Below are 144,179 nucleotides of genomic sequence, written 5' to 3'. Positions count from 1 at the left end.
AGAGATCAGAGGCAGATGGGCACACGACGGCGGCAGCGGCGCCTAATCTGAAACACACGTAGACCTAATCATGCACGAGAGAAAGAGGCTCCACGTACGTGATATAAGATACCGTGACAGTGAAATGGCGCACTGCGGAGCAGCTCCACGCATGTAGCGTACGTGGATCAGCTGGCTTAACTGGAGTTGTGTTGGCCACACAACAAATAGCAGCGGATCAAAAAATTTCTCTCCGTCTCATAATGTAAGACATTTTTTGACACTACGCTACGATAGTGTTAAAAAATATTTTACATTACGAAATGGAGGGAGTAGTTACCTCGGAGTATTATAGTCTCCCTAGATTGCTGGTACGTTGCAAAAAGAAAAAAAATACTATAGCTAGGCGTTGGCCAGTGTTAGTATTTGATTAGGTACTCCAGCTGTTGGTGTACTTGGTCTTCTTATTTTATTGCAGCGCTATTTGTCTTTGAAATAGTTTCCCCCACGCTCCACTCCAGATACTAACATTAATAATGTTTAGACGATGGATCCACGGCGCACCTCGCCCACACTCAGCCACAGAGCATGGATCCAGCACCGGTATTTTTCTTGTCCATCTAGTTTCGGCTGTCAATGCGAACAAATTAGCTTGCATCGATCCATCATCCATCAACGCGCTACAGATCCGTGGCAGCTGCTGGATTCAGGATCGGGGGGCAGTGCAGTGCGATGCAAGCGTGCGTACGTGCTCATTCATGTGCTCTCAACAGGGCTACGTTACTGGCGATCGTAATGTGCCACATGAGCGTGCGTGCAGCAAGAGCAGAATGACTGGAGGAGGACGCGGCATATGCATATGATCCATCCTCCTGACTGAAGAAGCTTCCCACATCGTCGTTCCAGTTATCGATCGATGCATCAGCAACTTGTGGTTACATGTTCGCGCTGCATATGCATCTTGCCGGCTAGCTAGCTAGTGGAGTGATATTTTTGTATTGGTACTTTGGTACTATTGGTTGTAGAAATATCGGAAGAAGATCTTCAGGGTGGGAGATAGACGCTTCCAGGCCGATCTCCAAGGTTGGTACTGCGCGCATGCTACCACTACAAAACAGACGACTTAGCTGGCTGCTAGTGCTCCATTGATTAACATATCGTGGATCGAAATTTGAAAGGCACTAATCTGACCATCGTCCTAAATATCATTAACTAGCAGTACTACAAAACATAGATTAACACAGTACTAGAAATAAATCAGATTTTTTTTATTAAATCTAAGGACAAGCGCGCACACGCGGCATTACACCACAGGAAAAACATTGTATGCTGAGGATATTTCGTATGCCGTGCGTAAATTTTGGTGGGTTCAGCATACATGATGTATGCCGGGTGCGCACAGAAAATACGCTCGGCAAAGCAAGGTCTACGCCGAGTGTAACACTTGACAAAGCGTTTGTGGGGGGTGTATTGGGCATTCATTCAGTATTTCTGATAATCGGGTTAGTATTTTATTTTTTTCCTGGGGTAGCAAGTTTTAAGTTTTTTTTCTCTGTCGGTGCGAGGCCTATAAAATGATTATATTTTACCACACATACAACTACACAAACCAGAACTTCTTCAGCGAGATGGAAAGTGATTGATATATGTGATGTGCACGCGTTGTCCGTTGTGGGCTAAGGGCATCTCCAGCCGTTGGCCTCCCCAGGAGGCATATTTTTCGCCTCCTGGGGGGCTGCCGGCGAAATTTTTGGCCTGGGAGGCCAAAATTACCCACTCGTTGTGCCCCCCACTAGCTCGACGGCGAGGTGAGGAAGACGAAACGATGATCCCGCCGCAGTCCTCGCCATCTCGCGCGACTCGCCGTGCCCCGTCGCTCGCCCGCCTTGATGAGCACCGGCAGCAGCAGAGCAGCGCGCGCGGCAGCACCAACTCGCGCCAGCAGCTTGCGCTTGGGGATGCACTTGCACGCGAACTCGCCACCGTCCTCCTTGGCCACGCACAGGCAAGCGCGAGAGCGCGCGCACCATGGTCCTGCAGGAGGCGGGCATGGCGCTGTCCGGCCGGACGAGCTCGACCGTGCGGCCCGAGCGGAGCAGGGCGGCCACCCAGGCGAGGTGGACAGCCACCGATCGACGCACTCCTGGTGGAAGGCGCGGTTGCAGCTGGGGAGGATGCGCACGGCGCGGCCCAGCTCCATGGCGTCGAGGCAGATGGGGCAGAGTGCCTCCTCCTCCTCGTCGACTGCGGCCTCCGCCAGCCCGTTATTGCCGTCGCCGTCGCCGCTGATCTGGCCGCAGCACCGGCCGACCGGGAGGGCGAAGGGGAGGAGAAGTGGGGCCTTGAAGGGCGTCGGGAATGGGGCTGGAGCGGCTTCGCGAGCTCTCCGTTTGGCGGGGCGGCGCGGTGACGGCACTGAGCCCGCGCCGTTGAGCAGCAGCGCCCCCGGCAGAGACATGTCGTCGTCGAGGCACACGGCGAAAGGGGCCGCGTCGACGGCCGCCTTGGCCGGCTGGAGCGGGGGCGCCGAGGCGAGCCGGCCCGAGGCCGGCGTGCGGAGGCGGGATGGCCGGCCGGCCACCCGGAGCAGGCGCGGGAGAGCTCGGCGAGGAGAAATGAGGAGAAGGTGGGGCGCTGCGAGGATCGAGAGGGGAGCAGGGAGGTGTGGGGTAGGTGGAAAGAGGGGAGAGAGAGGGAAACAGTGGCTGACTGCGGGCCAGTGCATGCCAAAAAGTAGTGTCGGCGCCCCCAGCTCGCCCCCTGCGCGTTGGGTTTCTCATGCCAGCGCCGGCCGTAACTTTTCTCAAATCCGGCGAAAAATGTGGTCTTGGGTGCATGGCTGGGGCGATTTTTTACCACCGGCGCAAAAAAAGTGGTCCTGGAAGGGCTGTTGGGGAGCCTAGTGGAGATGCCCTAAGGTTGGTGGCACGTCAAATGCATAGTCCATGCCGTTATGGTTTACCTTCAGGCAACACTTCCGTAGGAGCTCCCCATAAGTATCCTGTAAATGTTTCACACTACATTCGTTTCAACATATTTAAAATTCTAGGTTTGTCCAAATTTTAGAAAAATATTAATATCCTCAATACCATATATATATATATATAGTATACAAATATAATATATAATGAAACTAATTTGGTGTTGTAGATGTTGATCTTTTTATCAACTTGGTCAAACCTAGAAAATTTTGAATTAGGACAAACCTAAAACTTTAATCATTAAGCTTATTATTATTTTTAGACATTGAGGCTTGTTTTTTTTTAATGAACGAAACAAGCATGGATCTGTACACATGTACCTATGTAGCAACTTCCCCCACTTGCAAGTGGGACTAGATTTCGATCTATTGGAAGATCAAGTAGTTTGTAAAATCTGTGTTGGTGTCGGCTACATGGACTCAAGAACGACCGACACCCCAGTAGATTATATAGTCTCGATGGATTAAGCATTCCTGGTTAAGTAACTACTACTCACTCTAAACGCTCTTATATTTCTTTAGGAAGAGAGTATTTATTACTACTGTACTCCTAAGACTGCTGGTATTGATTCAATTTCATTGGTACTGGAGTAACTTTTAAGCTGTTGGTGCCTCAGAACATCCACACGTATGAGTACACGAGGTAGGAGTAGTCCTCAGCAGGTACTCCACTACCGGAGTGCACTATAGTTTACACGCCCTCGGCCGTCTAGCTTAGATAGAAAAATTAAACACACTAGTAAGAGAATCGATCATCTCGATCCGGCTTAATATGAAATTAGCAGTGTACTCCTTCCTTGTGGCCTCGGATTGGCTAGCTGTTCCATCAATCTGAATTACTACTCCCTTGGCTATATAATATAATAGTGTAAAAGACGCTCTTATATTATGGATCGAAGGGAGTATAAAACGTTTTTGCAAGCAGCTTTGTTAGCTTGCAAAAATGTTTTATATTGTGGGACAGAGAAAGTAGTTGTCTGCTTGTGGATCACTTTGTGCCACCTTCTGAATCACTTAGCCACGTGAATTACATATAGGTTGTCTTAACAAAATAACCTAAGTGATAAGTGTCATATGTCTGCTGCGTGGCACACCGGTCCTGACGTTTTCGATGGCAATTTCAGTCACGCAAGGATGGTAAATTCCACTGACACACGACAAGTCTCTGTCAAAAATAAACTGATGCACAAAAGTTATCATGCTTATCAACTAAAGTTGCCATCATTGCGTCACTAAACTTGTCATTAAAAATGTTTGGAGTTGCCATGTCCTCGTACCTGACGTTTGGTACTTATCAGAGTCCAAAATTAACCACTTATTTGGCGTGTGTCTACCATTGGTAAATATCGATGTTCTTTTAGAAAAGGAGGATCACCCTGGCCTACTGGTAAATACTGGTGTACTCCAGTTTAAAAAATATATATACTGGTGTACTCCAGTTACTAATTAATTAACACCCTCTTTCCTACTGATTGGTCTTTCGTAGTACTAGCTCTAGTTACTGTGCACCTGTCGCTGTACGTTGAGTGTTTCACAGTTGGAGCGTAATTAAACAAGTCGTCTTAGTGTTGCTTGACAGAAACACTCTCCTTTGTTAATTTAGTTTTATGACAAATTAGATTGACTAATGAATGAGCTAAGTTAATTTTATGTAGTTGATCTTTGATCTGTATGCAACTTGTGTCTAATTAAGCAACCGTTAGTCTTAACGTAAAAAAAACTGTTAATCTTGCTGCTAGCAGATTCCGTTTTAGTAGAAAAGAGAGTATTCTATTCCGTGGTCGGCCTAGTTGGTGCTGACATGTAAATATCAAAGCTGCTCATTCCTCCGAGACTCATACATTTATAAGGCACATCTTTTGAATTTTGATTAGGATTTAGTTATTCGCCCAGATGATTTTACTGGTACTGATCTTGCCGTTGCATGTGGTTTATTTGAGTAGAAAACGGAAGGGGAGAGTCAGTGGACGACGCATAACGGGACGGCATGTTATATGATGCATGCATGATGTCAGGCTCGCCTGGCCGTTAAGCCAAAGTGAGCAAAAGCTGATATTCCTCCGCTGGCTTGTCTTGCGTTGAGAGTTATCCATGGATCACATGCTGACATAGCATGGACCATGGATGCCCTGCCTCATCAGACTCCATGAATGTACTTGCAACATTTGCTCCTTATATTAATCACATCGGTGATCCATCGAACCCCACTTGCAAACTTTACAGCCGACATGCACACAGAGTATACAATACTGCTAGATTTTTCTTTTGAATTTCCAATATTGCTAGATGAAATGTATTGACTCTCTCTCTCTCTCTCTCTCTCTCTCTCTCTCTCTCTCTCTCTCTCTCTCTCTCTGTGTGTGTGTGTGTGTGTGTGAGAAAAGACAGGCCACCCCATCCCTTGAATTAAGGCAATCCTTCAATTGAGCACGTACGTGCGTATAATTGCAAGTGAAGAATTAACTAACCAACTTGTAGGACTGACCAGAATGAACCGAATGAACGAACAATGGGATCAGACATAGTACGTCTCTGAGGTGCTTAACGTGTAGATCAACCGTGTGCAAGGTCGACCAGAATCCATCATACCGTGTTCTCAGCCGCAAAACATTTATGGAGTACGAAACTGCTCCACAGACAAAAAAGTTGAGTAATCAATTAATGTAGTGCGTATATAAAAATCGTCCACAAGAAAAGAGATCAGATAAAGGCAAAAATAAAGAAGAAACTGATGGCGTTTGCTCCGAAAGCCATAGCCATCAACAAGTATGCTTGGCTGGCTTGCTCATCAGAGACCCAGGCGCCATGTGTCATGTACGTGAGATCCACGGCGGGTTCGGTCAAATGCACGGCCACCATCTTACCTCAATACTTGAACAGGAGTACGTACACTACACCCTATGTTGATTCAGGGAAAGATTAGGTCATTCTCGCGCTAATACAACTGGTTTATCTATTTTCAGGAGTTTCCTATGAATGAGAAACACAGAAACATAATTTTCTTGACGAAAGGGCATGTGCATATAAAATATAAAATCTCCCTGCATCAACATGATGAATGCGTCAAAATCCTCCTAGAAGGTTAGAACACAGGGCATACAAAACCAAACCGGCGGAATTCAAAGCCGCCTTGATTCAGTGTCTCTTACAATATTTTTTATTTCTAATAAATGAAATCTTGGAAAAGATTCCAAAAGAACATTGCAGAACGAAGGCCAAGCATCATTTGTGTGTGTTATGGATAACTACGCTTGAGAATCACACGTATACAAGAATAATATCAGTGTTAGCACAAGCTTTTACTGACGGAACCCTTGATAAAACCCACTTGACTATGTGATTAGATGCTGATACATATTAAAGCAAGGTTGTGCAAGTTTGTTCCGGCTTCTGTTGCGGTTCAACATGATGCATGATTCAGCCTGAAAAACCATACTGGTCCTACAATATATAGTGCTATATCAAGGATCAAGAGCATGCACATCGCATATCCCTTTCGATGTAAAGCGATGAACAAAAAGGTGGTAATTCGACAAGTGTGCACGCATATAAAGCTTAGAAACAAGATGGACCTGCAGGAACCAAGCACACACGAGGCTCTTTTAGATCGGTGTAGACATACATATTCATTTATCAAAAAGGAAAAGGGAATTCGAGTGGAAATATCAGACTGGCCACTTGGCCATCGGTCTCTCTCATCTCATTCTCTCCATGTACAATAGGGTCAATTCTTGATCATATCAGACAGCAACTGCAACCAATATATTTTTGGTTTCTGTGGGCTCTTGTCTTGCTGAACATTCTGATTTTCTAACTCTTCATCAGCTAATAATATAGTCTCTTTGGGTCCTAAAAGCATTTCCATAATATAGTAGTTGCTCTTTTTCGCCGACTCTAAAAAAGCTTTCTTGTCTCATTGGCTACCTGGCTTGGTTTTGTTAGAGTGTGATCATATTGGCTTGACCATGTGAAGAAAGGTTGCCGATTGAGCACCTCTACTTTCTTTGCGTCAAGAAGAGAGATGCCATGCATCATGGCCTGATCATGTGGCTTTTACTTTCCGCTATCCATTGCTTTGATCAATCGTTGGTGGTTTATTCTTCTGACTTAGCGTTGGAGCTTCAGTCCGCAACGCTCATCTTATTCGCATCTGATCTCTTGTTGCGTTGCTTTAGTAAAAGTAAAGTTAATTAAGTTAATTGCGCCGTTGTTCTTGAACAGGTGAATTAGGATATGCCCGTGTCCGGTAGCGATATTATCAAACACACCGGCGGCTTCGACGAGATGAGTGCTTGATGGGTCAACGTATCAAACATAATTTGTATTGTTGAGAACGAAGTGCTGGACTTGTCAACGTGTCTGGAAATCTCAACCGTTTGAGAGGGCAGATATTGCATTTGCTATGCAAGAGGTCAAGGAGCTATGCGTTAAATTTACTAGCTTTTTGATTTCTTTTGTTGGACGGGACGCCAATACAGCTGCCCATATTTGTGCTCATCAAGCTAGTGAGGTTCGTCGGAGATGTCTTTGGATCAATTTTGTTCTAAGCTTCCTCCGTGATTGTATCACCCACGAATGTATTACTACTGAGTAATCAATATAGCTCCGGAATTGCAAAAAAATGTAGGGAACATAATTTTTATTGTTTTCACATATGACTTACCATAAAGAAGAAACAACCATCCTGGTGCAATAGCATGCTTTATTTATAAGTCTCCAACACTTAACTAGGCTACCAATTGTTTGTCCCTAGACTCCAAAACGTACCTTCAAGAACCATCTGGAAACTTCCAAGTACTTCTGCATCTGGTAGAACCAGCTTCTATTCGATTCGTTTGAGCTACATGCAGAGTACAAGAAACAAGATTTCATTTTTGTTTCATCAGGTAAGAAACGGCAGGAACATATAGTGTTACGAATTCGATTATTTAGTCTCGATGCTATTCAGACCTTTGTTTCTAAATATAAGATGTTTTGGCAGTTTAAACTGAACTACCAAAATGTCGTATATTTAGGAACAAAGGGTACACTTATTATAGTAGTTTTCACAATAATAAATAAATATGTACTTATTAGTAGTCTATGCACTCCTAAGACTGCTGGTATTAGTTCAGTTTCATTGGTACTGGAGTAACTTTTAAGCTGTTGGTGCCTCAGAATATCCACACCTACGTACACGAGGTAGGAGTACTCCTCAGCAAGTACTCCACTACCGTAGTGCTACTAGTATAGTTTACACGGCCTCGGCCAGCTAGCTTAGATAGACAAATTAAACAAACTAGTAAGAGAACCGATCATCTTGATCTGGCTTAATTTGAAATCAGCAGTGTACTCCTTCCTCGTGGCCGTGGATTGGCTAGCTGTTCCATGGATCTTAATTAGTCATGTGCTTACGAATCACCTTGTGTCACTGTGCGTGTCTAGGAGTTACTTTGGAGCCACGTGGATTACATATATAGTAGGTTGTCTTAAAAACTTAACCACTCATTCAGCTTGTGTCTACCACTGGTAAATACCGGTTTTTTTATAGAAAATGAGGATCACCCCCGGCCTACTGGTAAATACTGGTGTGCTCCAGTTACTAATTAATTACCCCTCTTTTCCTACTGATTGCTCCAGTTATTGTGCACCATTTTTTGGGCCGTACGTTGAGCGCTTCATAGTTGCAACGTAGTTAACCAAGTCGTCTAGGTGTTGCTTGACAGAAACAGCCACCTTGGTTAATCTAGTTGTACGACAAATCAAGTTGACTAATGAACAAGCCAAGTTAATTTTATGCAGTTGATCGTTGATCTGCACACAACTTGTCTCTAATTAAAGCAAACGCTAATCTTGCTGCTAGTAGATTCCGTTTCAGTAGAAAAGAGAGGATTCTATTCCAGTTGGTGCTGACATGAGCTCATTCCCTTGAGACTCATTTATATTTTACAAGGCTTTTTTTTTAGTTTGATTAGGGTTCAGCTATTTATTTATATGATTTTTACTACAATACTGATCTTGGCCGTGGCGTGCGGTTTATTTTAGTAGAAAACGGAAGGAAACCAACGGTGGCAGCTGTCGGTTAGTAACGGAACGGGACGACGTTATATATGACGCAATGATGTCAGGCTTGCGTAGCCGTTAAGCCAAAGTGAGCAAAAGCGCATATTCCTCCTCTGGCTTGGGTTTGCTTGAGAGTTATCCATGGATCATGGATGCCTGCCTCATCAGACTCCAAGGTTGTACGTACACCATTTGCTCAGTATATTAATCCCATCCATGATGCCAGCTTGATTGCTTATCCATCAGGGGCTATTATCCATTGGCTCTAAACAAACTTGCTTGCTTGCTTTCTCCTTCCTAACAAAGCAAGTTTCACGCAAACTTTACAGTATGCACACAGAGTATACAATATTGCTAGATTATGTTTCATAATTTTGAAATATTCATATTGCCTGATGAAATGTAGTGCGCTTACATGCACGCCAGTGATAGATTCATTGCTCACGATTTTTATTTTGAACTGCACCCCCTCTGCTTTTGTTTACAGAAACCATGGTGTCCTGATACAAACTACTATGTGACTACATAACCGGAACGATGAGCTCATGTTTCACACTGGAGATGTATTTTTTTTAGAAAAGGAGGATGACCCCCGGCCTCTGCATCTGGGCGATGCATACGGCCACTTTATTAAATATTCTCACAAGATTTTACAAAGTCATACAACAGTCAGACTAAAGCCGCCGTCTAAGCAACAAATGTCGCTAAACCTATCCAGTTGGTGAAGGGGCGTAGATAGCCTGGGCCTAATACCAAACAGACACCGCAGCCAAGCCTAACATCTAAGACCTGAGACCCCAACCTAACCACTTGCCGGGTCTGGGGCACTTACTGGTCCGGCGTGCTCTCAGAGGCCGCCGCCGCCAACTGCCACCGCTCCATCTTCAGAACTGTACTGATGCATCAACCTTGTTCGGTCTAGCTATCGTCGACACCACCACGGCGCCCAATGGCACCTCCTCCCTGCGCGCAAACAGCTGAGCACGTCGCGGTCGCCACTGATACACCTCAGCGCCATGCTGCCAAGTACCACCAGCCGACACAGCTTGAAGTCCTTGAAAGATCTGTCGTGCGTAGCACCTATCGACCAGGCATGACAAAGCGTAGCACCTGTCGGTCAGGCATGACTTGACATCTCCACCGAAGCTCCGTGCAAGACAAAGCCGCTCCACCTCCTGCCTCTGACTTCCAGTGCTGCTCCACAAACGATGCTCCCAAGACAGAAACGACACCGCAGTGCCGCCATCGTCCGATCTGGAACACCAGATCCTAGGGTTTCCCCCGGAGCAACACGAGTGAGTCGACAGTAGTTACACGATGATGCCTTCATCAAGGTAACGGCGTATAACGCCGCCATCGCCTGCCGTCGGCTCGGTTTTCACCGGCAACCATGTCTCCCCAACTCGCAGCCGGGACTAGATGATGGATCTCGAGATCCGATCACCAAGCTTCTGGCCGGCCATCGCCAACGAAGAAGATGACCACCACCACTGGCTACACCAGCCAGAACAGATCTGCCATGGGTGCCGCCAAGCAGTCCACCAGGCCCTCGACGCCGCCGCCGATCTAAAGCCAGATGACATGCCGCCCAAGACCGCATCGTGCCGCCGCCCGATCCAGCCGCCACAGCCGCCGCCCGTGGCCCAAGGCAGGGCCGACCGCCGCCGCTGTCGAAGCCAACGCTGTCGCTTTTAGATCGGCCGCACCTCCACGCATGTTGGGGCCCTTCCACCCCTAAGATGCGGGGGGGGGGGGGGGGGGGGGGAGGGGGGGGGGGAGGAAGGGCCCCCGCCACCGCCGTCGGCCTCCGGGCGCAAGCCGGCGGCGTCCTCCGGTGGCGGCGGGAGGAGGGGAGGAAGATGGGCTAGGCCCGGCGATGGCTAGGGTTGGGGAGCCCCCGAGTCGCCCAACCTTAAGAACCTAGATGAAACAATTTAGCTAGATCGGGTTGTAGGTCTCGCCTGATTGCACCTAACCTTAAAACCTCTGGCCTCAATGATGGATCTCACATGGATAAGGGATGCCCTACCTCATCAGACTCCAAGAACATATGTACACCATTTGGCCATTATATTAATCGCATCGAATTGAACCCCACTGGTAGCTTAATTGCTTACCCAGCAGGGATATTCTCCATTGGCTGTAAAAAAAAGCTTTTCTTGCGTTCCCCTTCCTTTTTTTGAACGCCATGACTTTATTCCTCAAATAATGGCAAGATCATTTACATAATGGTGAAGAACAAAGTCAGGGACGGAAGATTCCCAACTTTTAGAGATTCTACTACTAAGACAATGCTTCACAAGACCATTCGCAAGCATATTAGCCTCTCTGTTACAAAAATCAAAACTAACACTTGTAAACTCCATAGCCAGAAGGGAGCACTCCATCACAGCCGGGACATCAACTCCCATATACGTAGCCGGATCAGAAATTGCCTCCAAGGCATGCATACAGTCCGATTCTATGATGATCTTGGTGCACCCCATGTTAGCTGCTAAGTATAGTCCGGAGCGGATATCCAAGATTTCAGCTGATCCTGCGCTTGATACATGAGGTAAAACTTGTGTTGCTGCTCCCAAGAATTTGCCATGGTCATCCCGAGAAACCACGCCACAGGCTCCACGAAGATTCTCCTCATGAAATGGTGCATCAACATTAATCTTTATAACTCCACTACGTGGCTTTTTCCACACTTGATCTTTCTTGCGGGTGGCCACTTTTGGTGTATTTGCTTGAATAAAGTTGGTAGCGAGAACTCGTATTAAGATAGCTGACTGTTCCGGGGTTGACAGTGTCTCCCCTTTCGATACTTGCCTCCGGTGCCACCATATATACCACATAGTAACAAGAATCAGCTCAGCCATTGGAATATCCCCTACTAGCTTCTGTAGTCGGATCAATATTTCCAAATTAACAGAGCCGGACCGGTCCTGTATAACAGCATTATCAATCTCCTCTGTTAGTCCTAGCGATGCCCACACAAGTCGGGCTCTATCACATGTGAATAAACAGTGCTGGATATCTTCCAAGCCAACCTTGCATATTGGACATTGTGGGATCAAGGGAATATGTCTATCCGCTAGCACACCGTAGCACGGTAGTACTCCTTTAAGCACTTTCCAACCAAAGTGTTTAATCTTACCCGGTAATCGGAGGCGCCAAATCTCCTTCCAGACCCCGTTTAGCTGAGCAGTTCCTGGACTATTAGCTTCTCTGTAATGCCGACCGAACTGGTGATCAAACTCTACATAATAAGCCGAGCGTACTGAAAATGTTCCAGACTTGGTGAATTGCCATGCCACAAGATCCTCTGTTACTTCAACTTGGAGTGGGATTTGTAATATTCTGCTAACATCGACTGGTGAGAACACACTCTGAATAAGTGCCTCATCCCACTGACCCGTGTGTTGGTCAATTATATCTTGCACTTTTGACAACATTACTCCCCCTCAAGGGGTAATTACTTTCCTGGTCGGGCTTGATGGAATCCATGGGTCCTCCCAGATATTGATCTGTGAGCCCGTACCCACCCTCCAAATACACCCCCTCTTGAACGTTTGTATCCCCGCAAAGATACTTTGCCATGTGAACGAGGAGCCTTTCTTCGGTCCAGCTCACAGGATATTACCATCTGGATAGTATTTTGCACCTAAAACCTGTGCACACAAAGAGTCAGGATTGTGGATCAGTCGCCAGCACTGCTTTGCTAACATAGCAAGGTTAAAGCTATGAAGGTCTCTGAATCCCATTCCTCCCTTCTTCTTTGGTACACACATCTTCCACCATGCAAACCAGTGCATTTTTCTTTTTTCCTCTCCATCACCCCACCAGAAGCTTGATATTTCATCAGTGATTGCTTTGCAAATTCCTTTCGGTAGTTTAAAAACAGACATAGCATATGATGGAATTGCCTGAGCTACCGCTTTGAGAAGGATTTCTTTACCTTGAACTGATAGGAATTTTTCCTTCCAACCCTTCAGCCTTTGACACACTCTGTCCACAAGATGTTGAAAGCAATCACTTCTGTCAACACCCACAATTGTCGGTAATCCCAAGTATTTGTCAGACAACGCTTCGGTTAATATATTCAGCATTCCACAAACAGCCTCTCTTTCACTAACTCTGGTATTAGGACTGAAAAATAAACTAGATTTCGGTGTACTTACTCGCTGTCCCGAGCTCTCACAATATGTATCTAAAACCCTCTTCAAAGTGCTTGCATTTTGCATCGTGGCTCTCATAAGAATAAGAGAATCATCTATAAACAAAAGGTGGGATATTGAAGATGCGTTCCTTGCCACTTTTATTCCTTCAATTCCACCAATTTCCTCTTCATGCATCAACATACTTGATAGTCCTTCAGAACAAATCAAAAAGAGATAAGGAGACTTTACAGCGAACATGCACACAGAGTATACAATATTGATATATATTAAAAAACAATGTTGCTTAGATGAATGTATTGTCCTTACATGCATGCCGCTGTAAATTCCTTTCTCATGATTTTTTGGGAGGAATACCACAAACTACAAAGTGACTACATAACCTGAACGGTGAACTCGTGTTTCACAGAGGTGGATAAAATCTTTAGAGCATATATGAAACTGAAGGAAATATGCCCTAGAGGCAATAATAAAGTTATTATTTATTTCCTTATTTCATGATAAATGTTTGTTATTCATGCTAGAATTGTATTAACCGGAAACATAATACATGTGTGAATACATAGACAAACAGAGTGTCACTAGTATGCCTCTACTTGACTAGCTCGTTAATCAAAGATGGTTATGTTTCCTAAACATAGACAAAGAGTTGTTATTTGATTAACGGGATCACATCATTAGGAGAATAATGTGATTGACATGACCCATTCCATTAGCTTAGCACCCGATCATTTAGTATGTTGCTATTGCTTTCTTCATGACTTATACATGTTCCTATGACTATGAGATTATGCAACTCCCATTTGCGGGAGGAACACTTTGTGTGCTACCAAACGTCACAACGTAACTGGGTGATTATAAAGGAGCTCTACAGGTGTCTCCGAAGGTACATGTTGGGTTGGCGTATTTCGAGATTAGGATTTGTCACTCCGATTGTCGGAGAGGTATTCTGGGCCCTCTCGGTAATGCACATCACCTAAGCCTTGCAAGCATTGCAACTAATGAGTTAGTTACGAGATGATGTATTACGAAATGAGTAAAGAGACTTGCCGGTAACGAGATTGAACTAGGTATTGAGATACCGACGATCGAATCTCGGGCAAGTAACATACCGATGACAAAGGGAACAACGTATGTTGTTATGCAGTCTGACCGATAAAGATCTTCGTAGAATATGTGGGAGCCAATATGAGCATCCAGGTTCCGCTATTGGTTATTGACCGGAGACATGTCTCGATCATGTCTACATTGTTCTCGAACCCGTAGGGTCCACACGCTTAAGGTTTCGATGACAGTTATATTATGAGTTTATGAGTTTTGATGTACCGAAGTTAGTTCGGAGTCCCGGATGTGATCATGGACATGACGAGGAGTCTCAAAATGGTCGAGACATAAAGATTGATATATTGGATGGCTATATTCGGATACCGGAAGTGTTCCGGGTGATTTCGGAGAAAACCGGAGTGCTGGAGGGTTACCGGAACCCCCGCGGGAGAAGTAATGGGCCTTATGGGCCTTAGTGGAGGGAGAGAGGGGCGGCCAGGGTGGGCCGCACGCCCCCTCCCCCTCTGGTCCGAATTGGACTAGGAGAGGGGGGGGCGCCCCCCTTTCCTTCTCCCTCTCCCCCTTCCTTTCCCCCTCCTAGTAGGAGTAGGAAAGAGGGGAGTCCTACTCCTACTAGGAGGAGGACTCCTCCTCCTTGGCGCGCCCTAGGGCCGGCCGGCCTCCTCCCCTTGCTCCTTTATATACGGGGGCAGGGGGCACCCCTAGACACACAAGTTGATCCACGTGATCGTTTTCTTAGCCGTGTGCGGTGCCCCCTTCCACCACACTCCTCGATAATATTGTAGCGGTGCTTAGGCGAAGCCCTTCGACAGTTGAACATCAAGATCGTCACCACGCTGTCATGCTGACGGAACTCTTCCCCGACACTTTGCTGGATCGGAGTCCGGGGATCGTCATCGAGCTGAACGTGTGCAAGAACTCGGAGGTGCCGTAGTTTCGGTGCTTGATCGGTCGGGCCGTGAAGACGTACGACTACATCAACCGCGTTGTCATAACGCTTCCGCTGTCGGTCTACAAGGGTACGTAGATCACACTCTCCCCTCTCGTTGCTATGCATCTCCATGATCTTGCGTGTGCGTAGGAATTTTTTTGAAATTACTACGTTCCCCAACAGTGGCATCAGAGCCTAGGTTTTATGTGTTGATGTTATATGCACGAGTAGAACACAAGTGAGTTGTGGGCGATATAAGTCATACTGCTTACCAGCATGTCATACTTTGGTTCGGCGGTATTGTTGGATGAAGCGGCCCGGACCGACATTACGCGTACGCTTACGCGAGACTGGTTCTACCGACGTGCTTTGCACACAGGTGGCTGGCGGGTGTCAGTTTCTCCAATTTTAGTTAAACTGAGTGTGGCTATGCCCGGTCCTTGCGAAGGTTAAAACAGCACCAACTTGACAAACTATCGTTGTGGTTTTGATGCGTAGGTAAGATCGGTTCTTACTAAGCCCAGCTGCAGCCACGTAAAACTTGCAACAACAAAGTAGAGGACGTCTAACTTGTTTTTGCAGGGCATGTTGTGATGTGATATGGTCAAGACGTGATGAGATATAAATTGTTGTATGAGATGATCATGTTTTGTTGAAGTTATCGGCAACTGGCAAAATCCTTATGGTTGTCTCTCTGTTGCATAAGATGCAAGCGCCCAATAATTGCTTTACTTTATCACTATGCGATAGCAATAGTTGCAAGAGCAATTGTTGGCGAGACGACCACGTGACGACACATTGATATAGATCAAGATGATGGAGATCATGGTGTCATGCCGGTGACGATAGAGATCATAACAGTACTTTGGAGATGGAAATCAAAGGCGCAAGATGATGATGGCCATATCATGTCACATATTTTGATTGCATATGATGTTTATCTTTTATACATCTTAGTTTGCTTAGTTGAACGGTAGCATTTTAAGATGATCTCTCACTAATTATAAAGAAGTGTTCTCCCTGAGTATGCACCGTTGCGAAAGTTCTTCGTGCCGAGACACCACATGATGATCGGGTGTGATAGGCTCTACGTTCAAATACAACGGGTGCAAAACAGTTGCACATGCGGAATACTCAGGTTATACTTGACGAGCCAAGCATATACAGATATGACCTCGGAACACGGAGACCGAAAGGTCGAGCGTGAATCATATAGTAGATATGATCAACAGAGTGATGTTCACCAATGAAACTACTCCATCTCACATGATGATCGGACATGGTTTAGTTGATATGGATCACGTGATCACTTAGAGGATTAGAGGGATGTCTATCTAAGTGGGAGTTCTTAAGTAATATGATTAATTGAACTTCAATTTATCATGAACTTAGTCCTGGTAGTATTAGCATATCTATTTTGTAGATCAATAGCTCGTGTTGTTGCTTCCCTATGTTTTATATATGTTCCTAGAGATAACTAAGCTGAAAAATGTTAGTAGCAAAGGTGCGGATTGGATCCGTGATTTGAGGTTTATCCTCATTGTTGCACAGAAGAATTATGTCCTTGATGCACTGCTAGGTGACAGGCCTATTGCAGGAGCAGATGCAGACGTTATGAACGTTCGGCTAGCTCAATATGATGACTACTTGATAGTTTAGTGCACCATGCTTAACGGCTTAGAATCGGGACTTCAAAGACGTTTTGAACGTCATGGACCATATGAGATGTTCCAGGAGTTGAAGTTAATATTTCAAGCAAATACCCGAGTTGAGAGATATGAAGTCTCCAACAAGTTCTATAGCTAAAAGATGGAGGAGAATCGCTCAACTAGTGAGCATATGCTCAGATTGTCTGGGTACTACAATCGCTTGAATCGAGTGGGAGTTAATCTTCTAGATAAAATAGTGATTGACAGAATTCTCTAGTCACCATCATCAAGTTAGTAGAACTTCGTGATGAACTATGATATGCAAGGGATAACGGAAACGATTCCCAAGCTCTTCGCAATGCTGAAATTGACGAAGGTAGAAATCGAGAAAAACATCAAGTGTTGATGGTAGACAAGACCACTAGTTTCAAAAAGGGCAAAGGGAAAGAAAGGGAACTTCAAGACGAAGGCAAGAAAGTTGCTGCTCAAGTGAAGAAGCCCAAGTCTGGACCTAAGCCTGAGACTAAGTGCTTCTACTGCAAAGGGACTGGTCACTGGAAGCGGAACTTCCCCAAGTGATTGGCGGATAAGAAGGATGGCAAAGTGAAAATAAGTATATTTGATATACATGTTATTGATGTGTACTTTACTAGTGTTTATAGCAACCCCTCAGTATTTGATACTAGTTCAGTTGCTAAGATTAGTAACTCGAAACGGGAGTTGCAGAATGAACAGAGACTAGTTAAGGGTGAAGTGACGATGTGTGTTGGAAGTGGTTCCAAGTTTGATATGATCATCATCGCACACTCCCTATACTTTTGGGATTAGTGTTGAACCTAAATAAGTGTTATTTGGTGTTTGCGTTGAGCATGAATATGATTTGATCATGTTTATTGCAATACAGTTATTCATTTAAGTAAGAGAATAAATTGTTGTTCTGTTTACATGAATAAAATCTTATGTGGTTACACACCCAATGAAAATGGTTCATTGGATCTCGATCGTAGTGATACATATATTCATAATATTGAAACCAAAAGATGCGAAGTTAATAATGATAGTGCAACTTATTTGTGGCACTACCGATTAGGTCATATTGGTGTAAAGCGCATGAAGAAACTCCATGCTGATGGGATTTTTGAATCACTTGATTATGAATCACTTGGTGCTTGCGAACCATGCCTTATGGGCAAGATGACTAAAAACTCCGTTCTCCGGAACAATGGAGCGAGCAACTGACTTATTGGAAATAATACATACTGATGTTTGCGATCCGATGAGTGTTGAAGCTCGTGGCGGGTATCGTTATTTTCTGACCTTCACATATGATTTGAGCAGATATGGGTATATCTACTTGATGAAACATAAGTCTGAAAAGTTCAAAGTATTTCAGAGTGAAGTGGAAAATCATCGTGACAAGAAAAATAAAGTTTCTACGATCTGATCGCAGAGACGAATATTTGAGTTACGAGTTTGGTCTTCAATTAAAACAATGTGGAATAGTTTCACAAACTCATGCCACCTGGAACACCACAGCATAATGGTGTGTCCGAACGTCATAACCGTACTTTATTGGATATAGTACAATCTATGATGTTTCTTACCGATTTACCAATATCGTTTTGGGATCATGCATTAGAGACAGCTACATTCACGTTAAAAAGGGGCACCATCTAAGTCCGTTGAGACGACACAATCTGAACTGTGGTTTGGCAAGAAACCAAAGTTGTCATTTGTTAAAGTTTGGGATTGTGATGCTTATATGAAAAAGTTTCATCCTGATAAGCTCAAACCCAAATCGGAGAAATATGTCTTCATAGGATACCCAAAGGAGACTGTTGGGTACACCTTCTATCACAGATCCGAAGGCAAGACATTCGTTGCTAAGAATGGGTCCTTTCTAGAGAAGGAGTTTCTCCTGAAAGAAGTGAGTGGGGGGAAAGTAGAACTTGATAAGGTAATTGTACCTTCTCCCTTATTGGAAAGTAGTTCATCACAGAAATCTGTTCCTGTGACTACTACACCAATTAGTGAGGAAGCTAATGATGATGATCATGTAACTTCAGATCAAGTTACTACCGAATCTCGTAGGTTAACCAGAGTGAGATCCGCACCAGAGTAGTACGGTAATCTTGTTCTGGAGGTCATGCTACTTGACCATGACGAGCCTACGAACTATGAGGAAGCGATGATGAGCCCAGATTCCGCGAAATGGCTTGAGGCCATGAAATCTGAGATGAGATCCATGTATGAGAACAAAGTATGGACTTTGATTGACTTGCCCAATGATCGGCGAGCCATTGAGATTAAATGGATCTTCAAGAGGAAGACGGACGCTGATAGAAGTGTTACTATCTACAAAGCTAGAATTGTCGCAAAAAGGTTTTCGACAAGTTCAAGGTGTTGACTACGATGAGAGTTTCTCAATCGTATCTATGCTTAAGTCTGTCCGAATCATGTTAGCAATTGCCGCATTTTATGAAATCTTGCAAATGGATAAACAAAACTGCATTCCTTAATGGATTTATTAAAGAAGAGTTGTATATGATGCAACCAGAAGGTTTTGTCGATCCTAAAGGTACTAACAAAATGTGCAAGCTCCAGCGATCCATCTATGGACTGATGCAAGCATCTCGGAGTTGGAATATACGCTTTGATAAGTTGATCAAAGCATATAGTTTTATACAGACTTGCGGTGAAGCCTGTATTTACAAGAAAGTGAGTGGGAGCACTACAGCATTTCTGATAAGTATATGTGAATGACATATTATTGATCGGAGATAATGTAGAATTATTCTGCAAAGCATAAAGGAATGTTTAAAAGGAGTTTTTCAAAGAAAGACCTCGGTGAAGCTGCTTACATATTGAGCATCAAGATCTATAGAGATAGATCAAGACGCTTGATAAGTTTTTTCAATAAGTACATACCTTAACAAGATTTTGAAGTAGTTCAAAATGGAATAGTCAAAGAAAGAGTTCTTGCCTGTGTTACAAGGTGTGAAATTGAGTAAGGCTCAAAACCCGACCACGGCAGAAGATAGAAAGAGAATGAAAGTCATTCCCTATGCCTCAGCCATAGGTTCTATAAAGTATGCCATGTTGTGTACCAGATCTATTGTATACCCTACACTGATATGGCAAGGGAGTACAATAGTGATCTAGGAGTAGATTACTGGACAGCGGTCAAAATTATCCTTAGTGGAATAAGGATATGTTTCTCGATTATGGAGGTGACAAAAGGTTCATCGTAAAGAGTTACGTCGATGCAAACTTTGACATTGATCCAGATGATTCTAAGTCCCAATCTGGATGCATATTGAAAGTGGGAGCAATTAGCTAGATTAGCTCCGTGCAGAGCATTGTTGACATAGAAATTTGCAAAATACTTACGGATCTGAATATAACAGACCCGTTGACTAAAATTATCTCACAAGCAAAACATGATCACACCTTAGTACTCTTTGGGTGTTAATCACATAGCGATGTGAACTAGATTACTGACTCTAGTAAACCCTTTGGGTGTTGGTCACATATCGATGTGAACTATGAGTGTTAACCACATAAAGATGTGAACTATTGATGTTAGATCACATGGCGATGTGAACTAGATTATTGACTCTAGTGCAAGTGGGAGACTGAAGGAAATATGCCCTAGAGGCAATAATAAAGTTATTATTTATTTCCTTATTTCATGATAAATGTTTATTATTCATGCTAGAATTGTATTAACCGGAAACATAATACATGTGTGAATACATAGACAAACAGAGTGTCACTAGTATGCCTCTACTTGACTAGCTCGTTAATCAAAGATGGTTATGTTTCCTAAACATAGACAAAGAGTTGTTATTTGATTAACAGGATCACATCATTAGGAGAATAATGTGATTGACATGACCCATTCCATTAGCTTAGCACCCGATCGTTTAGTATGTTGCTATTGCTTTCTTCATGACTTATACATGTTCTTATGACTATGAGATTATGCAACTCCCATTTGCCGGAGGAACACTTTGTGTGCTACCAAACGTCACAATGTAACTGGGTGATTATAAAGGAGCTCTACAGGTATCTCCGAAGGTACATGTTGGGTTGGCGTATTTCGAGATTAGGATTTGTCACTCCGATTGTCGGAGAGGTATCTCTGGGCCCTCTCGGTAATGCACATCACATAAGCCTTGCAAGCATTGCAACTAATGAGTTAGTTACAAGATGATGTATTACGAAACGAGTAAAGAGACTTGCCGGTAACGAGATTGACTAGGTATTGAGATACCGATGATCGAATCTCGGGCAAGTAACATACCGATGACAAAGGGAACAACGTATGTTGTTATGCGGTCTGACCGATAAAGATCTTCGTAGAATATGTGGGAGCCAATATGAGCATCCAGGTTCCGCTATTGGTTATTGACCGGAGACATGTCTCGGTCATGTCTACATTGTTCTCGAACCCGTAGGGTCCGCACGCTTAAGGTTTCGATGACAGTTATATTATGAGTTTATGAGTTTTGATGTACCGAAGTTAGTTCGGAGTCCCGGATGTGATCACGGACATGACGAGGAGTCTCAAAATGGTCGAGACATAAAGATTGATATATTGGACGGCTATATTCGGACACCGGAAGTGTTCCGGGTGATTTCGGAGAAAACCGGAGTGCCGGAGGGTTACCGGAACCCCCCCCCCCCGAGAGAAGTAATGGGCCTTAGTGGAGAGAGAGAGGGGCGGCCAGGGTGGGCCGCGCGCCCCCTCCCCCTCTGGTCCGAATTGGACTAGGAGAGGGGGGCGGCGCCCCCCTTTCCTTCTCCCTCTCCCCCTTCCTTTCCCCCTCCTAGTAGGAGTAGGAAAGAGGGGAGTCCTACTCCTACTAGGAGGAGGAGGACTCCTCCTTGGCGCGCCCTAGGGCCGGCCGGCCTCCTTCCCTTGCTCCTTTATATACGGGGGCAGGGGGTGTCATGGTTCTAACTCTGACAGTGATGTAGGGGGGTAAGTATGGAGAGGCAAGATCTCAGCTATGGAGAAGTTGTAAGCACGCAAGGTTTATGAGTTCGGGCCCTTCTCGGAAGAAGTAATAGCCCTACGTCTCGGAGCCCGGAGGCGGTCGACTGGATTATGCGCGTGTGAATTACAGGGATCCGAACCCTTCATACTGAGGAGGGGGGTGGCTTATATAGAGTTCGCCGGCCCCCTCCTGCCCTTAGTAATGCAGGGTTTTAAGGTACATTTAAGGTCGAGCGTTACTGGTAACGCCCCTAATAAAGTGCTATAATGACCATAAAGACTACTTAACAGCTGACCGTTTTCCTGCGGAGTGACTATAGGCCTCCTGGTAGTCGAGTGGTTGGCTTCATGGTCGAGTGATGGCTTCTTGGTCGAGTGTCTTGAACCCGTCGAGTGGGATACCTTCAAGTCGATTGAAAGGTGACTTCTCCTAGGGATGTCCCAGGGTAGGGCTCTTTGGACAGGCCCGTGCCCCTACCCTAGGTACATGGCTTCATCATTAGCCCCCGAATGGATCGAGGTTAGAGTGGGGAAAGAGTTGGAGATCTTTCCGACTGGTTCTTTGGGCTACGTGAGCGCCTCGTTTTGGGCCAACCGTCACGGATGACGTCATCAACCTCTTTCAGTCGCCTTGATCCATTCCAGGCCTTTCATCGAGTGAATTTCTTTATGTGTGACATATCGAGTGTCGGCGTGAGCGGGGTCTTCTGTTTTAACAAGTTGTTCTGCGGCCCGCGGGTGTCGCGGGATTCGGATTTCGGGAAGCGCGCGGGACGGGAGCGGCCGCAGTAATCGGAAGCAATAAAGTGGAAGCTCCTCGATCCTCGCGTCGCCTTTTTCGCCACGTACTGCGCGCGCGTCTGCTGCGGTATTTGACTGGATAGCCTGGGCCTACCAGTCAGCCACTCGGAAGCGGCCCCTCATAAGTTGCCGGCTCGGGGTTTCCAAACAGTGCGCTTCCTTCTTCCTCTCTCCCTTCGCGAGTTCCTCCGCCACCTCCGTTCTCACCCTAGCGCCGCGGGTCCGTGCAAGATTTGCCGGCAACGACGGCGAAGGACAAGACATCCGCCCTGGAGCGCGTGAAGAAGGCGGCGGCGCAGGGGAAAGGGAAGAGGTCCGCTCGGGGCGGATCCTCCTCAAGGTCTGCTCTGCCCCGAGGCTGGATCCAAGGCGATTGGATGCCGTCGGTGATCCGGCAAGAAGATCTCGATGACATGGTCGAGGGGGGGGTCATTCCCCACGAAGTCGCGCGTCTCCCGGGGAGAGAGATCGAATCTCAGCCCCGCGACGGTGAGTGCGTGCTCCTAGCCACCCATGTCGACCGCGGGTTTTCTCTGCCGCCCATCCTTTTTTCCGGAGCTTCCTGAACTTCTTCGGAGCGTAGCTTCACCACTTCACTCCCAACTCCATCGTATACCTCGCTGCTTTCATTTCCATGTGTGAGGGTTTCTTGGGTTGCCGCCCCCATTGGGGTCTCTTCAAGCACATCTTTACCTACCGTTCTCAATCGGTCAAGAAGGCCAAGTCGAGTGATGAAAGGACGCAGGTGATCCAGCTGTGCGGGGGCCTGGCGATCCAGATGAGGGGAAAAAGTTGTTTTCCATCTATCACTTTCCTGGAGTCGGTCTGTGGCTGGCAGGCGACCTGGTTCTACTGTCAAGACCAGGCGACCCCAGGACAGTCGACTGGTCTCCCCCCTTTCTCACTCGACCGAGCTGAAAAACCTGCTTCTCTGAAAGTGGCACCGGAGGAAAGGGCCCAAGTCAAAGTGCTGGCCGGTCGAGTGGTTGAGCTTGTCCGTGAGGGCGTGACGGGTATGGATTTGCTGGAGGTCTTCCTCCGAAGGTGCATCCAACCGCTCCAGGCTCGTGACCACCCGATGTGGCTGTACTCGGGTCTCGACGACACCACTCGGATCCACCCGGAGGAGGTCACTGATGAGATGCTGGAGGGATGGCTGTTGAGCATCACAGGAAACAAGGACAACCCTCGAGAAGCCAGGAGGGTAATTCCACTTGACAACTCGTATGACGTGGACCAGGTATGTCTTTATGCTCCTGACTGAGATCTTGTTTTTCTTCATTGGTCTTCCTTGAGTTGGTCGATTAACCTTTGTCTTGTTTGTTGTTTTTCAGGCGACTACTGAGATGTACTCGACGCCCAACGGGGCACAGGGGCCAACTGAGGAAGGGGAGGCGAGCGGAGGTGAGAGCGGGGACGACCAAGGCGAGTGGGAGTCCGACGGTGAAGGAGAGGGAGGCGACGACGTCGACTCCAGTGAAGAGGAGGAGGAGGAGGTTGAACCCCCCCGCCCGGAGGGGTGATCCAAGCTCACACACGATCCAGCATGGGAGCGTGGTAGGGCGACTGCTCCTGTTGGGCAGTCGTCGAAACGCCCTCGGACCTCTTCTCCTACGCCGACTGGAAAGGCTCCCAAGCACCCACGCGCAGCGCCGTCCAAGCCGCCCAAGGCTCTGCCCAAGATGAAGATGGCCGTCCCCACCATTTCTGGGTAATAATAAAACTTGTTTTCCTTTGTCGACCGTGGACGGATCCTTGGTCGATCCATTGAGCCAACCGACTGACTTTCGAGGCTTGCAGTGCTGCTACTTCTGAGATCTCCGCCAAGGACGACGACCAAGAGATGGAGGATGTTGTTACCTCCAACCCTGGTACGATTACTGACGTTCCGCTTTGAGTCGACTAAACATTTATTGCAACCCTGGTCGATTGAATGTTTCCCTTGTAGCCCCTCCTCATGTTATCGACCTCCCGGATGATGACGACAACGATCCGTTGAGAGTGAGGAGGCAGAAGAGGGCGTCGGCTGACAAGACCCCCCAATCCGCTCCGGCGTCTGAGGCCGTAGCTCGGGATGGTGGTGACACCACTCGGGCTTCTGTGACCTTCGCCATTCCTCTGGTGAGTGTGCGGCCCTCGACGTCGACTGCGGATCCGTCTTCGCTTTTTGCCGCATACCCCGTCCCTGAGGACCAAGCGGCTGCTGCAAAAGAGGCTATACGCCAGGCGGGGATCATGATGGAGCAAGTGAAGGTGGCTCGGGAGGCCAGCCAAACAGCTTATGACGCGAGCTCGGCTCTTCAGAGCAATGTCCAGGTCAGTCGACTCAACACTTGGTCTGTTATGATATGCTGTTTGAAGGATCTCTTTTCCGAAGATCTTTGTATCTGTACACCCACTGGGTGTGTCTGTCAATTCTTGGACAAGTGGGGGCACGCTAAGTGCACCCACTGGGTGTAGTCCCTGAGACTACGGTGGACTGCTGGCTGTCGACTGTAGTCTTTATATTGTGTTGCTGTAGCTGTATTTCTTCACTCGGTCTGGTCAGGCCATGTCGAGTGGGACTGTATCCGGTCGACTGCGGGCAATCGACTCTTTTCTTTTTTTTACAGTGGGGGCATGCTGAGTGCACCCACTGGGTGTAGTCCCCGAGACTACTGTCGAATGTTCTTGATTCGGCTGTAGTCTTAGAAACGTCATCATTGTCTCTTGGTTGCTCGGAAGCAACTTGTCTTGGACGTCTGTCGACTGATTTTTCTTTTTACAGAAATCTTGCGAACTTGTAGCTCGCTATACTGAGTTGGAGAATCAGCAGATCCAGCTCAACCTTAACTTGAAGCTTGCTCAGGAGAATTTGAAGAAGGCGCAAGAAGAAGCAAAAGGTATGGCTGGTGAGGTTCTCCATTCTTAACGGGTGGCTTTTCTTTCTTTTCCATTCTTGATGTTGGTTCCACTCGACGCGCCGCAGATAAATTGGAGGAAGCTCTGAAGAAGAAGGATCAAGATCTTGCAGAGGCACAGAAGGAGGCCTCGAGCAAAACGAAGCTCGCAGAAGAGAAACTGGCTTCGGTCGAAACTCTTGAACAGGAGAACTCCACACTGAAAACTGCTCTCGAGACAGCTAATCAAGAGTCCAGTCGACTGAAGAAAGAAAAGATGGCTCTGCACGACAAGGCAGGTGAGCTGGCGGGGAAGGTAAAAGATCTAGAGGCTTATCTCGGTGGACTCGCCAAGAAGCTGTTCGTCATGCTCGAAGGTAATTATTCCAACCCGGCTGTCTTGTAGTTACCGAGCTCGCGTACGGCCACTGTCTTATTCTTGAATCGTGTTTGCAGAATTCTGCCAGAGCTTCGAAGAGGAAACCAGTCGAGTGGAGCCAGGCTTGGATCCCGCCAATTCTCTCGTGAAGGACGAGGCTGCTATGAACGTGCTCCGACTGGAGTCTCGTGTTACCAGCGTTGTTGATTATCTTTCTCGGCTGAAGGTTGCGATGTCGCGGATCGACACATCACTCTGGCCTGGAACGACGCTTCAGAACGACCTTGAGTCCCTGATGGTCCGACTGGATGAAGTCCCGGGTCGAGTGGCGGAATGGAAGAAATCTTCTGCTAGATGTGGTGCTGATGTTGCTCTGTCTCTGGTCCGCGTCCATTGCAAGGAGGCGCGAGAAGAAAAGCTGGCCGCCATCCAAGTTGCCAATACCAGGAGGCGCAACTTTCAAGACTTCATGGAGACTTTCATTGCTGCTGCCACTCGTATTGCAGACGGGATCGACTTGGACGAGTTCGTCGCCCCTTCCAGTCCTCCTCCTGAGGAATGAAAAACTTTTATGCTTCACTTTAAATTTGCCTCAGAATGCCGAGTGGATTTGTACCGTTAAACTCCACCGAGCCGAGGGCTCGAGTACTTTGATCTGAGGTCTGGGACCTTTTAGGCTTTATCTGATCTTGATTTCTCGTTGAATATCTTCATGGTTTGATTCGTCGAGTGGAACTTGATCTTCACTCGGAATAACCTTGTATTTGCGGCGCAGCTCCGAAGGAGAAGGTAGCAGTCGACTTGCAGATTGGGTTGTATCCTGTACTTAGGCGAGCACTGGGCTGCAGCTAAGCCTCCGAGTGAGAGGTTTGCTCTCCACTCGGTAGGATTTTTAAACACTTAGGCGAGCGCTAGGCTGCAGCTAAGCCCCCGAGTGGGAGGTTTGCTCTCCACTCGGTAGGATTTTTAAACACTTAGGCGAGCACTGGGCTGCAGCTAAGCCCCTGAGTGGGAGGTTTGCTCTCCACTCGGTAGGATTTTTAAACACTTAGGCGAGCACTGGGCTGCAGCTAAGCCCCCGAGTGGGAGTCTGGCTCGCCACTCGGTAGGATTTCTAATCACTTAGGCGAGTGCTTGGACTGCAGCTAAGCCCCCGAGTGGGAGGTTTGCTCTCCACTCGGTAGGATTTTTATATACTTAGGCGAGCGCTGGGCTGCAGCTAAGCCTCCGAGTGGGAGGTTTGCTCTCCACTCGGTAGGATTTTTCAAACTTAGGCGAGTGCCTGACTGAAGCTAAGTCTCTAAGTGGGAGAACTTAGGCGAGTACTGGACTGCAGCTAAGCCCCCGAGTGGGAGGATTGCTCTCCACTCGGTAGGATTTTTTCAAACTTAGGCGAGTGCCTGACTGCAGCTAAGCCTCTAAGTGGGAGAACTTAGGCGAGTACTAGACTGCAGCTAAGCCCCCGAGTGGGAGGATTGCTCTCCACTCGGTAGGATTTTTTCAAACTTAGGCGAGTGCCTGACTGCAGCTAAGTCTCTAAGTGGGAGAACTTAGGAGAGTACTGGACTGCAGCTAAGCCCCCGAGTGGGAGGATTGCTCTCCACTCGGTAGGATTTTTTCAAACTTAGGCGAGTGCCTGACTGCAGCTAAGTCTCTAAGTGGGAGAACTTAGGCGAGTACTGGACTGCAGCTAAGCCCCCGAGTGGGAGGATTGCTCTCCACTCGCTAGGATTTTTTCAAACTTAGGCGAGTGCCTGACTACAGCTAAGTCTCTAAGTGGGAGAACTTAGGCGAGTACTGGACTGCAGCTAAGCCCCCGAGTGGGAGGATTGCTCTCCACTCGGTAGGATTTTTTCAAACTTAGGCGAGTGCCTGACTGCAGCTAAGCCTCTAAGTGGGAGAACTTAGGCGAGTACCGGACTGCAGCTAAGCCCCCGAGTGGGAGGATTGCTCTCCACTCTGTAGGATTTTTCAAACTTAGGTGAAACGGATTCGCAGCTAAGTCACCCACTAGGGGATTTCGTATGCAAACAAGAGTGACAGCAATTATTGGGACACTCTTGTCTTTGGTAAAAATGAACTGCAGAAATTTTTCTTATTACATCTCGTCCAAGGGAGAACTCAAGTGTAAAAGGGGCGGAGCAGTTCTGCATTCCAAGCTCGTGGCTCGTCGATCTGGTGATCAACATTGTAGAGGTGATATGCTCCATTGTGGAGGACTCTGGTGACGATGAAGGGGCCTTCCCAAGTAGGAGCAAGTTTGTGTGGTTTCTGTTGATCCACTCGGAGGACCAAATCTCCTTCCTGGAAGGCTCGGCTCTTCACATTTCTGGCATGGAATCGACGCAAGTCTTGCTGATAGATGGTCGATCTGATCATAGCCATTTCCCTCTCCTCCTCTAGGAGGTCGACCGCGTCTTGCCGGGCTTGCTCTGCTTCGTCTTCGTTATAAAGCTCGACTCTGGGGGCGTTGTGAAGTAGATCACTCGGCAGGACGGCTTCGGCTCCGTAAACCAGAAAAAATGGCGTTCTTTCGGTCGACCGGTTCGGGGTGGTCCTCAGCCCCCACAAAACTGACGGAAGTTCGTCGACCCAAGCACCTGCTGCGTGCTTGAGATCACGCATCAATCGAGGCTTCAATCCTTTGAGAATCAGACCATTTGCTCTTTCAGCTTGTCCATTCGACTGAGGATGCGCGACCGACGCGTAGTCGACTCGTGTGCCTTGAGAGGCGCAAAAAGCTCTGAACTTGTCTGAGTCGAAGTTTGACCCATTGTCAGTGATGATGCTATGCGGGACCCCATATCTGAATATCAACTCTCTGATGAAACCGATAGCAGTGCTGGCATCAAGATTTTTGATAGGCTTGGCTTCAATCCATTTGGTGAACTTGTCGACTGCCACAAGCACATGCGTGAATCCACTCCTGCCTGTTCTCAGTGGACCGACCATGTCCAGTCCCCAGACAGCAAAGGGCCAGACGAGTGGAATGGTCTTCAGGGCTGATGCAGGCTTGTGTGACATGTTGGAGTAGAACTGGCAACCTCCACACTTGTCGACTATCTCTTTTGCCATCTCATTTGCTCTTGGCCAGTAAAATCCTGCTCGGTATGCTTTAGCCACAATGGTCCGAGAGGACGCATGGTGACCACAGGTCCCCGAGTGGATATCATCAAGGATCATCTGACCCTCTTCTGGTGTTATGCACTTCTGACCGATTCCAATCGCGCTTTCCCTATACAACTGCCCCTTTATGACTGTGAAGGCCTTGGATCGGCGGACGATCTGTCGAGCCTCTTCCTCGTCCTCCGGGAGTTCTTTCCTCAAGATATACGCGATGTATGGTACCGTCCAGTCGGGAGTGATAGTCAAGACCTCCATGACTAGGTCAACCACAGCAGGAATTTCGACTTCAGTCGGATCTGTGGCACTTTTCGGTTGCGGGGCTTCTTCTGTGAAAGGATCCTCCTGGACTGACGGCGAGCGGATGTGCTCCAAAAACACATTGCTGGGAATGGCTTCTCTCTTGGAGCCTATCTTTGCCAGATCATCTGCTGCTTGATTTTTCATTCGGGGGATGTGATGAAGCTCTAACCCCTCGAATTTCTTTTCTAGCTTTCTTACTGCGTTGCAATAGCCAGTCATAGCTGGACTTCTGACGTCCCACTCCTTCATCACCTGATTAACCACCAAATCTGAGTCGCCGTAGACCATGAGGCGCCGGACGCCGAGTGAAATGGCCATGCGCAACCCGTACAAGAGTGCTTCATATTCTGCTTCATTGTTGGAGGAATCGAAGTGAATCTGGAGAACGTATCTGAGCTTATCTCCTCGGGGGGAGACCAATACTACCCCAGCACCGGAACCATTCAGCATCCTAGATCCATCAAAGAACATGGTCCAGTGCTCCGAGTGAACTTGAGTCGGAAGTTGCTGTTCAATCCACTTGGCGACGAAATCTGCAATTGCTTGGGACTTGATAGCCTTCTTTGCTTCAAACTTGATATCTAGGGGAAGGAGTTCAATCGCCCACTTAGCCACTCGACCAGTTGCATCTCTGTTGTGCAAAATCTCTGATAGTGGAGTGTCACTGACGACTGTAATGGAATGGTCAAAGAAGTAGTGTGCAACCTTCTTCGTGGTCATGTAAATCCCATATAGGAGCTTCTGGTAATGGGGATATCTTTGCTTCGAAGGAGTCAAAACTTCAGACACATAATATACTGGGCGCTGAACTCTGAAGGCCTTTCCTTCTTCTTCTCGCTCGACCGTAAGTACTGTACTGACAACTTGTCCCGTGGCCGCAATGTAAAGCAGCAGAGGCTCTTTACTGATTGGGGCAGCAAGCACCGGCTGGGTGGAGAGTAGAGCTTTGAGCTCTGCAAACGCTGCGTCAGCTTCTGGAGTCCACTCGAACTTGTCAGACTTCTTCATCAGTCGGTAAAGAGGCAACACCTTTTCACCGAGATGAGAAATGAATCGACTTAGAGCGGCCAAGCAACCTGTAAGCTTCTGGACATCGTGTACACGCACAGGGCGCTTCATCCGGAGTATGGTGTCAACTTTCTCAGGATTGGCGTCGATTCCTCGTTCGGAAACGAGAAAACTGAGTAACTTTCCCCTGAGGTTAGCAAAGGTTTCGGCAAGGTCAGTCAGTAGGTCGGAACCTTTCCGTGACTTAACCACAATATCGTCCATGTTTGCTTCTACGTTCCGACTGATCTGAGTGAGCAAACACTTATGAATCATCCTCATGAACGTGGCTCCAGCATTCTTGAGGCCGAAGGGCATGGTGACATAACAGAAGCACCCAAATGGGGTGATGAAAGCCGTTTTGATCTCGTCGGGTTCATACAGACGGATCTGATGGTACCCTGAATAAGCATCTAGAAAAGACAAACGCTCACACCCCGCGGTCGAGTCCACTACCTGGTCGATGCCGGGGAGAGGGAAATGATCTTTCGGGCAGGCCCGATTGATGTGTTTAAAGTCAATGCACATGCGAAGTGACTTGTCCTTCTTGGGGACCATGACAACATTGGCGAGCCACTCGGAGTGGTAAATCTCTCGGATGAACTCCGCTGCTAAGAGCCGAGCCACCTCCTCGCCAATAGCTTTCCTCTTCTGGACGGCGGGACGTCGAAGATGTTCTTTCACAGGCTTGAACTTCGGGTCGACTCGTAGACGTTGCTCAGCCAGCCCCCTGGGAACTCCAGGCATGTCAGAAGGCTTCCATGCGAAGATGTCGCAGTTCTCACGGAGGAACTGGATGAGTGCTTCTTCCTATTTGGAGTCGAGCGTCGTTGAGATGTGAGTCGGGGCGGCATAGGGGTCGGTCGGGTGAATGTGAACTGGCTTAGTTTCACCGGACGACTGAAAAGCTGATTCTGAAGCTGGCTTCTTGGCTCGCAGCAATTCACTCGGATCAGCAGTCTTCTGGTACTCTTGCAGTTCGACTACTGACATCTGAGCATCAGCGATCTTTGATCCTTTCTGAAAACACTCCTCTGCTTTCTTCCGATTGCCTGTAACGGTGATCACACCTTTGGGGCCGGGCATCTTCAACTTGAGATACACGTAGCACGGTCGAGCCATGAAGCGTGCATAAGCTGGCCGGCCCAGAATAGCATGATAAGCACTTTGGAAGTCCACAACCTCAAATGTCAACTTTTCCTTGCGGTAATTCTTGAATCACCGAAAACCACGTCGAGAGAAATCTGGCCGAGTGACTCGGCTTTCTTTCCAGGAATGACTCCATGGAAGCTCATGTTGCTGGCACTGAGCCTGGACATCGGAATGCCCATCCCTTTCAATGTTTCAGCATACAATATGTTCAGGCCACTGCCACCATCCATCAGGACTTTGGTCAATCGAGTGCCTTCGACAACTGGGTCGACCACCAAAGCTTGCCTCCCAGGGGTGGCAATGTGCGTAGGGTGATCGGAATGGTCGAATGTGATGGCAGTCTGAGACCACTTCAGATAACTGGGTGTCACCGGAGCAACCATATTCACCTCACGGTTAATGACTTTCAGTCGACTTTTGCTTTCGACATCAACAAAAATCATCAGGGTGGAATTGATTTGGGGGTATCCATCGTCGCTATCTTCCTTGTCCTCAACTCTGTCCGACTCTTTTTCCTTATCTTTAGGCTGTTTGCCCTGAAACTGCTGGATCAGGAGCCGGCACTGTCGAGTGGTATGCTTTGGGTAAATAAAATTACCCTCTTCATCTTTCTTGGTGTGGATGTGACATGGCATATCCAAAACATCATTTTCATCTTGATCCTTGACTTTCTTGGGCTTCCAGGGGCCTTTGGGTTTTCCCTTGAAATTTCCCTGGGTTACGGCCAGGGCCTCCCCAGGGGCGGCTGGCTCGGCCTTCCGCTTTTGCTTCCGACTGGAATTGCCTCCGGTTTCCTGGGCGACTGCTTTCTGCTTGCCACTCCGGAGTCGATCTTCATCTTCTCCGTTAGCGTATTTGGTGGCAATTTCCATCATCCGATTCAGGGACATTTCTCCGGTCCGACCGAACTTCAGGTTCAACTCTCTGTTCTTGACGCCTTCTTTAAAGGCACAAACTGCTTGGTGATCCGGTACGTTCTCAACTGTGTGATGCAAAGTGATCCACCTCTGAATGTAATCCCTCAGAGTTTCACTCGACTTCTGCACGCAAGACCGCAATTTTGTAAGGCCTGCGGGTCGCTTGCATGTTCCCTCAAAGGTTGTGACAAACACTCGAGAGAGATCCTCCCAAGTGTAGATGCTGCCGGGTGCTAACTGATTCAGCCACGCTCTGGCCGAGCCCTCTAACAGGAGAGGCAAATGCTTCATGGCCACCTCATCATTGCCACCGCCAATCTGTACAGCCACTCGGTAATCTTCGAGCCAAATGTCAGGCTTAGACTCACCGGTGAACTTGCTGACTCCAGTCGCCAACCGAAAGTTGGGAGGAATCACTGCGGCCCTGATGGCTCGAATGAAACACGCTGGCCCTGAAACACGTACTCTGCTGCTGGCGGGCGCATCTTTGTTCTGGCCTTCCCGATGAGCCCTGTTCCTGTCAACCAAACCTTGAACGAGGATAGATCTCGCGTCAAAGCCTGGGTCCCTGGGGTCGACTGGAATCCTCTGCCCAACGCTATGAGGGCGCCTGTCATCTCGATGTCGAGGCGCATATGACCCACTCCTCGGGGGAGGGGTTGACATTCGACGTCGATCATCACGATCGGATCGGTGATCATACTGCTCATTCCTTCTGTACTGATCATGCCGGTCACCACGTCCCTCATGCCTCGGGGGCGACCTCGGGCTGTGAGCCGACTGGACTGTATCTGTTGCAACGGATCGACTGTGGATCCTATTCCGCGACTGAGAAACAGCGGAATTCTGGTTTCCCGCCGCCCGGAGCAACGCTCTGATCTGCATCAAGCCCCTGCCAGCCTCTGACTGGGAGGGCTGAATCGATTCTGCTATATGGGCCGCGGCGGCCAAATTCTGAACTGGGGTTCAGTATACCTGCGTCGGCGGGAAGAGTTGGCGTCGACTAGACTCGGGAGCCCGCTGACGCGCTTGCTCGTCGAGTGCTCACTAGAGATTCTCCAGTCGAGTGCGCTCGGCCAAGTTAGCCAAGCACGCGTCCTCCAAGGCTCGGGCCTCGGGCCTCGGGGGTCTCTCCAAAGATAGGAGTGCGGAGTGCGTCCATGTTCCGGCGGCGAAGCTCCTCTCGCTGTAATGACGTGAGAGGTTCGGGGAGATACTCATCGTGGGGATGCGACGGGTCGCCCCCACCCGCGCCTCCATCAGCGCGAGGGAAACCGGGAGGACTGTGCGTTCCATCGACCGCCAGAATCTCAGCCGCTGGGTCGCTGCTGTCGCACTCGGATGCGGTCTCCGCGGAGCCAGTCGACAGGTCGAACAGGCCGCAGAGGGATTCGTCGGGCTCGATTGCCGCGACTTGCGGGGCGGCCGACTGGCGAGCCACGGCATGCCTCACCCACCTCTGAAGTCTCGACCGACCGGAGCGCTTGCGCCGTTGGGAGACAGAGCGGGGAGACGATACGGGGGCCGACCGATACTAGGTCGACGGCTGCCATAGGAGGACGCCACGAACGCATGCGCGGAAATGCGTCGCACCGCGGACGGGGAGCGCGTCGATGTCGAGTGGCGCCTCCTGAAGCCAGGCGGAGTGCGCGCCGAGGCGGATCTCGCGGCCCTCCACCAAAACTCCACACGAAACCATGATCAAAGGGATCGGAAAAATCGCAACTTCTCCAATCAGGCGCTAAGATTCCGGCCCCACGGTGGGCGCCAACTGTCGTGGTTCTAACTCTGACAGTGATGTAGGGGGGTAAGTATGGAGAGGCAAGGTCTCAGCTATGGAGAAGTTGTAAGCACGCAAGGTTTACGAGTTCGGGCCCTTCTCGGAAGAAGTAATAGCCCTACGTCTCGGAGCCCGGAGGCGGTCGACTGGATTATGCACGTGTGAATTACAGGGATCCGAACCCTTCATACTGAGGAGGGGGGTGGCTTATATAGAGTTCGCCGGCCCCCTCCTGCCCTCAATAATGCAGGGTTTTAAGGTACATTTAAGGTCGAGCGTTACTGGTAACGCCCCTAATAAAGTGCTATAATGACCATAAAGACTACTTAACAGCAGACTGTTTGCCTGCGGAGTGACTATAGGCCTCCTGGTAGTCGAGTGGTTGGCTTCATGGTCGAGTGATGGCTTTTTGGTCGAGTGTCTTGAACCCGTCGAGTGGGATACCTTCAAGTCGATTGAAAGGTGACTTCTCCTAGGGATGTCCCAGGGTAGGGCTCTTTGGACAGGCCCGTGCCCCTACCCTAGGTACATGGCTTCATCAGGGGGCACCCCTAGACACACAAGTTGATCCACGTGATCGTTTTCTTAGCGGTGTGCGGTGCCCCCTTCCACCACACTCCTTGATAATATTGTAGCGGTGCTTAGGCGAAGCCCTGCGACAGTTGAACGTCAAGATCGTCACCACGCCGTCGTGCTGACGGAACTCTTCCCCGACACTTTGCTGGATCGGAGTCCGGGGATCATCATCGAGCTGAACGTGTGCTAGAACTCGGAGGTGTCGTAGTTTCGGTGCTTGATTGGTCGGGCCGTGAAGATGTACGACTACATCAACCGCGTTGTCATAACGCTTCCGCTGTCGGTCTACAAGGGTACGTAGATCACACTCTCCCCTCTCGTTGCTATGCATCACCATGATTTTGCGTGTGCGTAGGATTTTTTTAAAATTACTACGTTCCCCAATAGAAACAAATTAGCTAGATCAGGTCGTACGTCTCGCCTAATTGCACCTAACCTTAAAAGTGTGTAACGTCAATGGTGGGAGGCCGCCGCCGGCAGGGTAAACAAGCTAGCTTAACTTTGAATTAAGGCAACTCTTCAATCGGGCACGTATGTACATAGAAATGGCAGTGAAGAATTAACTAACTGACTAACCTGTCAGCATCGATCCATCACTAGGCCAGGCCAGAATGAACCGAACAATGGATCAGACACAGTACGTCTCTGAGCTGCTTAACACGTAGATCAACCGTGTGCAAGGTCGAGCAGAATCCGTCAAGCCGTTTCTCAGCCACGAAACTGTTGGAATTTGATCTCAGGTAACAACCCGAAAGAAACCAGGAGGTTTTTTCACCCCACACCTTTCACGTAGGAGCCTTGATTGGAGGCCTCTAATCCAACAACTTTGGATCCGGTCGCCGGCCCCAGCACTTGATATAAAAGAAAGAAAGAAAAGAATAGCACGTAAGATAGGCTAACAGAAACCGTGGCTATCGACCAAACTACCCGATCCTAAAGATGTGCTAGGGGCTGGAAGACCGACGTCTACCGGTGGCCACCAGGAGAGGAGTGCTGCCGGCATCCCTGGGCATCCTGTTCGACTGCGGCGCTGCTGCATCCCTGCTGCCATATACCTTGCTGCTGCTTTTCTCATCGAAAGGACTCCACATCTCTGGAGACTCATGGCAGCCTGAAAGGATTATCCAATAATGATTTCTGCAAGTCAAGGTCAGTCCCAAATTTTTAGTATAAGAGGTGTTCTAATCTGGAGATCAAGATCCTATTATGTTAATACTAAAGGATGTTTCTAACAATGGTATCAGAGAAAGATTAATCTCTGTTTAGAACCCCGCATTAGGCCTAATTGGTGTATATGATTAAGTAATAGGCCTAGTTCTTACGGTTAAGTATCCAATAATGTTAATGTTAAGATCAAATGATCTTCTGTTTATGTCAATGAGCATGATTGCATGATTACGTCCCTAATGATTATTGTTTAAGATTAATGGCTGATGTTTAAAGTTTGTTGTCCCACTGTTTAAGTCATTACCTATGATTAAGGGTTAATTGTTTTCAGACAAGGCCTAAAGTGCTATGGGTTAGTGCTAATTAGTTTTGTTTTCTTGTTGTTGGATTAATTAAGCCATGCTTCCGCATCATGTTGAGGTTTTGATTAGCATTGTTAACCTTGATTAAGAAATTAGAAGGAGGGGAATCAAATGTATAAGAGAACATATAACGGCAAATCCCCAATATTTGAAAACACTGATAAGTAAATCCCCAATTCAGATGAACCCTAGGATTTTCACCAAATCCGAAAGCAAAAATGCCCAAATGATGAAAGAAAAGGAATGACTCGGGGCTCACTTAATGACTTCGGGATCCTGAAGGCGGCAAAGCCACCGTCCCTCGGGACGACACACGGGAAGGAGCCATCGTCGACGCACTAATGGACGCGCGCCTTGCGAGGGTCGTGCCTCGCACGTCGACGAACTGGTGGACGGGCGCCTTGCGAGGGCCGCGCCTCGTATGTCGCCATCGCCTTCATGTTTTGCGCCGGCAGCTCTGCCGGCGAAATGCTCATCCAGTCCACCGCCCTGCTCGCCATGTGCGCGACGCTGGAGCCATGCTCGCCGGAAGAGCGCGCGAAACTCAGTCCATTGCATGCTTCACCGGCGAGGGCAGCTACCGCGCCGCCATGGCCGACAAGCTTGGACCACCGCCGGGGTCGCCTCTGCGTGGCCACTCCATTCATTTCGGTGGAGGAAAGGGGGCAAATGGAGCTAGGGTTTGGACGGGCGGCTGTTTTGTTCCAGCTACGGACGATCCTGATCTTCCGTTGAATCGAACGGCTGAGATCAGCCAACGACAGCTGCTGGGCCTTCGGGTGACTAACATGCCGATTCTTTTCCTTGGGCTGAGGCCCAGGCTGTCTTGACCCGTCAGGATATTTTCCCTTTAAGTTTTTCATGATGGGCGGATTAAATAAAGGATAGTCGCGGGTTACTGGGCCAAAATTAAAGTTCATCACGTTTGTTCCATTTTACTAAGAAAATTAAATCACAATCTACAACATATATTTCTGGTGATTTTTAATTTATAACAGTGCATAAACATCATTAGAATAACCATAATACAGAAAATGCACTGAATAAAGAAACATACGTGAAAATTAATGCACAATCGGTGTTGAAGTCATTTTATTAATGGCGCCTTTTATGATGATCACCTTCCTGGTATTTTTTTCAATGATGAAATTAATGTGAATCACTCGTTGAGGCTTATGAATATTTTATTTGGAAATTTTAGTGAAGTGTGAATTTCATGTTGATGCCGCCCTTATGGCATTTCTTAATGATGTCACCAGTACTACCGGGCTAATGCCACCATACGAAAAAAATGTTAATACTCGCTTGATGCGGTTTACCACATTGAAATATGCGTCATCATAATGTTGGGGCAATATGCCTCTTGTGCAAAACTAAAGTTTATGATTGGTGCATTTTACGTCATTTTATTATGAAATGCACCGCTGAAATAATTATAATGAATAAAAATGATGTTAATGAATTATAATCACAATTCCTTTGCAAAGAAATTTGTGGAGAGAATTATCCCAAAGTACATGTTGTCATTTGTTTGACACATGGTATATACCTAGTATTATTTGGTGAATCTTTATGTAACTTTGTGTCCAGATTTTATTATTTGGAAAATGTTATGATATCCTGATGATAATATTACTGTCATTTTCATTGTGAATGTCAATTTTAATGTTTAGTCAGTGGCAATGACATTTATATGTTTATGTTAATTCTAATGCCATTTTCATTATATGTCTTGAGAATTTTATTGATAATGTTGACACTTATATTCAATGTTATTATCAGTGTTAATTTTAGTGATAAAAGGTATCATTGTGTATGATAGCAAACATGGTTTTATGTTGTTGCTTTACGTTAATGTTAGCTAAAGTTCTTGCTCATAATTATGAGATTTGATGTCTTTCTAGTCAACATGGAACCAACGAGAAGTTTTGATTAGAGATTTAATAAAAAAATGTTATAATGCCATTTGATGATATTCTGACCAATGTTGATTATTCTCATGTGTTATTTGTGACTAAGCATATCTTTGATTCATCTCATTGCATGGTTAATTCGTGCTTGATGTTTTGTTGTGATGGTCATAATGTTGTCTCCCTTATATATAGCAATGAACATTAATAATGATGCAAAATTCCATTTTGGCATAGGCAAACCTTATGCAAATAACTTTCTCGTATAGAGAGTGGAGATCATTGTCTCATGTAAGGAATCTCCCAACGCTTTTCTGCCACCAAGGTTGAAGGTTGTTAATGATGATGATAAGGCGGACATTGGGAGAGGTCTTAAGATGCATGTGCTATCATGCACATTACTAATGCAATGGAGTTTAAAGTCAAAACTATTGGATTATTTCACTAGGATTTGGAGATACTTAATTCTCCATCTAATTGATGATGTTTGTTCAGGCTCCTAGTTGTTGGAGAAACTTATCTTTTGTCTCTCGAACGGATGACATGATTTTGTATGTTATCAAGTCAGCTCTAATTATGTAATGGCAGTCCAACCCTAGGGTGAGACAAGTATGTTTTTTTTGAATGGATCATTTGTAAAGATTATGTGTTACGCTACAATTAAAGATGTAAGAGAAGTGTAAATAATGATACCTCATCGAAATTGTGGTTTTAATTAGACCACATTTCGAGGGGGAGAATGGAAGTCTCGTTTAATATAAGATATCACGTTCACTTCTCCTACTTAGATCCAAATGTGTATGTTAATTCTCTAATTAAAGATGGAACCAACGAGAAGTCTTGGTTGGAGAATGTATGAAAAAGCAAATACTAATATCGGTTCTCTAATTAAGATGCAACAAGTCTTATTTATAAGAATGAATAAATATTACTCCTTTTATCATGTTATATATAATGTGTACTTAATCCCTTATGAGCATTATGAAGCACACATGAATGCTAAAGTGAAGCTTGCTAGCCTAATGACCATCATGATGTAACATGTCGATTATATATATGACTAACGTCATTTATAATCATATGTCACACTTCACTCAAGTGGAAAGTTTGTCAGTATCATGTGGCTCATGGTTATATTTCTGACTATCTTGTTTATAATCATTTGTCACAATCCATTAAGTTCTTTTCCATCTTCAGCCCAACGGTGTTGTGGTTTAGAACAGAAATGATTTTTATCAAGATATTGGATATGTTTTCCATTTTTCAAATAAAGCGGCCATTATAGAACTGGAGCGTATGAACATGAATCTTAAGGATAAATCCATTAGATCTTTGTTCATATGCATCAGGTGAGTTGAGAAGAAATGCATATTTGCAACACTTAATGCTGAGACTTAACAATTTCCGTGTGATTCAAAATGTGTGTGAATGATCATCTTAGAGGCTTGTGTGATAATGAGCTCTAATGATGTATGGGACTCAATAGAGTTTCCACATTGAGTTGTTTTGACGCTTGTGTTATTATTATAGCATGCTCTTGGGTTGACTAAGTTAAGAATGTATGTATGACTTAACCATAAGGTTTCGTCAGATAGGTGAAGTTAACACAAGGTATGTTGCCTCAAGAAATTCAATTATGAAAGAAGAAGAGCGTCGGGACACTCATTCCATAAACCAGGGGGAGTAAGTATACTACCTTGAGAAGATGGAATATTTTTGGCGGGCCAAGAATTTCTATCTTCTATTTATGACATAAAGGATCTTGGTCATGCCCTATACTTTGTTTGTATCGAGTTTCACCAATATATAAGTCCGAAAGGGGTATACATTTTATTATGGCGACATACGTCGATAGAGTATGAAAGAAAAATATCATGTGGTAGTACTCTTATCGCACCTGCTACTAAAGTCAAGGGCAATAAAAGTGGACATCTTAGTGTCCAAGGAACCATTATGAACTGATCAGATAATGTTAGTTCCTTATGCTTCAGCTGTCAGAAGCAATGTAAGTATTCAAGTATGAATGTGCCCTATTTATAATCGGGATAATTGGCAAATGTACAAATCCAGAAATGGACCATTGGAAAGGCCGCCAAAAAGTCCTTGCAGTAAATCAAGGCAATAAATTTTCATGCTCACTAATAAGAAGTTTGGTAACCTCAATAACGTAGGTTATTCAGACATTGTTTTTGCAATGTGTGTGGATATTGAGTTTCCACGTTATGTTATTTCCCCACCTTCGCATATGGAGCTATATCGTGGAAAAGCTCCATAATGACACTGATGGCATCAATAATGATGCAATTTATTATGTGGCATGTTAAGAGGCTACTGAGCAGGTTGTATGTCAACTAAGTTTTATTCCCAAAATTATGGTAGTAGACATCATTTCTAAACCACCTACTGCAATATGAATATGCAATTTTCTATGCGAGTAACAACAAGTCAAATGGGGTTGCCAAAACCATTGACAATATGTTTTGTGTTGTGAAAGATAGAATCCAGGATCAAGCTATTGAAGTTGAGCGTATGAGTACGTCTGAATGTTTTACGGATCCGTTTATCAAAGACTTACCACCCAATTGAATGATTATGTTGCTAGCATGGGTTGTTGTAAAGTCTTGTTGATCCTGGAAATAAGGACCGTTGAATAATCCAACTCCCATAAAGCATTATGTTTTCCATTTCAAGAAAGAATGATATACTATAAGTACTGAGGTCCAATGCCATTTGATAGGTCATTGTGACACCTTACTTTGGTATGTTATTTCTGTTACGAGTGGGTTTATGATGTTTGTTAACCTTACGATCAAGGGGGAGAATGTTGGAATTTGATCTCAGGTAACAACCCGAGAGAAACCAGGAGGTTTTTTTCACCCCACACCTTTCATGTAGGAGCCTTGATCGGAGGCCTCTAGGCCAACAACTTTGGACCTGGTCCCCAGCCCCAGCACTTGATATAGAAGAAAGAAAGAAAAGGATAGCACGTAAGAGAGGCTAACAGAAACCGTGGCTATCGACCAAACTGCCCGATCCTAAAGTTGTGCTAGGGGCTGGAAGACCGACGTCTACCGGCGGCCATCAGGAGAGGAGTGCTGTCGACATCCATGGGCTTCCTCTTCGACTGCGGCGCTGCTGCATCCCTGCTGCCATATACCTTGCTCCTGCTTTTCTCATCGGAAGGACTCCACATCTCTGGAGACTCATGGAAGCCTGCAAGAATTATCCAATAATGATTTCTGCAAGTTAAGGTGAGTCCCAAATTTTTAGTATAAGAGGTGTTCTAATCTGGAGATCAAGATCCTATTATGTTAATACTAAAGGATGTTTCTAACAAAAACATCTTATGGAGTAATCAATTAATCTAGTGCGCATATAGAAACCGGTACAAGGAAAGAGATAAGATAAAGGCAGAAATAAAGAAGAAAGTGAGGGCATTTGGCTCCAAAAGCCATAGCCGTCAAAGTATACTTGGCTTGCTTGCTCATCTGAGATTCGGGCGCCATTTGTCATGTACATGCGATCCACGGCGTGTTCGCTTGAATGCACGGCCACCACATCTTACCTGAATACTTGAACAGGTGAACATACACTACACCCTATGTCAATTTATGGCTAGATTAGGTTATTCTCGCGCTAATACAACCGGATTTATCTATTTTGAAGAGTTCCCTATGAATGAGAAACACAGAAACATAATTTTCTTGAAAAAGGGAGAAGTGCATGTAAAATTGTCCCTCTCTAAAGAAATGTTAGTGATCTTTCTTTACAGAGGGAGTAACTTATATTTCTTTACAGGGGGGTTATAATATAAAATCTCCCTTCATCAACATGATGCATGTGTTGAAATCCTCCTAGAAGGTTAGAACACAGGGCAAACAAAACTAATCCAGCATAACTCAGTGGCGCCTTGATTCAGTGGCTCTTACGAGATTTTTTTTCTAATATAAATGATATCTTGGAGAACATTCTGAAAGAACATTCTGAAAGAACATTCCTGAATGAAGGCCAAGCATCATATTTGTGTGTTATGGATAACTACGTTTGAGAATCACACGTATAAAAGAATAATATCAGTGTTAGCATAAGCTTTTTTCTGATGGAACCCTAGATAAACCCCACTTGACTATGTGATCAGATGCTGATATATATTAAAGCAAGTTTGTTTGGGTTTTTGTTGGTGTTAGACAAATAAACTGGCCTTAATGCCGAAATAAATATTGTGTATCATGAGTCATGTGTTATTATTTCAGGCCGAATCAATCTAGATATGCTCGACGCATGTCATCATCCTCTTTCGATATATTTTCTTTAGATATTGGACTTGTCTTTATAGCTTTGTGATGTCATCTGGAAACCTTTAGCCAAATTTATTAGGACTTACTTTTGTTAGCTCCCTTCCTCTCTGTGTCAATAGTCAGTGGGATTTGTTCTTTCTCTTCAACAGGATATGATTTTTTCTCTATAACTTATGATCCCATTTTTTCACATAAAAACTATACTGGTCCTACAATAATACAGTATCAAGGATAGAGAGCATGCACATTGCATGTCCCTTTCGATGTGAAAGCAATGAACAGAAAGGAAAAAGGGAGACAAATAATTGGACAAGTGTCCAAGTGTGCATGCATATAAAACTTGGAAACTAGCTGGATCTGCCGGGACCAAGCACAAACGAGGCTCATAGAGATGGGTGTAGACATACATATTCATTTATCAAAAAAGAAAAGGGAGTTCAAGTGGAAATAGAGACTGGCCACTCGGCCATAGTTCTCGCGAAGCAGGCTTTCTCCTCTCTTTACAGATAAAGGCACAAATGGCTGAACTGATACAAAGTGATGTGAAAACCCTCAAACAAATTTTGAGGAACTGGCAGGAGAGCTGCCTTTTCATTAAGTAGAGGGAAATATGTACAGTGTGGCATGTTTTGAAAGGGGACATGCCGGAAACCCCAAGATCCGAAGGATCACACCAAGTGCGGCATGCTAACTACTCATGAATTTGGGTCGCTGTTGGTCGGACGGCCATATCGAGTTGCATGATCTCCTCGAAGGTTAGGTGCGCAACCTCGATGTAAGTCAATCTTGTACCTTCAAAGATTCGTCGGTTCCTCTCCTTTCAGGCATGCCACATTATATAGACGAGGCAGCCGTTGCGTCGCCTTCTCAAATTGTTGTCGGAGTTTTTGGGGCCAGCATCCCACCGGGCGTCGATTGAGGGGGAAGCGGCAGCCAGAGAAAACGTAAGCGGCTCCCCCACCCAAGTCAGGATAAGGGTGCGGACTGCGGAAGTGAACAGGCGGGTCCTGCAAAGGTGTTTTGCATTCTCGTTCGTGCGGAGGCATAGTTGGCAGACGGGGTCATGTGGCCAGCCATGCAAGGCGAGTCCGTTAGCCGTAAGGACCCGGTTGTGGAGGACCAGCCAGGAGAAAAGTTTGCACTTTGTCTCCGCATGCGCCTTCCATATTTTGTCGCCGAAAATTCTCGAATAAGATCTGAGGAATTGTGCCCGATAGGCCGAGGTAGCCAAATATTTGTCGTTGGGGTTCTAGTTCCAGGAGATGGCGTCTGGAGTGTTAGGGTCGAGGGAGGTCGAGGTAACGGTCGAAGCCAGCTCAATGAATTCACGTAGTTGGGCTACTGTATTCATCTTGGCGACAACACGGATCCAGGCCTCATCTTGGAGCTCATCATGCACCAACCTGTTTTTCATAGTTGCAATGGCAAACACAAACAAATAGGTCAAAAAAGAAAACAACACCTGGCGGGTAGGACAAGTGCCATAAACCCAACACCAAACAATAAAAATAGGAGAGGTCACCCCTAATATAGTCTATCTCACCTCATTCTCTTCATGTACCAAAGGGTTTAATCCTCAGCTCTCAATTCTTGATCATAGCAGACAACAACTGCAATCAAGATCTTGTTGGTTTTTGTGGGGTCTTCTCTTGTTGAACATTCTGATTTTCCGACTCTTCCCCAGCTAATAATATAGTCTCTTGGGGTTCTAAAAGCATTTCCATAATATAATAGTTGTTCTTTTTTGCCGACTCTAGAAAAGCTTTCTTGTCTCATTGGCTGGCCCAGTTTCGTTTTGGTTAGGGTGTGATCATGATTGGCTTGACCGTGTGAAGAAAGCTTTCTGATTAAGCACCTCTGCTTTCTTTGCGTCTCGAAGGGAGATGCCCTGCATCATGGCCTGATCATGTGACTTTTACTTTTCGTTATCCATTGCTTTGATCAAACGTTGGTGGTTTATTTTTCTGACATTGCGTTTGGAGCTTCAGTCCACAATGCTCATGTTATTCGGATCTGATCTCTTGTTGCATTTTGCTTTAGTAAAAGTTAAGTTAATTAAGTCAATTCATCGTCGTTGTTCTTGTCCACAGGTGAATTAGGATATGCTGGTGTCCGGCGGCAATTTTATCACACACAGGCGGCTTCGGCGAGACGAGTGCTGGAGTTGTCAACGTATCGAACATAATTTGTATTGTTTCGGACATGATTTACCATAAAGAAACTATCGTCCTACTGCAATAGAATGTGTCAGTTGTGCATCTCCATTGCATAATTTGCCCACCAATTGCCTTCCCTAGATTCTTCTTTTTTGCGAAATATCAGATCTATTATAAAGATTTACCAGAATTACAAAGCACCCCAGACATAATAAAAATTACATCAAGACCCATGGACAACCAAACGACCATTGACGCCGCCAGAACGAGCCACTGATGCGTTGTTGTCGTCGCTCCCATACGGGAGCCGGCCTGACCTTGTCGGTAATAGCCGGAAAGTCTTCGTGCATGTGCCCCTAAGGACCATCGTTCGGGAGCCGCAGTCGTCGCCATTGAATCCTTGAATCGATTTGAAAAACCTAACACCAAATCTCGTCGTTGCGTATGCACGACGAGAAACCCTAACCTTGCCGCTCCGAGGAGCTGGCAGGAATCTACACTGGAGCTCCGTCAAATCAATCCCCACGAACGAACTTGAGGAGGATTGAAGCTGGGGAGATTGACTCAAAGAAGAAACGCCACATCCGTCCGAGCGCTGCCTTTGTGAGAACTAAAACCCTACCTATCTAAGCCGAGGCACTAGGAATACCCACCCCGCCACCTGCCGCCAGAGCGGCAGGAGGAGAGGGGGCGAATCGACGCGCTCGTCGACGAATATCGAAGAGAAGAAGTTTTTTCCTAGTCACCTTGCGAGAGCGGAAAAAAAGATCAATGTTCACAACATGGATTGGGAATGGTGCGACCTGTTTTCCCTGGACCCCTAACGTAACCACGCAGCAAATTTCAAGAATTTCTGCATTTTCTGCAGTGCAGAGTACAAGAAGCAAGATTTTATTTTCGTTTTAAGTGTTTCATAGTAAGAAACCGCAGGAACACATAATTGTTACGAATTCGATTCTTTTTTTTGCATGGTAATATATGTTCTATTCATATCTTATAAAGAATAAAGTACAAGTCACGTAAGGACCGACATGACAAAATTGAAAATATAGTAGAACATCTCTGAGCTTGACTCCAGCACCCGTCACCTGCCTCCCGCACCACCACAGCAGCCACCGAAGAAAAGAATGACGGATCACCTCCTCACCGAGCTCGACACGGCTCCATCGCTGATATGCAGCTTTGCGGACCTCCAAAGTGGCTCACCAAAAATAAAGCCATTGCCGTTGAACGAATCAGACCGGGGCAACACCCCGGACACGCCATCGAACTCCAGATCAAACACCCCACCACGTCTAAGACGCCGAAGAAGGAAACCATACCTGCCATCCATGAATCACGAACCCAGCACACGTTTCGTCGATGCAGACCACAATCTGCATTCGCTCGTGGACTATCTCCCAAACTCCACGCCGACGCTGGGGCAAACGTCGTCGCAATGGCAGAGCCCGAGGACACAGGTCCACCACGAGGATGCCGTCGTCGCTACGCCATCCTTACTTGAACAGACTAGTTTCCAAAGTCATTCTCAATCATAGGACCAATGGCTACGTCAGTGAAGGATCCCAAGAACCTTTATTCAGCGCCGTCATCATCGTCGCCTAGGCCAAAACGATGAACATCCTAAAAACCTAGACTACAAAGAAATAAAAATGATCCACACGCGTGCATCCGGCGATCCCCCCTCAGCACCGACGACCGAGGTTGCCGGCGGAGGGGAGCCGCCGGAGGAAGGCACTGGAAGATGGCCTCTCCTAGTTGCGGCTAGGGTTCCAACCGCCGCGAACGAGAGAAAAACGAGCAGACCCCGTTTATTATGCGCATGTTGCGAATTCGATTCTGCAACTGAGATGTGCTCGGATACGATCGTGCGTACGTGCTGTGTACGGTCTCCCTCTCTTGTTAGGCCTAGGAGACAATATGTACTTTGGCCTCGGATCGGTTAACTAACAAATCTGCGATGCCGATGATCGGCGGCGTGGGGCGAGCGGCGCCAAGCGCGCAGTGGTCCGACCTCCCCGACGAGCTCCTCGAGGTGGTCCGCTCCAAGGTCGCATGCCCGCGTGCCCGCGTCCTCATCGCCGCAGTCTGCAGATCGTGGCGCGCCGCCGCGTCCCGGCACCCGCCGCCGCCCGCGCTGCCGCTGCTGCTCCTCTCGCCGTGCGACTGGAGCACGCCGGACAAGCATAAGCTGTTCTACTGCCCGGAGGACGCCGGAGTCCTACAGGTCAGGCTCCCGACAAGCCTACGCCGTACGTGGTTCAACGGATCCTACGACGGCGGCTGGATCGCTGCCGGCCGCCTTAGGGCACGCGTCATCATCGCGAACCTCTTCTCCGGCGCCGAGGTGCCCCTCTCCGAGAAGCAGAGGACCATCGCGTGCCCGCGCTACCGCGGGCACACGTACCTCGTCTGGAAGACCGTCTTCTCCGAGGCCCCCACCTCGGGCCGGTGCATCCTGGCCGCCATCACCGACACGTGCAACCTCGCGCTGTGCAGGATCGGCTGCCCGGACAGCGGGTGGACGCTGGACCGGTGCGACAAGGAGCAACTCGGCGACGTTGCCTTCTGCCGCGGGGTGCTCTACGGCATGGCGCGCGGCAGCGAGAACGTGTTCAGGTACGACATCGGCGAGAAGGAAAACGGCGCGCCGACGATCACCGCCGCCCATCCGCTGAATGTCCAAATGCGCCATGGCCCCGGATTCGTGGGCAGGGGCTCCTATGATTACGCTAGCTACATCTTCGATCTGCATGGTAAGCTGGCCATGGCGGTCATGATCAAGTGGTCCGGAAACTGCCAACCCTTCTTCAAGGTCTTTGAGCTCGCCGAAGCCGATGATGCTGACAGTGACGACACACACGACTACAAGTGGCTGGAGGTGCAAAGCTTGGGCGACTACGCATTGTTCTTGGGGCTAGCCTCCTCCTCGAGAGTGGTGCACGTGCCCAGGGGCGGCCGCGGTGGCGTAAACAAAAACCATATCTACTACTCAAACCACCGATGCCTATCCATCAACACAGATAAGAAGTTCGACGGAAAAGCATACCTGACGAGATCTATAGGTGGCAACCGGATGTATTGCAAGGAAGATCAAGACAGCGACTATGGCGTCGTGGAGAAGATCCCTTCACTAGGATACCACGTTATTGGTGGCCCTTACCCTCCTGTCTGGTCCTTACCTCCCGACTTTTAGGACCTTATATTTGATGCATACTTGGGTTCCTTCAACTATCCAATTGTCCAAATGCTCTAAGGTTGGCGCAAGACAGATTCGATGGCATATTTTGCTTTAGAGACCATGGGTTGTTATGATATACGTACACCATCAATGTTTTGGTCCAAGTATTGTGCATGGACATTTTTTTTAGCACAACCAACAAACTGTAACACAACATACTTGTATTTTAGTTTTATTACCAAAAATATGCACAATGTTACTGTCATATTCATAATTAACTGTTTAGTCGTGAAAAGTATTTATGGAGGGTTTGGACAAGTAATCCGGAGTGTGGAGGGGGCGAGGGGTGTCCTTAAGCTTGTAGGCCGTGATGCAAATGATTAAGAAAAGTGCATGTGTTGTCCAAGCACAACCAACAAAATATATGCATGGACGACGGGTTCCGTCATATGCATATATTTTTATTCTAGAAGAAAATGTGTTTTTCTTCCTCTATGTGTTGCCCAAGAAATACATTCTACGTGCAGTATATGATGAGAGACATATGTAATTCATTGCTGGTTCTGTTGGTTTTCATCTTTGTTGATTAATAAACCATGGATGGCAAGTTAAAAGGGGCTAATCATGCATAGTTCAGTTTCTGCCAAATTTTTACCGGTGCGATTGGTCGAAATTTTGCCATGCACGAATGTAGCTAGCACCACAAAGTAGTGGTTCAGCAGGATGGAAAGCCATGGAGTACATAAAGCTCACAAGTTAGCTATGACGAGCTGCCATGCCGGGTTCAGCTGGTTGGTGGCACATCACATGTGCGCGTAATCAGTAAGTGAATCCATCCCAGTCTCCCATGTTTGTGCTTGGTTATGTGTGTGTGTGTGTGTGTGTGTGTGTGTACACATACTACTCATGAGTAGTCATGACCAATAAGCTAATTAACGAGCTACGTAACGGTCTTCAGGGGGTGAGCGACCAGGATCCCCCTAAACCCTATGGCTATGGCACCACTAATTGTTAGGCTCTTTAATCGTTAGCCACGTTAGCCACGTTTTCTTGAAACTGACAAAATATACGTCGACCGATCTGTACATATGTACTACCATCATTTCCAAAAAAATTGAAGTTCTGGGTTTGTCATCAGTCAAACTTGTTTATGATTGACTAAGTCTATAAAAAATATTAACATTAGGAACACGAAATTAGTCTCATGACATCTTTCTATGAAACATATACTTTTATATTATGTGTATTTGGTTTTGTAAATCTTAGCATGTTTTTCTATATAGTTAGTCAAACTTAAATTAATTTGACATAGGACAAAGTAGACAGAAGTAGAATTTTAATTATTTTGAGTACGTACGTAGGAGTTTGCCTGGTCCCACTTGCAAGTACGTGTATATTTTTGTGCCTGTCATCTACATGTATGATTAGGACTGCCTATACATGCCTCCGTTTGGTCCCTTGCACCAATATGTTGTTTCGTTCGTTTCTCTCCTCTTTCCTCTTCTCTTATTCCTTGATCCTACTATCACCCTGTGCATTTTGCTACCAGCTTAATACAAGAAAGGCCAACGATTGCTGGATCTTTCAGATATAAACATCTACATGGGATCAAGATGGGTGCAATTAATTAATCTCAGTGGGATTAAGCAGTCTTGATTACTTAATCATTCATACTATTTAGTAGGAGTATGTCGCAGCACTGTCTGTCGATTCAGTTTCATTGGTACAGAGTATTTAAGTGATGTTTGTGCCTCAGAATATCCACACACATAGAGGTAAGAGGTCTCCTTAACAAGTTGTACTCCGCTCGAGTAGTACAATTGTTTACACGCCCTCGGCCAGCTTAGACAGAGATTTTTTTTAACATGTTAACTAAGAGAATCGATAATCTCGATCACCTAGCTTATTTTGAAATTATCAGTAGTCCTCCCTCGTGCCTGCGGATTGGCTGAGGTGTACGATCAATCTTAGTTAGATGAGTGCTTACGAATCGACTTGTGTCACCGTATCTATAGGGTGTTTTTTCTTTTGTTTGTGAATGACAGTGTCTAGGAGTTAACTTGGAGCTACACACATTGCTCTAAAGTTGTCTTAAAATTTAACCACTCATTCAGCATGTGTCTACCTCCGGTACATATGGGTGTACTGTATTAATTAATTAGTTAGCCCCCTCTTTCTACTGCTTGGTCTTTCATCCTAGCTCCAGTTACTATTGAGCTGTGGCCTCACGTTGAGTGTTTCGTGGTTGCAGCGTAATGAACCAAGTTGTGTTCATGTTCCTTGACACTTGACGGGAACAGCTTAGTTGATTAGCTTTGGGAGTAATTAAGTTGACTAGTTAACGAGCTAAGTTCATTTACAAAGGAATTACTACGTACTAGTTGATCGTTGGCCCGTAAGCAACTTGTCACTAAGCATTAATCTTGTGGATTCCATCTCAGAGAGAGAGAGAGAGAGAGGGAGGGAGAGAGAGAGAGAGAGAGAGTTTGTTCTATTTGGTGGTCGGCCTAGTTGAGTTGGAGCTGATGCGCAAGTATCAAAGTTTATTCCAGCCATCGATCACGACGTTATATGTAGTAACAAACGTCACAATCGTTGGATCCTGAGTAACCAATGGTGGTATATATTCATACTAGACGGCTTACAGTGCTGCGAATTTGACTCCGGTAAAAGTAACTAGTTGTAATGATTCTATCACTGATCTTGGCTCTGCTGCGCGTGCTGTGCTTAATTAGTGCCGATTGATGGAGGTGATAAAACGTCGGCGGCCGTCAGTTAACGGATGGACGGACGGAAACTGTGGCCGCTGCAAAGCAAGTAACGGGGCGGACGGCGTTACGATATGCATATATGATGTCAGTCTCGCTTGACCGTTAAGCCAAAGTGAGTGAGCAAAAACCGATGTGCCTTAATTACCTACCTGGGTTGGCTTGGGTTGAGAGTTATCCATGCAACGGGTCACATGATGGATGCCTGCCTCATCGCACTCCAGTTAACAACCAACGGATCACATGATCTTTCGGAGCGGACTACATTAATCCCATCGATCGACCCGCTTTGCTGCTTAATTACTGATGTACTCCGACCGTTGGCTATAACCAAAGCTTCTTTGCTTTCATTCTGCACATCACGTTGTTTGCTTGCATTGCACTGCCTCACTAATTTGCGCAGCAAGTTTCTTACAAACTTTATAGCTAGATGAAATTTAGTACTCCCTCCGTAAACTAATATAAGAGCGTTTAGATCACTAAAGTAGTGATCTAAATGCTTTTATTGGTTTACAGAGGTAGTATAGTAATACGTACGTACATCAGGGATTAATTAGGTGCATGCCCAGCTAGCACTGCGAGGAGTTGATAACCCCTTGCTCATTTTCCACACTAGCTAGCTAGAGATGGGTGAAATTTGATGGTCAAGTAAGGGAGGGGAACTTTTGGTCTATGTGTGTATATACACCCTATATGGAAAAATAGTAATAAATAAAAAATTCTGAATATACTTTTGAAATAAAGTTGACATTCCATTGTACTTGTAATAAAAATTCCACAAAAAGAAAAAGCCCTGTTGACTTCTTAAAAAACAAAAATTTCAGTCAAAATAGTGTGAATAGTGACTTATAATAGCAAATAATTTTTGTTTTTTGACCCTGAAGTCAACGCTGGGTTTTGTTCGTAAAAGTTTATATACTAGCGCAAAAGTAAGTCAACTTTATTTCAGAAAAATCTTCTAATTTTTTTTTACTTTTTTTGTATTTTGTTTTCTCATATAAGGTGTATATATACCCAAGAACCAAAGTGTATTTCTCGTAAGTAAGTAGCTATCACCAGCTAGATCGACATATTCCATTGACTACTGGGTGAAACAGCTTAGCTAGATCGGGTCATTCATCTCGCCTAATTGCACCTAACCTTTTAAGACCAATTATCACTACGTCGACAGTGCACGGGTGGCAGGTAATGCAAACGAGACTGACTAGTTAGCCTGACCAATACCGTTGAATAATTCAGGCAACGGCCCTTCCATTGGGCACGCAACGCCAATGTAGATTTAACTGAGGTTGTTTATAATGGTGAGTGACTTTCTTTATGTGATGCTAACATATTGTGTTACTTCATTTGTTTCACTCCTCTATAATTTATTGTCATATCATCTTGTTTGCATATGTGGTATGCATGTTAGTATCTATGTTGCTCTCACTATGAGTAGTGGGCATTGATCCATTTCCTCAACAACAACAACAACAACAACAATCCTGTCGGCATCAATCGGTCAGAAGCTACGACGGAACCTAACAAAGGAATGAGAATATGTCTCAAGTGGTTCACACGTCGATCAACCGTCTACAAGGTCGAACAGAATCCAGCACCGTGTTCTCAGCCGTAAAATATTTACGTAATAATTAATTTATTAAGTGCGCACACAAAGAAGCGTCGGGAAAGAGATTGGATAAAGGCAAAAATAAACAAGACACGAAGAAAATAAGAGAGTGACAAGGGAATAAGGTGACATGGAAGATGGGCTTTTATGTTTGGATAGGATCATTTCCAGCGTCAAAACATCTGAATTTAATTTGGCTACGCTTGTGGTTTAGTCGCGCCCCAATCTTTGCAAAAGATTCTATCAGAAGCTTGCTATACGAAGAGATGGCATCTTATCCATTACCGGTTATTCTTGCATGTTATGGATAACTACACTCGAGAATCACCAAAGAATAATCAGTGCTAACATGAGCATTTTGTGGACATAAGAACAAAAATCAGTGCTAACATGAGTCAAAAACAAAGATGGACATAAGAAATATCAGAGCTAACATGAGCATTTTGTGGTACATGAATATTATCCCAGATAGAGCATTTAGCTATTTTTTGGTTTGGTCTTACTATTTGTTTTGCAAGTTATTTTTTACGGGAAATCATTCAATCTATTCATCTTCAATCATGGCAGTACAACGAACACCAGAAATAATAAAAATTACATCCAGATCCATAGACCACCTAGCGACAACTCAAGCACTGAAGCGAGTCGAAGGCACACCGCCGCCGCGATTGCTCCTCCCTCATCGAAGCCATGCAAAACTTGTTGTAGTAGACAGTCGGGAAGTCGGCGTGCTAAGGCCACATAGGACCAGCGCACCAGAACAACAACCACCGCCAGTAAAGAGTAGCGTAGATCGGAAGGATCCAATCTGAAGACACAAAAGAAGACGAACGATGACCAAATCTGAGCAGATCCACCAAAGACAGATCCATCAAAGACACACCTCCGCAGGCCTACCAACGATGCTAGACACACCACCGGAACGGGGGCTAGACATGGAGAATCTTATTCCATCTTCATGGAGTCGCCGTCGTCTCGCATTCCTGAACAGGACACCAACCCAAACAAAACTCAAAGAAAGATCTAAAAAACAGAGCCCTCCCACCGACAAGTGCGGGGATCTAGCGTGCCCCCATGGCCTTAAGTCCACTGGAGACGAGGCGGACCGACAGCAGTGCTGGCGGGAGGCGGAAAAACGCTAAGCTTTTTAGGGAAGTGGAGCCATAGGCGGCGGCTGCGTTTCCTGGAACCAGAGAAGTCTCACCTTTTTTTTAGAGTTGTTTTGTCTAACTTTAGTAAGTGGGATTTGCCCTTTCTCCCACTCCCGCTCAAGCATCTTTTCAAAGAAAAAACTACGGCAATCTAATATTTTGCAGTAGATCAATCACTTTACGTCTCAGGTGGTTAACACATCCATCAATCACTGTACAAGATTGAACAGAATCCAACATAGCCGTGTTCTCAGCTGTAAAACATTATATGCACTAATTAATTTATTAAGCGCGTACACAATAAAGCATTTTAGATAAAAGGCCACAGCCCGACTTTATAGATAAAGCCGCCAGACAGAGGAAAGAGTTTGGATAAAGAAAAAATAAACAAGACACAAACAATAACAGAGAGTGACAAGGGAATAAAGTGGTAGAGAGGAAGTGCGTTTACGTCCGGATAGGATAATTTTCGGGGTCAAACCATCTGTATCTAATTAGGCTATGCCTATGGTTTAATCGGGTCTGAATTTTTTGCAAAACATTGTATTGGAACCTTGCTATACCAAGGCATGGCATCTTATCCATTACGGACTATTTGTGCATATTCTGGATAACTACACTCGAAACTCACCATGCCCACCCACACACATAAGAATAATCAGTGCTAACATGAGCATTTAGCCAAAAAAAAATGTTTGGTCTAACTTCAGTGAGTGGTATATGCCCTTTCTCTACCACCCCCGTGCAGGCATCTTTTCAAAGAAAGAACTACAGATACCTTATGTTTCGGCCTCGTCTATTGATGTTAGCTTATGGTGCATGTCCTTTTCGGTGAGAAGCTAGCCATGAACAGGAGCAAAAAAGAAAAAATAGTTGGATCACCTGTAGGAACCGACCACGGTTTGTGCTACCAATTCTACGTGCGCAAATGAAGCAACAACGAATTTTTTATTTTTTTTTGAAAGCAAGCAACAACGAAATTCTCAAAGGAAAAAAATGGAAATATAACAAAGCCTGGTTAAAAATATGAAGCCCAGTTCGTGATAGACCGAAATAGAAGAAATGGGCCGAGCAACTAAAAAAGAAGAAACGGGCCCAGTAGAAAATCGAAGCCCGGGTTGAAAATACTGCATGTGAACACAACGATGGGCCGAAATAAAAATCAAAACCCAACAAAAAAAATATCAGAGCCAGGTTTCGATCCTGGGACCTGTGGGTTATGGGCCCACCACGCTTCCGCTGCGCCACTCTGATTATTGTTGTTCAATTGACGATGTCTTGCTACTTACCAGGATCAGCGTACTGCCTGCATGCAGCCGCTCAGCTAGGTAGATGAACATGAAGCAGTCAAGTAATGCCTAAAAATATGAGAATTTTGGTGAAGGCCAGGAAAGTGAAAAGATGGACATGTGCAATAGGCATTTTAAATCTCAGGCCTCTAGTTCAAACCTATTTAAATTAAATTCAAACACTTTCAATTTGGGTGAAACTTCTTTTTGTGGGGCTACCGCCAGCAAATATCAATCCATGCATCCTATGTACTCCCTCCACTATAATATAGTGTGCATTGGTTTTCACATAAGTGAAACTACACAAACTTTGTCCATGTTTTAGAGAAAAAAAATATCTATATCTACAATACCAAATATAGGATTACAATATAAAAATGTATTTCATGATGAATCTAATGATATTTATTTGGTAGTTATTATAGATGTTGATATTTTTTCCCTATAAATTTGGCCAAGTTTACCAAGTTTGACTTAAAATAAATCTAATATGTGCAATATTTTGAGATGGAGTAATTACTTCTACTTAATTACTGTCCATTTGGTACTACCTATGTCTGGGTTTATTGGGCACCCTCGTATCTTGACATATACTTTGACCATCTATATAACTAATAAAATATAAATTATAATCCACACACAAAAAACACATTGTTGGATTTGTATTCCAAATATCATTTAGACAGTATAATTTTTGTGACACATGTTTTACATTTTATTAGTGAAATTTATAGGTCAAAATTCCAGACCCAATTATGATATGTGCATTGTCAGCATCACACAACAGGCATGAGATGAGTCAGGAATGGAGATTAGGAAGGACCATCAGCAGAGAGGGGATTTCAGAAAATTAATGATGCGTCCCTTGTTTTTTGTTTTTAGAAGACCTCCAATAGCGTAAAAATCCATTGGATTCCTGCACAGTAAGAGAGAAATTTGAAGTCAGAGATACTTGCAGAAGCTGTTTGACAGGTGATTCTGAGCCAGCTGGCAACATAAGTTGATGATCAAAGGGTCTTTACAATCTCCAATGGCAACTCAAAGATAACATTCCAAGCAGCAGTTGAGAACACTTGAAGATCACCTAAAGAGGTATTGCCGATACCAGTCAATTAGGATAGTCACAATAAGCAGGTAAATGTGGTTTCTACATTATCTCGATATATAGATGTTCTGAAATTTTCACTTCCATCTACCTCAATACTTCTTCATTACTTTGCATATAAATGGAACAATACTAAAATAACATTCCAGATTAGATTAGAATACAATTCTTCTCAAATTAGAGTAGGAATTATTGCAACAATAAAAAACAGTGTTTTCTATTGAAAGGGAGAAAAATACCCTGAAAGCAAAATGTTCAACCGACACCACAGTTACAACATGCAAAAAAATTTGAAAACACAGTTTACTCTTCTTCCAATGCTGCTGTTGATCTTCAGTAAGCGTGCACCTTAACATACCTGATAGCACATTTACATGGTCTTCGATATGTTGATCATCATTTCCACCAGAAAAGAACAATTACCATGACATAGCTGTCTAGAATCCTGACATAAAGAAATTGTTGTAATCACACAATCAAATGGGGAAAACAGTTGCCTATATCATCAAAACAGCAGAGGTGAATCACTCTGAAGACTACAAAGCCTTTTTTTACAATGATGATGAGACATTCTACCATCACCTCTGAGACCAGCATTAAGGTCCAGCTACACTACTCTGCCATGCTTTGCCCACTCTGCACTTAAAAATCTGCTATTGCCAAATTCACTTAAGCATGTTCTTTCATCAACCCTGCACCCTATTACTACTTATGGAGGTACCAGAGCAAAATCAAGATTCTTATGTGCTGACGAAATTCGATGGTGCAAGAAAATGATGATCCTTCCAGCATATGCATTGACCATTCAGAATAGTCTTCACCATACTGCTCTGTATCTCCTAAATAAGGCCGAACATTACATGGGACATTCATTTCCTCGATCACCATGATCATACGCAAATTGTGCGCCGATTAAATGGGGACAGAGGGAGGGAGTACTTTTATTCCAAGAAAATCAATACTATAAGCCCCGCAAAAATAATAATATAATTCTATAAGAAAAAAAATCCATCCAAACGTACTTGCAAAGTTCACTGATCTGAAATTGCAGGTTCGAAGAGTTTATTGATCGATCCAGATGATCCTGGACTAGTGTATAGCTAGAACTGTTAGCCAGATTCACGCATCCTCGACGGCTAGCGAGTTACAACATGCTCGTTATAGTGAGAGCGATGGAGCAGCCTGCAGTGAACGTGGCATCCTCGGCGGCCAGAAGCGACTTGATGCCTAGCTTGCGGAACCCTTCCTCGCAGGTGTCGATGCCCAATATCACTCCTCTGAGGGTCACCTCTGCGTCCTGCAAATTACCTGACTCAATGCCCTTCGCCGCGGCTTCGAGCCAGTTCAGCGCGATCGTGTAGTGCACGCGACACTCGGAGAGGCACCCGTTGACCTTCTTGTCCGTCCCCGAGGCCATTAGGGCATCGATGCGCTCACGGGTGTTTGCGGCCTCTGCTTGGGTGATCTTTGTGGCGATGACGACGAGGCCGCGCTTGTCCGCGGTGGTGCTGGTGTTGTTGGCCTGGAAGAACAATATGCAGTAGTTGTAGGAGATGTCCTTGTTTCTTGCGGCGACGGACTTGCATGTGTCATCTAGAGTGGAAGCGCTGGATGAGACGAGGATGAAGAGGAGGAGGGTGAGACACGAGAGAGCTTGACGGTGCCTCATGGTTTGTGCCACGACTACCTTGATGAGTATGTGTGTTGTTTATGGTGTTTGATAACATGTCGTCCGTAGATGGTTCATATAGTAGTGATCGTAAATACGGAAATACTTGATGATATGTTAATCTTGGGCAATCAATTCAACAAACCCATTGAAAAAGGTGAGCATTGAATAGATGTTATGTTTTGCTATTAATAAATCATATCTCTTTTGTACTCTATTAATTCCTAACAAATCTCAGGGGGTGTTTTGTTAGATCTTTATCTCTATCTCTATTTATATCTATATCTATATCGATCTATATCTCCTCTAGGTTTATAACATGGTCCCGTTCGTCTTACCTTCTCTTTTCACACCATGGGAAGGGTTCTTCTTTGATCCTCTATGGTTGCTGTGATTTGAATTCACAGGATTGTGGTGTCGTCGGCACAGCCAGTCGTTGCATGCAAGCATTCCAGAAGCCAACATGAACGCACGTATATAGGAATTATATGCGCATACGTGCGTTCATATTGTATGCATGCATTCCGGAAGCCAACATGGTGTCATCAAAAGTAGAGTAGAGAATCCGATGACAAATAATAACACCTGGTGATGATGAGCTCGGATGAACAGTAAAATAAAATTAAAAATTAGATGGTGTCATCAAAAGAAGAGTAAGTGGGATTTGCCCTTTCTCTAGCACTCCCGCGCAAGCAGAAAAGCACTCTCAAAGTAAAACTATATATTCGGATGTTAACTCATCGTGCAAGTCCTTTTCTGTGAAAAGCTAGCCTAGTTACAAACTGGATGAATGAAAATATAGAAATGTAATTCTAAAAAAAAGAAGGAAATATAAAAAAGAAGACTGGGCTCTAGTTACAAACACGAAGCCTCTCTCTCTCTCTCTCTCTGTCTTTTTTTTTTTGAGACAAACGAAGCCCAGCTCGTGGTAGAGAAGAAATGGGCCGAACAACTCAAAAAAGAAGAAGCGGGTCCATTAGAAAAATGAAGCCCGCTTAAAGAAATTTCGTACGTGGGCCCAAAACTATATATTCGGATGTTAACTCATCGTGCAAGTCCTTTTCTGTGAAAAGCTAGCCTAGTTACAAACTGGATGAATGAAAATATAGAAATGTAATTCTAAAAAAAAGAAGGAAATATAAAAAAGAAGACTGGGCTCTAGTTACAAACACGAAGCCTCTCTCTCTCTCTCTCTCTGTCTTTTTTTTTGAGACAAACGAAGCCCAGCTCGTGGTAGAGAAGAAATGGGCCGAACAACTCAAAAAAGAAGAAGCGGGTCCATTAGAAAAATGAAGCCCGCTTAAAGAAATTTCGTACGTGGGCCCAAAACTATATATTCGGATGTTAACTCATCGTGCAAGTCCTTTTCTGTGAAAAGCTAGCCTAGTTACAAACTGGATGAATGAAAATATAGAAATGTAATTCTAAAAAAAAGAAGGAAATATAAAAAAGAAGACTGGGCTCTAGTTACAAACACGAAGCCTCTCTCTCTCTCTCTCTCTGTCTTTTTTTTTGAGACAAACGAAGCCCAGCTCGTGGTAGAGAAGAAATGGGCCGAACAACTCAAAAAAGAAGAAGCGGGTCCATTAGAAAAATGAAGCCCGCTTAAAGAAATTTCGTACGTGGGCCCAAAACTATATATTCGGATGTTAACTCATCGTGCAAGTCCTTTTCTGTGAAAAGCTAGCCTAGTTACAAACTGGATGAATGAAAATATAGAAATGTAATTCTAAAAAAAAGAAGGAAATATAAAAAAGAAGACTGGGCTCTAGTTACAAACACGAAGCCTCTCTCTCTCTCTCTCTGTCTTTTTTTTTTTGAGACAAACGAAGCCCAGCTCGTGGTAGAGAAGAAATGGGCCGAACAACTCAAAAAAGAAGAAGCGGGTCCATTAGAAAAATGAAGCCCGCTTAAAGAAATTTCGTACGTGGGCCCAAAACTATATATTCGGATGTTAACTCATCGTGCAAGTCCTTTTCTGTGAAAAGCTAGCCTAGTTACAAACTGGATGAATGAAAATATAGAAATGTAATTCTAAAAAAAAGAAGGAAATATAAAAAAGAAGACTGGGCTCTAGTTACAAACACGAAGCCTCTCTCTCTCTCTCTCTCTGTCTTTTTTTTTTTGAGACAAACGAAGCCCAGCTCGTGGTAGAGAAGAAATGGGCCGAACAACTCAAAAAAGAAGAAGCGGGTCCATTAGAAAAATGAAGCCCGCTTAAAGAAATTTCGTACGTGGGCCCAAAACTATATATTCGGATGTTAACTCATCGTGCAAGTCCTTTTCTGTGAAAAGCTAGCCTAGTTACAAACTGGATGAATGAAAATATAGAAATGTAATTCTAAAAAAAAGAAGGAAATATAAAAAAGAAGACTGGGCTCTAGTTACAAACACGAAGCCTCTCTCTCTCTCTCTCTCTGTCTTTTTTTTTTAGACAAACGAAGCCCAGCTCGTGGTAGAGAAGAAATGGGCCGAACAACTCAAAAAAGAAGAAGCGGGTCCATTAGAAAAATGAAGCCCGCTTAAAGAAATTTCGTACGTGGGCCCAAAACTATATATTCGGATGTTAACTCATCGTGCAAGTCCTTTTCTGTGAAAAGCTAGCCTAGTTACAAACTGGATGAATGAAAATATAGAAATGTAATTCTAAAAAAAAGAAGGAAATATAAAAAAGAAGACTGGGCTCTAGTTACAAACACGAAGCCTCTCTCTCTCTCTCTCTGTCTTTTTTTTTTTGAGACAAACGAAGCCCAGCTCGTGGTAGAGAAGAAATGGGCCGAACAACTCAAAAAAGAAGAAGCGGGTCCATTAGAAAAATGAAGCCCGCTTAAAGAAATTTCGTACGTGGGCCCAAAACTATATATTCGGATGTTAACTCATCGTGCAAGTCCTTTTCTGTGAAAAGCTAGCCTAGTTACAAACTGGATGAATGAAAATATAGAAATGTAATTCTAAAAAAAAGAAGGAAATATAAAAAAGAAGACTGGGCTCTAGTTACAAACACGAAGCCTCTCTCTCTCTCTCTCTCTGTCTTTTTTTTTTGAGACAAACGAAGCCCAGCTCGTGGTAGAGAAGAAATGGGCCGAACAACTCAAAAAAGAAGAAGCGGGTCCATTAGAAAAATGAAGCCCGCTTAAAGAAATTTCGTACGTGGGCCCAAAACTATATATTCGGATGTTAACTCATCGTGCAAGTCCTTTTCTGTGAAAAGCTAGCCTAGTTACAAACTGGATGAATGAAAATATAGAAATGTAATTCTAAAAAAAAGAAGGAAATATAAAAAAGAAGACTGGGCTCTAGTTACAAACACGAAGCCTCTCTCTCTCTCTCTCTGTCTTTTTTTTTGAGACAAACGAAGCCCAGCTCGTGGTAGAGAAGAAATGGGCCGAACAACTCAAAAAAGAAGAAGCGGGTCCATTAGAAAAATGAAGCCCGCTTAAAGAAATTTCGTACGTGGGCCCAAAACTATATATTCGGATGTTAACTCATCGTGCAAGTCCTTTTCTGTGAAAAGCTAGCCTAGTTACAAACTGGATGAATGAAAATATAGAAATGTAATTCTAAAAAAAAGAAGGAAATATAAAAAAGAAGACTGGGCTCTAGTTACAAACACGAAGCCTCTCTCTCTCTCTCTCTCTGTCTTTTTTTTTTGAGACAAACGAAGCCCAGCTCGTGGTAGAGAAGAAATGGGCCGAACAACTCAAAAAAGAAGAAGCGGGTCCATTAGAAAAATGAAGCCCGCTTAAAGAAATTTCGTACGTGGGCCCAAAACTGGACAGCAATGGGCCGAATAAAAATAAAAAGCCCAAATGAAAAATGTATCAGAGCCAGGTTTCGATCCTGGGACCTGTGGGTTATGGGCCCACCACGCTTCCGCTGCGCCACTCTGATCTTCTTGTCTATATCTCGATGTCCACTTTACTCGTATGCGATCAGCGTCGCTTCTGTTGCACTCCGTAGGTCCTTTTTTTTTGAAAGCCGTAGGTCTTCTTTGTTGCTGCTGTGACAACTACATACAGTACAATTGTTAAATTGTTCTTGGAGCCACCATGAACGTGTAAACCCTCTCTTGTTAAATGCAAGACGTCTACCAAGACGTCCCGTTCGTACGAATTCTAATCAGACTGACCAACAGCTTTGCAATGCACAGATGATGTCATCCAAAGAAGAGCAGAGAATCCGATGGTGAATAATTACACCTGGTTGCCACCTTAACATTCATGGCAGGGCTGTACTAGATGATGAATAATAGTAACTGGTTGCCACTAAGGCCCTGTTCGGAGTCACTCCGCTCCACGGCTCTGCTCCGGGAGCGGACGGAGCTGTAGTGCAAAATCTAGGAGCTAGCAAACAGCCGCTCCACAGATCCTAGGAGCGGTGGATTCCCGAACAGGGCCTAAGTGTGACTAAGGATCTGAGCCAGCTGGCAACGTAAGTTGATGATCAAGGATCTTTCCAATATACCAGGTAAATGTGGTTTCTACATCATCATCTCAATATACCAGTTATTTAAAATTTGCACTTCCAATTCCTCTCAATTTCGAGGAGGAATTATTGCAAAAGAAAAAACAAAGTTTGTTCTATTAAAAGGGGGAAAATACCCCCAAAACAAAGTCTTTCACCACATATACAGCATGCAAAAATAAATATAAACTGAAAACAAAGTGTACTCTTCTTGCAATGCTGCTCTTGATCTTCAGTAAGCGCACATTAACATTCCTCGTAGCACAAATACATGACACTCCATATGTTGACCATCATTTCCACCAGAAAAAAATAATAATTACCGTGACACAGCTGTCTACAATCCTGACATAAATAAATTGGCCTATATCATCAAAACAGCAACGGGGAATCACTCCCAGAGACTACATAGCCTTTTTTTACAATGATGATGAGACCTTCTACCATCACTTCTGAGGCGATCAGTCTCAAGGTCCAGTTACACTATGCCTTGCTCTGCCCGCTCTGCACTTCAAAATCTGATATTGCCCGACTGCACTCAAGCATGTTCTTTCATCGACCCTGCACCCTAATACTGCTTATGGAGGCACCAGAGCAGATGCATATGAGATCTTCAAAGATTCATATGTGCTGATGAATTCGACGGTGCAAGAAAATGACGATCCTTCCATATCTATTGATCATTCAGAATCATCTTCACTATACTGCTCTGGATCTTCTACACGAGAACGCCTCGGATGCTCATCAAGATCATCATCAACAGAAGATCTTCGTCGCTTTAAATTACCCTGCAGAGGAGAACCCTTCAGTTAAAGGTAATGGTAATGCATAAAGATCAGTTTATGCTCTAACATGGGGAGAGTTGGGGATAATACATAATAAAAAGGTGAACAATCCCAAGAGCGAGAATGAGTGAATTGATTGCAAGAAACGCAGTAGCTACATATATTGGCTTGGTGAGAAGATGAACTGCCTACAAATATACTCCCTCCGGTCAAAGATATAAGGTGTATTGATTTTTTGAAAAGTCAAACCTAACTATATTTGACAAAGTTTATTGAGAAAAACTTCAATAGTTACAATATCAAATTCATATCATTAAATTCATCATGAAATATATTTTCATATCCTACTTATTTGGTACCATAGATGCTGATGCATTTTTCTGTAATATTGGTCAAACATAGAAATGGTTTGACTTTTGGAAAAAAAAACAATACACCTTATATTTTGGACCAGAGGGAGTAGTATTAAATAGAGACAAAAAACTGAAGAACGAAAATGCTGCGGTATATAGTACTAACAGTTCACTGAAAGTAAACTTTCATGCCAGCAGTTATAAAGGAAAAATGAGTCATACATGCATGCTGGATGATTCTCCATGCTCCATCTCATCATCATGTGATGTCCTGCTCACAGTAATTCTAGAAGGCACTGGGAAATGCTCGATTTCATCCCCAGATCTACCCTCTTTTGCTTTTTTCTTCTGCAATACTAGCTTGGTAGGAAGAGGCTGCAAAATGGACAATAAAATGTCAACCAACTATGCAATGAATCACTGTCATACATCAGAATAAATAAATAAAGTATGTACAGAGTAAGTTACCAAATATTTTGCTTCATCGTCATCAAATGAGACAAGGTAAGTCGTTGGATCTTGCTTGTCATCCCCCCTTACCTGAATCACGACACAAGAAAAGGTATGTAGGCAGTTTTACACCAGCAGAACGGAAAGTAGACATAATCAGACCCATTAGCAAAATGCCACATACTTCCCAGTGATATTCCCGAATCCAGGAGTACTGGAAGTCTTCATTTTCATCATCCAAGTCCTTGGCAAGCTAGACAAAATCATTAGTCGTGATCAGATTATGATAATAATACCAAAACAAATTATAACTACGATAGGTGACATTTTAAATAAAGATGTACTACTAGAGTCGAGAAAAGGATGGATACCTCATGGGGCGCTGGAGCCATGTATGCCAAAAATCTCTCTTGTTTTGCAGGGTCTGAACCACTGACTTGAAAACTTTTCATCAGAGCCTATCATGAGACAACGGAAAACCTTAGATATACTAGTAATCATGTGCGTGCAATGCACATTAATATTTAGTGGGATATTTATTGCGTAATTATGTAAGATATCAATTGTGCATCTGATTCTATAAGATGGTGTCGAGTCTAAACATATCTACAACTTATGTAAGATATTTGGTGCTCAACATTGGAGCGATCTGAACTGCTAGATCTCATGATTTGATGGCTGAGATGGTTTGGATCTGCCCATTTGGTTCTTTCTATATTGGTATAGATATGAGGGTATAAGCAGGCAGAACATCAGTGGCGTATTAGCACAACGTCTCGAAATATATGCATTTGACATTAACATGCGATCAATATAAAATAAAATACCTGTTTCTACAATACATCCATGTGAGCGTGTTAACATAACTATAAAGTAACTAAATCAGAAAGCTCAAGACAGAAGAAAAAGAAATGCGACGCACCTGGGATTCACATTCATCACGTACAGGTCTCTCTAGCTTCGTATATTGCTCTGAATCAGCTGTAGGATCTCCATCAAAATTCACCATAACAAATGGATCATTATACCTACAGAGGTGAACAGAAAAGCAGATTTGAGATCACTTAAATTCATCCACCAGCTTATATGACTCCAAGGCAACACAAAAACCAAGGTGGTACCTTGAACGGCAAAACAGAAGAAATTATAGCATATATAAGGGAAGATCACTTTTCCAACAACAATAAATTTTGGAACACACTAACCTGAAATTTATAGCTAGTGGGAAGTAAACATTTTTTTCTTAACATAGATAGGAAAGTGAAGTGGCAACAAATTGTACTTCAATGAAATGACCATGCTCAACACACATCAGATGTCAAGAATGAAGAATTAAGTCTTCTAAATTATAATGACAGACACACAGAATAAAGTGTTATCTGAAAAGTCATACCTATCAAAATCGGGTACCAAAGGGAGAACAAACTCTGGCTCCATCCCTCGTTTAGTCTGGTGGACAGGGCGTGATTTAGCTGCTTTGAAGGATTCTGCAATGGCTTTGATCCGCTTCTGTCTGATATACACGTGCACAGAAAACGTCATTGGGCTGCACCAGGATTGCAAAACAGGCTAACCTTCAGAAACCAAAGAATATAAACTAAGTAAAAGGAAAGTCATGCCTATCATTAAGATTTTCAAGGACATTATCACGACCCTCCCTTGATTCTCGCCTTTCTTTTGCTTGCTTTTCAGTGAGCGACTGGAATGGCCAAATTACCCTTTTTAGTATATAATGAAGTAATCCAGCACAATGTATGTAACTATATTTATGGAAGAATCAGCTGGCATTACCATTTTGGCTGCATCAGTAGTAAGTGGAGAAATGTACTGTGTTTTCACCAGCCAAGACATGCCTTTGTCGGTTGGCCTCTCCTTTTTCCTTATACCTTCTGGTTTAACAGGGGTGAGAACCTCATCTTCACGCAGCAGCTCTTGATCTTCTGGAGCCAGGGGCCGATGAACAGAGGGAGGGCTAAATGTATGTTTGTCACTCAAATTAGGGATGCTAGAAAGAATCATCAGAAAGGTAGAAACAGATGGCTGGCTTAATTCTTACTTGTATACACTCATATCAAGTAGGTCAAGAGGTATCCCGAGATCCTCAGGGACAATCATTTTAGGCATATAGTTTTTCTCCAATGACGTGATCCTGTATTTGGTATATCTGTGAAAGGGCAATATACAGAAAAACATAAAGTAAGTATGGCTGCCCCAAGATAACTGCAACATGCAGAATGAAGTACAACTGAGAGAACCACCAAGTAATGGTGTAATAAGAAAGCAGAGTATTGCAAATATCATGGAAATGGCACAGGCCCTGTCTGAAAGAACAACAGTGGAGAGACCATTCACTCACACAAGATGATATGACTAACAAAATGATCATATTTGTATTAGACCCGGGCAGGGCAACGACACCATAGAGGCAGGCGCCCCACAGGGGCAAGGGGCAGATAGGCCAAGGAGCTTGATATGTTTTATTTCTTCATCCCCATGAAGCATGCAGCAGCACATATACAAATAGATCTCCTTCCTACAACTTCAACTGACATAGAGAAGGAGATCATACTAGGATATCATATCTTGACTAAGGATGTCAATCAAGGATATCTCTAGAACAAACTTAAACCTGAGCAGCCGGTTGCTCTCCTTGCGTGATAAAGTGCTGTCAGGTACTGTTCAAACAAAGAATACCCCTTCTATTGCTGCACATAACATGCTGGGTATCTTGGATTTGTGCTTGAAATATGACCAAATGGCTAAAAAAATTGGGACTGATTCTAAAAGCAAATTCATGCTATGGGTCTGACAGCAGTATAAATACAAGCTTAGACATCTATATGCCATATGCTCAAACAGGTTGCCTCAATAAAGAGAATGGTCATTATACAAAATGAGCTAGAAATTAGTTTAATGCCTAAATAATAGCAAATGAGTTAAAACAATCGCAAATTTGACAAGAACGATGTAATGTGTATAGTAAAACTAGATAAGCAACATTGAAATGGCTTTCACTGCATCAAACATAAGTAACAACAGAACAGACCAATCTGATCAAAATAAGAATAGAAAACTACCGGTCCTTGTCCTTATTAAGAGGCAGCCATTTCAACTGCGCACTTGGGTCTGGCAGTTCATTCCTAAACCTGCATTAACAAGGGAAAAAAAAGGAAACATGGTCATACAGTAGTTTAATTCCGAAAGACAGAGAGACAAAAATTTCATGCAAATCAGTTGCTCTTGCAAAGCTTCTCCCTACTTGAACCATTCTAGAACCATGTTTTAGACACACTTTTCATTTTTTTCAAAAGGAAACTGTCAATTAATGGAGTGATGCGTTGAGAACCATTATGCCTACCGGTGTGCCTGCCTACTGCACAAAAGGGTTCATTTTTCTAGTTTCATAACAAGAAATAGGCAGTGCTGGAAAGCATAGCTCGTGATGCTAGTCTAGAATCACGCCCAATATACCAAAGTGCATGATAAGCATAATAATTTGCTCAAGCACACATTATTTTTTACACTGGGAGGACTCCAATTTCCACCAACTAGCACTTGCAGAGACCAAAAGTCTAAAATTTGCTATACTCACTTGTGCTTGCAGAGGAACGTTGTCGGCTTCTTGAGCCGATTCTCGAACCTCTCGGTGTTGGCCGCGGCGGTTGGGCGAGACGCTGTCGTCGCCGGCCGAGCCCCACCTGATGGCTGGAGGTGGCGGCTCTGCTGCTGTGGCTGCGGCTGCTGCTGCTGAGCAGCGGCACGCACCTTCTGTGTCTTCTGCAGAATGGTGGCCTGCGACTGGCGCATCATCTGCTGCTGCTTCCGGTCCTCCAGCTTCTGCTTCTCGTACTCGCGCTTCTTCCTCGCCCGCCGCTCCTCCTCCGACTCCACCCTCGGCAGCGCCGCCTTGGCCTGCCGCTCCTTTGGCGGCGGCGGCGGAGCCTCCCGTGGGGGCGGCTGTGGCTGGGCCGGAGGCGGCGGCGGCGCCGAAGGGGGAGCAGACACTGGTGGTGGCGGTGGAGGGGGCGCTTGATTGCTGTTCCCGCCGTAGGGCGGCGGGGGCTGGTAATACATCTGGGGCGGCGGCGGCCGCTGCTGCTGCTGCTGCTGCTGGGGCGCGTGCCCGAAGTACTGAGGCTGGTGCGGAGGGGGCGGTCCGGGCGGGGGCGGCGGCGGCGGCGCGTGGAACGGCGGTGGCGGCGGCATGTGGCCGTACCCCGCCTGCTGCTGCGGCGGCGGCGGCGGTTGCCCGTACGGGTTGACGGGCGGGGCCTGCGGCGGGAAGGGCCCCTGAGGCGGCGGGTACGGCCGGTAGGCCATCGCGCGCCGGAGGCAGCTAGGGTTTCCTCAAACCCTAACCCCAGCAACACACCAGCCCCGCTATCGCAGCCGGTGGCGGGTCCACCACTGGGGAAATCAGGGGCGGCCGCCCTGCGTCGCCGGCGGCAGAACGGGCACCCCTTTCGATCCTTGACCCGGCGGAGCTGGCTGCGGCGCGGCGACAGGCAGAGCACGCAGTCTGACGCCCGGCGGCGGCGCTGTCTCAGCAATTGTGGCGTCCAAGGACGAAGGGTTGTGCTCCGGAAAGAGAATGGGCCGGACTGGGCCGCGTCTAAACTCAAAGGAAAGCCCAATTAGCTGCACTTGAAGTGGTTCGCACGGGTGAAAATCGAATTCCGACCGCTGCTCGCCTTCCTTTCCAAAGCGCGAGCTCCACGCTGCACTAAAAAAACCCGGTACATCCTGTCAAAAAGAACTGAAACATGTTGGCTATTTTGATTGATCGCGTTCAGTAGAACGATCAGATTGCAGAGTAATGTCACACTTTGTGGATGATGGGTCGGTGGCCTCCCTATTCTACAATATGCCAATGATACAATTACTCTTTATGAAACATGACGTGAACAAGGCTCAACGGCTATAACTCTTACTTTCAGCGTCCTAAGCAAATGTCAGACCTTAAAATTAGCTTTCATAAAAGTGAATTGTATTGCTTTGAAGAAGCTGGTAAGGTGGCGGTCAATTACCTTGACCTGTTTTGTTGGTTGTGCGCAAGATCAATTCCTGGTTAAATATTTTGGAATTATGATTCAGTATCAACGTCTGACTAATGCAGATTGAAAACATGTAAAGGGGCGCTTAGAGAAACGACCGAGTAGCTGGAAATACAAGTTTCTCTTTGTTGGAGGATGGCTAGTCTTGATCAATTTTGTCCTCACAAATATGGTCTTGATTAATTCCATCCTTACAAATATTCCGGGTGAAAACATTTCTCCCTTACGGACCCGGCAGAGGCGACGCATAGTGTCGTTCTCCCTCTTGGGTTGTCATGGAGTGTAGGTGTTGCAAAGCGTTGTGTGAGGTTATACTCAGCTGTTCATGCACTCTATTTCCGTAGCATACTCATGTGCATCGTGCGTGATTTGGCTATACTGGGATTGATGTTGTATGAGGGTTACCAATTACCTTGTATCGCATCCTGCGTGATTTGGCTATATTGGGATTGGTGTTGTATGAGGGGTTACCAATCACCTTGTATCGTTTGGTCGGTCGTGTATTATATTTTGTGATTGCTTTATTTACACAGCGGGGGCAAAATCATGTTTGGAGAGTTGCTCCATCTCAACAGAATCCTCGACTGTAGTTCCATCAGGCCACGTCAACAATTTTATTTTATTTTTCCACGTTGGCGCTTTTTTAGGGGCTCCGCCATCTCAGCGGGCCGTAGGGAACTGGGCCTACAACAGGGAAATAATGTTGGGTTGTTGGGCGTATATCCTGATATGGGAAAAATAATTAAAAATATTAAAATATTAAAATATTCGAATAAACCTGACTTTTTTGCACTAGTATATAAATTTCACCGAATAAAAAACCACTGTTGAATTCAGGGTGAAAAAACAAAATTTATTGCTATCACAAGTCACACACTACTACTTTGGCCGGATAAAAAAATTGTCCTGACGTCAGCGGAGGTTTTTCTAGTTTTGAATTTTTTTACACATCAATAAATATAAAGGTCAAGTTTATTTCAAAAAATATTTTCAGTTTTTACTTTTTATTAATTACAATTTTTTCGTATAGAGTGTTACCCAGGAATCAAACGCCTACAGCCGGTATTGACTGCTGCTACGCTGGATCTTGACCTGTCTAGCCTATCCTAGTCCGGAACATGTTGAAGATTTGGCGTCTAGTTGGACGAACGATGCCTTGGTCAAGAATTATTGGTAAAAAAACTCATCGCTTAGAGACCGGCAAAAAAAAAAAACTTATCGCTGTGGAGAGCGGTGTTGGTGTAGGAAGGCGCTGGGATTCTTGACCATGCTCGTCGCCCTGAGATTCGAAACGAAGCTGAGCCACGGGATGATGGACGGCGCTGATAGGTGCACAGGGACATGACTCGTTTAGTGTAATGTAGTGTGTGCCGACCAGTTTCTTTTCAAGACCGATTGACTTTGACCATTGGACCTTTGTTTGTCATCATATGAGAGAGAGAGAGAGACTAATGGGGAGCGCCTCCAGTAAGTATAAAACAAGCGCCATTACCACTCTTGCATATACCATATGCGCTGCCGTTGAACCTTGCTTCACACAGCTGTACGTTGCTCTGATCCAAGGATTATCATCGACCAGAGAGAGGAGAGCCGACCATGGCGCGCCGCTCCTCCAACACTTGGTCTTCTTCTCCGGCGCTCCTAGTCGTCGTCCTTGCTGCCTTGCTCATCTGCTGCCCCATGCCATGCTCGGCGGGCATCCGAAGTAACAATAACACCAGCGGTATAATTGCACTCGATCGTGAGTTCTACATGTAAACTAACTATACGTACGTTTGGTTTTCGGCCGATGCAGGTGGTGTGTACTACCGTTATGGGCCTCCGTCGCCGCAGGGCGGCCGGCCGGTCCACGCGGGGTGCCCATGGTGCGGCCCCGCCGCTCCTCAGCCGCCAACGCCGGTGGTGGCAACCGCGCAAGACCGAGCCGCGGCCGCGGATCAGCAAACCAAACGTGAAAAGACGACGCTGCCTGCTGTGGCGCTGAGGAACTGAAGAAATAAGCTCGCCGTCAAATGTTATCTAGCATTGACGCTACATGTAATATGTTTTGCCGTTTTGGGCATTATCTTATTTTCTTACGCAAGAAAGTTGCATGTGACGCTCAGCAAGAAGATAGTCCATGCCTCCATGCCTTGCTATGGAAGTTTTTACAGCATGTATGAGGTTATAGGTGACATAAATAAGGATCTACTATAAAAATGAGGCCTGGAAAAATATAGTGGACACAATGTATCATGTAATCAAATCTTGTCTTATATCTTACCTCTTTCTTATCTTATAGTACATATTACTTGCTCCGTCCCACAATAAGTGTCTTAACTTCAGTACAAAGTTGAGACACTTAGGCCGGGTAAAATATAATAGTAGCTAGTATCATGCATGTCAACTAGAAAATGGGAGCTGGCCTCTCGAAGTATGCTCACCAGGCCGAAGAAGCTGGTTAGCATCGGCTCGGCAGGCCAGGGGTTGATGCAGAGGTCTTGCATCGCTGGCCGGGCCGCACGGTATAGCTCCGCCAGCTGCTTCATCTGGTTATTCAATAGCGGCAGGTGCTCAGGCGCTTGGAATTGGGCCGAGAAGGCCGTCTCCTCAGACGCATCTGGATGAGCAGCGAAGTAGGAGCCGGCACCCGAGACACTCCGCGGTAGGTCTCCAAAGGCCCCTGAAGAACGTCAGACTTGCGTAAGAGGCATGAGCAAATCGGCTGTCACCAGAAACGCAGCGAAGCAGGTATGGCTTACTAGCGGTGATCTGCTTCACCTTTTAAAGCACATCGAGATCCGCCCGGGCCTGGGTCGTGGCCTCCTTACAGGCCGTGCTCGCCGTTGCGAGCTCGGAGGCCAGCTTGTTCTTCTCTTTCTGAAGGGTATCAGGCTGAGCGTAAAGCCCCTTGAGGTCTTCCTTGATCTCCGCCACCCGGGCCGCATGCTTCTCGCCGGCCTCCTTTTCTTTGGCCAGCGCCTCGCTGGCCCGCTCCGCTGCAGCCTTCTGCTGCTCGCCTTCCTGCCGAGTGTAAAATTGTTGTTAAGCGTATGCCTAGCAGGGACGCGTTGCGTGTTTATATAGCCATAGATGAGGGTTACAAGATTTGGTAGTTAGGTCGTGGATTGATCCCCAAGTAATCTATACAGGTGTTGACACCTGATTTTGGCCAGAGTGAAAGGATTTTCAGCATGAGAAAGTTTCATATCATCGAGTGGAACAACTTTGATGTTTAGGCTATCGCCATTCGACCTCATCTCAGTGGCCGAAGTTGTACTCCGAGTGACAAAATTTAATGTTCTGAGTGCTTTTCGGCCGATTACGCCCTCAATATGACCTCAGATGAAGGAGTGCTCTAAAGGAATTGTCTTCGCCTCGTCGAGACGATCGATTTTCATATATAAATCATCTCAATCCGAGTTCGTATACAACCTGTGGAGACAAAACAAGGTCAGAAACAGAAGCTGCAGAGTCATTTCGGACCAACCGAGTTGATTGACTCGGTGAGACCGAGTTGATCCGAAAAATTACAGAAAGTTACAGAAAGTTTGCAACGTTCACTCGGTGGGACCGAAAAAAACTAATCGGTGAGACCGAGATTGATCCGGAAATTGCCAAAGATTCCTGTCCGAGTTAGGTTAGGGTTTTTGATGTTTTGGACGGAAATTTTAGTCCTTTTCTTGTACGGGAAGTCCAGCCGCCTCTTATATATGTTGGGGGTGACGGCCAATTGAAACAATACACAATCGAAAAAATCAATATACTACTTTTTCATCTACGTTTTATCTCTCCACCGTTTTTCTATCTCGTTCTTCGCTGTTCTTCATGTTTGAGAGCTGCGAATCCCGAGGCTCTAGGGGCGAGCGAATCGACCTAGGGCAGCCCATAGCCGCCGCACTCCCTGACGGGGTCCCTCCCGGGGGTGTGGGGTTTTCGGGTCTGCAAAAGCGCTCGTCGACTGTCTTGCGTATTGCGCTGTCGGTCGGGTCTCCTTCGACGTGAGCTGCAGTGCATCACCCCCGGCGTCGAGGGTACATGTGACGTGTTCGTGTGTCAACACACTTTTTGGCGACTCCGCTGGGGACCGAAGATCAATCATCATCATCCACCATGTCCGATCTTCCCAAGCCATCTGAGGTAGACGTGAGGTAGACGCCGATAACATCATTAAGCCCAGTCTTGATGAGATATCGGCCGATCATCGCCAAGTCTATGAGGAGTACAAGAAGGCACGTGAGGAGAAGGACCTGCAGGAGTTCCTTGCAAAATTCAAGAAAGATCGCCAAGGCAACATCACTCCGATTGAAGAAATCAAGTTCCCTCCTCTTCAAGCCGAGCAGGTTAAACCCTCTGTGAGTACTACTTTTTCTCCTGAGCAGTGGGATGAGATTGAAAGTCGTATTGCTGATGGTAACAATCTAGTCTATCAAACTTTCATAGAAAATACTAATGCTCAGAAGAATACATCTCAATCATCTAGTGGTAATGATGGTGTAGCTGCTAGTGTGCAAAACCCTAATCTGGCTTTACCTATTGCATCGGCGCCTCCTGTGCCGATGACTTATTATCCTACCCATACAAATCAGATTGTGACTGCACCCATCAACCCTATTATGAGCATGCCAGGTTCGGTGGCAGTGCTGAACCAAACCCTACCTACACCTACAACCACTCGACCACTACCAAATTTTGGGTCGACATACATGCCAAAATTCTTACCTACAGCTAGTAACCCTACTCCTCCTATGCCACTGCCACAAGTGTCATCGTCCACTATGGATGATGGTCTAGCTAATCTTAGAGAGGAGATGGCTAAGATGCTTCGAGAGAATTTTGGAGTTGAGTTACCTCGGAATCGGATTTACCAAAAGCCGTACCCCGAGTACTTTGATGCCATCCAGTGCCCTCCAGGATATAAAATTCCAGATTTTGTTAAATTTAGTGGAGAAGGCAAAAAAACCACATGGGAGCATGTTAGTCAATATTTAGCACAATTGGGTGAGGCAGGCTCATTGAACGAATTGAAAGTGCGTTTATTTCCTTTATCATTAACTGGTACCGCATTTTCATGGTTTTCTTCTTTACCCCATGGTTCCATTCGGGTTTGGTCGCAGCTAGAGCAGAAGTTTCATGATCACTTTTATAGCGGCGACAATGAACTCAAGTTGTCACATCTAACATCGGTTAAGCAGAAGCATGATGAATCGGTCTCCGATTACGTCAAGAGATTTAGAGAAACAAAAAACCGGTGTTTTAGTTTGGTGATAACCGAGAGAGACTTGGCAGACCTAGTGCTGAGTGGTTTGAGAACTCCCATCAGAGAAAAGCTAGAAGGCTATGAGTTCTTAAATATCAACCAAGTCTTACAAAGGGCTTTGGCTCAGGAAAGCCGAAGCAAAGACCTGAAAGAAGTGCATAGATACAAAGCCGATCGTCCAAAGATGAATATGATCGAATATGATAGTGATCACTCGGACGATGAGGGTGATGTTTTTTCTACTGAATTTGTTTGGCCATCTAAGGCCAAACCATTTACTTGCAATGATCTGAAACCGATTCATAAGAATCGTGATGAAGAGATGAAGTTTACTTTTAACATTGCCAAGTGTGATAAAATATTTGATGCTTTGCTGCAAGCTAAAATTATTAGAATAACTCATACTTTGCCGCCGTTTGAAGAGCTGAAACGGCGCGCTTATTGCAAGTATCATAATTCTTTTTCTCATGCTACTAACGATTGCAATGTTTTTCGACGACAGATACAATCGGCCATTAATGACGGACGATTGAACTTTTCTGAAATGCAAGTTGATAAACCGCCTTTTCCAATGAATACCATGGATTTGGAGGGGAAGAAGCTACTCATTCGGCCGGAGGTAGCCGAATCTGCTAATAAAGCTAATGTCATTGTCGGTGAGCCCAGGAAAGACAAGGAGGACAACAAGGTCTTGGGGAGACAGGTTGTGCTTGATAAACAACCCGATGGCAAGGAAGTGATCAAAATCACCATCAAGAATCCTACACTCGGGGGGCAACCGCAAGTGCAAGAAAATACTCGTGTTAAATTTGTCAAGCCCAAGAGTCCAGAAGTTGGCAAGTGGAAGAAGAATGAAGCTAAAGTGCAGCGCAAGCGGATCAAGCCAACTTTTGATATGTTGCTGTCCAAGTATGCTAACCAGTCGGCCGGTTCTAGTTTCAATCGACCGACTCATCTGAAATGACCAAGGTCACCATCAGCTGATATGTTTAGTCGGTATACAAAACCGAGTGGACCAAAGGCGCAGTTTTCAGAAGAGCAGAGGCAATCTGTGTGGGATCGACTTGATTACTCATATAATGGCCGACTCAACATCGGTGACTATCAATCGGCTGGTCAAAATATGCGACCGAGTGGAAATTATCCGAGTGTAAGGATGCACCCAGGTGGAAGCTATCCGAGTGAAAAAATGTGGCCAAGTAGATTCCATCCGACTGGATTCCATCCGAGTGAATTCCATCCGAGTGACATCCATCCGAGTGGATTCCATCAGAGTAAAAAGCTGCGCCCAGGTGGAAATTTCATGCATCTGGAAAGTCAAAAAGAATGGCGTGTTAAGTCACCAAGTGTTGCAGCAGTTGAGCCGGGAAAAAGTAAGGAGAAAACGGATGCCGACTCACTTATCTTGGGCACCAAAACATTTGCCATACAGCAGCCAATTGTGCATAGCAAACCGGCTGAGCCGATACTTTCTATTGCGCCAAAGCACTCGGCTAATGACCATGAAGCAAGCGCCAGCCGAGTAAAAACGAGAGATCCTAAATACACTCAGCCAAAGTGGTGTCCTCCAGGGCTAACAAAGACACAGAAGAGGAAACTACAGAGGTTAAGGAGCCAAGAGATGCCAGAACAAGAGGCTGAGAAGCAAAGGGATAAGTTGTTCAATGGCACTCGGCCTATGGTACCTACAAAACAAGTGTGGAGGCCCAAACAAATACGAGATACAGTGGCCTCTACTCTTATCACAGCAGCACCTACACTACCAAAAAAGGACGACGCAATCATTGCATCGTCTACGTTACCTATTGCTTCCTCTTCACTCGGACAAATTTCTGAATCGGTGGATGCACTTGAGGAGGAGGCTGATATGTTGGACTATGAGTCTACACCGGTTCATGAAGGTATGGATATCAATATGGTGTATCACTTGCCTGCTGAGTTTCGTGCTGTAGATGAGGAAGGGGAGGTGGATCAGCTGGATTTTGGCCCTAAAAACGCGATATTCGAGAAGCCAAAAGAACCAGTAACGCATCTAAAACCATTATATCTCAGAGGTCATATCAATGGGTCGCCGCTCACTCGGATGCTTGTTGATGGTGGTGCTGTGGTAAATCTTATGTCCTATTTGGTCTTCAAGAAATTGGGTTTGCCTGATGAAGAATTGATCAAGACCAATATGGTGCTTAACGGGTTTGAAGGCAAAGAGAAAACTGAAGCCAAAGGTGTGATGTATGTGGAGCTTACAGTCGGAAGCAAAACTTTGGCTACTGCATTCTTTGTCGCTGAGGTGCAAGGTAACTACAACGTCATACTAGGCCGTGATTGGGTTCATGCAAACCAGTGCGTGCCATCCACTATGCACCAGTTTTTGATTCAGTGGGTTGATGATGAAGTGGAAGTCATTCATGCGGATAACTCGGCCTGTGTTGCTTTGGCCGATGCGTCGGTGGATTGGCAACATCCCAATGCTACTTGCTTGACGGGACGTGACTTATCAGAGTTTGATTTTCTCAGCACAACCAAGAATGGTTTTGTGCCCGTCTCTTTAAAGCCGACTGAATGCAATCGGCTCCAAGGTATGATATGTTTAAATGGATTCTAGCTCTGAGTGGTTACAAAAACGTCTTGTGAAATATCGGTCCAGCGAGAACGATATGTATGAGTCTATAGAGGAGTTGGATGACATGGATAAACTTGGACAAGGTTTTACGTCAGCCGATCCATTAGAAGAGGTAGATATTGGAGATGGTTCAGTCACTCGGCCGACATTTATAAGCAAAAATTTGAAAGCCGATTGTAAAGCTAAGTTAATCGAGCTATTGAAAGAATATGTTTGTTGCTTTGCATGGGAATATCGTGAGATGCAAGGGTTAAGCCGAGAGCTAGTGGAGCATCGGTTGCCTATAAAGGCCGGTTTTAGACCTTATAAACAGTCGGCCAGAAAATTTAATCCGAAAACATATGACCGGATCAAGGAAGAGATCGGTCGACTGCTTGAAGCTAATTTCATTCGACCTTGCAGGTATGCCGAGTGGATTTCTAACATTGTCCCAGTGGAGAAGAAAGGATCCGACAAGTTGAGGGTGTGCATTGATTTCAGAGATTTGAATAGGGCTACACCCAAAGATGAGTATCCTATGCCAATAGCCGATATGCTTATTAATGATGCTTCTGGGCATAAGGTTATTAGCTTTCTAGATGGTAATGCCGGATACAATCAAATTTTTATGGCCGCAGAGGACATGTACAAGACTGCTTTTCGATGCCCTGGTTTCGTTGGTTTATTCGAGTGGACAGTGATGACATTCGGATTAAAAAATGCTGGAGCCACATATCAAAGGGCTATGAATTTTATTTTCCATGATTTACTCGGTATCATACTTGAAGTTTATATTGATGATATTGTTGTCAAATCGGATGCTTTTGAATCTCACTTGGCCGATTTGCGTTTAGCTTTTGAAAGAATGAAAAAGTATGGACTGAAGATGAATCCTTTGAAGTGTGCTTTTGGCGTGTCAGCTGGCAAGTTTTTGGGTTTCATTATTCATAAAGATGGCATAGAGATTGATCCCAAAAAGATAGAGGCTATACAGAAAGTGGAGGCTCCAACATGCAAGAGAGATATGCAAAAGTTCCTTGGCAAGGTCAACTATTTGAGAAGGTTCATAGCTAATCTGTCAGGGAAAGTTGATGCATTTACTCCTATCCTTCGGTTAAAGGATGATGCTGATTTCACTTGGGGGGCAAAACAGCAAGAAGCATTTGATATGATCAAGAATTATTTGTGCACTCCTCCGGTGATGAGAGCACCCAAGCATAGGGAACCCTTCAGACTTTACATTGCAGCAGAAGAAGTTATTGGTGCTGTTCTAACTCAAGAGACCGAAGGAAAAGAGCATGCCATCACTTATTTGAGCCGCTGCTTATTGGACGCAGAGACAAGGTATACATTTATTGAGAAATTATGTCTATGCTTATATTATGCTTGCACAAAACTGAGACATTATTTAGTGCCGAGTGCTTGTGTAGTAGCTTGTCAAACCGATGTCATTAAATGCATGTTGCATAGGCCAATTCTTAGTGGTAGAATTGGCAAGTGGGCTTATGCTTTGATTGAATATGATTTGGCTTATGAATCTCTAAAGTCCATGAAAGGCCAAATTGTTGCTAATTTCATTGTTGAACATCGGATTAATGACAAGCATGATGTTGATATGAACCTTATTTCATTAGTACCATGGATATTATACTTTGATGGGTCAGTTTGTAGCAATGGCCAAGGTGTTGGTGTTGTTTATATATCTCCTCATGGTACTGTTTTTGAAGCCTCATGCCGCTTAGAATATTTTTGCACAAACAATCAAGCCGAATATGAAGCATTGTTATTCGGCCTAGAGATGTTACTTGCTATAGGTGTTACACATATTGAGGCTTATGGTGATTCGTTACTAGTGGTACAGCAAATATCCAAAGTCTTTCAGTGTTTGGACGAATCACTTAATGTTTATCTTGATAAATGTCTAGATATAATCTCTACTTTGGATTGTTTTAGCATTGCACATATATCTAGACATGACAACTGGAAAGCAAATGAGTTGGCACAACAAGCATCTGGATACCATGTTGATCATGGCATGTTTCATATTTCTCAAAATCCGATGTCTTGTCTTACCAGTATAGAAGAGGCCGAACCAGAACCCACTGATTCGGTCATTAACAAAAAATCTAGTGCAGGTGACAATTCCGACTGGAGGAAGCCCATTGTTGCTTACTTGCGTAATCCGAGTGAAAGGGTGGACAGGGCTGTTCGGCGTATGGCTTTTAAATATACTATGAGGGATGATGATCTTTATCGCCGAACAGTTGATGATGTTCTTTTAAAGTGCTTGGATGAGGACCAAGCAAGAGTTGCTATGGGAGAGGTACATGAAGGCATTTGTGGTACTCACCAGTCGGCTCCCAAGATGAAATGGTTATTACGCCGTGCTGGGTTTTATTGGCTGACCATGATTAATGATTGCTTCAGATATTATAAAGGGTGCGAAGCTTGTCAAAAATTTGGTGATACTCAATTGGCTCCCGCTGCTATGTTGCATCCTATTATCAAGCTGTGGCCTTTCAGAGGATGGGGTTTAGACTTTATTGGGCAAATCCATCCGTCTTCTTCAAAGGGGCATCGGTTCATATTGGTGGCAATTGATTATTTCACTAAGTGGTCTGAAGCAGTACCTCTCAAGAACATGACGCATACGGAGGTAATTAAATTCGTAACCGAGCACATTATTCATAGATTCGGTATTCCTCAAACGTTAACTACAGATCAAGGTTCATCTTTTATGTCACACCAAGTCAGAGAGTTTGCCGAATCTTATAATATAAAGTTGCTCAATTCCTCCCCATATTATGCCCAAGCTAATGGACAAGCTGAGTCTAGCAATAAAATTTTAATCAAGCTCATCAAGAAGAAGATTGAGGATAATCCAAGGAGATGGCATGACTTGTTGTCTGAGGCATTATGGGCACATAGAATCTCAAGGCATGGTGCTACGAAAGTGACTCCATATGAGCTAGTATATGGTCAGGAGGCTGTTTTACCAGTGGAAGTAAATTTGAATGCTTTGAGAATAGTCAAACAAAATGATTTATCGGCAATAGACTTCTATAACTTGATGATGGACAATATTGATGAGGTTGCTGATAAACGTTTGGCTGCTTTGAATGCCATAGAGAGAGATAAGTTGAGGGTGGCAAGGGCTTACAATAAGAAAGTCAAGTTGAAGAATTTTCAAGTTGGTGACCTCGTCTGGAAAGTGATTCTACCGATTGGTTCAAGAGATAGAAAATTCGGGAAGTGGTCTCCAAATTGGGAAGGTCTTTTTAGGATTACAAGAGTTGTTCCCGGAAATTCATATTTGGTGGAATCAATACAGGGGGCATTGTTACCTCGAGCTCTCAATGGCAAATATTTGAAGAAGTACCACCCGAGTGTGTGGCAGGAAGCCTAAGTAGGCAACGGCCGATATACGATTATCGCCCTTAGCACAAACATGGCCGATAAATAATTATCGCCCTGAGAAAAATAAATGGCCGATGAAGTGTTGGCATCATCCTTAGAACGAACACCATGCATATTATTTTTCGGCGTGCAAGCTTTGCCGAAAAACAGGGGGGCATGTGTTGACACCTGATTTTGGCAAGATACAGAGTGAAAGGATTTTCAGCATGAGAAAGTTTCATATCGTCGAGTGGAACAACTTTGATGTTTAGGCTATCGCCATTCGACCTCATCTCAGTGGCCGAAGTTGTACTCCGAGTGACAAAATTTAATGTTCTGAATGCTTTTCGGCCGATTACGCCCTCAATATGACCTCAGATGAAGGAGTGCTCTAAAGTAATTGTCTTCGCCTCGTCGAGATGATCGATTTTCATATATAAATCATCTCAATCCGAGTTCGTATACAACCTGTGGAGACAAAATAAGGTCAGAAACAGAAGCTGCAGAGTCATTTCGGACCAACCGAGTTGATTGACTCGGTGAGACCGAGTTGATCCGAAAAATTACAGGAAGTTACAGAAAGTTTGCAATGTTCACTCGGTGGGACCGAAAAAAACTAATCGGTGAGACCGAGATTGATCCGGAAATTGCCAAAGATTCCTGTCCGAGTTAGGTTAGGGTTTTTGATGTTTTGGACGGAATTTTTAGTCCTTTTCTTGTACGGGAAGTCCAGACCCCAATCTCGTTCTTCGCTGTTCTTCGTGTTTGAGAGCTACGAATCCCGAGGCTCTAGGGGCGAGCGAATCGACCTAGGGCAGCCCATAGCCACCACACTCCCTGACGAGGTCCCTCCCGGGGGTGTGGGGTTTTCGGGTCTGCAAAAGCGCCCGTCGACTGTCTTGCGTATCGCGCTGTCGGTCGGGTCTCCTTCGACGTGAGCTGCGGTGCATCACCCCCGGCGTCGAGGGTACACGTGACGTGTTCGTGTGTCAACAACAGGGATAAGGATCGATCACAACAACCTAACGAACCAGGATTACAACACGCACGCCAAACTCTATCCCTATTGTATATACGGTTTATACACACTATACGTACAGATATTCTAACACTCCCCCTCAATCATAACTTTACTAAGTTGAGATTGCCTTTGAAGTCTTCCAACTTGCGCCATGATAAGGCTTTGGTAAAACCATCGGCAACTTGATCATTAGTTGGAATGAAACGAATATCAAGTAATCTCTTGGCTACTCTTTCACGCACGAAGTGATAGTCAACCTCAATGTGTTTTGTTCTTGCATGGAACACAGGATTTGCTGAAAGATATGTGGCTCCAATATTGTCACACCATAATCGAGCAACTGGAGAGGAATTCATGCCAAGTTCATTTAGTACTGCTTGAACCCATATCAATTCAGCTGTGGCATTGGCCAAGGCTTTATATTCAGCTTCTGTGCTAGATCTTGAGACAGTAGCTTGCTTGCGTGCACTCCAAGAAATTAGATTGGGTCCAAAGAAAACAGCAAACCCACCAGTTGATCTCCTGTCATCTGGACAGCCTGCCCAATCCGCATCAGAAAAGGCACTTACCAGTGTTGAGGTTGACTTTGTAAATTTCAGTCCAGTACTCATAGTACCTTTGAGATATCTAAGAATCCTTTTAACTGCAGTCCAGTGTTGGAGTGTAGGAGAGTGCAGGAACTGGCATACTTTATTCACAGGAAAAGATATGTCAGGTCTTGTCAGTGTCAAATATTGCAATGCACCTACTACACTTCTATAATTCGTAGAATCTTCGGTTCCCAATGGTTCACCATTTTCCTTTGAGAGTGTTTCCGAAGTTGAGAGAGGCATGTTTGCAACCTTACAATTCATCATACCTGCTCGCTTTAGCACTTCTGCTACATATTTTCTTGAGTCAAGAGTATGCCATTATCAACCTTCTTCACTTCTATTCCCAAGAAGTAGTGCAGGTCACCAAGATCCTTCAAGGCAAAATCCTTCTTGAGATCTTCAAGCAATGCCAAAGTTGCTTCCTGTGAAGAGCTAGCCACAATAATGTCATCAACATAGACTAGCATGAAAATAGTGATTCTTCCCTTTTTATAGAAGAAAAGTGAAGTGTCAGCTTTTGAAGGTTTGAAACCAAGTCTTTGTAGTTTATCACTCAACCTGGAGTACCATGCTCTAGGTGCCTATTTCAAACCATACAAAGCCTTATCAAGTTTACACACATAATTATGCTTTCCTTTGACTTCATATCCAGGAGGTTGCCTCATGTATACTTCCTCCTTCAGAACGCCATGAAGAAACGCATTCTGCACATCCAATTGACGAAGACTCCAATTGTTTGACACTGCAATAGATAGAACAAGTCTGACAGTAGCTTCCTTCACAACTGGACTAAAGGTGTCCTCATAATCTATGCCATATCTTTGTTTAAATCCTTTAGCAACTAGTCTAGCCTTGTATCTGTCTATTTCTCCACTAGCTTTTCTTTTAATTCTATAAACCCATTTGCAGTCAATGATATTTCTACCTCTAGCAGGAGGAACTAAATGCCAAGTTTTATTTCTAACAAGAGCATTATATTCTTCATCCATAGCATTTTTCCAATTTTTACTTTCAAGAGCATCATGCAGGTTGTTCGGTTCGCCAGAAACTGCAAGTCCAGCAAACTTACCCTTGTCATACCTGACCGTACCATCTGTACGTATTTTTGGTTTTGCAATACCGTGTTGAGATCTTGTGCGCCGTGGTACAGTAGAAACTGCTGTATTTGCGCGCTGCACAGAAAATCCCGGAGAGGACGCTGCAGCCATACCGGATCCCGCAGCAGACGCACCAGGCTCGCTGGATCCAAGACGGATGCTGTCGGGGGCAGCTGTGGCTGAGACGAGCGCGCCTGATCCAACGCAGATTCTCTGCGCCTCGGTTTCAGCCCGTGGCGCCCGTTGGGCCACCTGGTTCTCCTCCGTTGGCCCGCTGGTGTGTGGAGAGGGCCGCGCCATCTGGTGGCTTGGGGAGGCCGCCGTACCACCGCTGGGCCCTCCTGTGGCTGAGTGCGCTGGCCCGCCGCCGTCTGTGGGCCCTGATGCGGGTGCGCGATTGGGCGACGCGCTGTCGCCTCCAGGAGCGGTGCCGCTGACCTCGTTATCTGGCGCGGCAGAGGACAGATCGTCATCGGGATCTCCGCCGCTAGCTCCTGAATCATTTTCGTGTTCTGTGCATGTCTCTTGCTGCATAAAATCATGGCCAACAACAGGATTTCCACCAAAATTTATAGCAGGATTTAATGCATGAAAATCAACCGATGGATCAGCCATACACTCGCCCCCATGATCAGAAGTAGTATTTTCAGAAAGAAGGAGAACTTCAGATCTGAGGAGGGCTCCGGCATTTGGATTTAAGGAGGCAAAAGGGAACACTGTTTCATCAAAAACAACGTCCCGAGAGATATAAACTCGTCCAGCAGCAACGTCAAGGCACTTAAACCCTTTATGAAGATTACTATATCCAAGAAATACACACTGTTTGGATCGAAATTCAAGTTTCCTAGCATTATAGGGTCGAAGATTTGGCCAACAGGCACAACCAAAAGTACGGAGAGCATGGTAGTTTGGTTGTTCATGAAACAATCTTTCTAGAGGAGTTTCAAGGTTGATGACTTTGCTAGGAGTTCGATTGATGAGGTATGTGGCAGCTATGAACGCTTCATCCCAGAATTTCAAGGGCATTGAAGCATGAGCCAAAAGTGAAAGGCCAATGTCAACAATGTGACGATGCTTTCTTTCGGCAGACCCATTTTGTTGATGGGCGTGAGGGCATGAAACATGGTGTGTGATGCCTATTTGACGAAAAAAGGAATTTAATCATTCATATTCACCACCCCAGTCGGTTTGCATGGTGATAATTTTACGATCAAACAGTCTTTCAACAAGTGCTTGATATTCATGAAATACTTTAAAGACTTCGGACTTATGCTTAAGAATATAAATCCAGGTAAACTTGCTGAAATCGTCAATAAAGCTCACATAATAGTTTTTTTATTAATGGAATCACGGGCAGGCCCCCATACATCAGAAAAAACTAGCTCTAAAGGAGCATTCGAAACACTATTGGAATTTGGATAGGGGAGTTGATGGCTCTTGCCCATTTGGCAAGCATCACGCACTCCCTCTTTATTCAGCTCACTACTTGAAAACGGAATTTTATTCTTCCTAAGGACATGCTGAACGATTGTTGACGCTGGATGACCTAATCGATTGTGCCACCTTGATGGAGAAATCTTGGTGACGCCAAAAGCTTGCCTGCCCGCACTCAAAGGAGCTGATGATGATGAGAGGGGATAGAGGCCACCCCTACATCTGCCGTGAAGAAGAGTTTTCTTCGTTTCCTTGTCCTTAATAAAAAAGAAATACGGATGAGTTTCAAGGAAAGTTTGATTGTCACGAGATAAGCGGTGAGCAGATATCAAGTTTTTGGTGGCGTGTGGTACATGCAAGACGTTTTTGAGATGAAGATTGCGAGTAAGAGTACGAATATAGGCTTGACCAATATGGCTGATTTTCATACCTGCACCGTTTGGCATGTTCACTTGGTCATGGCCGGTGTACTTCTCCCTCATCGTCAGCTTGTCCAGTTCGCCGGTGATGTGTTCTGTAGCTCCAGTGTCGACGTACCAGTTGGTGTCGACGCCATATGAAGAGGAGTTGGTGACGGCGCTTGCAGATTTGTCCTTGGTGAAGGCGATGTCGAAACGACGATAGCACTCCATGGCAGTGTGGTTGGGCTTGGAGCAGATCTGGCAGAAGACTTCTGGGAGGTCGTTGTAGCCTCCTCCATTGCCACGGCCACCACGGCCTTGGCCGCGGCCACCACCGCCGTTGCCCCGGCCGCCTCCATTGCGGCCTCCTCCGTTGCGGCCACCGCCACGGCCGCGAGTAGCAGCATTGGCAGAGGAGTGGGAGGACGAGTTGCCGCCCTCGAACATGGCAAGTCTGTTTTCGAAGCTGATAAGCTGGGAGTAGAGCTCGCTGACCTTGATGGGATCGGTTCTGGCACAGATCGAGGAGACAAACGACATGTAGTCGTAGTCAAGCCCCGCGAGGATGTAGGAGACCATGTCGTCGTCGCCGAGAGGTTTCCCGGCTGAGGCCATCTCATCACCGAGCGCCTTCATGCGCCCGATATATTCTGCAACTGTGGAGTTGCCCTTCTTGGTCATGGACAAGGCAAGCCTTGTGTTCACGACTTGTGCTTGAGTTTGGGAGATGAACATCTCCCTAATTGCAGTCCATGCTGCTGCTGCCGAGGTACAGTGCGCGACCTGAACCATCACAGGAGGTGAGACGGAACTAAAGAGAAAGCTCAAAACCTGGGAGTCCTGGGCCTTGGCAGTCTCATATGCTGGGTTCGGCACATCGGTGGGCTTGCCGTCCTTATCGGTAAGCTTGGGTTCTGGCTCCTGCCGATCTGGGTCGAGGTAGGAGATGAGCTGCGCGCCACGAATGGCCGCCAGAGCTTGCGCACGCCATACAAGGAAGTTGGAGCGGTGAAGCCTGTCAGCGATCGGGATGAGCGTGGTTGTGGTGGCGGCGGCAGAGCTCGAGGAAGACATGCTTGCGAGGATGTGCTTTAGAGGAGGTAGGCTCTGAATACCATGTAAAATTGTTGTTAAGCGTATGCCTAGCAGGGACGCGTTGCGTGTTTATATAGCCATAGATGAGGGTTACAAGATTTGGTAGTTAGGTCGTGGATTGATCCCCAAGTAATCTATACAGGGATAAGGATCGATCACAACAACCTAACGAACCAGGATTACAACACGCACGCCAAACTCTATCCCTATTGTATATACGGTTTATACACACCGTATATACGTACAGATATTCTAACACCGAGCTATTTGCAGCTCGGACCGGAGCTTTTCGAGCTCCGAGGAGGAAGCTGCACGCACATTGACATATGAATTATAGCTCACAACTGCCATGTCATAGTTAAAATACAATTCCAGGATGCTGAAACCTTTCGATATTTACCTTGGGATTTCTCCATCTGCTTCTTGAGCAGGTACATGTCCTTCTCTGCTGGTCGAGCTTGTAGTTCAGCTCTTTCAACTCTTTCGAGTTGGACACTGAAACCGAGGCCGAAACCTATAATGGACACAATCAGCTTCTACCAAATGAACAGCGGAGGTCGTTTTTCTCTTTTGATTTCGTGGACCTTTTGTTTTCAAGCATTTGCCGTTGGGAGCTGAAATGTTTTAAATTGACCTCATGGCTAGTTCACACACACTGGAGAGGTTCCATCTCCGTAATATGCCTCACATCATCACTGTTTGATACATAACTGGTAACCCCTTGAACTGAATGCTAGCTTTGCCTCAGATTGTTGTAAGTACGCTGCTATAGTCTAAGGAGTATATCACATAGAGGGAGAGAAAATTAGACAAAAACTGAAAACTGATGGGCGTAGCAAAAAATCCGAAGCCCTGTTAGAAATTGATAGGGTCAGTAGGAGATCCAAGAAAATGGGCCTGACAACCATGGAAAACAGAAATGGAACCAACAGAAAATGGAAGCCTACTTTACGCAAAAATACAATGGGCCAACAGAAATAAAAAAAGGCAAATTAAAAAATTAGTAGAGCCAGGTTTAGATCCTGAGAACTGTGCTTATGGGTCTACCACGCTTCTGATGCGCCACTCTGATTGTTTCAGTAATTCTGTGACATTTAAGGACATGTACAATGGTGACATATGGATCCAGATGCCTCATAACAAAAAGTAATTTAAGACATATGTGTTGTTTTTTTTCTTCCAATGCAAGCTACTACTAGTGAGCCTCGTCAAAGAATAGAAAGCGACTCTCACTACACATGCAACCCTCTTCTCCACTTCAATTTTTCCAACTTTATGCACCGGACCACACTTTTTTTCTCTAAGCACCCACCTCCTGAAGAGGATCCCGCTTCTCCATCCAAACCTACATTTTCTGTTATCCGATCCTACATGACATGTGAGGCATCACCCTAAGGCTATGCATTGGCCATGCCCTATGGGCATGTACAACGGTGTCCAGTCAACCGTCTGTAACACATGCCATGTAGGATATTTGTCTAGGTGGAGGGAAGAAAATGAGGAGAGAGAAAAAGGGCGTCTGCAATTCGGGAGACGGTCGATAGCCCTGAAATTTCGCTAGTTATCGACAGGCACTTTGCCATTGTACGGCTGGGCGTCTATAGTTTCCCTTTTCCCCAGCTGAACCGTCAAATCCCGTCCTCGACAAATCCAATCCACGGAACATGTTTTGCTTTTCTCCGTCGCTACGTACCCCAACTAGACCTGCACGGTTGGGAGCCGCCGGACTGCTGGGATCGATAGACGTCACGAACGAATGAGCTGCAGCGACCAAAATAATCGATCAAGGATCAGCTAGCTAAACGTCTATGCACAGGTCCAGGGAGGAACTAATTAGATTAACGTACGTGTATGTACATGCTCCTCGATCTTCAGCGACGGCGGCTGTCCGGCTTTGAGAGCTGCGATTCCCCAATACACACTTTCTTCCCGGGATGCATCACCGCTTCTGGAGCAGTGGCTGATGGAGGTGGATCATTGGAATAAATTTCACTCTAACGTCGTAATTTTAGAGGGCTATAGACAGCAAAAAGACGATACATTGTAAAGAGCGTTTTTACTCATGTCTGTAGATGATGTAGATGGTTGGTATAGACAGTAGCCATCTAAACTAATGTACATGCCCTAATACACGTATCGTTTAGGCTTGAAAGATTGCAACGTGCAACAGATTGGCATATCTTCGTAGCAGATACGGTGAAACATAAAATGACCCCAATCTAAAAAATTTCACGAAATGGCTCTTTTTTGCATGACGCCCGCAGCTAAGGTGCCATGGTAGAGAGCATGACGCCCCGGGATAGGGTGCCATGGTAGCGACATGTAGCATGGCGCCCCGGTCCGGGCGTCATGCAAATGGGGCCATTTCGTGAAATGTTTCTAGATTGGGGCCATTTTGTGTTGAAGTTTCAGATAAGGGTTAATTTTGTCCATTTTCACGGTTTGCAGATACGCCGATTGAACATTTCGGATGCCACGCCCTTGAAACGTTCACGCTGGCTACAACGAGCTATATATAGTGTGTAGGGCCTCAATAGTACGTAGAGTAAGTGGTACGATCACTGAATCCACGTGCTCACTAGCCACCACTACTAGAAATCCCTATTTGCCACGTGTTGCGGCAAATTGTCGCCCCATCGAACAGGCATGGGCACTAGCGAAGCAATTGGATCCACCCATTTAACCAGTTACTCCCTCTGTAAAATAATATAAAAGCGTTTATAGATCACTAAAGTAGAGATCTAAACACTCTTATATTAGTTTACGGAGGGAGTAGTTTGCACCAGTTTTGGGACGTTTTTTTGGTACTGATTATAGGTCTTTTTGTTTTTTCTTTTCTTTTCAGTTTTCAAGTTCATTTTACTTTCTACAGGAAATGTTTGGAATTTTGAAACATTGTTTTGAATTCAGAAATTTGTTCCTGTTTTTCAAATTATGTTCACAATTTTAAAAAATGTTCACTAACTTGAAAAATAATGTTTGGAGTTTCAGAAATTGTTTGTGGTTTTTGAATATTGTCTGGGTTTCTCATTTTTTTGCAATTTATAAAAAAGAGCAGTTTTAGCATCCTCCCTCTTACCCCCTCTTTCCACATCAGAGGTAAGAGTATATAATAGATCTGGGCCGTTGATCTCATTAATTAGTGGTCTGATTAACTCTTATCTTCTTATCTCACATGTAAAAAGAGGGGGTAAGAGTGAGCATGTTAACATTTTCCATAAAAATATCTCTTTCTTCAACATTTGTTCAAAAATTATAAAATGTGCTTGTTCTAAATATTTGTTCACAAATTTCAAACATGTTCCCTTTTTGATTTTTTGTAACAAATTTAAAAATTGTTCATATTTTTCCAAAAATTGTTTGAAATTTTAAAAGAGTTCCATTTCTCAAGATGTGATCGCAAATGAAAAAAATGTTCCTTATTTGAAAATTTGTTCATATTGTGTTTTCAAAACCTTTTTATTATTTTCAAAAATTATTCGGAATCTTTAAAAAATGTTCCCATCTTGCAAGATTTGTTCATAATTTTGAAATAAAATATGTTTTTCAGTTTTATTTGGAAACTAAAAAATTGTTCATAATTTTTAAAAACTGGTTCGTGTATATCAAAATTGGTCGGAATTTTAATAAATGATCCAATTTTGTAAATTTTGCTCAGAATTTCAAAACTTGTTTTGGTTTGAAATTTGGTTAAAATTCGAGAACTATCCACATTTTTTCAAAACTCATGTGTGTTTGTGAAAAACCCTCTGAAGTTTTTTATAAAATACTGAAGAAATGAGAAAAAAGTTTGACGTGCCAAGGTAGCAAGTTCTAAAGTATTCGTGCTGCCTATTCATCCGGAACATTAATCAGCCGCAGTGGCTAGCTACCTGTGGCTACAAACCACTAAAAAGAACATGTGGCTACAATAGCAGGATCGTGAGTTTAAAACTTAACTTTCACTTCTCATTGTTCTGATGTGTACACTGCTCGTAGCTGGCGCGTGGGCCGGGCCAGTCGGAGGACTGCCCTGTGGGAAGCCCCGACATTCTATCGCAGAATACGGCAGATAGGAGGTCCCACAATTATTATAAAATAATACTCTTCATAATTAAAGTGATCCTACTGTCAAACGCTCGATAATACTGCGCACATTTGCCTCTGTTACTCCCGCAGGCCTCCTCTGTCAACTCCAGTGACCACTTCTTGCGTAGGTAAGCCACTCGGTTGGTCCAAATCCTTTTCTTTCTCTTCTTCTATGTGTGCTGGTACATTTAATTCCATGGCAATTTCTTGTATTCTGGGTTGTGTTGATGGTCTTCGATGCAAACACTTGAGCTTCTCGAGATGATTCTGGTATAACAGTTAGTGGATTTAGCCCTCAAGTTTAGTCATGTGAGTTCTTCTCCACGATTCTAATATAATAGTTAGATGATTCTTGGTTTCTCTCTCTTGGTGTGTTGTGCAGCGTGTGCTGGAGTGTTTCCCTTGTCGATCTAACGGGCAATGTGTATGCTGGTTGTAGTTGGTGCTTGGTTGATCTTCAGGCTAGTGGTTGGTCTGTTTTGGCTATGTGATATTTAAGGGTAATGGTTTAGCCAGCCTAAATCTTTGCTTCCTTATAAAGCAGCCTCTTATGGCCTTTTCTCTAAATATTTAGCTTTGATTTTATCTACTGATGATGATGTGGTTGTTTGACTCCTTGGGCTCTTGTGAAATTATGGCATGTCCTGTCCTAGGTACCCCAACGCGGCCCTAGGGCGCTTGTTAAAACTGCTTTATAAGAAAACTAAAAACAAGGAAACACCAAACACACTACTGAAGGGAACAGAGAACCAGGAACGTATTTGAAGGAATTAGAGAAATAAAAGAAAACATAACGAATGAAACAGAAGGTAAGGAGAGACTGAACGAAACAACGACTGATCGACGGTTCTCCGGAAACGTCGAAACAGTCAGCGAAAGAAGGAACACAGAAACAATTAACGAACGAAGCAGTTATATGAGAAATCACGTGGTCTTTCTGTCAGCAGCTCACTTAAATGCGCTTAAAGCGCCGATTAGGAGATCTCATAGGAGGTCCCAACCGCATGCCCCACGATCACCACCCGAGTCTACGTCTACACAGCGTCATCGGTAGTCGTGGAAATCAAGGCATTCGTGAAGGTGACGGGTGTAATTTTCAGGGGAGAAACGTTCAGAGGATCCTTCGCTCGTACTAGAATCTTACTCAAGCCCGGCGTGTGAACTCGAGGCGTTTGTTGAAATTCTGGGAAAGCCGGGAGCTGTAGCTCTCGCGAGGCGACTTGGTTCCTCACTCCCTTGAGTACGCTGAACTGGTTGCCGGATGACTCATGACCCAACCCAAGTAGTCGGCCAAGTCAAGCTCATCGTACCAATGCATGCACAATTGCACATTCCTCTCACTCCCTCTGCATAAACCACAACCACTCAGCGGTTTCAACGGCTTGGCCACCGTTGAACTTTTCTATTTTTTGTAATTCTTTTTTTGTGGTAGTTTTCCATGTAAACAGACTGGCAAAGCTTGAATTCCATCGGGTCAATGCATGCACAATTGCACATTCGTTACTTCTTTTCATGTTGTCCAGGGTTTAGACTTGAAACTAAGATTTTCTAAACTACCTGGTCATATTAAGTATTGGTTGATATTTTTCATGGCTTATTATCAAACTAAAATAATGTGTGCTGTATCAGAATTTTGATATTTTTCATGCACAATTTTGTTTGGTTTATATCAAATCCAGCCAATTTTCATGAATTTTGTCCGGTTTATATGAAATACAGCCGGTTTTCATGAATTTTGTCCGGTCCGTTCATATCTGGAATCAATTGTATACGGGTAGCGTTGGATTGCCGGCTCCCACATCCATGTCTGCGGACTGTTCCCCCTGTACGTGGATGAATGCGGGAGGAAATTTACGGGCTAGAGTTGGAGATCCGCTTATGCTCTCTCTCTCTCTCTCTCTCTCTCTCTCTCTCTCTATGTGCCACTGATCCATATGCCTATATGCTACATGTTCCTTGTATGTTGTATGCGACTTGTCATGCCAATAAGTTTGTCATGATGGTAATCTTGATTAATCTTAAACATAATAAAAATATTTAAAACTGGATCAGAAGTTCTTTGCTTATAATGACCTAATATAACGATTTGTTGAGGGAGTGTGGTATCCCAGCCCACCAGGGTTCAAATCCTGGTGCTCGTATTTATTCCTGAATTTATTTTAGGATTTCCAGCGATGCGCATTCAGTGGGAGGAGACGTTCCCGTCGACGAGGTGCCTATTTCAAGACGATATGCCAGCTCATAGAGATGAATGTATGCGCGTGTATATGAGCGCTTATGTCTATACCGTCTTAAAGAAAAAATATAACGGTTTGCTGGGAGAGAAAGAAGAAGAAGAAACATTCAAACCGTGGACCAAAAGTTTGAAACCGCTCTATGGTTGTGGTTTTATGCAGAGAGAAGGGCTTGCAACTCGTGCATGTGGGCGGGTTGATGCACGGCTTGTCACACGAGCTTGACTTTGACAATTCCTCCGGTCATCGCCGACATGGTGCAGAGAGGGAGCGACGGACGAAGGCATGGCGCGGAGGCTAGTGCCCACTGGCCACGGCCTTCCGCGTTGCTTCGCCCTCGCGCGCGCTGATAAAAAGGCTACCTCCAGTCTACTCCTTGGGAAACGTGCACTTGGTACCGCACGTAGTACACTACAGAGTACAGTGAGTTGAGTATCATGGCGTTGGCGGGGGTGGGGGATGCGGCGGCGGTGACACAGCTCATCGGGCAGGCCATCGGGCTCGTCGCCATGATCATCCGGGCGGTGGACACGGTACGCCAGAACAGGCTGGAGTGTGAGCACCTCGCCTGCCGCGTGTCCACGGTCGACGGGGTGCTGTCTAACCTGCCGCGGGACCAGGAGATGGCGCCGCCGCTCAAGGTGCTGAACAACACGCTTGAGGAGGCGCACCGCATGGTCATCGCCTGCCAGAACCGGGGCGCCGCCAGCCACTTCTTCGGATCCCGCCGCCACGCCGATTGCTTCAATCAAGTCAACAACAGGATTATGTCCGACATCGTCATCCTCAACCTCAGCCTAAACAGCTACATGGCTCGGCGACACTCCAACCAAGTCCTTCAACCCAGTCACATCGGCGTACCGACTGCCACAATAGCCATGGCGCCGTGGCCAGGCTCCAGCTCTGCCCCCCTGCAGACGCTGATGGTGGTGTCGCAGCAGTCGCAGGTAAGCTCGATCTCCAGCGATAACCCCAGGGCGCTCACGTGGGCGGAGATTGCAGCCGCGACCAGCTTTTCCGTCGAGCTCGGCAGAGGCAGCTCGGGGAGGGTATACAAGGGCCGTCTCCAGTTCCAGTTCCACTTCCACCACGGCACGGAGGTGGCCGTGAAGGTGCTGGAACAGCACAGGCGTCAGGGCGTGGAGGACGCGTTCATGGCGGAGAGCAACATCCTTTCCGGTCTCCGGCACGACCACATCGTCCGCCTCGTCGGCTGGTGCGCGGAGCAGGATTACCGCATGCTGGTGTACGAGCATATGGGCAAAGGCACGCTTAGAGACCACCTTCAGCATTTCGGCTGTGGGCCTAGCTCGTCGCCGGTGACGACGTCCTGGGAGACGCGCGTGGAGGTGCTGCTGGGCGTGGCCCGGGCCATCCACTACCTGCACCGCGGCGCCGATCCGCTGGTCATCCATCGCAACGTCAGCTCGTCCAACATCCTCCTGGACGGCGCCAACTGGAGCCGCGCCTGTCCGGCTTCGGCTCAGCGGTGTTTCAAGCGGCGGGTGTGGAGGAGCACGGCGGCCAGCTCGTCGAGGAGGTCGTCGGCACGCCGGGTTACATAGAACCGGAGTACAGCGGCACGCACCGCGTGAGCGCGGCGAGCGATGTGTACAGCTTCGGGGTGGTGGTGCTGGAGGCGCTGACGGGGAGGCCACCGGACATCTACGGCGTCACGCTCGGCCTCCTCGTCGACTCCGTGCTCCCGAGCGTACAGGAGGGAAAGCTGCGGGAGGTGCTGGAGGGCCACTCGGCGCTGCAGCCGACGCCGCGTCAGATGGAGGCGCTGGATCTCGTGGCATACACGGCGAGCCGCTGCCTGTGCCCGCGCGGGCACAACCGGCTGGCCATGTCTGATGTCGTGGCCAACCTCCACAGGGCGCTCGAGACCATACGCAGCAATTAATTTGACTGAGAATTAGTGAGACTACAAGAATGTCTCCGTATCTTTTAAATATCCATTTAATTCTCCGCGATTTCTTTCACCTCCCATCGATTTTGTGAAGAATGAAAAGTAGGAGTAATGGTTAAATGGTTAATGATTTCATTGATGATTGGCTTTGTATACATATTGGAGAGGCGTTGGTTACATAGAGAGGCAGATGTGTTGCATCCACGCAGGGACGTGTCCGTTGGCACTGAACACAAACAACTCACGGGCAAGCAAGCAATTACCGGTTATATTAACCCTAATCTATTTCTAACACTCCTCTTGTACAATGCTTATTTTTTAAATAATCCATCATAGAAAGCTTCTTGTATATTCACCACTTATCTTAAAAAATCCTTTGTGTAATCTTTAAAGTCTTCTTCAAAAATCATGTGGAAAAAAAATATGAGGAGAATAGTATAGATACGTTGCTAAAACTTCTTTGAACCCACTGGAAAAAATAATAAGAAAATGACGCGACATGATACTACCATGCATCAAAGAGGGTGCATAAAAATGATTAACATCACATACAATTCATTATATTTATGTGATATGGTATTGTCGTGTCCTCTTGCTCCAACACCTTTGACCGAGAACACCTCTTCTTCGTCTACAACATAACATCAAGGTCCACCAATGCATGATAATCATCTTCAACGTCTTTGCAATTAGTACAACTATAACTATCTCTATAGTTACTAAAATGAATGCATTACATGAAATTTGACATGCAGGTTGAAGAAATGACAATTAAATGGCTCTTGCCATCATGCTACCATAAAATACATGCCATGTAAAATAATAATTGCAACATATCGCATCTCATACAAACCCATTCCCATGACTGAGGGAGTCCTGGATTAGGGGGTGTCCGGATGGCCGGACTATACCTTCAGCCGGACTCCAGGACTATGAAGATATAAGATTGAAGACTTCGTCCCGTGTTCGGAAGGGACTTTCCTTGGCGTGGAAGGCAAGCTTGGCGATACGGATATTCAGATCTCCTACCATTGTAACCGACTCTATGTAACCCTAACCCTATCCGGTGTCTATATAAACCGGAGGGTTTTAGTCCGTAGGACAACATACACATCAACAATCATACCATAGGCTAGCTTCTAGGGTTTAGCCTCTCTGATCTTGTGGTAGATCAACTCTTGTACTACCCATATCATCAATATTAATCAAGCAGGACGTAGGGTTTTACCTCCATCGAGAGGGCCCGAATCTGGGTAAAACTTCGTGTCCCCTGCCTCCTGTTACCATCCGGCCTAGACGCACAGTTCGGAACCCCCTACCCGAGATCCGCCGGTTTTGACACCGACATTGGTGCTTTCATTGAGAGTTCCTCCGTGCCGTCGTCGTCAGGCCCGATGGCCCCTACGATCTTCAACAGCGATGCAGTCCAGGGTGAGACCTTCCTCCCCAGACAGATCTTTGTCTTCGGCGGCTTCGCACTGCGGGCCAATTCACTTGGCCATCCGGAGCAGATCGAAAGCTACGCCCCTGGCCGTCAGGTCAGCTTCGGAAGTTTTAACTACACGGCTGACATCCGCGGGGACTTGATCTTCGACGGATTCGAGCCACTGCCGAGCGCGCCGCACTGTCCCGACGAGCATGATCTAGCTCTGCCGCCGAACAATGCCTTGGAGGCCGCACCCGCATCGGCTCCGGTCCCTAATTCGGAGCCAACTGCGCCGATCGAGGATGGGCGATTGGAAGCCACCTCGGGGGCTGCGATCCCAACGGCGATTGAGCCGAACACCAGCCCCGCACTCCGCGAGACTCATGACTCCAAGGAGCCGGACTCTTTTCCGGACTCCGAACCCTCCGCGCCCCGGCCTATCGAATCCGATTGGGCGCCAATCATGGAGTTCACTGCCGCGGACATCTTTCAGCACTCGCCTTTTGGCGATATTCTGAAGTCACTGAAGTCTCTCTCTTTATCAGGAGAGCCCTGGCCGGACTGCGGCCAACGAGGTTGGGATTCGGACGATGAAGAAATTCAAAGCCCACCCACCACCCACTTTGTAGCCACTGTCGACGATTTAACCGATATGCTCGACTTCGACTCCGAAGACATCGACGGTATGGACGCCGATGAAGGAGACGAGGAAGAACCAGCGCCTATTGGGCCCTGGAACACCACCCCGTCATATGACGTATACACGGTGGACGCGCCAAAAGATGACGACGAGGAGCAAAAGGACGCACCGAAGGCTTGTTCCCTCGAAAAGCAGTCAAAGCGGCGATGCAAGCGCCGCCCCAAATCCCGCCTCGACAGAAATAGCGATCACACAGACCCAGCGTTGGAGCAGGGCGAACCGCTGCCGGACAACGGTAATCCGGATAATCAAACCGAACAAACAAATCCTATCAAGGATAATGGTCCGGACGACATAGCGCCGGACAGACACCCGGAGCAGCAGACTGCCCGTAAAAGGCTTGTTGCCACCGCGAGGAGTCTGAAAAAGCAGAAGGAAAGGCTCAAGGCTGCGCAAGACACACTCCACATTAGATGGAGCAAAATACTCAACACAGCAGCGAGGTATGGTGCCAATCGCCCCTCCAAGAGCTACCCAAAGCGGAAGCTGCTACCCGAATTCGATGAGGAGGCCTCAGACCCCCCACAACCAAATATCACAGCAGCCACCTGGTCGGATAGACAACCCCTCTACCAACACAGAGCAGCATACAACGCCGCTCACAATACAATACGTGACCCATGCAAGGGCTCGCACCCAAAGGACGGCGCAACAAGATCCATCTATGGACCACGCAAGCGCGCCCGAGCATACAATGCAACACAACAAACACTCGAACAACGTGGTACACCCAGCTACAGGGGTGCCGCACACCCCCTATGTTTCACCGATGAGGTGCTAGACCATGAATTTCCAGAGGGATTCAAGCCCGTAAACATAGAGGCATACGACGGAACAACAGACCCTGGGGTTTGGATTGAGGACTACATCCTTCACATCCATATGGCTCGAGGAGATGATCTCCACGCCATCAAGTACCTACCCCTCAAGCTCAAAGGGCCAGCTCGTCACTGGCTCAAAGGCCTCCCCGAAAGCTCCATTGGAAGTTGGGAAGAGTTCGAAGACGCCTTTCGGGCAAATTTTCAAGGGACTTATGTCCGAACTCCGGATGCGGACGATTTGAGTCATATAACTCAACAGCCCGGAGAGTCAACCCGAAAGCTTTCGAACAGGTTTCTTACTAAAAAGAACCAGATTGTCGACTGTCCGGACGCCGAAGCCTTGACAGCTTTCAAGTATAGCGTCCGTGACGAATGGCTTGCCAGACACCTCGGCCAAAATAAGTCGAGAACGATGGCCGCATTAACAAACCTCATGACCCGCTTTTTGCGTGGGTGAGGACAGCTGGCTAGCCAGATGTAGCACCAGCGACCCCAGTACATCTGAAGTTAGAGATGGAAACGGGAAATCACGGCGCAACAGCAATAACAAGCGCCGGACTAAAGAAGACAGCATGAAGGGCACGGTAGTAAATGCCGGATTCAAAGGCTCTCGGCCAGGTCAAAAGCCACCCCCTAAAGGCACCAGGGATGAACTGTCCAGCCTCAACAAAATTCTAGACCAAGTATGTCAGATCCATAGTACCCCTGGTAAACCCGCTAATCATACTCACAGAGAATGTTGGGTCTTCAAGCAGTTCGGCAAGCTCAACGCCGTATCCAAGGGGGAGGATACACCAAGTGCAGACGAGGACGAGCCTCCCAAACAAGACGCGGCGGAGCAAAAGAAATTCCCACCAGAAGTCAAAACAGTAAACGTGTTACACGTGATCAAGGGAAGAAACAATGCGGTGCTCTCAGGAACATATACCCAAGTGCCTATCACTGCGAAGTCCTGCCACTGGTCGTCTCAAACAATCACTTTCGACCATCGTGATTACTCAGCAAGTATCCGACACGCAGGATGGGCGGCCCTGGTATTAGACCCAGTAATTGCCGGATATCACTTCACACGAGTCTTGATGGACGGCGGCAGTAGCCTAAACCTAATATATCAGGATACAATCCGCGGGATGGGGTTAGACCCAACACAAATTCGCCATAGCAATACTACCTTTAAAGGAGTAACGCCAGGCCCAGGGGCCCGTTGTACGGGCTCCCTCTCATTACATGTTACATTCGGCTCCCCCGATAACTTCCGTCGTGAGCATTTAACTTTCCACATTGCTCCGTTTCAAAGTGGCTATCAAGCACTGCTCGGACGCGAAGCTTTTGCACACTACGCCTCCCTCACACTCAAGATGCCCGGTCCATGTGGCATCATTACAGTGCACGGAGATATCAAGCGCTCTCTGCGCGCCGAAGAGAGTGAGGCTGCCTTGGCAGCCGAACATTAAAGGCGTCCGGACCAGCGATCGAGTCCGGCGCCGCTATTTACACAGAATAAGTGACCACACCCCTATTTGTCAATACAAGGGGCTCAACGCGCACAGACAAGTGGCAATTTCTTATCATCTTCAATTATACATGGTTTCTTTAAAAACCACCTTTTTGCACGACAACTTTCTCACTTAACTTCCTCTCTTTTACAGACGATCATCGTGCTACACCCGTCCAGGATACGGCACAACGGAGACACAGGCGCAGACGTGCAGCCAGCAGGGACCCGCTCAAAGGATTCCTTTTAGATTAAGACCCTGCGTAAACCTTTTTTACTGTCTCTTGTTGATACATATCCACCGTTGTGAAGGATGCTGACGTCTTGGCATGTGGCCACGCCAGAACAATGCACGTACCTGGACACAAGGGGCTTCTTACAAAGGCCATTATTTAGGCCCGGTTTATACCACAAAGACCGAATACCCTAGGGAGTGTTTCGGCGTCGCGAGTTTGGCCCTATATGCATCAGCTCCGAATCATTGTCTTTGGTCAAATGTTGGGTTTGCCCGGCTCCTGTGTTTTGGTGCCTTACGTTCCGCTTTACCAGCTAAGGTAGCACCAGGAGAACTACTGTGATTGTGCCCTGGTTCATCCGGACGAGCACCTCAGTAGAGAAAGCCGAAAACAGACTGTCATGATATAGCGTGAGACTGATCAACCACTCGATGACCTATGAGAATGCTAGAATTCCTCCGCCTAAACGAAGGACCGTTTTCCGGCCAGGCATGTATGCACCCCAAGATCGGGAAAGTACGGAGCCACCAGGGGATATCTAGTAGCCCCACTGTCAAACTCCTATGGCTAAGTGGAAGTGTTAAAGCATTATAGTCCGGTTGCCTCGCTCGCTCCGCTATCACCTCCTTAATAGGACCAAGACGTTGGGTTAAGTGTGAACGCGTGTTTTTGCTAGCACCTCCGCATTATATGCGTGGGGGTTGAAGCCGACGACTGCAATCTTTCAGGTTATACACACGTATACAAAAACGGCCGCCCAGGAGGCATCATATTACTTTCAGGCAAAAGTATAAAAATAGCCTTATCAAACTCTATAAAAGCATTTCGCTTACAATGAGATTACATATCACTCAAACATAATATTTTTTTGAGCACTGGGCCCCTACCAAACGGGCACCCTCAAGAACTTCTTCAAAGTAGTGCTCAGCAGCCTTTCGGCCTATGGCCGAATCCCGCGCTGCAACATTGGTAGCATCCATCTCCGCCCAGTATGCCTTGACACAGGCAAAGGCCATCCGTGCGCCCTCTATGCACGCCGACCTCTTCATTGCATCAATGCGCGGCACCACATCAAGTAACTGCTGCACCAAGCTGAAATAGCTGTTCGGTTTTGACCCTTCCGGCCATAACTGATCCACAACAGACCTCATGGAGAGTCTGGACAACCTATTTAGTTCGTCCCATTCGGCTAATTGGTCAGTTAATGACAGCGGACGCTCAGGAGAATGGAATTGTCTCCAAAACAGCTGATCTACTTCACGGTCCGTCTGACCCTGGAAGTACTTGGCCGCATCGGCAGCGCTCGCCGCCAAATCCATATACACATCCTCCGAACTCCACAGCCGATCCAGAGGGGCATACCGTGGATCTCCGAACCTCCTCTGCAACATAAATGATTTCCCAGCTACAATATCCCCGACTTCCCGCAGCTCCTCCTTCTTTGCCCTCATAGCAGAGCGGTGGTCTTTTCTCGTCGCATCAGCCTTCTCAAGGTCCAATGCCTTCGCCTGGTTTTCCTTTTCAAGAACCCGGCAACGGTCGGCGGCGGCTTTTAATTCTTTGGCCATCTTGGCCATCTTGTCTCGGCTCTCGCCATGTGCGGCCTTCTCGGCTTGAAACTCTTCGGCCGCCTTCAAAGCAGCCGCATTACCCAACCTCGCGTGTTCCTTGGCTCGAGCAAGTTCTGCGCGCAAGGCTTCAACAGTGGCAGCTCCATCTGTAGTCACAACATATTAAAGATGCTGGCATCATACTGCTCTCCCTATTATGGCGTTTATCAGATAAGGACACTCACCCTGTGCCTCGTCAAGCCTTTTGTTAACAAGCTTGATGTCGGCGTCCGCCGCATCCAACTGCCGTTCTAAATGGGCAAACTCGCTAGTCCGGCTAGCCACCGGAGCTTCCATCACCTGCACATAGAGGCAGTATGGTTATTACCTGGGAATATGATCCTCTGTTCGTCGTCGTTTTCGACGACAACCAGAGTCTCAGGGGCTACTATCTACACAGGGCACACCTAGTATGTGCAGGACTATCATACATTCTTTTACGTACCTCAAAGCCTGTCAGTAGACTCATAAAAGCTTCATGCAATCCGCTTTCGGTGGACAATATTCTCTCCATCATCGTATTCATCAGCACACGGTGTTCATCTGAGATGGCCGCTCGCCCCACCAACTCCCTCAGAACATCTGATCGCACACTAGACGGTGCCGGACTCTTTTGTCTGCTCTCTTCGGGAGCCGGACACTGGGAGCTTCGGGGGTCAATGGGATTATCTTCTGGCCTCATCGAACTCGGAGAGGCCCTCCGCGACGACACTTCAGGGTCGCCCGCTTCCGGAGCGGAGGAGGCGTTTCGCTTTCCATCATCTCTGGAAGAAGATCCCCCGAAGACGAGCTCATTTGAGAGGGGCTAAGGCCCGAACTGCAAAAATATATGCGGTGGTTATCTTCTCAGAAGAAAAGGATGGCATATCTGTACTATTAAAGTATTTCGAGTCACTTACGACTCACGGGAGAATTGATCCCCCCGCGGACTTTGTGCGGCAACAACGCCCCCCAAGGCAGGACCCTCTGTGGGAGACTTTTTCTCCCGTTTGGAAGCTTCGGCTTCCGAATCCCCGGGCGCAGTCCTTTTCCTCTTCAGGTCGTCTTCCTTCATGGAGACGCTCGCTCCCTCGGTTAGAATGGGCAGCGTTGGGGGTCCGCGTCCGCCCGCATTATCCTCCACAGTATCTTCCTTCAAGGGCTCCGGGCAAGGTGCGGTCTGGAGCATCTTTTCCAATACCGGGTTTTCCAAACCCTCAGGGAGGGGGGCCGAACACCGAATCAACTTCGCCTTTGTTAGCCAGTCCTGGTCAAAAAGCGAACTCTCAAAAAAAACCTTCGTAACAAAAGAGAGATAGTATGTTCGGCTGGAGGATACCTTACCTGTTCGGCGGCGCGGTTACTACTCAGCCCCACATCCTCGGTGATTTCCGGACACTCCACCTGAGGTCCGAAGAATGACTTGTACATCTCCTCGTGCGTCAGGCCGAGAAAATCTTGAATGACACGCGGTCCCTCGGGATTGAACTCCCATAGGCGAAGAGGTCGGCGTTTGCAAGGCTGGACTTGACGAACCAGCATAACTTGTATTACCGCAACCAAACTAAAATCTCCATTGAAGAGATCTTGGATGCGGCTTTGCAGTATGGGCACGTCCTTGGCCGGCCCCCAGCTCAGACCTCTACTGATCCATGACATCAGTTGTGATGGAGGGCCCGAGCGGAAAACAGGGGCGGCCGCCCACTTGGCACTTCTAGGAGCCGTAATATAGAACCACTCCCATTGCCACAATTCAGACACCTCTGGGATGGAACCTTTGGGCCACGGGGCTCCCGTCATCCTGCGTATTGAGGCACCTCCACACGCTGCATGTTGCCCTTCAATCATCTTCGGCTTCACTTCAAAGGTCTTGAGCCAGAGGCCAAAGTGAGGGGTAACCCGGAGGAAGGCCTCGCACACGACAATAAATGTCGTGATATGAAGAAAGGAGTCCGGAGCTAGATCACGGATGTCTAGCCCGTAATAAAACATCAAACCCCTGACAAAAGGATCCAGAGCAAGGCCTAGATCTCGGAGGAAGTGGGAGACGAACACGACGTTCTCGTTGGGTTCGGGGGTGGGAACGGCCTGCCCTCGAGGAGGCAGCCGATGCAAAATCTCGGCGGTCAGGTATCTGGCCTCCCTCAACTATTTGATGTCCTCTTCCGTGACGGAGGAAGTCACCCATTGGCCTTGAAAGCTAGATCCGGACATGACTGAAGGTTCGGAGCACCTGACCTGAACTTTGGGCGTTTGAGCTCGAGGTGGGGGAAGGATTTGATTGAGCACGGGAGGGAAAAATAAAAGCCTTGTCCCCTTTATAAAGAGGGTGAATATCAAGCGTCCTCTCCGTGTCTGTTTGGACTTGCCTATAATCTAGGAGTCCTAGAAGCGGTTGGGTTACCCACGCCCGTATTGATGAGATTCCCGGAATAAGGGGACACGATCTCTGCTTTAACAAGACGTGCCAAGGAAACCGCCTCGCATAACGCGCTGAGATGGGACAGTAAAACGGTTTGAATAAAAGCTTGGCCGTGGTGTGATGTCACACTATGGAGTGCGTCAGCAGATTAGATTTGTGTAAATATTATTCTCTCTATGGCAATATGTGGAAACTTATTTTGCAGAGCCAGACACTACTTTTGCGTTCAAAATCTTCTATGAAGTACTTGGAGGAGGAACCCGCCTTGCAATGCCGAAGACAATTCGCGCGCCGGACTCGTCGTCATTGAAGTCTGGTTCAGGGGCTACTGAGGGAGTCCTGGATTAGGGGGTGTCCGGATGGCCGGACTATACCTTCAGCCGGACTCCAGGACTATGAAGATACAAGATTGAAGACTTCGTCCCGTGTCCGGAAGGGACTTCCCTTGGCGTGGAAGGCAAGCTTGGCGATACAGATATTCAGATCTCCTACCATTGTAACCGACTCTATGTAACCCTAACCCTATCCGGTGTCTATATAAACCGGAGGGTTTTAGTCCGTAGGACAACATACACATCAACAATCATACCATAGGCTAGCTTCTAGGGTTTAGCCTCTCTGATCTCGTGGTAGATCAACTCTTGTACTACCCATATCATCAATATTAATCAAGCAGGACGTAGGGTTTTACCTCCATCGAGAGGGCCCGAACCTGGGTAAAACTTCGTGTCCCCTGCCTCCTGTTACCATCCGGCCTAGACGCACAGTTCGGGACCCCCTACCCGAGATCCACCGGTTTTGACACCGACAATGACGAAGACCATAACACATCGCATGTAAGTCCTCCAAAAACAAGTTAAATGCCCCTAATCTTTTTTGCAATTTTATGGTGGCTGCTAGGGTTGTCGTTGCAAACCGTTAGCTACCCGTGTTATCATCAAGCATGATTATTCAACTTGCTAGTTTAACTTTCGTTGTGTCTAAAACACGAGACATAATGAAAAATCTCAAGCCCCATACCAAACTTCGTTAAACGTGTGACCCTAGGTAGATCACATATACAAGCCTTTTTCCTCTCAACATTTTATCTTTCGTAACTAAAGTGACACCCAAGGAGGCTGAAGCATGATGTTGCGCTCCCCCCTCCCACCCCTCATGAGCGCATGCATGTGCTAGTTTATTGCACAATGCGAAAGGAGTACTCGACACGGTCACACAATTGTGGTTTACGCGGAACTTGTGTGCGTGAGCTTGGCCAGGGACGACGCATGTGTCAGTATAGGTGAGCCCTGTCCAAAAGATGAGGGGCACAGATCAAATGTGTAAAATCCTCGGCGTGGTCGGGGTCGAACTGGAGTTGGCGGCCATGCATGCGGAGAGGCGAAGGAGGAGAGGCCACACGTGGTGGTGGTGGTGGTGCGTGACGGGTAGCGAGTGCAGCACGCGGTCGAGGACATGGCGGGCACGGCTGAGGAGGCGCTGGGTGGACGAGCGAGGAGGCGTACATGTGTTGATAAGGCAGAATTTTTCAGGGCCCTCATATGCTCTGACCCTCTCTTTCTTGACATATCGCATCGATACATATAAGTATATGCTAGATGTTCCTTGTTTAGCAAGCATCTGTGGCCGTTTATCTTGATTTTTGCCTGGTTTTTCTAATTAACCAAGCTTTATTTTTAATTTTGTGAGGGGACCCAGCTTTAATTTGTGTGATCCTCGGTCCATTTTGTATTCAAATGCAAAAAATTGGATCAAAACATATATGCATCTCACGCGTGAGAGCGAGTAGGATTTCCACAGATTGGCTTTGTATGTTGTGGCCTTGGGGTTATGGAAGCGCAGTGGATCTCGGTGGGAGGGAGGGAACGTGCTTCATTTTCCGGTGTTTGTTTAGGTTTTGTGTCCTGGTCAGGAAGACGACACCGTGGTGGCTTCCTAAAATTGAAATTAGGGTTTTCCCTCCTAACTCCCATGCTGGGATGCGTCAAGCACCATCGAAGGGTGTTTGAAGGTGTGTTTTCGGCAAAACTCGCAGGATTTGGTCGGTGTTTGTCTTCGGTGGATCCACCTGGATTCAGTTTTCGTTCGTCTGTGTTCGGGTGTCTTTCAGGTTGGATGCTTCTGATCTGCGCCTCTCTTCATGGACGGTGTTTGCTGTTCTGGTGCGCTGATCTTATTGTGCCTTATCATGGTCACTTCCCGACTGTCTACCACAACAAGGTTTGCCCGGCTTCGGTGTGAGAGGGCGATGACGGTGGTGTGCCTTCGGCTCGCTATAGTGCTTGTAGTTGTCGCTAGATGGTCTACGAATCTGGATGTGATTTTTACTTGTAGTATTCTTTGTGCGGCCTTGACAGGATGATGGATAAATGGGAAGTTGTTTTTCAAAAAATGTTTTGCATAACGAACAAACGAATTTGCCTAAGAGAGAGAGAGGGAGAGAGAGAGAGAGAGAGAGAGAAGAAGAAGAAGAAGAGAAACATTCAAACCGCGGGCCAAACCGTTGAAACCGCTCTGTGGTTGCGGTTTAGTGTTTAATGCCGAGAGAAGGGGTTGCAAGGTGGTGCATGTGGGTGGGTCGAGGGCGATGCATGGATTGTCGGACACGCTTGACTTTGACAATCCCTCGGGTCGTCGCCAACACGGTGAGGTGCAGAGAGGGAGCCACGGACCAAGACAATGACGACGCGGAGTGCCCACTGGCCACGGCCTTCGGCGTCGCTACGCGCTACCATTTCCACAAACACCTCGAGCGCGCGCAGATAAAAAGGCTACGTATCTCCAATCTTCTTCCTTCTACTACTACCAGTAGGCAGTAGCTAGAGCTAGGGGAACATACTCCTAGTGCACCAGTAAGCGATCATGGCGTTGACGGTCGTGGGGAATGTGGCCGCGGTGACGCAGCTCATCGAGCAGGCCACCGGGCTCATCCGGGCGGTGGAGACGGCACGCCAGAACACGCTCGAGTGCGAGCGCCTCGCGCGCCGCGTCTCCACGGTCCACTGGGTGCTGTCTAGCCTGCGGGACGACCCGGAGATGGTGCCGCCGCTGGCCGAGCTCAACAACACGCTGCAGGAGGCGCACCAGCTGGTGTTCAACTGCCAGAAGCGCAGCATCGCCGACGGGTTCTTCGGAGCCCGCCGCCACGCAGACTCCTTCAGGGATGTCAACGCCAGAATTATGTTCGACATCAACGTCCTCAGCCTCAGGCTGCTCACCTGCACCGTCAATCACACCGCCGCCGTGCCGACAACGGCCACGGTGCCGCCGCCGGCCTCCCCGCAGACCCACATGGTGAGCTCCATCTCCGACCATTACCCCAGGACGTTCACGTGGGCGGAGATTGCGGTAGCGACCAGCAACTTTGCCCACGAGCTTGGCAGAGGTGGCTCGCCCAAGGTGTACAAGGGCCGCCTCCACGGCGGCCCGGAGGTGGCCGTGAAGGTGATGGACAAACAGGGCCGGCATGGCTTGGAGGACGCGTTCGTGCCGGAGCTCGTGATCGTCTTCCGCCTCCGCCACAGCCACATCCTGCACCTGGTTGGCTGGTGCGCGGACGAGGACGACCGCATGTTCGTCTATGAGCATATGTGCAACGGCACGCTTAGAGACCGCCTGCAGCGCGCGGGCGGTGGCTCCAGCTCGTCGGCGGCGACGGCGCCCTGGATGACCCGCGTCGCGGTGCTGCTTGGCGCGTCCCGGGGCATCCACTACTTGCACCGCGGCGCGCAGCCGGTGGTCATCCACCGCAACGTCAGCTCGTCCAACATCCTCCTGGACATGAACTGGACGCCGCGCCTGTCCGGCTTCGGCGCGGCGGTGTATCAAGCGGCGGGCGAGGAGCGCGGCGGCCAGCTCGTCGAGGAGGTCGTCGGCACGCCCGGATACATCGACCCGGAGTACAACCGCACGAAGCGTGTGAGCACGGGGAGCGACGTGTACAGCTCGGGGTGGTGATGCTAGAGGCGCTGACGGGCGAGGATCCGGCCACCCAGCAGGTGGACTCCTGGCTCCTGGCCATACGGAACGGGAAGCTGGAGGATGTGCTGGACCGCCGCCCGTCGCTGGAACGGAGGCTGCCGCAAATGGAGGCGCTGCAGATCGTGGCGGACACGGCGGTCCGCTGCCTGTCGCGGATGGACCGGCCGGCCATGTCCAAGGTCGTGGCCAACCTCGAGGAGGCACTCCAAATGATACGCAGCCATGAGCCAATGTCCATGGCACGCTGGAGCCTCATTCGACGAAGAACCAATGAGAAATAACTACACTCATGTCAAAAACGCTCTTATATCACTGGAATTGCGCATAGGATGGAGGGAGCAATTCTCGGTCAAACGACAAATAAAGCATTTGTATCCAAGGTTTTGTTTTTTGGTTGACCACCCAGAGGTTGTGATGCCGCTTGAGAAAGAAATTGTGTCAATTAGCATCTGTATGCATATATTATCACGTTTCAGTGCTCGGCCTGTTTCCAATATGTTACTCCCTCTGTTCACAATTATAAGATGTTTTTTGATATTTTAATATGGATCACATATGGACTGAAATGAGTGAATAAATACATTCAAATGTGTTTACATTGTGAACGGAGGAAGTAAGTCACACAATCGATTCCTTTCTCCTCCCACGAACCTTCTAAAACCTTGAGAGGTAGATTCCATGGAGGTGGAGGAGCAACATAGTTGTTGTGGATTGGGATGACACAGCAGTCAGGGCGAAAATAACTGAACTTTTCAAAACCTTGTTTGTATCATTTATACTTAAAAAGTACATATGGGCTATTAGCACCCCGTTGACGGCGGTCACGCGGCACGCGATGAGGTCGCACTCCAGCTTGTTCTGGTGTCCCGTCTCCACCGCCCGCTTAATCTTGTAGATGAGCCCGAACGCATTGCCGACGAGCTGCATCACCGCCGGCGCATGCCCCACAACCGCAAGCGTCACCATGATGGCTCAATGATAGTGTACTGGTCTATGAACACTAAGTACGTGTGGTATTCCCCTATTACTAGCTAATAATCAGCAACCAGAAGAAGTAGTAGTCATAGTACAAGTGGAGCTAGTTGCTAGGTTTTTCTATATATGGGGAATCTTAATTTGTTATAGGGACATCCCCGCTCAGAGACCAAGTCTGTCCCAACTTCCAACTTACACTGAAATAATAATGCAAATTATTGAACCTATGGCACTATAGAATGCAAGCTCACAGTGGAATAATGCAAACTACATTGAACCTATGGGACTCGAATCCGAACTTGCATTGGAATGCAAATTATTGAGCTTACACCAGAAACAAAACTTAAACTTTAGTATATTTAACATTTGGTCTACGTCCCTCATCTTTTGGGCAGGGCTCACCTCTGCTGGCAAAGACGGCACGCATCGTCCCCTTGCCTAGCTCACACACACACACATTCTGCGTAAACCACGACTGCGTGACCGTGTTGAGTAGTCCTCTCCATTGTGCAAAAAACTGTCGCATGCATGTAATCGTGAATAATATCAGCGCTACTGTTCTAGCCATATTGTGCATCAATTGAAGTATACATGATAGCTTCTCTACAATGTAGCAGCTTATAGTGTACATATACAATGCTAGTTTCTAATGTATATGTACAATATGTGTATTGCTAACTAATTGAAAACAGTTATTTTGTATTGCTAACTAACTGAAAAGCTGCTGTTTTTATTTTCTAATGGCTGAAAGCGTCCAAGTCTGAACCATTTTTTCTTGTTCTGTTGTGCTGGATGGATGCCTAGCAGCAAAATCTGAAGCATTTTTCTTTGTCCGTATACGATTCACTCGTAGCACTAGAGGCTGAAATTACTCGGCGCATTTCTCTTGTTCTACAACCACTAGAATAGAAAACCAACCACAAAAAAAGCTAACTCAACTTACACGGGATTGGGGGAAGTCATCAATTATGATGGTATACCATACACAACGATACATGTAGTAGTACACACCATATACACTGAAACAATTATGTTCAGTGTACAAGCACGGCTGAAACATTTTGGTGAGCCGTCGCCGTCACTCAAATGGTATTAATACTATAACGAGGAACGAAATATATAGGTTTCCAGATTTTTTTTATCCAGAACCAGTCGATTTTTCCTCGTCGTTGGATTGAGATCCCAATGGCCCAGACTTCTTCTTCTTCCTCCAGCATGGCAGCAACCCCTCATCTCCTTGTCGTTGCCTCTCCTCCGGCTGTGAGGCAGCTTAAAAATAGCTATTACGGACATAATAGCTAGCTTCAGCTCATTTCTGACTGCTTAGTACGTATTTATGATCGTGAGCGCCCTCTCGAGGTTGGTCACAACGTTCGACATGGCAGGCCGGTCGTTCCCATGTGGAAACAGGCAGCACTCCGCCGTGTGCGCCACGAGCTCCAGCGCCTCCAGCTGCCGCGGCGTCGCCGCAGGGCGGCGGACCAGCACATCCCGTAGCTTCCTGTTGCGTATGGCCAGGAGCACCGAGTCCATCTGCATGGTGGCGGCATCCTCCCCCGTCAGCGTCTCTAGTATCACCACCCCGAAACTGTACACGTCGCTCGCTGCGCTCACACGCCCAGTGCGGCCGTACTCCGGGTCGACGTAACCAGGAGTGCCGACGACCTCAGTGTCGACCTGGTCTCCGGCCGCCGCCAGCAAGATCGCTTGGCCGAAGCCGGACAGGCGCGGCGCCCAGCTGCCGTCCAGCAGGATGTTGAACGAGGTCACGTTGCGGTGGATAACCCCGAAACGATGCAAGTGCTCCATGGCCCGCGATGCGCCCAGCAGCACCTCGACGCGCATCTTCCAGGTCGACCTCACCGGCGACGACCTAAAGCTAGAGCGGCCCCTCAGGCGCGCTCGAACGCGCACGCGCACGCGCAGGCGCAGCAGGTGGTCTCTGAGCGTGCCGTTGCTCGTATGCTCGTGGAGGTAGACGACGATGTGGTCCTCCTCCTCGGAGCACCAGCCGACGAGTCGCACGATGTGTGGGTGGCGGAGGGGGGAGAGGATCTCGACCTCCGTCACGACCGCGCCCTCCACGTCCTGCCGCCCGTTCTTGATAAGAACCTTCACGGCCACCTCCCGGCCGTTGCGGAGACGGCCCTTGTACAACACCTGTGAGCTGCGCCGGCTGAGTTCGTCGGCAAAGTAATCGGTCGCCGCTGCAATTTGCGCCCACGTGAGCCTCACGGGGGCGGCAGGACCCGAGGAGGAGCCCGGCGACGGCACCGTCGCCGTGTGGTTGGGAGGGCGGGTTTGGTCGAAGCGGCCGGAGGTGTTAAAGACCAAGTTGAGGAGGTTGATGTGGGAGTCGATCCTGCCGTTGACCTCCTTCAAGCTGTCGGCGTGGCGGCGGGCCCCGATGAGCTGCCGGGCGGTGCTCCAGTTCTGGCAGTCGAGGACCAGCTCGTGCGCCTCGCCCAGCGTCTTGCCCAGCTCCGTGAGCGACCGCTTCACCTTGGCGTCCTGCGGCAGGCGAGGCAGCACCTCGCCGATGATGGACAGGCGGACCGTGAGGTACAGGCACTCCCGCTTGTTCTGGCGCGCCGTCCTCGCCGCATCAATGATCTTGGAGATGAGCCTGCCCACAGTCCCGACGAGTTGAGCCACCGAGGCTGCATTCCCAAGCATGTCCATGACTCACTGTGCTCTACTAGGTAGTACTACGTAGTAGTAATACGAAGAAAAAGGAGGAGGAGGAGGAGGAAGACGAGGAGATAGTACTAGAACTAGACTGGTACTAGCTAGGAGTAATATATGCTGTACTACGTGGAGTATGTTAGGAGGTATACATGGCCTTGATATATTAGCCGCGTTAGGTATTGGCACGGTGTGAAAAATTTCCCAGAGAAGAAAATTTCAAATGCTTTCGCTCTCCCCATTTAATTCTGATTCTGATATACTACTTGGAAGCGAGCTTCTCTCGAGGCGTTCGAGGAAATCCCCATGAGTATCTTCGATGAGCCGTCAAACACGCGGTTTGAACGGACTGGTCCGCGGCTCTCTAGATGGAGAAAGTACAGATGGGGCCGTTGTGGAGTGGGCTGGGTTCCTCATCCGGCTGGGTGAAGTGACGCAGCTACTCACTACAGCACAGACGTCCGCCTGCTGTTAGGCTGCCTATAATGGGAGTATCATATGTAGTATCATGCATGCCAACTAAGCAATTTTGATGAGGTGGCATAGAATTAAATGAAGAAAAAGAGGCTTGAATATCATATCATGATACCGTATCATATTAAATGATGTGCTACTTTGTGTTATGCATGACAATAAATATAGTCCTCTATGGTACCAACTTATGATACTATGCATTACAGATGTAGTATCATAGACTAGTATCATATGCATGATACTAGTATATGATACTCCCCATTACAACCAGTTTTAAGCTGCGACAACGACACCACAGCTCAGAAATGAAAAACTTGCCGGGTTTCTACTGGGCAGTGGGAAGCCGCACATTTTATTCGGGGATATGTGCTTACACATATCAGATACGATGTACTCCTTTCATTCCCTTATACAAGGCCGCTATGGAAAATACATTTTGCATCTATACAAGGTCACTAATAATAATTGAGACAAAAATTAATGATGTTTCCTTGAACTAGCAACTTGTTTAATACTTGCATGCATGCAGTCATAATGATGTTGTGCATTTTTTTCTTATTCTTTCCTTGCATGCATGAGGGCTTATTAATGATATCTTTTAACGAGAAGAAAAGTTGACTTGCAAATGGGTCATTAATTTTTACCTTGATATCTGTAATTTGAGTTTGTGGCCTTGTATAAGAGAATGGAGGGAGTATTTTTTTCTTCTTATTTTGCTTCAACACGTGATTTTTTTCTCTGGGCTCAATCACTGTTTGACAGCAGGAATGTATTGCACTTCACATATTTTTATTCTTTCAGCCCAGGATCAACCAGCCATACTTTTAGTTTGATTCCATACTTCATAACACTTTTAACTTTTACACCAATGATGCGTTTTTCAATCCGTTTGCCGATTTAGGTTCATGACATTTAAATCGTTAAAACAACAACAATTTTGGACATGGTTTGTACAAGTTCAAATTCGAATGTTTATACAGTAATGAAACATATATAATAGTACTACCTCTCTCTCAGTTTACAGGGCGTGCACGTACCCCTAAGTCATCAATTTGACCAACCTAATACAAGTCATATATTACAAAAAATATACCAACATAACTTCGAAGTTTCTACTTTTAAAATGTATAATTTTTGTGTTATATAGTTTATATTAGGGTGATAAAATTGGCAACCTAAGTATACGTGTAGGACTTGTAAACTGAAACGGAGGTAGTACACCGGATGGTACAACCGGAGTGAACCAATAATGAAAACATGCACAAATAATAATAAAACATAATGAAACTTATATCAAATCAGAGATGAAACATTAATGATGCATAGAATGAAACAATGATGAAAAATATGCAAACATGAATGAAAATATAATGAAAACATGTAAAATAGCCGTGCCACAGAAATGAAACCATATTGGAAAATATGAAAATAACACCTTTAGAACTCAGCCCAACCATGAAAGATAATTTACCAAAATGATATGAATACTTATTTCAAGACTCCAAAAATAGAAACGAAAACTGAATGAAATAGTACCAATATCTGGAATGAAAAGGCAATGAAAACTTGCAGCGATTTTTTTTTTTGGATTTGAAAAAAATTCAAAAATGTCCAAAATTGATCTTGTTTCGAAGATGTCATGAGTACTAATATCCCAAATTGTTGTCAATCGGATATTTTGTTCAAAAGATATAATTGATACAATCAATCTTAACAAATCCTATCCTTCCATAATCTATACTCCAACACATAAGAAACGGGAGCCTGTAGGGTATGTTGGGTCGCCACCTGGCGTCGGCGTGGCAACTGGAGGCGCTAGAGATCATGGCGGTGTGGTGCCTGTGCCCGCAGGGAAAGGGCCGGCCGGCCATGTTTACCGTCGTGGCCAACCTCGAGACAGTGTTGTGGAACATAGCTACACAGCCATGAATCTAAGCTATCACGTATATCAATATGTCACGATAAATGTAATGTTTTTTGACAACCGAAACATCATTCAAATAAGAATTCGATATATCTCTAACAAACATGGCTCCTCTATTTCAGCACCATACCATTCTAAAAATAGTATGTAGCTCACTTTATTGGGTTAGATTCTAACTGGTTAATTCTATTGTTTTTTGATAAATTGGTTAATTCCTCTAAAAATATTTAATATGTTATTTTTTCTTTGGATGGTAATGTTCACCTTTTATGATCCTTGGATTGGAGGTTGAACTTCAAAAGGTGACCTCATCTCATTCTTCCTAAAGTGTACCCCTTTGCTAGTCTCATGAAGATGAGATCTTTGAACAATCGACATAGTACCTCTAGAAACAAATAATATGTTTACTATTGAACGATAATATTTTAGCAAATAAGAAAGGGAGATATGATGCTCTTGTTTTCATTAGGAGTTAGTATCAGTAGAAAGAATTGAAGGAAATATGCCCTAGAGGCAATAATAAAGTTATTATTTATTTCCTTATATCATGATAAATGTTTATTATTCATGCTAGAATTGTATTAACCGGAAACATAATACATGTGTGAATACATAGACAAACAGAGTGTCACTAGTATGCCTCTACTTGACTAGCTCGTTAATCAAAGATGGTTATGTTTCCTAACCATGACCAAAGAGTTGTTATTTGATTAACGAGGTCACATCATTAGTTGAATGATCTGATTGACATGACCCATTCCATTAGCTTAGCACCCGATCGTTTAGTATGTTGCTATTGCTTTCTTCATGACTTATACATGTTCCTATGACTATGAGATTATGCAACTCCCGTTTGCCGGAGGAACACTTTGTGTGCTACCAAACGTCACAACGTAACTGGGTGATTATAAAGGAGCTCTACAGGTGTCTCCAATGGTAGATGTTGGGTTGGCGTATTTTGAGAATAAGATTTGTCACTCCGATTGTCGGAGAGGTATCTCTGGGCCCTCTCGGTAATGCACATCACATAAGCCTTGCAAGCATTGCAACTAATGAGTTAGTTGCGGGATGATGTATTATGGAACGAGTAAAGAGACTTGCCAGTAACGAGATTGAACTAGGTATTGGATACCGACGATCGAATCTCGGGCAAGTAACATACCGATGACAAAGGGAACAACCTATGTTGTTATGCGGTCTGACCGATAAAGATCTTCGTAGAATATGTAGGATCCAATATGGGCATCCAGGTCCCGCTATTGGTTATTGACCGGAGATGTGTCTCGGTCATGTCTACATTGTTCTCAAACCGTAGGGTCCGCACGCTTAACGTTACGATGACAGTTATTATGAGTTTATGCATTTTGATGTACCGAAGGTTGTTTGGAGTCCCGGATGTGATCACGGACATGACGAGGAGTCTCGAAATGGCCGGGACATAAAGATTGATATATTGGAAGCCTATGTTTGGACATCGGAAGTGTTCCGGGTGAAATCGGGATTTTACCGGAGTACCGGGAGGTTACCGGAACCCCCCGAAAGTCATATGGGCCTTAGTGGGCTTTAGGGGAAAGGAGAAAGGGGCAGCCCAAGGTGGCCGCGCGCCTCCCCCCTCCCCTAGTCCTATTAGGACTAGGAGAGGTGGCCGGCCCCCCTCTCTCTCTTTCCCCCCCTTGATGAATCCTATTCCAACTAGGATTGGGGGGGGGGGGAATCCTACTCCCAGAGGGAGTAGGACTCTCCTGGCGCGCCCCCCTTGGCCGGACAGCCCCTCCCCCTTGGATCCTTTATATACGGGGGCAAGGGGCACCTCTAGACACACAAGTTGATCCTTGAGATCGTTCCTTAGCCGTGTGCGGTACCCCCTGCCACCATATTCCACCTCGATCATATCGTTGTAGTGCTTAGGCGAAGCCCTGCGTCGGTAGAACATCAAGATCGTCACCACGCCGTCGTGCTGACGGAACTCTTCCCCGACGCTTTGCTGGATCGGAGCCCGGGGATCGTCATCGAGCTGTACGTGTGCTAAGAACTCGGAGGTGCCGGAGTAACGGTGCTTGGATCGGTCGGATCGGGAAGACGTACGACTACTTCCTCTACGTTGTGTGATCGCTTCCGCAGTCGGTCTGCGCTGGTACGTAGACAACACTCTCCCCTCTCGTTGCTATGCATCACCATGATCTTGCGTGTGCGTCGGATTTTTTTTGAAATTACTACGTTCCCCGACAGTGGCATCCGAGCCTAGGTTTTATGGTTTGATGTGATTTGCACGAGTAGAACACAAGTGAGTTGTGGGCGATATAAGTCATACTGCCTACCAGCATGTCATACTTTGGTTAGGCGGTATTGTTGGACGAGACGACCTGGACCAACATTACGCGTACGCTTACGCGAGACCGGTTCCCCCGACGTGCTTTGCACACAGGTGGCTTGTGGGCGACTGTCTCTCCAACTTTAGTTGAACCAAGTGTGGCTACGCCCGGTCCTTGCGAAGGTTAAAACGGAGTCTATTTGACAAACTATCGTTGTGGTTTTGATGCGTAGGTGAGATTGGTTCTTGCTTAAGCCCGTAGCAGCCACGTAAAACTTGCAACAACAAAGTAGAGGACGTCTAACTTGTTTTTGCAGGGCATGTTGTGATGTGATATGGTCAAGGCATGATGCTGAATTTTATTGTATGAGATGATCATGTTTTGTAACCAAGTTATCGGCAACTGGCAGGAGCCATATGGTTGTCGCTTTATTGTATGCAATGCAATCATAATGTAATGCTTTACTTTATCACTAAGCGGTAGCGATAGTCGTGGAAGCATAAGATTGGCGAGACGACAACGATGCTACGATGGAGATCAAGGTGTCGCGCCGGTGACGATGGTGATCATGACGGTGCTTCGGAGATGGAGATCACAAGCACAAGATGATGATGGCCATATCATATCACTTATATTGATTGCATGTGATGTTTATCTTTTTATGCATCTTATCTTGCTTTGATTGACGGTAGCATTATAAGATGATCTCTCACTAAATTATCAAGAAGTGTTCTCCCTGAGTATGCACCGTTGCCAAAGTTCGTCGTGCCCAGACACCACGTGATGATCGGGTGTGATAAGCTCTACGTCCATCTACAACGGGTGCAAGCCAGTTTTGCACACGCAGAATACTCGGGTTAAACTTGACGAGCCTAGCATATGCAGATATGGCCTCGGAACACAGAGACCGAAAGGTCGAGCGTGAATCATATAGTAGACATGATCAACATAACGATGTTCACCATTGAAAACTACTCCATCTCACGTGATGATCGGTTATGGTTTAGTTGATTTGGATCACGTGATCACTTAGAGGATTAGAGGGATGTCTATCTAAGTGGGAGTTCTTAAGTAATTTGATTAACTGAACTTAAACTTATCATGAACTTAGTACCTGATAGTATCTTGCTTGTTTATGTTGATTGTAGATAGATGGCTCGTGCTATTGTTCCATTGAATTTTAATGCGTTCCTTGAGAAAGCAAAGTTGAAAGATGATGGCAGCAATTACACGGACTGGGTCCGTAACTTGAGGATTATCCTCATTGCTGCTCAGAAGAATTACGTCCTGGAAGCACCGCTGAGTGCCAGGCCTGCTGCTGGAGCAACACCAGATGTTATGAACGTCTGGCAGAGCAAAGCTGATGACTACTCGATAGTTCAGTGTGCCATGCTTTACGGCTTAGAATCGGGACTTCAACGACGTTTTGAACGTCATGGAGCATATGAGATGTTCCAGGAGTTGAAGTTAATATTTCAAGCAAATGCCCGGATTGAGAGATATGAAGTCTCCAATAAGTTCTATAGCTGCAAGATGGAGGAGAACAGTTCTGTTAGTGAGCATATACTCAAAATGTCTGGGTATAATAATCACTTGATTCAGATGGGAGTTAATCTTCCTGATGATTGCGTCATTGACAGAATTCTCCAATCACTGCCACCAAGCTACAAGAGCTTCGTGATGAACTATAATATGCAAGGGATGAACAAGACTATTCCGGAGCTCTTCGCAATGCTGAAAGCTGCGAAGGTAGAAATCAAAAAGGAGCATCAAGTGTTGATGGTTAACAAGACCACTAGTTTCAAGAAAAAGGGCAAAGGGAAGAAGAAGGGGAACTTCAAGAAGAACAGCAAGCAAGTTGCTGCTCACGAGAAGAAACCCAAGTCTGGACCTAAGCCTGAAACTGAGTGCTTCTACTGCAAGCAGACTGGTCACTGGAAGCGGAACTGCCCCAAGTATTTGGCGGATAAGAAGGATGGCAAGGTGAACAAAGGTATATGTGATATACATGTTATTGATGTGTACCTTACTAGAGCTCGCAGTAGCACCTGGGTATTTGATACTGGTTCTGTTGCTAATATTTGCAACTCGAAACAGGGACTACGGATTAAGCAAACACTGGCAAAGGACGAGGTGACGATGCGCGTGGGAAACGGTTCCAAAGTCGATGTGATCGCGGTCGGCACGCTACCTCTACATCTACCTTCGGGATTAATATTAGACCTAAATAAATGTTATTTGGTGCCAGCGTTAAGCATGAACATTATATCTGGATCTTGTTTGATGCGAGACGGTTATTCATTTAAATCAGATAATAATGATTGTTCTATTTATATGAGTAATATCTTTTATGGTCATGCACCTTTGAAGAGTGGTCTATTCTTGATGAATCTCGATAGTAGTAACACACATATTCATAATGTTGAAGCCAAAAGATACAGAGTTGATAATGAAAGTGCAACTTATTTGTGGCACTGTCGTTTAGATCATATCGGTGTAAAGCGCATGAAGAAACTCCATACTGATGGACTTTTGGAACCACTTGATTATGAATCACTTGGTACTTGCGAACCGCGCCTCATGGGCAAGATGACTAAAACACCGTTCTCCGGTACTATGGAGAGAGCAACAGATTTGTTGGAAATCATACATACCGATGTATGTGGTCCGATGAATATTGAGGCTCGTGGCGGATATCGTTATTTTCTCACCTTCACAGATGACTTAAGCAGATATGGGTATATCTACTTAATGAAACACAAGTCTGAAACATTTGAAAAGTTTAAAGAATTTCAGAGTGAAGTTGAAAATCATCGTAACAAGAAAATAAAGTTTCTACGATCTGATCGTGGAGGAGAATATTTGAGTTACGAGTTTGGTGTACATTTGAAAAATTGTTGAATAGTTTCGCAACTCACGCCACCCGGAACACCTCAGCGTAATGGTGTGTCCGAACGTCGTAATCATACTTTACTAGATATGGTGCGATCTATGATGTCTCTTACTGATTTACCGCTATCGTTTTGGGGTTATGCTTTAGAGACGGCCGCATTCACGTTAAATAGGGCACCATCAAAATCCGTTGAGACGACGCCTTATGAACTGTGGTTTGGCAAGAAACCAAAGTTGTCGTTTCTTAAAGTTTGGGGCTGCGATGCTTATGTGAAAAAGCTTCAACCTGATAAGCTCGAACCCAAATCGGAGAAATGTGTCTTCATAGGCTACCCAAAGGAGACTGTTGGGTACACCTTCTATCACAGATCCGAAGGCAAGACATTCGTTGCTAAGAATGGATCCTTTCTAGAGAAGGAGTTTCTCTCGAAAGAAGTGAGTGGGAGGAAAGTAGAACTTGACGAGGTAACTGTACCTGATCCCTTGTTGGAAAGTAGTACATCACAGAAAACTGTTTCTGCGACACCTACACCAATAAGTGAGGAAGTTAATGATCATGATCATGAAACTTCAGAACAAGATGCTACTGAACCTCGTAGATCAACCAGAGTGAGATCCGCGCCAGAGTGGTACAGTAATCCAGTTCTGGAAATCATGCTACTAGATCATGATGAACCTACGAACTATGAAGAAGCGATGGTGAGCCCAGATTCCGCAAAGTGGCTTGAAGCCATGAAATCTGAGATGGGATCCATGTATGAGAACAAAGTATGGACTTTGGTTGACTTGCCTGATGATCGGCAAGCAATTGAGAATAAATGGATCTTCAAGAAGAATACTGACGCTGATGGTAATGTTACTGTCTACAAAGCTCGACTTGTCGCAAAAGGTTTTCAACAAGTTCAAGGGGTTGACTACGATGAGACCTTCTCACCCGTAGCGATACTTAAGTCTGTCCGAATCATGTTAGCAATTGCCGCATTTTATGATTATGAAATTTGGCAGATGGATGTAAAAACTGCATTCCTGAATGGATTTCTGGAAGAAGAGTTCCGGAAGGTTTTGTCGATCCAAAGGGAGCTAACAAAGTGTGCAAGCTCCAGCGATCCATTTATGGACTGGTGCAAGCCTCTCGGAGTTGGAATAAACGCTTTGATAGTGTGATCAAAGCATTTGGTTTTATACAGACTTTTGGAGAAGCCTGTATTTACAAGAAAGTGAGTGGGAGCTCTGTAGCATTTCTGATATTATATGTAGATGACATATTACTGATTGGAAATGATATAGAATTTCTGGATAGCATAAAGGGATACTTGAATAAGAGTTTTTCAATGAAAGACCTCGGTGAAGCTGCTTACATATTAGGCATAAAGATCTATAGAGATAGATCAAGACGCTTAATTGGACTTTCACAAAGCACATACCTTGACAAGATTTTGAAGAAGTTCAAAATGGATCAAGCAAAGAAAGGGTTCTTGCCTGTGTTACAAGGTGTGAAGTTGAGTCAGACTCAATGCCCGACCACTGCAGAAGATAGAGAGAAAATGAAAGATGTTCCCTATGCTTCAGCCATAGGCTCTATCATGTATGCAATGCTGTGTACCAGACCTGATGTGTGCCTTGCTATAAGTTTAGCAGGGAGGTACCAAAGTAATCCAGGAGTGGATCACTGGACAGCGGTCAAGAACATCCTGAAATACCTGAAAAGGACTAAGGATATGTTTCTCGTATATGGAGGTGACAAAGAGCTCACCGTAAGAGGTTACGTTGATGCAAGCTTTGACACTGATCCGGACGATTCTAAATCGCAAACCGGATACGTGTTTACTTTAAACGGTGGAGCTGTCAGTTGGTGCAGTTCTAAACAAAGCGTCGTAGCGGGATCTACATGTGAAGCGGAGTACATAGCTGCTTCGGAAGCAGCGAACGAAGGAGTCTGGATGAAGGAGTTCATATCCGATCTAGGTATCATACCTAGTGCATCGGGTCCAATGAAAATCTTTTGTGACAATACTGGTGCAATTGCCTTGGCAAAGGAATCCAGATTTCACAAGAGGACCAAACACATCAAGAGACGCTTCAATTCCATCCGGGATCTAGTCCAGGTGGGAGACATAGAGATTTGCAAGATACATATGGATCTGAATGTTGCAGACCCGTTGACTAAGCCTCTTCCACGAGCAAAACATGATCAGCACCAAGGCTCCATGGGTGTTAGAATCATAACTGTGTAATCTAGATTATTGACTCTAGTTCAAGTGGGAGACTGAAGGAAATATACCCTAGAGGCAATAATAAAGTTATTATTTATTTCCTTATATCATGATAAATGTTTATTATTCATGCTAGAATTGTATTAACCGGAAACATAATACATGTGTGAATACATAGACAAACAGAGTGTCACTAGTATGCCTCTACTTGACTAGCTCGTTAATCAAAGATGGTTATGTTTCCTAACCATGAACAAAGAGTTGTTATTTGATTAACGAGGTCACATCATTAGTTGAATGATCTGATTGACATGACCCATTCCATTAGCTTAGCACCCGATTGTTTAGGATGTTGCTATTGCTTTCTTCATGACTTATACATGTTCCTATGACTATGAGATTATGCAACTCCCGTTTGCCGGAGGAACACTTTGTGTGCTACCAAACGTCACAACGTAACTGGGTGATTATAAAGGAGCTCTACAGGTGTCTCCAATGGTAGATGTTGGGTTGGCGTATTTCGAGAATAGGATTTGTCACTCCGATTGTCGGAGAGGTATCTCTGGGCCCTCTCGGTAATGCACATCACATAAGCCTTGCAAGCATTGCAACTAATGAGTTAGTTACGGGATGATGTATTACGGAACGAGTAAAGAGACTTGCCAGTAACGAGATTGAACTAGGTATTGGATACCGACGATCGAATCTCGGGCAAGTAACATACCGATGACAAAGGGAACAACGTATGTTGTTATGCGGTCTGACCGATAAAGATCTTCGTAGAATATGTAGGAGCCAATATGGGCATCCAGGTCCCGCTATTGGTTATTGACCGGAGATGTGTCTCAGTCATGTCTACATTGTTCTCGAACCGTAGGGTCCGCACGCTTAACGTTACGATGACAGTTATTATGAGTTTATGCATTTTGATGTACCGAAGGTTGTTCGGAGTCCCGGATGTGATCACGGACATGACGAGGAGTCTCGAAATGGTCGAGACATAAAGATTGATATATTGGAAGCCTATGTTTGGACATCGAAAGTGTTCCGGGTGAAATCGGGATTTTACCGGAGTACCGGGAGGTTACCGGAACCCCCCGGGAGTCATATGGGCCTTAGTGGGCTTTAGGGGAAAGGAGAAAGGGGCAGCCCAAGGTGGCCGCGCGCCTCCCCCCTCCCCTAGTCCTATTAGGACTAGGAGAGGTGGCCGGCCCCCCTCTCTCTCTTTCCCCCCCTTGATGAATCCTATTCCAACTAGGATTGGGGGGGGGGAATCCTACTCCCAGAGGGAGTAGGACTCTCCTGGCGCGCCTCCCTTGGCCGGCCAGCCCCCCCCCTTGGATCCTTTATATACGGGGGCAAGGGGCACCTCTAGACACACAAGTTGATCCTTGAGATCGTTCCTTAGCCGTGTGCGGTGCCCCCTGCCACCATATTCCACCTCGATCATATCGTTGTAGTGCTTAGGCGAAGCCCTGCGTCGGTAGAACATCAAGATCGTCACCACGCCGTCGTGCTGACGGAACTCTTCCCCGACGCTTTGCTGGATCGGAGCCCGGGGATCGTCATCGAGTTGTACGTGTGCTAAGAACTCGGAGGTGCCGGAGTAACGGTGCTTGGATCGGTCAGATCGGGAAGACGTACGACTACTTCCTCTACGTTGTGTGATCGCTTCCGCAGTCGGTCTGCGTTGGTACGTAGACAACACTCTCCCCTCTCGTTGCTATGCATCACCATGATCTTGCGTGTGCGTAGGAAATTTTTTGAAATTACTACGTTCCCCAACAAGAATCCACATGCATGTCCTCACTCTTAATAAACTCAGCCCATGATTACATCAACATCCAATTATTTTCAGGCTAGACAACACCCCGTTGATGGTGGGCACGCGGCGTGCGATGAGGTCACACTCCAGCTTGTTCTGGCACGCCGTCTCCACCGCCCGCTTGATCTTGCAGATGAGCCCGAATGCGTTGCCGACGAGCTACGTCACTGCCGCCACATGCCCCACAACAGCAAGCGTCGCCATGATGGCTCAGTGACAGTTTACAATGTACTACTGGTCTACGAACACTAAGTACGTGTGGTGTTCCCCTATTAATATATACTAGCTAATAATCAGCAACCAGAAGAAGTAGTCGTAGACTCGTAGTACAAGTGGAGCTAGTTGCTAGGTTTTCTATGGGGAATCTTAATTTTATTATATGGAGCTACTCGCTTCAGCCAACTTCCAACTTACAATGGAACCGATAATAATGCAAATTATTGAACCTATGGCACTACATAATTCAAACTGACAGTGGAATAATGCAAACTATATATTGGACCTATGGCACTACAATCCAAACTTGCACTCCAATGCAAATTATTGAACTTATAGTAGAAACAAAACTTAAACTTTAGTATATTTAACATTTGGTCTAAGTCCCTCATCTTTTGGGCAGGGCTCACCTCTGCTGACAAAGACGGCACGCGTCGTCCCCTGGACTAGCTCACGCACACACATTCTGCATACCCCTGGCCTAGCTCACGTACACACGTTCTGCGTAAATTAACCATGATAGCGTGACCGTGTTGAATACTCCTTTCAATTCTGCAATAAACTAGCGCATGCATGTGCTCGTGAATAATATCGGTGCTAGCAGTGTTCAGTGCAGCCATATTGTGTGTAAGCCTCATGAGTCTGCTTGTTGGTCTAACCAGCATGGTCACCAACGATCTTGACATGGCCAATTGTTATTGGAATGGCTGGTGTTCAAGGTTAAAAAAATGAATTATACTAGCTTATAAAAAAGGGTAAGTATACATTGTATCTCTAAACTTATCGGGCATGTAAATTTATCCCTTTTCTTGTTGATGTGTGTAATCCCCCCCCCCCCTAGTTGCCAACGTCAGTCGGTCCCCTGAGCAGTTTGGGGTGGCTAAACCCAGATTTGAACAATGTCAGTCAGTACTATGGAATAGCCAGTTTGTGAGCAGTGTGTCCTAGATACATAGGTCACCACTAATGGGTCGAGTGATGGGGCATGTCAGCAGTGAGGACATTACCGAGGGGCCTTCCGTATGGACCCATTAGTGGTGGCTTCTATAATGTTTTTGGCGGTTAGGGTTGCACTACAAGTAGAGCTTACAAAAGACACACCGCTAGCAGTACAACCCATCACACACTACCTCTTAATAGCCCGAGCTGTTGTCAAGCATATCACATAATCAATCATATACATTTCATACACATTTCAAAATTCATAAAAAAAAATCAAATGCATTGCACACATTCGACATTCATTACACAATTTCATACACAATGAATATGCACATAGCACATGCACACATTTCATACACCCATATTATGGATCTTATATTGCATCTATTGCGGTTTATGCAACATTCAGAATTTCCACCACCTCTAACCCTTGCCAACTCCGTCTTCATCTTCAAGATCATCCACACATCTCAGATCCTTGACCTTCCATTTTCTCTCCCTTTTTCGGGAGGACAGGTTCGTTATTTCCATTATCAACCCCAGAACATATAATATAACACTTGAGGCCCTTGTCACCTCCGACTTCAAGATTGTCCAGATCATACTCAAGGCGGTGTGTTTACTGGTCGGAGTTGTTTGTACTGACTTAGCAATTGAACTTTTTGTATAGTGTGAATGAATTATAATATTGTCACCATCGTCGCATTTTGGTTACACTATACAAACCGCTTTCAAAAAAGTGTGGGAAAAGCATATGTCATCCTTTTTATGTAACTCATTTTGCAAAAGAATAGCTTCGGCCAATGACTTCTTTTCCTTAAATGCAAAGCACTCTTCCTCCTGATGGATATTGTAATAATGGATAATACCTACTTAGATAGTTGGTCGTGCACAAAATCAGACAAAAGAGAAACATGCTTAAGAATTATTGGAGTTGTGTATTTTGTCTAGGACATTCTTCAGAAAATCAAGTAAATGACCAAAAAATCCTAAGATATACAGGATTCAGATATAACCAAACTTATTTATTACGCATCCATTAGATTTTTGTGTATGTATATACCCAGAGTACGCAATACATTTTATTGTATGTGCATACTAATTATATTGACATACCTTGACATGAAATTTATGAGTATATACCCCGATACAATAAATACATAGGATCATATGGGTAAATGTAACAAAAATTTATAAAACTAAAAAGAATCATGGGTGGGTATATGTACATAGGAAAAAAAATCATGCGCGGGTATCATATATTCCTACAAGTAAAAAAAAATCGATCACATTTTATACTATTTGGTCAACTTAGTTTGTACATAAATATTAGCCGTTAAAAGTGTGACCCGGCCTTAATTTTTGTTTGAAGACTAGATACCTTGAAAGTGAAAACTTTAGAAAAATGTATAAGAACATCCTTAATATACATACAAACCTTTGGGATAACGTTCGTATTATTTGTCATATCTGATAACATAAAAAATAAGAGTGTATATACACACCCTTTTTGTTGGGAAAGGAACCATACTAGGAAACTAGTAGTATGTTAATGTCTTGGAAAGCAATCATTGACCATTGATGGTTGTAATGCAAGGAAACAAAAACTGAAAAGTCACTATGTCATGGATTTTACATCATGCAGTACAAATATGACTTGCTATATTGGGACCTAGGTGCTATATAGATAGGACAAATGTTTCCTACCACGAGTGGTAGTTACCATCACTTGTGTTTTCTATATTGTATGTAGTATCTGTCAAAACGAATAGTATGTACATGTAATATGTAGCCTCTACTTCTAATGGAGCAGTTGGTAGCCTCGTACGGTTTATTTTCGTCCCACCTCCCATGGTTTTTTTGGTACCTCCTCCCACCTTCGCTGATTTTTTTGTCCCCTCCCTCCACCTCATTGGTTTATTTTCGCGTCACCCTCTCACACAATGAAAGAAATCTGAACAGATCAGAACTTTCCATACTGGCGCAAGTTATTTAGTAATGTAGAATCAATCATGAACAATCTCTATCTAAATTAATTAACCTTACCTAAAATCACTCAATCACATTAATTAGAAAGCAAATATTTGATTTTCAGAAAAATCGCTCAATCAAATTAACTTTACCTTAACTCACGATGGTAATCAATCTCCAAACAAAGGAAACAATACATAGAGGGAGCGGTAAATAAACTCCCTTTCTTATGACATGTATATGATCTTCCCTTCCCTCTCCGTTGTCGAGCGTTCTTGATTCTCGAGACCGATGCTTGGGCTGCGTCACTGGGTCGTTACGGTGCCGGAGGACGAGGACGGCGAGGCCGGGTGCCGCGGCACCGTGTTGGCCGCGGCCGGTGAAGGGGGCGAAGAAGGGCTGCTTCCCACCTCCCATGGTTTTTTTGGCACCTCCTCTCACCTTCGCTAGTTTTTTTTGTAATTTTTTTTGTCCCCTCCCTCCACCTCATTGGTTTATTTTCGCACCACCATCTCACACAACGAAAGAAATTTGAACAGATCAGAACTTTCCATACTAGCGCAAGTTATTTATTAATGTAGAATCAATCACGAACAATCTCTAAAAATAAAATCTAAATTAATTGACCTTACCTTAAATCACTCAATCACATTAATTAGAAAGCAAATATTTGATTTTCAGAAAAATCGCTCAATCACATTAACCTTACCTAAACTCACAGATGATAATCAATCTCCAAACAAAGGAAATAATACATAGAGGGAGCAGTAAATAAACTCCCTTTCTTATGACATGTATATGATCTTCCCTTCCCTCTCCGTTGTCGAGCGTTCTTGATTCTCGAGACCGATGCTTGGCCTGCGTCACTGGGTCGCGACGGTGTTGGAGGACGAGGACGGCGAGGCCGGGTGCCGCGGCACCGCGTTGGCCGCGGCCGGTGAAGGGGGCGAAGAAGGGCGGCTTCCCACCTCCCATGGTTTTTTTGGTACCTCCTCCCACCTTCACTAGTTTTTTTCGTAAATTTTTTTGTCCCCTCCCTCCACCTCATTGGTTTATTTTCGCACCACCATCTCACACAACGAAAGAAATTTGAACAGATTAGAACTTTCTATACTAGCGCAAGTTATTTATTAATGTAGAATCAATCACGAAAAATCTCTAAAAATAAAATCTAAATTAATTAACCTTACCTTAAATCACTCAATCACATTAATTAGGAAGCAAATATTTGATTTTCAGAAAAAATCGCTCAGTCACATTAACCTTACCTTAACTCACGGATGGTAATCAATCTCCAAAGAAAGGAAACAATACATAGAGGGAGCAGTAAATAAACTCCCTTTCTTATGACATGTATATGATCTTCCCTTCCCTCTCTGTTGTCGAGCGTTCTTGATTCTCGAGACCGATGTTTGGACTGCGTCACTGGGTCGCGACGGTGCCGGAGGACGAGGACGGCGAGGCCGGGTGCCACGGCACCGCGTTGACCACGACTGGTGAAGGGGGCGAACAAGGGCGGCTTCCCACCTCCCATGGTTTTTTGGTACCTCCTCCCACCTTTGCTGGTTTTTTGTAGATTTTTTTGTCCCCTCCCTCCACCTCATTGGTTAATTTTCGCGTCACCCTCTCACACAACGAAAGAAATCTGAACAGATCAGAACTTTCCATACTAGCGCAAGCTATTTAGTAATGTAGAATCAATCACAAACAATCTTTAAAAATAAAATCTAAATTAATTAACCTTACCTTAAATCACTCAATCACATTAATTAGAAAGCAAATATTTGATTTTCAGAAAAAATCGCTCAATCACATTAACCTTACCATAACTCACAGATGGTAATCAATCTCCAAACAAAGGAAATAATACATAGAGGGAGCAGTAAATAAACTCCCTTTCTTATGGCAAGTATATGATCTTCCCTTCCCTCTCCGTTGTCGAGCGTTCTTGATTCTCGAGACCGATGCTTGGGCTGCATCACTGGGTCGCGACGGTGCCGGAGGACGAGGACGACGAGACCGGGTGCCACGGCACCGCGTTGACCGTGGCCGGTGAAGGGGGCGAAGAAGGGCAGCTTCCCTGGCTGTGGCCGTGGCCCTGGGAGTTGGTGCGGTGGAAGCGGCACTTGAAGGACCTGGCGTGAGTGGCCGGCGTGCAGACGCACTTGGAAGCGGGCCCGTGGCCCGCGCCGAACGGCGCGGACGCCGACCCAGGCCACCTCCTCCGCGTATTCTTGGAGCTGTGGCTGGCCGATTTACATGAAATGAATTCTCTCAGTTGTGGTGGCAAATATAATACACATAATCCATATGTAGGAGTATATGATTAACTTGAAATACAAGATAATGTAGAAATAAATCTTACACTATCATTTGTTTCCTAACTAATCATGGTACTCAACACTTACAGACAATATTATGGAATCACTTAGTAGAAAACATGACTTTGGTCATAGCTCAATATACACATTAGTCCCGGTTGCATTACGAACCGGGACTAATATGAGCATTAGTCTCGGTTCGAGCGGCTAAATGCATTAGTCCCGGTTCAAATGAGACCTTTAGTCCCGGTTTGAGACACGAACCGGGACTAAACCCTTTAGTCCCGGTTCGTGTCTCAAACCGGGACTAAAGGGGTCAGTGTCTCAAACTCTACTCCCCCCTGTGTATCGCCATTTCCGTTTTGAAAAAAACAAAAAAATGGTAAAAACTTCAAAAAAATAAAATCCTTCGAGATGTAGTTATATGACTGCATCTACTACTTAGGAAAATTAAAAAACTTAAGTTTGGACATGTTTTGCAAAAAAATGTTATGAAAAAGTAAAACGGCTATAGCTTTTGCATACGATGTCAGAGAAAAGTATAATATATCAAAATGTTCAGCATGAAAATCCACATCCGATTTTGACCGCCGTAAGCCGTTTTGCAATTTTTTAGAATCATCAAATTCTAAAAGGAAAAAAAGTTATGCTCAAATTTCAGTTTTTTTGAATTATGGTTAAATCTGGTCAAACTATGGTCGAACTACTTATTCAAGAAGTATTAGTGTTACTAAATAATTATTCAAGAATATTAGTGTTACTAAATAATTATTTTAGTTTTTTGAATTTTGATCAAACTGTGGTCAAACAATGGTCAAACTACGTATTCAAGAAATATTAGTGTTACTAAATAATTATTGTTTTTTACAATAATAGTTTCAAACTCAAACAATGAAACATGTGACTTCATGCTCAAGCTAATTCTTGAGGTTTAATAGGATTGACATCTTACTATTGTCAGGAAAACAACAAGTGCAGACTTGGAAACGAAGGAGAATAGAACCTGGAAGTTAAGCGTGCTCAGGCTGGAGTAGTGAGAGGATGGGTGATCGGCCGGAAAGTTAGAAGATTTGAAATGATGAGGTGTGATTAGAGATTAGAGGTTAAATTGAGCAGTGATAATGAGTGATTAGAGATTAAAGGTTAAATTGAGCAGTGATGAGGGGTGATTAGAGATTAGAGGTTAAATTGAGTAGTGTGAGGGGTGATTAGAGATTAAATTGTAAAATAATTCAGAAATAGGAAAATCGGGAAATTTAAAAAAAATAAAAAAAAATCGTAAAATTTTTCTTTAAAGGTGGAGCTCCAAACGGCGGCCACATGGAGGGCCTTTAGTCTCGGTTCGTAACAGAACCGGAACTAAAGGGGGGGGGGGGCTTTAGTCCCGACCCTTTAGTCCCGGTTCCAGAACCGGGACTAAAGGCCCTCTGTAACCGGGACAAATGAGCCTTTTTCTACTAATGAATATTGTACAAATAATATAGCAGTCGTTTTATTCACACACAAAAAAGTAGTCCTTTCCAGACGTCATTGCATATACGCAAACCCGCAATACTTTCATAGGCCCATTGCTGAGCATGATCCTGAGCGCCCCCTTAAGTTGGCCGTGACGTTTGAAATTGGCGGCCGGTCATTCCCGTTCGGCCACAGGCAGAGCATCGCCGTGTGCGCCACGAGCTTCAGCGCATCCAAATGTAGCATGGGCTGCAACACCGGGCGGCTGTCCAACACAGCTAAATATACAGCAGGCTGTTAACAGGGTCAAACTGACGATGGGTTGCAATGGTGTCAAATAGTTAATGGTTCGTTGACGGCCCATATTGGCACATCTTGTATGGGCCGTGGACCTAAATGGACCAGACAGAAGTAGGCCTATATGGGCCAGCCTGCTAATTTTGACTGGGCCAGCCTCTTTCACCTAAATGGGTCACTGTGGGACCTTGCCACGTGTCGACGTATCATAGGCGCCTCCAGTATAATAAGTGGATGACACCTGTCCCAACGCTGAGCCGACACGTGGATCCTCCGGCGAATGAGAATTTTACATGTGGAAAATCCCCATTGGTCTTGGCTGTTAACGGGTTATCGGATCCATAACGGAACCCGGTAGCTTAACGGCGACCCCTTATTATCGATGCCACATGTCGGTTACCCTTGACGAAAGCACTTCCATGACACACGGTTTATCGTTATGGAAGTGGACACTTCCGTGATGATAATTTTAGAATTGTCGTGGAACACTTCTACGACAGCACATGTATGACTATCTCAATTCTGTCATAAAATCGTCATGAATGTACATACATGACAGAAAATGTGACCTACTATGACAAACATGTATTATCACGGAAGTGTTTTTTTAGTGAGTAGCGTGGTCGTGAGAGCTCCACATCCAAGTCCAACAAATAAACTATTCGACCAGGAAATATCATCCCTCCACCATCGACGGCGTAAGTCCACACGACCTAGCAACTTACCAACAAGGCCCATCTAGCGACCGACCTGGTCAAGATTGAGCACCAAATCGGAATCCAGTGACCTCAATCGACCGTGAGCGCTTTCAGCCCCAGGGAGCTTAGTTGTTTAGAAGAGGATGTGCTTAGAAAACTTTCAATCAAGATGTGTTTTTAAGTGTATTATCATGGAATTGAATGCAATATATTTCAATAAAATTTAATTGTAAGGAATATGAATAATTAAAACATCCAAACTAAAACTAAAAATACATATGTTTTATTTTAGTACAAGTGGAGGTAGCCTGCCGCGTAGTTGCTATGTTTTTTGGGGGAATATAATTCATTATTGGAGCTAGTCGCTTTCAAGCATTATTGTATCTTTCAGCAAAGTCGCTTTCGAGACTCAGTCTGTCCCAACTTACGTTGGAATAATGCAAATTATTTACCTATGTCAATTAATCCAAACTTAGGGCATCTTCACTATTGACCTACAAATTCGCTCAAGCATCCGTCCACAAACTGGTGGAGACCAGTTTGTGAGTATCAAGGGATTGATGAAATTGTTGTTGTATTGCTTAAGCACCGTGAGCATATGTTTCCTAACTAATCATAATACTCAACACTTACCGACAAAGATTATGGAACACTGAACAAATACTTTAGTGGTCGTTTTATGCGCGCGCGCGCACACACACACAAAGAAACAGTCCTTTATGGACGTCATTGGATCTGCTCAAACTCGCAATACATTCATAGGCCCATTGTTGCGCATGATCCTGAGCGCCCCCTCGAGGTTTACCGTGACGCTTGAAATTGGCGGCCGGTCCTTCTCGTTTCGTGACAGGCAGAGCATCGCTGTGTGCGCCATGAGATTCAGCGCATCCAAATGTATCATGGGTTGCAACACCGGGCGGCCGTCCAACACAGCCCGCAGATTACCGCCTTGAATGAATGAGAGCGTTGAATCCGCCAGGGTCACGACGTCCTCCCCCTTCCCCCAGCTGCCGCTGACTGGGAGCCGCCCTGTCAACGCCTCCAGAATGACAATGCCGAAGCTGTACACGTCACAGGTCGGGCTCATGAGTCCCGTGCGGCGGTACTCCAGGTCGACAACCTCCACGACAAGCTGGCCCGCTTGCAAGACATGTACGCCGAGGAAGCCGGACAGGCGCGGCTTCCAGTTGGCATCCAGGAGGATGTTGGACGAGCTCACGTTGCCGTGGATGATCGCACAGCGGTGCATGTGCTCTACGCCCCGGGATGCACCCAGAAGCACCTCCAGGCGGGTCCTCCAGGACTCCGTGACCGGCGACCAGACACCGTGTACCAGGTGGTCTTTGAGAGTGTTGTTCATATGGCCCTGCTCGTAGACGACCATGCCGACTTCCGGGACCTCGCCGGTGTGGCGCTCCGCAAACAACGGGTCCTCCCAGTTTTGCATGGAGTCAGCAGAAAAGCTGCCCGGCACCTCGCTCATGTTGTTGGGTTTGAGCCCCGCCACCAACAGGTCCTCCCAGTTTTGCATGGAGCCAGCAGAGGAGTAGCCCGGGACCTCGCTGGTGTTGTTGGGTTTGCCTTCCGCCAGCAATGCTTCCTCCCATTTGGGCATGGAGCCAGCAGAGGAGCTGCCAGGCACGGGCACCTCGCCGGTATGGCTCGGTTTGAGCTTCGCCATCAATACGTCCTCCCAGTTTTGCATGGAGCCAGAATAGGAGCAGCCTGGGACCTCGCCGGTGTTGTTGGGTTTGCCCTCTGCTACCAACGCTTCCTCCCACTTGGGCATGGAGCCAGTAGAGGAGCTGCCCGGCATGGGCACCTCGCTGGTATGGATGGGTTTGAGCTCCGCCACCAACACGTCCTCCCAGTTTTGCATGGAGCCAGCAGAGGAGCAGCCGGGGACCTTGCTGGTGTGGTTGCCTTCGCGCTCCGCCACAAACGCGTCATCTACATCCTGCAGGCAGCCAGCAGAGGAGCAGCCCCGCACCTCGCTGGTGTGGTTGATAGGGACGATTTCGAGGATCTTACACACGTCCTGCAGCTTGTGCTGGGAGCCAGCACAGGAGCAGCTCGGTTTGTCGTCGAGGCGGCGGGCGATGGCGGCACAGCAGATGACGGGGAAGAGGAGGAGGCGGGAGTCGATCCTGTCGTTGACTAACCTTAACCTGTCGGCATGGATGCTAGCCCGGATGAGCTGGTTGGTGGAGCTCCGCTTCTGGCAACTGACCAGCACGTCGTACGCCTCTTGCAGCATGTTGATCAGCGGGGCAAGCAGCGGCTCCAACTCCGGGTCCGGCGGCAGGCGATGCAGCACGTAGCCGATCGTCGGCAGGCGCTGCTTGAGGTGTTGGTACTCCGCCTTGTTTTGGCGTGCCTTCTCAAGCGCCTGATTGATGTTGGTTATGAGCCCGAACGCAGTTCCGACGAGCTCGGTTGCGACGACGGCGCACTTGAGCGCAGCAGGGAACTCCATGAAGCTCTGTACGTACGCCAGTGTCGAAGAAGTAGAAGTAGAAGTAGAGAAGGTAGACGGAGTGGAGTGCCAATGATTAGTAGCAGTAGTAGGAGTTCGCAGTGTATACTCATATAGCACGCGTATACTAACGAACTTGGACTAGAGAAATACTCCTATGTAGGGATACTGCCCCCTCGCTCGTCCATTCGATTACGGATTTGAAATGGTCGCCCGCGTGCGAGTGAGGCGTCGTGGAAATTCCACACGCCGCGGGCATCGACGCGGAAGGCGGTGAGCACACGGCCGGTATTCCTCGCTACTCACGATCTGCACCGTTGAGTGGTCGCCAAGTTCAGGACTCATCGTCAGGCCCCCTCATCGCGTCTCCCTCCGCCACCTACCCTTTGCTCCATGCTCCACGCAAACGGAGCGATATCAACGGCTTGGCCGCCGGTTTTCAACTTCCTTCTCCCCGATATCAACGTTTACATTAGTTGGAAGCTTACGTAAAACATGTCACATTGCCATCGTGATTATATTCCACGTATTATATGCAGTTGAATCCCGTACTAGCCGGCAGAGTAGCTGGTTGACTAACTACGCACTCTCCTCACGGCTCTTTCCTTACGAAACTACTACCCACACGATACTGCTGCACGATCTTTGCACGACGTGCTAATCCAGCGGCCAGTGCCCTTCTGAATCCTGCGCATGTCCGGCTGGATTTGAGTATCGTGCATGAATCGTCTGGATCGTGTCGTGTGTATAGCACCGCTGCTTTCCTTAATATAACTGCTGCCCACATATAATAACTACCACTATAAATGTAAAAAATTGGTCAACCGTGAGACTACACTCTATGCCGAGTACCTTAAGGAACTCGATGAAGGTCAAAATGTACGAGACAACCAGTTTGCCGAGTGTAAGACTAGGTGATGGCTGCTCAGCATACGCCTGCCCGGTAAATCGGGATTGCCGAGTATCATTTATCGGGTACTCAACAAAGTCTTTGCTGAGAATAAAATGGTGGTGCTCGGCAAATAAAACAATGTGAGGCCCCTTGCTTATCTTTGCCGAGATTTGCAGCGCTGCTAGCTCTCCTCCATCCCACCGGCTGCCACCGCAGCCTCCATCGTCTCGTGGGCTCGAACACCTTAACACACTGACCGTCGCCACCAACCCCGAGTCCCCGACGGCGGCCCAACTAGGCGCCGGCCGATCTCCCACATCCCACCGAGGTGAGTTTGATCAACCTCAACTAGTATTTTCCTTTTTCTGTATTTGTTATGAATAATATGCATGTGGATCCAAATAGTTACCTATATATGTTAATAATTATTATTTATGGATCTATATATAAGGTATAATTAATAGGGTTTGGATCGATGATAATATATAGATTATGATTGTTTGTTTATATGTGCATGGATGCAAAATCGGATCGATGAATATTATGATATTCTTTTTATTGATATGATTATGCATGTGGATGCAATTAGATCAATAACCAACATAGTATATATGGAAATTTGGTATGGATATACGATAGATTATGTGAATAATATGGATCGACGTGCATAATTATGATTTTTTTGTCATACGGATATATTATGAACATATGGATAGATTATGATGAAAGAATAGGAAAGAGAGAAAGTAAAAAACACAAGGTACTTTGTAGTAAATAAAAAAATTGTTACTATGTGAATGGAAGACGATATATATGGATGATGAAATTGATACAGAAATGCTTGTGATTATAACCTAACTAATTACAAGATAGTTATGTAACTAGATATAATAAGTAGTTGGTACTTATACATGCACATACCTTCACGCCCACAATGCCGGCGGTGGCCCCACTGATGGTATCCTCAATTTGGGGCCACTTACCTCATCGTCTCACGACCAGGTGGGCTAGGCCGATGACCCCATGGCGGTTCACCAGTAGGCTACTGCCATATCGTCGATTTCATAAATAGTTTGGATTGCTTGCCGTGTCACGTGGTCATATCGTCGAGTTGTCCTGTAGCTACTGTAGGCATGTACTAGTGTCCTTTGTAGCTATACTTATTCAAGAAGTATTGGTGTTACTAAATAATTATTCAAGAATATTAGTGTTATTAAATAATTATTTCAGTTTTTTTGAATTTTGGTCAAATCTGGTCAAACTATGGTCAAACAATGGTCAAACTACTTATTCAAGAAATATTAGTGTTACTAAAAAATTATTGTTTTTTAGAACAATAGTTTCAAACTCAAACAGTGAAATGTGTGACTTCATGCTCAAGCTAAACTCCTGAGGGTTAATAGGATTGACATCTTACTATTGCCAAGAAAACAACGAGTGCAGACTTGGAAACGAGGGAGAATAGAACCCGGAAGTTAAGCGTGCTCAGGCTGGGGGAGTGGGAGGATGGGTGACCGTCCGGGAAGTTAGATGATTTGGAATGATGAGGGGTGATTAGAGATTAAATTGAGCAGTGATGAGGGGTGATTAGAGATTAGAGGTTAAAATAATTCAGAAATTTAAAAATAAAAAAATTTCAAAAAAAAATTTCAAAAAAAAATCAGAAAATTTCCTTTAGTACCGGTTGGCTGGGGGAGTGGGAGGATGGGTGACCGTCCGGGAAGTTAGATGATTTGGAATGATGAGGGGTGATTAGAGATTAGAGGTTAAAATAATTCAGAAATTTGAAAAAAAAAATTCAAAAAAAAATTTCAAATTTTTTTTAAAAAAAATCAGAAAATTTCCTTTAGTATCGGTTGGTATTACCAACCGGGACTAAAGGTGGACCGGCCACGTGGAGGGCCTTTAGTCCCAGTTCTGGTTTGAACCGGGACTAAAGGGTCAGGGCATTAGTACCGACCCTTTAGTCCCGGTTTAGGAACCGGGACTAAAGGCCCTTACGAACCGGGACAACAGGCCCTTTTTCTACCAGTGTTTCCAACGAGCACACAATGTATACTTCGACTAGGCCGTCGAATGACTCGTCGGAGAAAGATGAGCTCTCCGACGCTCGCAAGAGATCTTGCACTGATGATGATGGATCGTCAAGCGAAGACCTCCGGGAGGACGAGGAGACTGGTGATAGATAGGAAGCTCAGAGGAGAGCGTTCAAATGGATGAAAAAAGAAGAAAAACTACAATAATTGGCGGGATAAGAGCGTGAGGAGGAAGAGGAGCATGAGGAGGATGAGGATGAGAAGACACACGAGCACAATTAGGAGGAGGGAGATTAGGAGGACGAGGAGGGGGGTGAAGAGGACGAGAAGGAGAGGAATGAGGAGGACAAGAATGATGAAAAGGAGGGGGGTGGTGGCACGGAAGTGGAGGTGGAAGGGGCAGCCCACCAGCTAGATGTCAGCGCAGAGGCGACGTTCACCACCGGCATTGAGTCCGGTGGAGAGGGCGAGGCCAGCCAGGGCTTCGGCGAGGGCAGGAACGGCGAAGCTGGCCAGGGCACCAGCGAGAGCGACGTGGAGTCGATCGGCTCCTCTTAATAAGGTAACCAACTTGTTCCCTCTCCACTACGTGTCACTTCATCTCTTTCTCTGGTCGCATAGCATAGAATAAACCGGCTAGCTAGCTTAGCCTGTTTGATGATTGATCGATCTACTCGATACCCTACACCTCTACGTGCGCGTGTTTCCAACCAAATCAAACCAAAATAGCATCAACTTCCCCCGAGAGGGCTGAGGGCTCACCAGATATTCACCCATTAATATGAAGGGAATTTGTACTAGGTATATATCAATTTAAGTTTATTATTTTATGTAGTTGAATTTAATTTTGAGATTGGTTACTGTAAAATAATTATACTAATTTTTTATAATTTTGGATAACTTAGTTTTATCATGCAACAATATTGATCGCTATAGTTCATTATTTTCATATTTAATGATGCAAACTTGTTCCTTAATATTAGTTATTCCTATTTTTAAGCAATTGTTTTTTGCAGGGATTTTTATGTGTATCATTAAACACACTTGCATTGTGATAGCTTTAAACTGTATTTTGTAACAAAGAATCGTCTTTGAGATATTTTTGACAAATTGCTAAACTATATGGAGAAAATTTTGATGTGTGCGTGCGTGTTCGTCTATTGTTTATAATCTTAAATATCATGGTCGAGATATCTTAAGCGTATGATCAAATAAATACTTTAATGGTAGTTTTTAGTATATGATTAGGTAAGCATATTTATATAAACTTCTAAAGCATTAGTTATAGCGGGTTCAGTAATAAGCGGACAACATGTGGATACTATGTATTTCATATTAAACTAATAGTAACATTTATGGTAAACACCAAAGAACTTAAAACTTGGTGTGAACTATATTATTTCCATATACATGCTTTAATCATCTGACATGCTCGCCAGTAATATTTTGTGTAACTTATGTGGTATACTAGTGCTCTATCACCTTTTTGGAATAAAAAGTTATGCATGAAATGAAAATGTCCGGCTAAAATTTCCTCTTGATATGTCCCGAAGCGTCCCGCCAAAATACTATGTCAGTGTCTTTCAAATTATTTTGTGTTCCTGCGGTATTTCGCTTCCATATCTCCTGAAATTCTGAGCCCGGCAAAAATAGACAACCATCTCCTTTTATGGTTTGGGTTGCAAGGTCGTGGGCCAAACCGTGGGCCAAACAGTTGAAACCGCTCTGTGGTTGTGGTTCATTTGTGTTTAATGCCGAGAGAAGGGGTTGCAAGGTGGTGCATGTGGGTGGTCGAGGGGGATGCATGGATTGTCGGACACGCTTGACTTTGACAATCCCTCGGGTCGTCGCCAACACGGTGCGGTGCAGAGAGGGAGCGCGCGACGGACCAAGACAATGACGGGGAGTGCCCACTGGCCACGGCCTTCGGCGTCGCTACGCGCTCTCGCGCTACCATTTCCACAAACACCTCGAGAGGCTACCTCCAATCTTCTTCCTTCTACCACTACTACTCCCAGGACGTTCACGTGGGCGGAGATTGCACTAGCGACCAGCAACTTGGTCTCTGAGCGAGTATCTCCGTATAACAAATTAAGATTCTCCATATATAGAAAACCTAGCAACTAGCTCCACTTGTACTACGACTAGTTCTTCTGGTTCTGATTATTAGCTAGTAATAGGGGAACACCGCACGTACTTAGTGTTCGTAGGCCAGTACACTGTCATTGAGCCATCATGGCGACGAGGGGCGAAGCTAGGAAAAAAGTTTGCTAGGGTCATATCTATGAGAGTGGGGTCATCCTCAATAAATAGATAGTGCTTAGTACTATCTATTGGGGTCAATTGACCCCAATGCCTACAAGGGAGCTTCGTCCCTGATGGCGACCCTTGCGGTTTTGGGGCATGCGGCGGTCGTGACGCAGCTCGTCGGCAACGCGTTCAGGCTCATCTGCAAGATCAAGCGGGCGGTGGAGACGGCGCGCTAGAACAAGTTGGAGTGCGACCTCTTCGCGCGCCGCGTGCCCGCCATCAACGCGGTGCGAATAGCCCAAGTGTTCTCTTTAATTAAGTATAAAAGATACAAACAAGGTTTTTAAAAGTCCAGTTCTTTTCGGCCTGACCTCTATGTCATCCCAATCCACAACAACTATGTTGCTCCTCCGCCTCCACGGAATCTACCTCTCAAGGTTTTAGGGCCTCTTTGATTCATAGGATTTCCAAAACGCAGGAATAGAAAAAACGTGGGATTAGAATGGCATGTCATCTTGAATCCTATAGGATTGTGTGAGTGTTTGATTGTGCATAGGAGAAACGTAGGATTCTTTTAAAAAGGTTTGAGTGGATGGAAAATTTCTTATGAAATATAGTGCAAATGAATCCTATAGAAAAATTCCTATGGTTTACAATCCTACAAATCAAACAACCTACATAGAAAAAATTCCTAAAAATTAAAATCCTTCAAAATTCCTGTGAGAATCCTTTGGTTCAAAGAAGCCCTTAGATGGTTCGTGGGAGGAGAAAGGAATCGATTGTGTGACTTACTTCCTCCGTTCACAATGTAAACACATTTGAATGTATTTATTCACTCATTTCAGTCCATATGTGATCCATATTAAAATATCAAAAAACATCTTATAATTGTGAACAGAGGGAGTAGCATATTGGAAACACGCCGAGCACTGCAACGTGATAATATATGCATGTATACAGATGCTAATTGACACAATTTCTTTCTGGAGCGGCATCACAACTTCTCGGTGGTCAACCAAAAAACAAAACTTTGGATACAGATGCTTTATTTGTCGTTTGACTAAGCATTACTCCCTATGTCCTATGATTCATATGGTATAAGAGAGTTTTTCACACCAGTGTAGTTATTTCTCATTGGTTCTTCGTCGAATGAGGCTCCAGCGTGCCATGGACATTGGCTCATGGCTGCGTATCATTTGGAGTGCCTCCTCGAGGTTGGCCACGACCTTGGACATGGCCGGCCGGTCCATCCGCGACAGGCAGAGGCAGCGCTTCCCCGTGTCCGCCACGATCTCCAGCGCCTCCATCTGCGGCAGCGTCGGGTCCAGCGACGGCCGACGGTCCAGCACATCCTTCAGCGCTAACTTCCCGTTTCGTATGGAGTCCAGCTGCAGGGCGGCCGGATCCTCGCCCATCAGCGCCTCCAGCATCACCACCCCGAAGCTGTACACGTCGCTCGCCGTGCTCACGCGCTTCGTGCGTATGTACTCCGGGTCGACGTACCCGGGCGTGCCGATGACCTCCTCAACGAGCTGGCCACCGTGCTCCTCGCCCGCCGCTTGATACACCGCCGCGCCGAAGCCGGACAGGCGCGGCATCCAGTTCATGTCTAGGAGGATGTTGAACGAGCTCACGTTGCGGTGGATGACCACTGGCTCCGCGCCGCAGTGCAAGTACTGGATGGCCCGGGACGCGCCCAGCAGCGCGGCGACAACGGTCCTCCAAGGCGCCGTCGCTGCCGACGAGCTAGAGCCACCGCTGGCGCGCTGCAGGCGGTCTCTAAGCGTGCCGTTGCTCATATGCTCGTAGACGAACATGCGGTCGTCCTCCTCCTCGCACCAGCCGACGAGGCGAACGATGTGGTCGTGGCGGAGGCGGAAGGTGATCACGAGCTCCGGCACGAACGTGTCATGCGTCCTGTGCTTGTCCAGCACCTTAACGGCCACCTCCGGGCCGTCGTGGAGACGGCCCTTGTACACCGTCACCGAGCAACCTCGGCCGAGCTTGTCAGCAAAGTTGTGGGTCGCCGTTACAATCTCCGCCCACGTGAACATGCAGGGGTAATCGGGCACCACCGTCAGAGTCTGCAGGGAGCCAGAGCTAGAGCCCGGCGATGGCACGGTGATCATGTGCTGGGTACTGATTCGAGCAAGATGGGTGGTGATGGCGGCATAGTTGACCATGGGGAAGAGGCTGAGAAGGAAGTAGATCCTGTCATTGACCTCCCTGAAGCTATCGGCGTGGCGGCGGGCGCCGAAGAACTGGTTGGCGGCGCTCCGATCCTGGCAGGCGAGGACGATCTCGTGCGCCTTGCCCAGCGCCGCGCGCAGCTCCTTGAGTGGCCGCTCCACCACCGGGAGCCGCGGGAGGTGAGGCAGCACGTCGCCGATGATGGAGAGGCGGAGCGCGAGGTGCTCGCACTCCTGCTTGTTCTGGCGTGCCGTCGCCACCGCCCGAATGATCCTGGAGACAATGCCGGTCACCTGCTCGATGAGCTGTGCCACCGCGGCCACATTCGCCACCACCGCCAACGCCATGATCGATGAGCTGTGCACTACAACTTCTACAAATACGTTCCCCTAGTAGCCAGTACAGTATCGTGCTAGTGCTAGTAGAAGGAAGACGATTGGAGGTGGCCTTTTTATCTGCGCGTGCGAGCTTGAGGTGTTTGTGGAAATGGTAGCACGCGCGAGCGCGAAGCGACGCCGAAGTCCGTGGGCAGTGGGCACGGCTCCGCGCCGTTGTCTTGGTCCGTCTCTCTCTCTCTCTCTGCACCGTGTTGGTGGCGACGACCCGAGGAAATTGTCAAAGTCAAGCTCGTCTGACAATCCATGCATGCACCCTCTCGCATGCACGACCTTGCAACTTGCAAGGGAGCCCTTCTCTCGGCATTAAACCACGACCACAGCGGTTTCAACGGTTTGGCCCACGGTTTGAGTGCAAATTCGTTCCTTCGTGCGTATGCAAAAGGCAAATTTTAACATGCTCTCTCTTACCCTTTTTTTTTACATGTGAGGCAAAAAGGTTTTAATCCAGTTTTTACATTTCTACTACTACTAACAAGTAGAACCCGCCTGTGTTGCTATGGCCTATAATGCATATATTTTAGAAGGGTCTCTGGTCTGGACTCTTAATCCAACTATGCCCCTCAATCTAGTCTGTTACATATACTGCCTTTTTTTTAAATGCACTCTTTGTTATTTTGGTTGTTGCTATATCATGGAGAAAATTTGAGCTACAAAATAAAATTCACTAATTAAATATGCATGACCTTGGTATCAAGAATGATTGCTTGCGTACTTTTTGGTACGTGTGTTGGCACACATATCCATTTTAAAAAGGAGCAATAAATATATTAACAAAATTCTAAGAGCTTGTATAATTCGTGAATGTATGCAGTTAACATGTAATTGTGAAAAAAAGAAAATATCTATTGGAAGTCATTTACTAATGAGATGACAAAACTGATCTTTTGAATTTTATTTTATTTTTTGATAGAATGCAAGACTTGTCAATGCAAATCAATACATGCCCGCTCTTCTCTTATGAATGCCTTCTCCGATAGGCCGTACAACCTAGATAGTCGTTGCCTGTCCGAATGAATGGACATCATCTTCCTCAACTATGCGGCCCCTGCAACGATAGCAGGCATCAGAAACTGAACATCGGTCTTCCTGGTAAAACTTAGACATGAAATGAAACTAGGATTCAATCGATGAGCTGATTCATTTACACTGCTTCCTGTTTATGCACTAGTGCTATGCTAGTTGTGCGAGCAAATGAAGAACAATTGTTAGTATCAATTGTATGGCTATGTTCTTGAGTGTACCTTTGTCAATCTTGAGTGTCGGTAATGGAGAACGTATCTGCTGCACTGAGCTAGTTTTATATCATAAAACTTTCTAAAAAGTTACAAACAAACGAGCCAACAAGTGGAGTCAATCAAAGAGTGGAATGATGAAGCTCTCCCCCTCCTTTCTCTAACCTCCCTCGCTACTACCCCTGAAGAGAGATGTCAGGCCTCAACGACATACAAAGTCCATGAGAAAGGATGAGTCTACAAACTAATAAATGAAGCCATCTATGACACCACTATTATGTTACTTTGCACTATAAAGATAGTAATTTAGACTAGTATGTATGCATGACACTAGTACAAGTTACTCTCCACGATGACCAGCCCTTAGCTAAGTTTGGTAATTGGTAGAGTGACATACTTCCATTTGTTTGGGATTCTATTGATGGCGACATAATCTCTCCTAGCATAGTTGTTGTTGTTGTCAATACTCACTAGCGCACCCTCCTCGCGCTCATGCCAATGGTTGTGATCCTTTTGAGTACATATCGGAGCGCTACTAATGCTTGAAGATAACAGACTAATTGAGATCTAGACGCCCCTACTTCACTCCTAGCAAATTCATTCTTGACGATGGCACACCCTCCTCGCTCCCCCTCTTTGTGTTCTGGTATTTTGACTGACGATTGAGATCATTTTGAGTACAGATCTGAGGGCTGCTATCGGTTTAGGCCCCTCCCAAAGCTCCATCTTGTACATGTGCTAAGATTGTCAACTAAGCAAAAAAATCTGATGTGGTGTTGCTAGTTAAGAAGAGAGAGAGCAGTATGATGACCCCAGGAAGAAACGGTACTAATCACGTGTACCTAGGTGGAAGCATAATTCTGAGTCTATAACTAATTAAATACATGAAGCTTAGCACCCAAAAAGTTAGCACCTTTGCATTGGGGACTTGAGTCACTAAGGCCCTGTTTGGTTCATAAGTCCTAGGACTTTTTTCAGTCCCAACTTATAAGTCACAAGTCCCTAAAAAGTCCCTACCTGTTTGGTTCCTGGGACTTATAAGTCCCTATAAGACCATATTACAACTATAAGTCCCTATAAGTCCCTCCTTGAGAGTCTTATTTCATAAGTCTCAAATGCCCACTTTAAGTCCCTATAAGTCCCTCCTGTTTGGTTTAGATGGGACTTAGGGCCTGTTCTGATCTCATCCAACTCCTAACTTCACAAAACTTCAGAGAAAAGCCAGCCCGAACGCTTTTGTTCGAAGAAGCTAACTTCTAGGAGCTGAGCTAAATCGCAATGCAAAAACGTGAAGCTCGGTCGGCCCGGCTCCACGGAATAGAAAAGGAGAAGTTCCCCTTATTTACATGGAGTTGCCACCGCCAAGTGCCTTCAGATCGAACCGGTACGCTCTGGAACATATCGCTCTCCTCACTCCCTCGATGGAATCGATACGGGGCTCCTCCTCTCGATCGATGGCCCAAGTTGGGCTGCCTCCAAGCGGCCCAAACTGGCCCAGCAAGCTCCCACCTAGGCTGCAAACGCTGGGAGAAGCTACGCTCGACTCCGAACGTCTGGGAATCGCCAGGTGAAGCAAGAAGCTGGCTAGGGAAGCTGGTTTTGTGAAGTTTTGTGAAGTTGGATGAGATCAGAACAGGCCCTTATAGGGACTTTTTTAAGTCCCTAAACCAATAAGTCCCTGTAAACAAACACCCTCTAAGCCATTTAATATACTTACCACCTTATCTAATCACCTTTGCATTGAGGGACGTCTATGCTAGAGGAGTAGCATTAAAACACGAAATCACAATCCATTCATTTTAGCAAAACGAGTGTAATTAAATCATAATCAGAAAACTTAGCCACACCAGCATAATTACATTTACGAAAAGGTGTAATTAAACAGAAACCAAAAAACTTAGCTACATTGACGGCAACTGAGTTGACCCCATATTGGTGAGTCGTCGTCGTCGCCATCGCTCTACCTAATGAGAATCATCCTGAGCGCCTTCTCAAGGCTGGCCACGACGTCCGTCATGGACGGCCGGCCATTTCCCCGCGGGTACATGCAGCGCTCCGCGGTGTGCGCCACCAGGTCCAGCGCATCGAAGTGCGGCAGGGCGGCAGTCCAGCACATCCCGCAGCTTCCCGTCCCTAATGGCCTGGAGCGAGGAGTCCACCTCTAGGGTGGCCGGATCCTCGCCCGTCAGCGCCTCTAGCATCACCACCCCGAAGCTATACACGTCGCTCGCCGGGCTGACACGCCCCGTGTCGAGGTACCCGGGCGTGCCGACGACCTCCTCGACCACCTGGCCGCCCGCCACTGCCGGCGCTTGCAGGACCGCTGCCCCGAAGCCGGACAGGCGCGACATCCAGGTGGCGTCTAGGAGGATGTTGGAGGAGCTCACGTCGAGGTGGATGATGCCGCTGCAGTGCAAGTGCTCGACGGCCCGGGACACGCCCAGCAGCACCTCCACGCGGGTCCTCCAGCACACCCTCACCGGCGTCGAGCTAAAGCCGCCGCTCAGGCGCACGCGCATGCGCGTGCGCAGGCCCACGTGCACCAGGTGGTCTCTGAGCGTGCCATTGCTCATATGCTCGTGCTCATAGACGAACATGGGGTCCTTCTCCTCCGTGTACCAGCCGACGAGCCGCACGATGTGGTCGTGGCGGAGGGGGAAGAGGATCTCGAGCTCCGTAACGAACGCGTGCTCCACGTCCTGCCGCCCGTGCTTGTCCAGCACCTTCACGGCCACCTCCGGGCCGTCGTGGAGGCGGCCCTTGTACACCTTGCCCGAGCAGCCTGCGCCGAGCTCGACGGCGAAGTTGTTTGTCGCCGCCGCAATTTCCACCAACGTGAACATCCTGGGGCAATCGGGCACCACCACCATCTGAGACCGAGTCTGCTGCGGGTAGCCAGAGCAGGACTCCGACGATGGCACCAAGGCGATGGTCGTCGTCTTCTGCCGCCGGGCGATGATGTTGAGCAGGCAGAGGTTAAGGATGTTGATGTCGGACATGATCCTGAGGTTGACTTGAGTGAAGCACTCGGCGTGGCGGCGGGACCTGAAGAACAAATTGGCGGAGCTCCGATCCCGGCAGGCGACGACCATGTCGTGCGCCTCCTGCAGCGTGATGTTGAGCTCCTGCAGCGGCGCCACCACCTCCGGTTCCTGCGGCAGGCTAGACAGCACCCCGTTGATGGTGGGCACGCGGCGCGCGATGAGG

At 46.1% G+C, this 144,179-nt stretch overlaps 8 protein-coding genes and 4 pseudogenes across 8 annotated transcripts; 3 read left to right on the top strand and 9 right to left on the bottom strand.

The window, feature by feature from the left end:
- Window positions 1–1,154: 1,154 nt before the first annotated feature.
- LOC147977595 (uncharacterized) lies at window positions 1,155–2,704 on the bottom strand. The gene has a single exon (XM_087514486.1). It carries the CDS (start codon window positions 2,702–2,704, stop codon window positions 1,772–1,774), a length of 933 nt encoding a protein of 310 aa, XP_087370612.1. The 3' UTR covers window positions 1,155–1,771.
- A 43,917-nt stretch (window positions 2,705–46,621) lies between these two features.
- On the top strand, window positions 46,622–47,857 carry LOC147977594 (uncharacterized). The gene has a single exon (XM_087514485.1). The coding sequence runs from the start codon at window positions 46,622–46,624 to the stop codon at window positions 47,855–47,857; it is 1,236 nt and encodes a 411-aa protein (XP_087370611.1).
- An 8,942-nt stretch (window positions 47,858–56,799) lies between these two features.
- Window positions 56,800–57,472, bottom strand: LOC125547493 (putative invertase inhibitor). Its single transcript, XM_048711350.2, has one exon. It carries the CDS (start codon window positions 57,431–57,433, stop codon window positions 56,909–56,911), a length of 525 nt encoding a protein of 174 aa, XP_048567307.2. The 5' UTR covers window positions 57,434–57,472; the 3' UTR covers window positions 56,800–56,908.
- A 4,610-nt stretch (window positions 57,473–62,082) lies between these two features.
- On the bottom strand, window positions 62,083–68,084 carry LOC125542283 (protein PAF1 homolog). The gene is made up of 12 exons (XM_048705248.2): window positions 67,078–68,084; window positions 66,563–66,631; window positions 65,542–65,649; window positions 65,277–65,457; window positions 65,105–65,184; window positions 64,879–64,998; window positions 64,408–64,513; window positions 63,857–63,943; window positions 63,670–63,738; window positions 63,504–63,575; window positions 63,258–63,410; window positions 62,083–62,685 (listed from the first exon to the last, which is right to left on the bottom strand). Exons 1-12 carry the CDS (start codon window positions 67,803–67,805, stop codon window positions 62,578–62,580), a joined length of 1,881 nt encoding a protein of 626 aa, XP_048561205.1. The 5' UTR covers window positions 67,806–68,084; the 3' UTR covers window positions 62,083–62,577.
- A 3,218-nt stretch (window positions 68,085–71,302) lies between these two features.
- LOC147977593 (uncharacterized) lies at window positions 71,303–85,393 on the bottom strand (annotated as a pseudogene).
- Window positions 84,778–84,916, bottom strand: LOC125549673 (small nucleolar RNA Z247; annotated as a pseudogene).
- Window positions 85,394–92,084: 6,691 nt separating the features above from the next.
- Window positions 92,085–93,755, top strand: LOC125547491 (putative serine/threonine-protein kinase PBL21; annotated as a pseudogene).
- Window positions 93,756–105,032: 11,277 nt separating this feature from the next.
- On the top strand, window positions 105,033–106,850 carry LOC125547490 (putative serine/threonine-protein kinase PBL23). The gene is given in 2 exon segments (XM_048711347.2): window positions 105,033–106,260; window positions 106,263–106,850. Coding segments are annotated over 2 exon segments (1,398 nt in total). The 5' UTR covers window positions 105,033–105,179; the 3' UTR covers window positions 106,580–106,850.
- Window positions 106,851–108,230: 1,380 nt separating this feature from the next.
- Window positions 108,231–110,074, bottom strand: LOC125542281 (putative serine/threonine-protein kinase PBL28). The gene has a single exon (XM_048705246.2). It carries the CDS (start codon window positions 109,953–109,955, stop codon window positions 108,597–108,599), a length of 1,359 nt encoding a protein of 452 aa, XP_048561203.2. The 5' UTR covers window positions 109,956–110,074; the 3' UTR covers window positions 108,231–108,596.
- A 20,052-nt stretch (window positions 110,075–130,126) lies between these two features.
- On the bottom strand, window positions 130,127–132,081 carry LOC147977592 (uncharacterized). Its single transcript, XM_087516397.1, has one exon. The coding sequence runs from the start codon at window positions 131,972–131,974 to the stop codon at window positions 130,238–130,240; it is 1,737 nt and encodes a 578-aa protein (XP_087372523.1). The 5' UTR covers window positions 131,975–132,081; the 3' UTR covers window positions 130,127–130,237.
- Window positions 132,082–138,123: 6,042 nt separating this feature from the next.
- Window positions 138,124–139,768, bottom strand: LOC147977591 (putative serine/threonine-protein kinase PBL21). The gene has a single exon (XM_087516396.1). It carries the CDS (start codon window positions 139,687–139,689, stop codon window positions 138,277–138,279), a length of 1,413 nt encoding a protein of 470 aa, XP_087372522.1. The 5' UTR covers window positions 139,690–139,768; the 3' UTR covers window positions 138,124–138,276.
- Window positions 139,769–142,828: 3,060 nt separating this feature from the next.
- Window positions 142,829–144,179, bottom strand: part of LOC147977590 (putative serine/threonine-protein kinase PBL28) — a 1,521-nt pseudogene continuing 170 nt past the window's right edge.

The sequence above is a fragment of the Triticum urartu genome, chromosome 3A (assembly GCF_056163025.1).
Source record: "Triticum urartu cultivar PI428250 chromosome 3A, HENAU_Tu73, whole genome shotgun sequence".
Classification (NCBI taxonomy): domain Eukaryota; kingdom Viridiplantae; phylum Streptophyta; class Magnoliopsida; order Poales; family Poaceae; genus Triticum; species Triticum urartu.
This window is presented reverse-complemented; position numbering and strand designations above follow the sequence as displayed.

Coding starts and splice junctions, on each gene's coding strand:
- LOC147977595 (XM_087514486.1), bottom strand. CDS start 2,704: ATGCACTGGCCCGCAGTCAGCCACTGTTTCCCTCTCTCTCCCCTCTTT.
- LOC147977594 (XM_087514485.1), top strand. CDS start 46,622: ATGCCGATGATCGGCGGCGTGGGGCGAGCGGCGCCAAGCGCGCAGTGG.
- LOC125547493 (XM_048711350.2), bottom strand. CDS start 57,433: ATGAGGCACCGTCAAGCTCTCTCGTGTCTCACCCTCCTCCTCTTCATC.
- LOC125542283 (XM_048705248.2), bottom strand. CDS start 67,805: ATGGCCTACCGGCCGTACCCGCCGCCTCAGGGGCCCTTCCCGCCGCAG. Junction 65,458..65,541: donor CTTGATATGAGTGTATACAA/GTAAGAATTAAG, acceptor ACATACATTTAG/CCCTCCCTCTGTTCATCGGC. Junction 63,576..63,669: donor TTCGGGAATATCACTGGGAA/GTATGTGGCATT, acceptor GTCGTGATTCAG/GTAAGGGGGGATGACAAGCA.
- LOC125542281 (XM_048705246.2), bottom strand. CDS start 109,955: ATGGACATGCTTGGGAATGCAGCCTCGGTGGCTCAACTCGTCGGGACT.
- LOC147977592 (XM_087516397.1), bottom strand. CDS start 131,974: ATGGAGTTCCCTGCTGCGCTCAAGTGCGCCGTCGTCGCAACCGAGCTC.
- LOC147977591 (XM_087516396.1), bottom strand. CDS start 139,689: ATGGCGTTGGCGGTGGTGGCGAATGTGGCCGCGGTGGCACAGCTCATC.